Source organism: Synchiropus splendidus, chromosome 19 (genome assembly GCF_027744825.2).
Source record: "Synchiropus splendidus isolate RoL2022-P1 chromosome 19, RoL_Sspl_1.0, whole genome shotgun sequence".
Lineage (NCBI taxonomy): Eukaryota > Metazoa > Chordata > Actinopteri > Syngnathiformes > Callionymidae > Synchiropus > Synchiropus splendidus.
Genome location: NC_071352.1, coordinates 6182980 through 6321123, shown reverse-complemented (window position 1 = coordinate 6321123; position 138144 = coordinate 6182980). Strand labels below are relative to the sequence as shown.

The following is a 138144-nucleotide window of genomic DNA, read 5'->3' as shown; positions in this document are numbered from 1 at the left end:
ATCCTCGTAAAGAGTGTAAGAGGGTTTCATCAAAAGGTGACACTGCTCTTGGCAGTCGTACATGCTGACCCCTGTCCACTGCAGACAAAGCGCAGTGATAGCTCCAATGCCACTTCAAACAGTGTTATTCCCGCTTTTCCCACCAGAGGTCACCATCCTTCTCCTATGTAATATACACGGCAATGCGCCTTTTCATGAAATGCTTCTACTGTACATTAAAAAAAACTCATTCTTGTATGTTGTGATTCTTTTGTTTCCAGGATAAGGAAGTCGACTTACCTACGACTTCAGCTTCTGGCCAAAGAGGAGTATCAGTTGAGCTTGCTGATGGAGGAGTCTCTGCTCAGGGACCGGCTGACCCCCATCCTCATCCGGCCCCACTTGCAGGCCATGGACCGGAGGCTCCAGTTGGTCCTGGAGGTCCTGGCCGCCTGTGTGGAGAAAGAGGGCTACAACAGTGTTGTGGAGGAAGATCTAGTCAGTGACACGAGCACGCAGAGGGGACCGGGACACAGGTAGTGAGGCTGGACTTGGAACACTGGGACAAGTGGACGTCCCTCCGCCCTGCACTCCTCAAAGTATAAGATGAATTCAGTGAATTCAAAGACTTTTCATCGACGAGAGTGTCTATGTGAAGCTTTCGATGGAGACTTTCGTTTTGGTGTGTCCACAGACCAGTGAGTCACCGCTCTTGTTTTTGGATGAAATCACTCTCACCTTTGTCAGTAGTGCAAAACCAAAACGCGCACACAAAAGAGGGTCAGAAACTGAGCTTTATCAATAGTTTGGGGTTAATGGTGGAGTAAATGTATGTGACAGGTCTCAGCTGCCGCCGTCATGTTTATTAGTTTTCATCTCACAGGTCCAACATATCAACATCCACAACAAGTAAGTCACAAGATCCAACAATTTCAACACTGGAACTACAATATTTGCAGTGTGGTCGTCCCACAATGGCTACATTAGGATTGCACCCAAAATATTCCGCTCTACAGACATTGCTGCTATTCATCATTTTTGTGTTTAAAGTTGAAGACATTTTGCTTGACCACATATATGTGTTGACACACATTACTACAGTGTTATAACACAAAGTTCTCAACAACACAAATGATAGTTTCACGTTGCCTTATTCCACATCAGGTCAATGGGTTGATTTTATATTCCATTTGCAGTTTCATAGCACAACTTCTATTCACCACATGCTTTAAAAACATGCAACTTTTTGTATTTCAGACCTAAAAATATTCTGTTAAATTATTGCAGTTGTGTGTTTGTTTTTTATTAATTGAATCGCAAAGAGCTCAGATCCACTGTTGTTGACCAAACTTTATTAATGAAAGAAATTATGTCAGCGCTTCAGGAAAGCAGCATTTTAGCAACAGCTCATGCTATAATTTGCACTGCTTTTTAATTTGTTGCGTCCAAATTAGTTTTTTTTTTTTTTGTTTTAATCGGGAGTTTGATTGCTTTTGCATAGGTGTCACCTTTATTTAAAGATGTTCATCAACACACCTGAATGTGTTTGAGTGGGCGGCGTGAACATGACATGGCTAGCGTCCATATCTGGGGGAGAGGTGCTTTTGGTCATTTAGAGGGTCTGCGATTCTATTTCTGTTGTTTCTTTCGTGTAAATATGTGATGAGCTGCGCCGCACAGTGGTTCGCTTCTGTTCTCTGCTCTTGCATCGTTACTGTGAAGATCTGTTTACTAAATGAATCAAGTGTGCAATAAAAAATAAATAAAAAACCCAAAAAATACGATCCCGCCGTGTGTGGCGAGAACGCTCCCTCGTCGTGTTTTTAGTTCCGCTGTCTGTGGTGCTGAAACAAAGAAAAAGCGCTAACCATGGTGCTGAAAGTCAAACAAGCGCTGTCCCTGGTTCTGAAGATTCACTCAAACCCAAACGTTGGATTTAATCTATACTACACAGTAATTTATTAACACATAACATGCAGTATATATTCGTCTTGTTTTTCTGTCAAACAATTACATAGAGGTCTTTCTCCGGGAGATGGCGCCCTTGTTTTGTTAAAATTACATTTTGGGCCGACTCTACGTTGCCGGACAGCATATTTGGGGAGCAAATCGGAGTCACTACAGCGGACCCAGTTAAGCCACAACACTACAACAACTATAGACTGTAAACTTTACAGTCACTCTTTACTTCTCGGTTGCTAGGCAACAGGCGTAGCATTCCAAGACAGACTTAAATTAATAAGTACTACAATTACGATGTATGTATATAAGGTAGAAACAAGATACGTCAGGATGTTGTTGTTGTTGTTCTACTCAACGGCCACTAGATGGCGGAATACGCATCTCAATAGTGAAATAAACCTGCGCACTGTGAAATATCAAAGCCAATTTAAATTTCTTTTTAATGAAATTTAATGATCTCCATGTCAGTTTGGCTCCTTCCAGCTGTCCCTCTTCACTTCAGTCCATCCCAGAGCGTCCTCCTCTCCTGCCTGGCAACAGTTACTAACACCGGTGCCCTCCCGTCTCCATAGCAACAGAGCTATCCTCTCCCTGCCCTGCCTCGCCTCACATTGATTGAAGGTGTGTGCGTGTGTCGGAGCCGGCGTTGACCCTGACCCTTACCCCTCCCCCACTGCCCCTGGAGTGAACCCGAGATGCAGTGTGGAAGGTTCACCTGCTGAAGAAGGCCGTTGGTTTAACAACCCACGGAACCACCACAAGCGTGAAAAGACCTATAAATTGCTTTACAAATGTAAACACTGACAAGCGACAAGACTAAGAATTCATTACATCCACATAGTCCTCATTTAATTACATTTATTAAAGTGCGACATTCAGTGAGGCTCAGCGGCTGATCGGGTCACAGCTTCCAACAAGTCATGACGGAAGAGTGGGCCAACAAAGAAAGGAGGCTGGGAAAGGTAAGTTCTTAAGGTCACACTCATACTTCAACACGAGGATGGGATGAAGAACAGCGACCCAAATGAAACTTCTTCTCAATAAATGGTCCTCCTTGGACACGACGGAGAGCGTGTTGTGTTCAGGGTGTGGAGCGCTCCGGCAGACTCCCTTCTGACCTCATCCATTATTGAAGACCACTATTTGTCTGAGGAGCTAAAATTAGGACGAACTATGACGCTATAATTAGAAGAGCAGATGGAAAATGTTCATTTGTAATCTCACGCAGCTTCTGAAGAGACGGGCGAAGTGAGGAAACATCCAGTGTGTTGTTGAGAGGTGTGTGTCCACTTGACTTTGTTAAATGCGAGTGAATGTGAGTCGCCTGTGTGTATGGGTGATGTTGATCGTTGTGTACATGCTCGTGCACGTGTTGGCATGTGCATGTCTTCGCCAAATGTATGCGTGATAGTCCATGTATGTATGAGAGTGTTCATGCATGTATGCATGTGAGGTCACAAGTGTGTGTGGATCTACATGGCCATGTTCTCAAGTGTGTGTGTGTGTGTGTGTGTGTGTGTGTGTGTGTGTGTGTGTGCCTAGCAACAGTCGTCAATGTCAGTCACGGGCGTACTCTTGTGCGTCAGGAGCACCAGGAGAGAAATTAAACTCCAAATCAATCGCCGGTGACCAGTGTGCATGTGTGTGTGTGTGTGAGTGTGTGTGTGCCAGAAGCGATCAGAGTTCACTGCTGTCACTGCAAAACATTCAGAGCAGGACAGATGAGAAGTGGGAGGGGGGTCCAGAGACGAAGCCCCCCGCGGGTGCACACACACTCGCTCCAGAGGCACTGCGACACTCTCTTGTTCAGGAAAACAAGAGAAGAAGAAGACGCTAATTATTGATGCGCGCCGGAGCAAGCTGCTGCTCATCTGTCACTCAAGAGGAAGCGGGGGCAGCAGGCCCCTCCCTCTCCCCTCATTTTCATTCATCGCACAATCAGTGACACGCACACATCTCCCTCATGCATTGGTTGGCTCCGTCCGTCGCTGCTCAAATTACCCTCCTCCTCCGCCTCACACCTTCACGTCGCACTCCTGACATTTCACATTCAAACCCAAACAACGCCATGCTGCAGACCCCGGCTCTTCATCGTCCCTCCTCATCCTCCGTGCCTTGCTCCTCCGAGTGTGTGTTTATGCATGGCTTTAGCAACACCGTATGCACTTGTTTGCCTGTTTGTCACACAAATGCAGAGCCACAACAGCATTCACCATGAACTGTGGCAGCATGTCTGAAGAGTGAGAGTCAGTTGCATCTGACGGTGCATGGTAATGTTGCGATCCCATATGCACATTTGTGACTGTTGATTTGTCAGACATTGGACATACAACACCACAGATGCAAATGTGGCGTTTAACCTTGAGCTTCTATAGCAACATGTCCATGTGGGAGTCTCTGATGGCAAGTACCTATTATTCTAGTGTTATCCAAGCCTCAATTTGAGGATGAAAATAACTAGGCCATTATAATTAGGTTGAAGTTCGGCCCAGAGTCCTGGTTAAGGTGAGCCATTAGTTTCGAATGGTTAGGTTTAGAATATAGAGGCAGGGGAAAGGGTTATGGCAATGAGAGGTCCCCACAAAGACAGAGATGCAATGTGTCAGAGAGTCTGTCATGCCAATGACAGATACACACACCTGAAGTGATGCAGCAAAACAATACACAACAACTCTCGTGCTCTGTTAAACTACACTAGCGTAGCCACTCACAGACAACCCACATGCCAACCCAGGTCCGCAGACATAAATCAATAGTACACAAGTGACTCACACACATTTGACCTTAAAATCAAATGGACACACAGAAGACCCAAACAAGTCTGGGAGGTGAAGAATCCCTCACACACATGCACATCTTGTTACGCACTTCCTAACCCACTTACTTACTTACTTACTAACTACACAACATGCTCGTGCATGAAGACACTGAAGTTAGGATAAGGGGGAGTGGTACTATTCCCAATAAACACCTTTTGACCTGACCAAACTGGCAACTGTCTCCCCACTGGACAATTCAGAAATAGGCCTTCGGGTTTGGGCGAATTCTAAACCTGGAAACTACCTAAAGTATGTCCAGAACAGCCTCTGCTGTCACACACACACGTCCACACCACCCACTCAAAAGAGAGTGAAGGAGAAAGGGGTGAGAGGAGGAGTGGAGGGGGGGTAAACCTGAAACACAGAAGGGCTTTGATGCTGCTGCTGCTGCTCGGCCTACTCCCCCGTCAGGTGCGTTGGAGGGAGGAGGGGGAGCAGGTGGTCCCACAGTTCACCCTCTCCTCCCTCACATCAGTCTGCACACACACTCTCACTCAGGCAATCACACACACCCCTCCACCCGCCCCTCCCTCAGCCCCAGCTCACTCACATACATGGTGGCTGTCGACGTTGCTCCCCAGCTGAGGATGTAGGCACCCTGTCACCCCCCCCAACCCGCCCAGCCCCCCCTTCCTCCAGCTAATTCCATTATAAATTCCCGACTAGAAGGAAGAGAGGCCGTCTTCTAATTGCTTTCTTATCCCCTGGAGTCCGCCTTGCTCTCTTCTCCTCTCTCCTTCACCGTCACCCCATCTCTCCTTCCTCCCCCTCAGCCCGCCCCTCGCCCTGCGTGCACACAACATGGCAGCAGACAAGCAGAGGAGGGAGGTGAGTTAGAGGGAGAGCAAGGGAGAGAGAGAGAGAGAGAGAGAGAGCGAGAGGGAGACAGGCTGCTGCTGTCAGGGAGTTCTGGTTCCATTTTCAGCATCGCGGTGGAAAAGGATTGAGCCTCGGTGCTTGAAGCTCAGCTCACCTCTGCTCTGATACACGGGAGGACGACAGGAGGACAAGAGAACCACTAACTCCAGGTACATTCCTGTCTCACTTCTTCTGCAGGTTCTAAAGCAGACAGGATGGGCTGGAAGTGAGAGAAGGGGGTGTGTGTGCGTGCATGCCAATGAGAGCTGGATCTGATGAGATCCTGCTCTATTTCCACCTCCCACACACACTTCTAAACATGACACACCTGCGTCGGCCCAAACTAGATAGCAACTTCTTCCAAAACAAAACGTTGTGTGGCTGCCTGTGTGTCCAAACCTTGTTTTCCTGTGTCCAAGTTAGTGTTTATGAGTCATTGCGCGGCTGTTTTTGTGTACGTGCCTGATGTGTGAGCATCTTTGATCGTGATTGCGTGTCACATGTTTTCAGGTCTGCGTTGTTTATTTGTGCTCAACCATGTGTGATGTGGCGTTATAACAGAGGCAAATGAGTCACGGCGCTATGTCCTCACAACCACACAAATAAGTTGCAGTCCAAGTTGAACTTCCACGGATGCAAAACAAAACAATGAGGATTCATTTCCTTTCGAGTTGGCGAACAAGAATTCGTCCTCCACTGTTCTATAAAAAGACAGGGTGAGACTGCAGTGTCACTCCTGTCAGCAGCTGATGCTTCCACTCACGGGAGAGAAGGTGGGATTAGAGCCAGGGGTGTGCAGTCGAGGCAGGGAAGACAAGCACACATGGAATTCTATACGTGTGTGAGAGAGGGTGGCGATGACACAGATAACAGAGTGAGTGTAGGAGGAGTTGAGCTACGGGAAGGTGTGTTGATGCTTTACACTCGCGGTGACATTAAGGATACTAGAGCAGACGGGCGCAGACGCAGCTACGTAGTGAGCATCAACTCCGTCTCTAAAGGCAGCGTGATGTCATCATGACTGTGTGGATGTTTACTGGGTGAAATTTTTCAGCAGCAGTTTTTAAATTTGCGTGGAGGTAATGTTGCTAATGACCATCCAATGAAAATTTAATGATTTTATCTTTTGAAAAAGAGTGAGGGATAGTGATTTTTTTTAATCAGAATTCTGATGGCGCAGCTTTTATGCAATAAAATAAAATGTATTCATCACAACAACAGCAGACATGGCCACCAGGGGGACCTCTTATCAGGTAGACAGACGTACTTCAAACACAAATAAGGAGCAAATTGTTTCTTGTTTCCAAAGATTAGGATTGTTTTTCTTCTCAGTTTTCAGATTTAGTTTGTAAAATATCAGTCACCCGTATTGCACATATGATAGTTACCACAGAAGTTGGAAGTCTGAGCTGGAAGTGACGTCATAGCTGACTTCAGCGCATTCCAGTTGTAGAGGTTGGAGAAAAAGATGGCAACCACGGAAGCTATTTGCCTATATAAGAATGTAAGAAACTTCTTGCAAATTATACGTTCTGTATACAACAGGAAAACAGATGAAAAGGATGAAGAGGCAATACAAAGTTGCGGAATGTGTTCGTTTCCTGTGGTGTATTTCATTTACTCTGAACTTCTTCGTTCTGTTTACGTTGGAAGAAGCCATCTTGGTTTGTGACCTCAGGGTGTTGAGAATTCTCCCACCTTGTGTTTGGGAAATCTCGAGTGATGTCATCGGGGGCGGAGTTAGGAATTTCCCAGTACCAAGGACAACTGGAACGCAGCAATAGTTTTTTGCAATGTAGTCATGAGCAAGGTGCTTGATCTCAGTGGCTGTTGCCGCCAGTTGGAGAAGCCAAGTTTTGTAACAAACAAGTGAAGTACGCCATTAATTTTGGAGGTATCGTAGCACACAAAACTTTTTATATGTGAGCCGTTGATCATCGTTGAAGGTCAAGGCAACTGAATCTGGAAAACTTTGCCATTTGGACGACAGACATATATCACTACCTTAGAGATACCTGTCCAAAACCTTTCTATAGATGCACATTGGTTTTATGTCTCAAATATAATGAAAACATTCACTGTATCTATATATGAAACCAGTGAAACAAGTCCAGGCTGTTTTTTTAGAACGGTGGCCTCAATTTTCCAAAAGGTTGCTGATATTTATCTCTCATATGAAGCTACCTAGAAGACACACACAACAGTCTGCTTCTCTCTCCATTATTCTCCTTCCTCGCACACACTCGTCCTCACAGTGGGTTCCCTGCATGATGCAACTGCATGAAAGGCAGCTGATTATAATAAAGATAGTGCGGCGAGGTTCACACTGTGTGTGTCCGCATGTCGGTGCGTTCAGGTGTGATGTGCAGCAAAGGGCACGCTGAAATTGGCATCTCCTTGCCGCGGTGAAGCCCTCCTCTCCCGTCTATCCCTCCCCCTCCTCGCCTCCCGTCTCTCTCCTCAGACCAAAACAAACACAAGAGGTCAAGTAAAGGAGATGATTAAAAGTTGAATATAAAGGAGGAAAAACGACGAGATTGTTGGGAGATTAGCATGCGGTGCATGTTTCCCTTTTAATAAAATGACTCCAAATTGATCTGTCCATTAGTTTTATATCCAATCCTTCAATCACTTAACTCCGCCGTCGTCCTCTTGTGGGCGAGTGTCTATGTGTGTTTACAAGCATCAAGCTACGAGCCCCAAGTGCCCGTCTAATTGTCCCGCAGGCTGATGGTTATTCACTGTGCGGGGTGGAGAGGTGGGGGTTATTAGCCAGACACGGAGGGAGAGATGGTAGACGGAATGTTTGTCGCTCATTAAAGAGAAGTGCCACGAACACAAGCCACGCTGGAGTCAGCGATGGAGCCGCAGCACGGTTATTAAAAGCACATACACACGCACACAACGCGGTCAGCTGCTAATGAATGTGAACAGTGCACCTATGACTCACTGCCTGTCTTTGGTATTCATCCTAAGACGACGAGCGCTCTTTACTTTTTAGTAACACTACTGTCCCTCCTAAATCACCAGAGCTGTCGAGGAGAACGCTTAACAGAGCGGCGGCTGGATCTAAGGGGAATTATTTCATCGAATATGATACCCAGTTTAAGTTGCAAACCCCAAGGTAGAGGTCTGTAAATGAGGGGATCCGAACCTATAATGAGATCACGAGTGACCCACAGCTTGAACCCACAGGTGCAGTAAGAGTTCAGCAAGTAGCTAGTTAAGTTGTCAGTGGTGCGCAGCTGCAATTCATAGCAGACCAAATTCACACAGTGAATCATGAAAAAAAATTACTTTAAATCCAAATTACACGGTAGAGGAGCTCAGGCATCAGAGACTCAGAGTAGAGCATCAACCTTTCTCTAGACAGGATGTCTACTAAACTTTGGTTTGTTTCGTCTTTTTAAATCAGGTTATGATCATGCTGTTAAGGAATGTTTACAACATTTATCGCGGGTCAGTAGTGGCAACCAGAGAATCAGAGTTAGCTCTGGGTGTGATACATGCAGTGCTAGAAATCTAGCTAAGAGAATGACACGCTGTCAGCAGAATTTGACTTCTTTCATGTTAATTCTGACACCTATGAATCCTTCATCACCGGCGTGTGCGCGGAACTGCGTTTAGCATGCATGCACACGGAGCCGGAGAAGGTACACTCTGTTCTCCACCACTAAGCAAGATCTGATAACACGCACCTGCTACACATGCAGAACCATTTGTCAAAAGGCCAGGGTGCATCTTGTCAGATTTTGTGCAACACCGGACTCAGTCGAAGCTTGTGGTCATTATTACAGGTAAAGTTTCTATTGGACTGATCAAGTCACCCTCTTTCTAGAGTGTCTGCTGTGCGATACTTGAGCCCCTCCAAGCCCCCCTCGACGTCCCTTCCTCCCCGCACCCCGTCAAAATGAGAAACATCAGAGGGAGAGCGAGGGTAGAGGAAGAGCCAGAGGTTACTGCAGGGGAGAGAAGACAGTGAGGGGGGTGGGGGGGGAGACTCATCTGTATGCTGCTTACAGTTTGCAGCTTGTTTGATCTAGAGGGAGAACTTAGTGCTCGATGTTGAGGTGCTGCAGAGTGTGAAAGGCAGAAATGCAGAACAGTTGGTGTGTGTGAACAAAAATGTAACAAGCTGGAGGGATGAGGGTTCAATTTTTGGGACAAAATGGAAGCAAAGACGAGCCTTAAGTTTGTTAGATGAAAGGAAATGCATGGCAAGTACATCAGGCGACATCATGTTGCGCTTGCTTGGTAACAGCGGGCTCTGTTGGCAGGATAGAGAACTGCGGATTTAGTGTTGGGTTATGAAAGCATAACCATCATTACGACTGAACAAACCGCATCTGAATTATTTGAATCAAATTTAGTCATGGCACAGTTTTACCTAAGAACAGGATGTCATGTATTTTGGTTATGTCGCAGAGTTCCTCAAAAACAGCTGTCCATGAAACGCATTTTTGCATCTAAAAACAATGCAGCATAATGTGACAGTGACGTGTTCCCTCTCCAGAGTGGAGTAATATTCTGAAACTTGAGGAACCTCATAACCGTATGAACTCATCTGCAATATCCATCTATCATCTCCGTGGATCAGTTTTGCATGCAAATCTGTTTCGAAGCTGGAGTACATTTGTTTGTGTTTGTTTGTGTCTGTGTTCGCGCAGAGTTTCCTAGTAAGACCCGACAGCAGTGTTGCTCTCCGCAGCTCATCAGCTGGACTTCGTGTCTCATCTGATCACTCCTTCGTCGCTGCAGTGGATGCAAACAGCTATGTGATGTTACTGCCGATGGGGGAGAACTAGGGGGAGATGTGTAGGAGTCCGATCCTTCATCACTGATGAGTATGTGATCAAATGCGTCTCATTAGAGCTGAATATATCACGCTTGTAGAAGATTAGTAATAAACGCGCTGGAACGCTGCATACATTCTTATATGTGACCAACATCTGTGGGGGGTTATTAAAAGTGAAATGTTGGAGTTTTCAATATATAGACATGACATCTAGTAGAGAGGTTAAGATCCTACAGATAAGTTTAAAGGGTTTGAGCGACCCAATGTTTTGTGTGCTTAAAGACTTAAGCCAACAGCAGGTCCTGGACCTTCAGGTAACAAAAGAGAAAAGTACTGAGACAGCACATACCTCCACCAAGAAGCTCATTACATGACTTTTTAAAAACCCAGCATATGACATACAACGTATAACATTCAAGAAGTTCCCTGCCTGAGTTTTCAAAGCAAACACAGTGAGAACTTAACTTCCCTAGCGGATGTAAGGAGAGGTAGCTGCAAGACTAGGACCAAGGAAAATCTGAGATTTGAGAACAAGACATTCAGGGCATAGGATGAAAGCAAACCATCCACCCTCTGGTCGTATAAAGCAGTATAAAGGGCAATAACCAAAACACTGTGAAAAGAATGAGAAGGGGGTAACACCAAACCATGTCAAAGATGCCAGATTATAGACGAGATAAAGACCCATATTTTGTTAGTAGATCAACCAACATTGTGCCTCAGAATATTGTGTTTTATTTGTAGGATATACTGTACGACAAATGTCAAAAGACACTCAAAACACATACAGTGGAAGCTTCTTCTGGATTTAATCAGGGGGAAAGTGAACCTCAATCCACTACAGGTAGGTTGAGACAGAAGTCCCTCATCTTCCACTAAAGCACAGCCGAAAACTGGTCACGGAAAAAAGCTGATAAGCACTTCACTACATGGTCAGTAAAATTGATTACACAGCTCTTGCCATCTCACCGATCACTGTGTTTTGCTGCGTCACAAACAGGCGCATTACGGTCACACAGGAAGGTGAATACTGCAGTTTAGAAACGGCTCGATCCCTTTCAACGGTTTCCTCATCTGACTGCACGTCAAGGGTGACAAAATCCTGCGCATTTCAGGGGATACATGCTTCTAATGCGAACGACTTCCCTGGCACAGACTTTGATTCACTGCGTCACATTTTGCTTCACTGACGTCCCTTGAACTTAGTAAAGCACATGGTGATTGAGATGCTTATTATTTTGTAAGGTTTTCCCGGATGTACTTGTAAGGGAAAGGTTTTACCGCCTGCACAGTTGTTTGGTGCAGCTGGTAGAAAAGCTATAATTTTTAGCAGCAGTGTGTTTCCTGCTTTGTGAAAATCCATCACTTTGAGCACAGATAGAAGAGCAAAAAAAAAAAAAAATCCCAAATAGGTTTGTGTTCAAGCATTTATGAAAACATGAAAACAACTCCAGGAGCATAGCGAAGGGTGGAAGACAATTACGAGTACCACAAACTGTTGAGTTCTGATCACACAGCGACCACAAAAAGTTTCCCGGCCTCCCACTGGGTCCCCATACAGCTGGTGGAGTTATGTAACTGGTGAGAAATGATAACAAAAATGGGGATAGGAGGAGAAACCCATACTAAGGAAATGAAGAAGGAGAAAAGGTGCGGAATTACAAAGACAGTGTGGTGAGCAAAGCGGAGTTGAAGGCAGCCTCATTTTTTATTTAAATTGGCTTTGAAAACTTTACGCGACTTTTCTGCTTGTACCTCCCTCTCTATTTTAAGAGTGCTAGCATAACAACAAGATACTAGTCTGTGGAAGGATCTCACAGACTATTTTGTTCTCGTGTGAGGCGTTGACTCGTTACAGTTTCAAGCGAATCAAATGTTTCCCCTCCGGTGGACATCGCAGGCAGCACTTTACAGGACAGCCCATATATATATATATATACCAAGTGACACTATATACACACATTTAGTCCCAACCATTCTTTTTGAGCAAGAATGAAGTGAATGCCGCGGGTTGGTTTGTGTGTATTAAAAACAACTTATGAACGGATTGGGATGAAATTATCAGGTAAGATATACTTTTCAGGCCTCCAGATGGTGGTCTAGCACGTAGGAGTGAGTGCTCTCTCTAGTAGGATTCCCAGTCAGGAAATTTAGCTAGCAAATACCCTCATTTTTGAAAGGTCTGCACAACATCTCCCTTCCCTTCCAGAGACAGAGAAAAGATCCGTCATCCACCATAGACTAGGAGTAGAGCCTCAAGCCCGGGATAACCCCACCAATAAATCTTTATTTAAATAATTCAGCTATCTGGCTGCATTTGGACTAGCAACGCAAACCAATGAATAAACCATCAAGTCTTATAAAACATGCATATCCGTCAAAGGATTGTTACGAAATATTGTGAGTGAGTCTCCCACGTACAGCTTCACAAATCAGTGTAAAACCCAGGAAATCAAGCAGAAGTTCATGCATCTATGCAGGTTTAAGGTCAGTGGGCTGTGTGCATCTGCCGTGAACGAGAACTCAACTGACACATAAATGAATAATCATGTTTGCAGCTGGCAGACCTGTTGCGGCGTTAACCCTTCACACAGGATCAGTTCATCTTTGGCGAAATGGTCATAATCTGTGGGTTAAAAAGTGGAACAGTGACACCTTATATTGATGGCCATTGCTATGCTGCTTCCATGTTTTGGCTGACAGAATCTTTGCTGTGGTCTTGGAGAGAGTTTTTGGAATTAGCTTCCATAGCAACCCGCGACACGCGGCCTGGCAGCCAGTGAAGTAACTGTGCTCAGCTCTCCTTGTGCCATTTGAAAGTGGCTGCAGCCCCTGTGCCAAATCTACAGAGTGGGCACACGTGGGCCTTTAATGGGCATTAACAAAGCTGCGTTGCTGAGGAGATAGCAGGTCCGTCTGATGTTGGGGATGGGGGGGGTGTAATGGCGAGCCATGTTCATTGGTATGTGGAAGACAGACAAAGTCAAAAGCAGCATGATAACAGGACCGCAGTTTGTTTTCCCACTGTTTCTCCGCCTCCATCGCTATTTTCGTTTGCTGCTCTGTGTTTCATCTCTCTGTTTGCTCTTCTTCTCTTATCTCTACCTCCTCACAGTGTTTGTCTTCTCTTTTTCTCTCTCTCTGTCTGTCTGAGAAAGAGGTTGCAGAGCGGTGGGTGCAGTGCGGGGGCACATTCGCCCATCACCTTAGAGACATACATATGCACCCACACACTTAAACACTGATGTCAAAAAGACATCAATTCAAAACTGTTAACCAACTCTCAAATATTCCGGCGACCGCACGGTGGCAATTAAAAACAGACAGACGTCAGAGACGGGTGTTTGTGATCTCCAAGGTGTGCGTTCAGCCACCCAGACAGAAGGGAGTGTGGGCACCAGTCTGGATATGGCTAATTACTAATGTTCTCATGCAGGGAAAACAAGAGGGAGATGCTAATGACCTCCCTCAATCAGATGTCTACCGACTGACCTCTCCGTCACCATGGCAGCCAGAACAGAAGCACACACGCATGTTCTTACCTGAGGTGCAGTTCAACAACGAGTCGGTGCCAAAACTGAAATTAAATGATGGTCGGATATCATCAATTATCGCGAGTGAGATGCTGGTTTTTCTGCTGCGGTGAGCAAAAAAAGATGAATTAGAGAGTGAAGCTTCTGGGCTGTTCATTTTCTACTGTTCCCTCATTTGGCAAAAAACTTCAACGCAACACATTGTTTTGTATGAAAGTGTATGTTAAAAAGTATATTTCAAAAGAGGATTGAACCAGTCGCTTCATCCATAAATCCTAATTCTGACCAACAACCAAGCCATTTTTCAGCTCTCATTTTGCTTCTATGTAAATCAGTTCCTAGCTGTTCTGCGCTTTGACACTTGCTATCTGGTCACAGATGACTGCAGTTTGAGGCGTCATCTGTGGACAGCTGTTTGGCTCTTCGTAATAGGCGCGCCAATCTTTGAGCATCCTGATTTGAGGAGGCCCATTTTTGTGAGCATGCGGTTGCAAGCAAAACCGAGATAAAGTTCACTTGTGTTCCGCTTTAATGGCGAGAGGACAAACTCTCACAAGCTTGGATTTGAATGCGCACGCACGCCGACGTTCACAGTCATCGCCTGGGTAATCCATGGCGACAAACACGCACTCACAGCGTCCATGTATGCAAAGCATTGACTCTTACCTGCAGCTAGTGGCGACACAGCAATGCATACTAAAAAGATCAGGACGGCACCGTCGCAAAGAGCCAGGGGAGAGATGAATGAGACAAGAGGAAGATGGAGTGAAAGATAGATGGATGAAGGGAGGAGGCCAAGGGGACAGGGGTCTGTGCGGCCTGAGAGATCTGTAATGAAATCTCCGTGAGTCAAGCAGGATGCTACTCACTTATTCTGGCAGGATAACTGACTGGCATTAGAATGCATTAGCTTAGCTGGCTAATATCGAAATCTGTGAGGACAGAATTAGCATGAAGTGCCATCCAACACTCTTAGACTCATCTGTCTTTCAGAAAAAAAAAACTACCCCTGTGATTTGGGTGGTGTTATAAGCCTGGACTAGCAATAATTCACAGCAAGCTAAGCAGTTTTCCCCTCCAGCAAATTATAATACAGCCAGTGCTGCTTTTAGCATGTGTAAGAGTGAGTCACATGATTTTTTTTTTTTTTTTGGAGGGGAGGTTTTGGGAGTGAAAAATTAAACATCAAGCGAGTGAGCTGACCCTGGGCTGTCGTTGCAGTCACATTTATTTATGGTGCATGACACCTGGACGCACACACACATTCACTCTAGTAAGAGCAAATGCCATCTTATTATAGACCGTGATCTGGCTAAATATTAAAAAACATAAATACAGTTTGTTCAGTATCCTGAGCAAACATAAATGCAAAATTGACTGACTAAACAATGGAGAGCAAATAGCATCACAGGTAAGGAGGTCTGGAGTGGGATCTTTAAAGTGAGTCGCACAGACAGAAGACGAATGTTTTAGATTGACAGTGTTTAATTGATGATGAAGCTCCATCATCGCCCACCCAAACCTTGTTGCCTATTCCCCTTTTGTTCTTCTGGGTAAACTCATCCAATTAGCTTCCATCTCAGTCCCTAAATCTTTAACTCACAGCCTTTCTCCACCTCTTTCTTCCCCCTCTTCCCCATCTGCCTCACAGTGTGTCGCAGCTCAGTATTTCAGTCATTCCATCATCCACTATCCCCTCCTTAATTTCCCCCTAAAATCCTGCTTTCTTTTTCAATTTCTCCTCTTCGGCGTTTTTTTTTTTTTCATCTCCAGCTCACATCTGCCAGCCTCACAGCAATCTTCTCCCGTTTCAGCCCCACGCCATCACCCCTGTTGCACTTCATTAATGGGTCTGTTCTTTTTTATCATGCGTCGCCTCGCCGCCGCTTCATCTCACTCTCAGGATGACACATGATTGCATATTCCTGTCTCATCCAGTCACATGCTCATGCATACGCACTCACACTTTCCCCTGCTAATGTATTCCGCGAGCATAATGTCATCGCCAAGGTCAACAGCTGAGGTGCTAATGGAGAGACGGGGATGGTGGGTAATGTAGGAAAACATCTCCAAGCCTTTTTGAGAGTTTTTGCAATAAAATAAAAAATAAAAAAACACTATCTTTTTGAGATGCGAATACACATGGACACTTTAATACTTACGGATTCACCTGCAGTGATGTCATGTGATAACACCCCTGATACATCACCAAGGAGAGTGTGGAGGCATACCAGGCCTATAATCAAATACAAATTATTGTCAAAAATACTTAGAAACGAAGGCAATCAAGTGAACGGAATTTCATGCCGCTTTAGCTTCAGCCTTTGTCCGCTCGTTTATAATCATTAACGTGAAGAGCCCCCATTGTCGCTTGGGTAATTCATTGAAATTCACGGTGGCGGTGGCGCCAGAGTGTTTGTTTGCGTATGTATGTTTGCCACGAGCAGATGCAATAGGCGTGACAAGAAAATAACCTTCCCACCGTCTCTCCCTCCTGTGCTGGGCTGCTGTGATGACGAGACTCGGGAAGTCTCTCCCCCCCTCTATTTTTATCATCTTCGCACACACACCCACCCACGACAGTCTCTGTTGCTTGCGTTGTCTTCTTTGGTCCGTCTCTCACTCCGTCTCTCTGTCCTTGGGTGTCTGTTGCCAGCTGTGTCTTGGGGCCAATCGAGTCCCCCACTCCCGCCCCCCACACGTCCCCTCTAAACCATCGTCCATTTTCCCCATCACTGATTGCTCCGGCAGACTTCACCCCCTCCCCCCTATCTTGCTCTCCTCATCTCTCCACACTCCTCTATCCCTGCGACCAGTGGGGCTCCATTGTCACGGCGAATGCTGATAACAACCTCGGCCGAGTACTCTGATCTGCCACTGCAGCAAATGCCGACACATCTGCATACCAAATAAGCAGACTGACAACACGTACCAGCAATCGCCATAAAAGCACAATCCCGCTGCCAACTTCCCACAGGTGCCGAATTATGGTTCAGCCAGTGGGTGACATGCTACTTTTGCGTGCCTACAAATGAGTCGCAACTAACAACAGCAACCACAACCTAAGGAATATAAGACTAAATCCAACTCTTTACAGGTATCCATGTCTGTTACTGTCACTTGCTGGTTTCCCATGGCTGAAAACATTGAAAGCCTCAAGCACGCAATCTTGTTGACTTCATAGCACACCCACAGCTTTCACCCAGCATAATAAACAATTGATTCACTTCACTGATGCTAAGTTTTCTCAGAGGTGGGAGAGAAAACTGGATGAAACAGGGTCATGGGTATCATGTCCTGGTTGAGTGTTAATATCAGCGTGGAAGCAGACGTTAGAGGGAGTAGGCGAGGGTTTTGTTGGCACAACGCTTTTCCTCTGTAAAATTATAGTCAAATGGTTGAGACAAGAATCGAGTGTTTGAGAGTGAAGGAAGTGACTGGGCTGTTAAATGTCACCGTGATTCACACATCATGACCCGTCATACTATGGCAGTCTTCGTCACTGGCCTCTTGACACTTCAAAGTCGGCCTTTCGAACTGCGAGGGGCGAAAAAGGGTCGTCTGCATAGATAGGTGGGGCACATTACAGCCCGGAATACGGCATTACATCATCCGTCCCCTTTCCTGTCAGCCCCAACTCTTCCCCCCACCTCCTTTTCCTCACCCTCTCATCCATTACACATCTTTCTCCTCTCCCTTTCAACCACTCCATTGATTAGGCCTTTCAATTTCCGCCCGTAATTCAACTACGCTGTCGCACTTGTATATGTAAATGGGCCCACAAGCCGGTGCTGTTGTTGTCATGGAAACGGCCCGTCAGAGCCACCCGTATATAGGATGCTCTCATTGACACAATCAGTGATCCTTTCGGGTCGTGTTGCTCCTCTGGGGACGGAAGGACAAGGTGAATGAGACGACTCCCCTGGTCATGTGATTCCACTATTGCCGCGATGACCTCATTGTGTGGGTGTGTGAGCGAGCAAGGGTGAGTGATAGATATACTGCTTGCGTCCACTGCCTGGCCAGGTCGCTCGCCCTCCTCTCACCTCTCCCCCATCACCGCTCGCCATGTTAGTGCGCCCCTCTAATCACACTGACAGGAGAACAGAGCCCAGTGTGACTTCTGCCACCACGCACAGAAACACACACGGACATAAACACATGCAAAATTCATCCACTCTGCATCTTTTCTCGTTTCCGACACACTGGCAGCCGAGAACTTCCAGGCATTAGCGTGCTCACACGTCGTGCTTCAGTTTTGGTGAGGGGTGTTGTGAGCCGTTAATGCGCTTCCCTCCCTCTGTGACACTGTCTGTCCCTCTGTGTTGCTGTGGGGACATTTCTAGGTCACAAGGATGTCAAACCAATCTGTGTGTGTGTGTGCATGTGTGTGTGAGTGTGGGTGCAGAGGGGATTGTGGCACGTCTTAGTATTTGGTCGTAGAGTTGCTGAGCTGTGCAGAGAGTGGCCATATTTCAACTATGATTTTAAATTTGTGCAGGAAAAATGGTCTCCATAGAATGCAATATCGATTTTCTTTTAGAGCCTTTGTGGCTAACTTTTGCTTGCTTACCTGTGTTTGATGTCAAAGTTCATTGATCCAATCCCTCACCCTGACTGACTCATCACATAAGCTATATGTGATCATCATGCGTCACAATATCAACATGTATTGTATTTATTAACACTGAATTAAATATGGAAAAAAGACTGATTGCATGCGCTCCATAAATGAGTTGGCTGGCCAGATTTGGGCCCCCAGGCTTTCACTTTGTCACGTGAAATGAGCACTGTTTCTAAGCTGAACTCCCCAGTAAGGCCAAGATAATTCCGCTTTTCATCTTTGTTAATTTAAGATTTTCCTTAAGAAATTCCTAATGTATTGTCCTGAGCATTAGCATTAGCTATATTGTTGTACAGGCTGCAGTTAGATACCATTATATTAACTATAAAAACTGCATTTACACATACCATATGATTTGTTCTAGTTATGACACCAAGCTGAAGTAGGAATAACAATGAAACTCATTGAAAACAGTGAAATCCAGTACAAATATTGTGCTGAGTGCCGTGAATAACAAAATTTCAACATAAGCTTGAGCTTTAAAATCTTTAGTGGCATCACTTTCCAAAACTGTCAAGCTAACACACGTTTTTATTTGAAATAGCATGAGGTGGATAAGATGAAATCAAAGCTCCATTTTTTTTGCCTCTCCCAAAAAGACGGGAGAAACTGATACAAATTATGCCTCCCACTGTGGAGTTGTCTGAACTTCATTTTGGGCTGAAAGTAGAGGGCCTTGTGGGCATATGGAAGAAGTGCAAATTCCCGTGCGTGTGTGTACGCGCTAAGCAAATGAGCTAGTCAGTATGCGGTGCAGACCTCTCTCTGGTGGCAGGCAGATGACAGTGCAGTGATTGGGCTGATTTCACTGAGGACGTGAGGGGAAATCTGAAGGCTGCCAAGGGGCTCAGGTGCTTATCACCTCTGCGCACACACTCTACAACGCAGGCACATAGATTTTGGTACAATGGCACAAACTTGGACACACACTTTACAGATGCCCAACTTCGCCAGGCTTGTCCACGGATGGCTACATCTAGCTTTATGCTCGCAATACACTTAAAAGTTGTTTTGCGAGCTGTTGAGTGTGTGCTTGATATAATCTTTGACAAACAGCAATAAATGTCCACCAATCGCACTGACGCCAAAAGACAAAGCTGCTGTCTAGTCTGTATGGGTCAAAGTTATGTATATTTTGTGTAAAAATGGCGGTACTCTGACAGTGGTGCCGGAAACAGCTTGATCATAGGACTTACCCAAAGCCAATGATTGAATATTAGCTCTGCCTTATGAGACTAAATACCACTAAGTTTGAACCAAGTTATTGCTACTTTATAGCAATACAATATTGTTTTCAAGCATCCTCTCAGCGTTCATCTGTAAACAACTTTACAACAACATTGATTTTTGTAAAAAGATGAAATCATCTGCAAATACCAGGAAATCCCATTTAGGGCCACCACTGTGCTCTCTAACCTTGTGTGACTGTCTGTCTTTGTCAACCTCTATGTCCTTGTCTAAGTGCTGTTTACTTTGGTGTCCATTTGTTGACATTCATCTAATCTCAGGCATCAAGATTGAGCGTAAATTAAACGTTGCAGATTATCTTTATCTGCCCTTGGTGTGTATCCATTTATTTTGTCCCCATCGCACTTCTCCCCAGACTTCTGTGTTAAACCAGCCCACACCCTCCAAACATATTTCTCTTCCTTTCATTGGTGGCATCTATTCTCTCAGGGCAAGATAGCGAGGAGGTGAGGAACAGTGGAGGGTCGAGATCATGGGAGAGATCAGGCCGCATGTGTTGAGGATGGATGGAGAGATGCGTTGATAAGGACAGCCGGCTCCGGAGCAGACTCCTCTTCAGCGATCTCCCCGGAGACTTCAGGACAGTGTCACTCGAGTGCGGCCACTTAAGAGGTCTCGATCCACACAGAAGTTCAATCTTCAAAACGCCTCACTTCGCAACATACTTGTCCCACTTTTGAGGGGAAATCGAATCAAACAAGTCTTGAAACGCCACGCCACCAAACAATCCTGTGTACTTCGTCAACGCAGAAATAGAAGAGACAGAAATATGTAAACTGTTAGAAAGGGGAAGGGGGTGCATGAAACAGAGGATTAGAGGCTTAGTTAGCCTGCATGAAATCCTTTTTTCCTCTTGCGCCCTACAAAGGAAAGAAGGCAATCAGCCACATTTTACAAAGACAGGAAGAGGGGGAGGCGTGTTAGGGGATTGCAAAATCTTCCTGAATTCATTGTTGTTGTTTTTTGTTTTGCTCACGTTGCCGCCACTCCACCTGTGACATTGCACTTATGAACACTAGGTGTTGTTCTCTCACTTCCTCTTTCCTTATAAGGGGAGTGAGCAGGCAGCGAGGGAGGGGAGACGTGACATTGGCCTTGAAACCTGCTATTGTCTTGCCTCCAGGACAGCCAGCCAACCAGGCAGCACCGTCACAGAGAGATAGAGGGCGAGAGAGAGGGAGGAAGACAGGGGAGAGATGGTTGCTATGGTTACTTCCAGGGAGATGTGTGCGCACTTGTTTATCTTTCAGGCGAGGGAACGTGCGTGGCGGGTCCTTTGAGCAGATGTGCATAGTCGTGTTCAAGCATGTGTGTGTGTGTGTGTGTGTGTGTTCGCTTTTGGTAGGATAAGAAACAATTTTCAAGGCATGAATGACCAAGTAACAGATAAAACAGGTAACTATTAAAGTGGCAACTTTGATCAATATTTCATACATGTAGGCAGATAAGAGTGGAATCTTACTGCTTGTGTTGAGAAGCTGCAGTCAACACACGATTCAAATTTGCCCTGAAAGAGGTACAAGAGATGCCTTATTTTGACTAGGCCAAAAGGTTAATGACAGCAAAGTGAAGATGAGAGGCTTAAATTCTGTAGTTTGAAGCAAGGAATCCATGTTTCAATAATTAGACAAGCAAACAAATGAAGGAGGGAGGAGAATCGGGGAAAGGAAATGTGATGAGATGGCCGATGACATGACAAGATGCGATAAGACTAGTGCAAGCCGAGGGAGGCCGCCACGCTTGCAGAGAGCAGCCCCAGACCACCACAGCAGACACTGCAGGCACTCTAGTATGTCAAATGTCACAGGCACTAAGTCACAAGGCTGCCCTGTCTCCTGCACACAGTCATCCCCGAACACAGATGATGCAGAGGACAACCTCTTGAAAATGTGGACATGATTTAAACTCTGATACCATCATGGAGTCGCCATCCATGTTGATATGATGTGGCGCAGTTGAGTCAAGATTACCGGAGAAAAATAAGCCTCTGAGGTAATGTGTTAGCGGCTACGCTGTGCGCTGTCAGCTTCATTAGCATGGAGACGACTAGCCAGGGTACGTGCCTGTGTCCCTATTTTTCCTGTGCACCAGAGTCACCCTCCTTAAAATAACAAGCTAGCCCTTTCCCTCAGGACAGCAGACAGCCATCCTGCAAGCTGCCGGATCCTTGGCCGCCCTAGTTCACCGGCCTCATCCATCTCTCTCCCTGTGTTCCGCTCTCTTTCACTGGCGCTGCACAAAGCACACCTTGTGTCCTAATAAGCTTTTGTACTCAACTTTAAGTATACACACACACACCTCACAATTTTAAACGGAGGATGACAAACGGGAATCGTCGAGAGACGCACATACATTTTTACAAGGCTAACCATCTCAACTTGCCAGCTTTGCCTAATGAGCTCTCCTCCAGCTAACTGGCCTAGAAAAGCCAGCGGTCAGCAGCACAAAGCTCATCTATCCAGCGACTTCTAATTTCTCGCAGTCTTAACATTTCAGCTTCCGCTCAGTGGCTTGGTTGGGACAGAATGTGCATTATTTCCAGGGTGACTGACCATCTGTGTATGACAGGATGAACCACAGTAGCCAAACGTGCTGCTAGTGCGCTAAAAAGGTGTAATATTACGTCCAGGCAATGATGCACAGCTACCATTCACAAGGGCACAAAAGGTGGACTACAATCAGAAATGGAAAGCAAACAAATATTCATCCCCCCCTCATCTACAACCACAAACTCTGGCAATACAGATACATGTGGTCAACATGGATGACCTCTCGAGTTTCTAGAAGAGATGGGGCAAAGGAACCTTATACAATTGTGGAGCAAAAGTTATGATTTTGGATGTAACTATCTGTGAAGTCATGCATAATAACTATTCCTCCCCATATTTAGCGATGGATTTAGAGCTTCAGAACATCCCAATATATCAGAGTGAAGACCATGAATGCAGATTTATATTTATCACATCCACAGGATTCAGAAATGCTTTTAATACAAATCTATACGGTGAAAGACGATCACTTGTAGCCCGGTGGAACTGGATGCATTACTCATGTGCAGTACTGTATTCCCACTGGCTTACCTGAGCAGCCTGGTGGGATCAGAGATGATATAGGATGGTGTTTATTTCACTGCAATATGGAAATGCAAGGACTCACCTGTGAGGTGCAGGTGATGGAGGAAGGAAGTGTAGGCACAGGGTAAGGAATAATGAGGTCTCCAATGAAAAGGATGCAGATCCTAAATATGGATGTCGAGGAATTTGAGAGGTTAAAATAAACATGGGAGGAGGAAGATGGAGTGTAGAAAAATATTATGAATGAGTAGTAGGAAACAGCTGCCCCTAGTGGCTGCCTGTGGAAATGAATAATAGATGCTGGGGAGATGAAAGGGGGAGGAGGTGGGAGTTGGATGGGGGTTATGGAGAGAGTGGGGGGGATAGCCAACTGTGATAACGCAGTTCAATACCGAATGGAGATAAGACACAACAAAAAGGTGAGGAAATAAGGGAGCATGTGGAGATGTGACTGTTTTCAGGCGGATTAGAGGTCTGGATGGACATCAGTGGCATTTTGTTTAGGAGAAATTGTTCGTGAAAGAAGCACACTGTGGAGAGACAAAGCAATATGGCGAGAAAACTAACAGGAAAAAAAGAGAAGGCGTGAGGGGAATGATAAAACTGAGAAGAGATAAGAGAAGGCAGAAGACTCAGAAGATGGGGGGGGCTGCTGGCAGTGACAGGACATGGGTGCAGGCAGAGAGACTGTGGCATGCCGCTCAAGTTGGCATGGAGTCTATCACTCACTCTCAGGCCTGGGCACAGGGCCCTCAGCAGTGCGCACATGTACCAACACACAAACCAGACCAAAAAGCGGATCAAACACACGCAGAGAACAGTACGGGGAAAAGCATTGATCTCAGACACAGGCCGACACACACTCAATTAGTCCCATGCAGGCACACACACGCACACACACACACACTTGCGGATGAAAAAGACGGATGGACGTGCATGAAGGTGTGTGCATGTGTGTGTGTCTAATTGTGGCAGCGCTGCCGGAGCAGAATGAGGGATGATGTCTCAGAGCGGCTGCTCCCACTAATAGCCACAGACTGGAGGTGACAGGCTCGCACCTTCTGTCTCCCCATTTTCTGCCTCCTTTTCTTTCCACCCAATCAGCAGTCTGCACATCTGTCCTTCCTTCCTTCCCTTCCTCAACCCAATTCAGCACATCGCCTCAGCTTTGTTTTCCTCCCTCTCCGCTCCCAGCTTTCATATCCCTCTTTTGCCCTTTTACAATCACACGCTCACACCCCCCCTCTCGCTTTCATCTCCACTCCTTACCCCCTGCCACCTTTCATCACTTTCTCCTTCCTCCCTTCTGTCCTCTCCAGCCGATTCTGATGACACACAGGAGATGGCGCACGCATGAGTGATCACACGCAGTCGCATCTGTGTGCGTGCACGTAAACATGCATATATTTATCGAAGTTGGCTCTTGCGATTTCTTCACTCTGTGTGTGTTGGAAAGTTATTAAAGCTGGGGCGCTGGACGTTTCGGGCTCAAATGGCTGGATCAAACAACCACACAAACACACAGACATGTTGACATCTGCCTTCCCAACAAACCTCCTGCTGTTTTTTTTTTTTCATATTCCTGCATGAGTTCTGCAGTTGCCTCACGTCTGGACGCTGTCCTCAATAAGGGACAGGAAACAGGGTGAAGCCTGCATTGTATCTGCGTTCAGTTATTAGCCTTTTGCAATTAGCGAGCTCGAGCAGGATAAATATGCCCGTGCGTGCGTGTCGAGAGAAGTTGGAGTGTTTGCGTGCAATCAGGGACAGATTGTACAGGATGCATCTGGGTTGGCCTGATGTGGAGATGAGGAGGGGGATGGAGGTTGTTAATATTCCAGAGGCTGCTGGTTGTCTGTGTTTGAACTGGCCTATGTACTTCTGTGCATCCTGTGTGAATCCTCCCAAAATGTTTGATGCATGTTGTTGTTTTCCATGTGCCTTCTTCGAGATGTGGGTGCGAACACTTTTTTTCTCTCTTTGTACATATTTAATGAGCGAGTTTGTTTGCGTGTCTGTGAGCGTCACGGGTGAGCGAGGAGGGGCCTGATGTGTGCTGTCCTTCCTGGAGGGAAGGAGGTAGCCCCCGGCCGTATGGAAAGGGGAGGGGGGCTTTGTCTCACAGCCAATGGCTTCGCCTCTGCCAAAGCGATCCTCTGCTGCCGCCACGGCAACAACATCACTGAAACACCTCGACAAGCACCTGCTGGGCATGGACATAGACTGAGGTGTCCATCTGTGCAATACACTTCTGACAGATAAACCTATGACCCTCCCAAATCACACTTATCCTCGTATCCTTTTGGCACACACATGAATCACACTGGTTGTCTTCCACCTCTACTCCTCTATGCTGTATCTATCTCGAACATTTTTCATCCATACCATTCGTACTTGGTTTCCAAATTTCACCAGGAGCTGTTTCTCTTTGGATCTTATCCTTCCAAGGTTCGCCCCATGACAGTCAGTCTGGTGAAGTGGGTAGTCAAGCATCTATGATTCCTGTGGAGGTCTCTTCAAAACAATGGCTTGCCACCGATTTTTGTAGCTATAGCACCATCAGGCGTGTGCAATACTCATAATAACTAATGTTCCACTGAGCTGTTTCGACCATATGTACCATATGGCCCCACCTAGTTTACCTTTAGGAGGCACCATCGAATTGACTCATCACCTGAGTTTTTGCGCAGGACTTTCAGTCTTATAGTATCAGACTTTCCATTGAAAGTAGCCTTGGATATACAGTATACGGTGCAACCCACGTGGCATAAACAGTCATAAAGAGAGGGAAGCGATCTCCAGGAGTGGGTGGTTCCAACATACAGATTTTCCTAGAGAGAGAAAGAGATTTTTTCATTCTACTCATTGAGCAGCCTCCACACCCTCACTTACACCTGCTCTGTTCCTAGGCACACAAATCCCCATTCTCTTTAGCTCATATGTATGCAAATAAGGCATCCTATGCAAATCAGACAGGTAGGGAGTGAGGAAAGAAGGGTAGCAGGGGTAGAATAAAGGCAAGATGAAAGGGGCAAAGGAGGATAGTTGGGCTGCTAAAGAAAGGAAAGAGGAAGTGAAGTGATTCACTGCCTACAGGTTTCATTATTCACAGAAACAGCGACTTTCTGATGGCTATGTTGTGACTGAAAACCAAATAAAGCCTTGTTGATGATTAGTGTGGCACAGAATAATTTTGCTTCCTGTTTGTAGCCAAGGCCTGAGAAATTAAGTGGCGGGGCTTTGATGTCAAGGTAAGCTTGGCCATTAGCTAACATCACAACCCTTGTAATTGGTTGCTTAATCGGTCGATTCTTGATGTTCTGTTATTTGCTTGTGAACTACTACACGGTATAAAGTGCCCATGCAACTTGTCACTCACCCGCATCTCCTTATTAATCAGTCACAGGGTATTTTCAAGAACGTTTCTGAGTCAATATTTGATCCACCACCCAAAGTCTCCGCAATTGTTTTGTCATCTAGCACCATCCATCTCCATTCACAACGGCTTGTTGCCAAGGGAACAAGGATAGAACAAGGATTGTTTGGCTTGTTGCTATGTGACCGGTAGTCCAGAGAAATGGTGGCTAACTAGGCACCAAAGTTTGCGTACAATCTTATGGTACATCTGAGAAAGTCTTGAAAGATGGCACTGTTCAAGCCACCTTGAGCAAACCTAACTTTTCACAAGGTCACACCTTGCTGACTGGGTCCAAACAGAGGAAGCAGTGAGCAGGAGGTACGGTAGGAATCAAGCCAAGTATCACAGCTGTGTTTCCAGAATTTGGCATATGACCCAACCCATGGCCATTCATTTCAGCAGTAAGTCCTCCCGACGGTGACGACAAACTTAGTTAGTTCAGTTGGCCATATACCAGAAGCTGCAGAAAAAATTGATGATAATATTAATACTACTGGTATTTTGAAAGTTTTTTCTTAAGCGGATAAAATTTGTTGCCAGTGGACCATCTTATTTTCATTTAGAAAACCTATCATACCTATGAATTGTGACCTTTCCCTGTTTTATCTTCCTGTTTGATCCTAAATCTTGGCCGCAGGAGGATTTAGCAGGCTATCTAGGTGCATCCTCTCACTTCCTCTGTGTCGGTCAGAGTCTCTCGGCGCCTGTGGTCCAGCTAGAAGGGATGAAGTCATGTGCACATCCATCTCCTTGCTGTGCCCTCCCAGTGCTGGCCACTTAGTCGCCAGCATATGGGTGCATCCTTGTGCCAATGCTCCTCCCACAACACCTGACTGTCTAGTCGGCCATGGCGAGCAGCACACACACACCATCCAGGAGGAGACACTTCCTCCCGCCATGAAGCATGACGGGTATCGCAGCCTTGATTGTCCTTTTGTGTATCCTACTGTGAGCTCCACCACCAACTGCGACTAATAGACAATTCCCCTGGAAGAAACCCGGTCATGGATTACTGTACTGCTACTGACTGTAACAGCAGAGGTGGACACATATTTATACTTAATATGTAAGGATAACTTCTTGGAAGTTACTGCACTACAGTAGTTAAGATTAAAGTGTTCACCCTGGAACATATGCTCACCTCCATGATCCTGCATTAGTGCTGCAGTGTTTACTCAATTATTTCATCCTGGGATATGGAGCCACTATAGCTGCACTTAATCTACAAAATGGTACCTCTGTGATGGCTAATTCTGTTTATGTCCACTCACAACGTTTGTCCATTATAGGAGCCCTGAAGACAAGAGGGCAGACTCGGAATGTACACATGAAGCCCTTTTCTCTTTGACTAAAAAGTCAGAGATAATGAATGAGATGACAGCAGCACACATTCAGGAGCTCTCTCATCCTTGAATTTTGGGGTACAGCCGGTGGTGCTTAAAGTTAGTCTGTGTATTTATCAACAGAAGTCTTTCTCGGCCTCTCACATGAGGAGAGACCCTTCTTTACAAGCCTGTAGCTACCTGCTGTGATCATAGCCTCTATGCTGCCGTCCCACATATACACGTGTACGCAACCGATTTAAACAAGTTGAGCTCTTGCTAAGGCACGTAAACCAAAACTGAAGCCTGCGACAGCAAACACAAGGCTGTTTTCCACCTGCAGGTGAAGTGTGACCTTCACTCCATCTCCTATTTCATTCATCCGTCTCTCCCTTGCTCATCTTCTCTCACTCTCTCCCTGTAGCTGGTCTGTGTGGCAGGTAATTTGCACGCTATTGGAGATTAAAGTTTAATTAGTGAGCGAGGAGTCATTTGGGTCTTAGTTGAGTGGAATGAGGCAGTGGCGTGCGTGAATGTGTACGTCCCTCCCTGCGTGCTCGCTCACCCCGACACATCAAGGCTCATCACCAGGAGAGAGAAGCAGGAGTGGGAGTAGAGGATCCAATTCCTGCTTTCATCAACCAAGAACAAAGGATGGAGTCTTCCCCCTTTCCTCTTCATCTCATTTCATCCTCCTCCTCTTCACTTTCTCTCTCTTTTCCCCTCCTCTTTTCGTTGACTCTCAAGCTCAGTTGGCAGAGTTCCACTGTCATATTCACACTTCTCTGCTCCCTGGCGAGACACTCAAATGCACGCACACACTGCTGCCACTATCACACTGCACCACACGTGATAAAAAAAAGAAATACAGACAGGAAATAAGATAGAATGAACTCAGGCTCACTGCATCAGTTAGTAGTGACCGATAGATGTGTCACCTGCAGAGGTCTTCTATTCTATTTCCGTTGGACTTCGCTCTCTATCTTTTCTCTTTCCTCCCCCCGAGTCATAAACACAATGTGTACAGTATATCCTTATTTCAGCCTCCTTATTTCAATGTGAAACATATATTCTTATACATCAAACACTGCATGCAAGTGATGTTAACTTTTCTTGAAACATCACCATTGAATTATGAAGTGAAAACCCAGGTTCTGATTTAATATTTTGAGGACATATTTTGCTTCTGAAAGGTGAACTAAATGTGTAAAGTTATTTCCTACCACAAGTGGCTGCAATGGTTTCCTCTGTGTGCCTTGTCCAGCTGGTACCATCTCTGGACCAAGATGTTTTACAGAAAATCCACATTTTTCATAAGGCATTAACAAATTCCCTCTCTCATGTGCAATCTTCAGTTCATTATGTAAGTATCAAGCTAGCAATGTGTCACTGTTTTCTCATCAAATGTGATCCAACTTAGAACTTAAAATGGCTGCGACTTTCACCTCCTGCTTACCGACTGAAGTCACTCACCGCAGCAGCACTTAGAGTGTGTGTTTGTCAAAACTTTGAATTATTGATCTCTGATTTCCAACAGCCTTGAAAGTTGTGTGGCGTGATGCTAGCATTATTCATGCGGACATCAGACGCGCCATATGTCCCCACGTCATCAGAGATGCACTCTGCGAGCTGTTGCTAATGACGAGGAGTCTGAATCCCTCCGACGCTGTTGTTTCACCAGCTCAAGACACAAATCAATAGGCAGTGCGATCTTGTGATAACGATCTCTTCTTCACCTCCCTGCATCTCTCTTCTCACGACTGCTCTCCTGCCCTTCTTCCTCTCCTCCCTCCCGTACATCTGCCTTGATCTTGCAGCTGCGTTCCACGTCTCCTGCTTCCTCCCACTCTTCCTCTCCCCCGTCTCTGTGCCCTCAATCTTCCATCCGCTCGCGCCATCCCCTTATCCTCTCCTTTATCTTTCAATCCTTCCTCCCCATAGCTTCATCGTGTTCTGCTCCCTTCATCAAATCTCGACAATAATCTTCCTCTACCGTGTTTGTTTTTTCTCCACTCCTCTTGCTTATCACATTGCTCTCTGTATTCCTCTCAGCTTGTGCATTCCCCAGCATCACAGATTCTTTGGGTTAAGTATCCCTTTCCCGTCGCCAACCCTCTTCTCATTTCAAAAACCGACCATCGACCAATAAATATATTGTGGAACGTCACCTGTTAGCATGGTTGGATGATGCGTTGGAGAATTCCCTTACAGTTGGAGTTACAGCACAGGGAAGAGGGGTAACAATACCAGTAAACGCATTTATGAAACCATTATCAAGAGGTTTTAGTTGCACTGAGATCAATTATGTTGCCTCTAGTGGTGCGATTGTGCATTGCAATTTCCCAGAATCTGCTCTAATCTCAGCAACCAAACTGACATCCGACAACTGAAATGGCAAGCCGGAAACTATTTCTGTCAAGTCCTTAGAAGAATTTTAGAGTCATGACTATAGGAATACCATCAACCTTCTCTGACTTCATTTCCTCGTGCGTACATAAAGCAGACACTTGTTTCGATTTACACCGAAGCTGCAGAGAATCTGATCTGAGGCTGCTCCTGGCAACTGCTAATCTGTCTGCTCGGATCTGACCTCAGACAAGGTCACTGCGACACACACACATGCATGCAGACACACAGACTGCGATACCACCAGCTGCATCGTTGCCACAGTGGCGAGGGACGATAGAGGACGACGGAGGACAGGTAATACTGAGAGGACGTGTGTGACTGTGTGTGTGTGTGTGTCAGTGAAATGACATAGGATCATCAATTAACTGAACCAAAGTGGCACAAAGTGGGAGCAGGTGCAAACTAGTGCACACGTGTGAGTCATTCAGAGTATAATCGCATGTGTGCAGGGAATATATTCATGGAATGACACGGGGCTGGTATCACTGGAAACTGGGTCTACCCATACATGGGGATAGCTGATGAGTCTGTGTGTGCGTGTGCTTGTGTAGTATCAAAATGATGCACACGGCAGAACCAAACCAAAATAGGTCAGTCAGTGGTTTAAGTCAAAAGAGAATTTGGTTGAGCAAGGCAGCCATAATGGGTTGTGAGGAGGCTTTTTGTTGTAATATCATCCAGCTCATCATTTATGTTCTCTATCGCTGAATATTCCTGATAGAATATCAAATAGCTCTGTAGCCCACTTTGGGGGGGACCCCCAACTCCCTTGTGTGCATGCTGCTGTGCGCAAGAGAAAGGGGGTCACAACAATGTCCCTTGGCGTCACCACCAGAAATAAACTGAGCATTACACGGAAATTAATTCTCTTTCAAAGTTGTTTTTCTGTGGAATATTTCCACTCTGTGAGGTAAACTAGAGTCCACCGTAACAGGCAGTAATGAAGCACAGAGTGGAAATTAAGATCATGATTATCTCACACGTCGTTGATGTGCAGTTGCATCATTCTGACTCACCATGCATGCGCAGTTGAAGGTTTCCTGCCGTGTGCTTGCTCGGAAAACCTTCAGGCAAAAGGGCAAATGAGGGCATTTAAAAGGAGGAGACAAACTATAGTTGGTAATTGAGTGGCGATGTTGGACTGGCAGGTGTGGTCCGGTGAATCCATTAAAAGTACGACGCTGGACTTGAATGATGAAACTTGTAATGAGGGTCGCCACATATTGACTGGCGTGTAGAGCTCACGCACACACACAGCGAGCAATCAGTCTACTGCTAATACTTATTCTTGTCACATGCTTGGGTATCCAAGACGACGATCTCAACTCACCCATGTGATGTGTGTGCCTGTCATTTCCTCTCATCACTTTCTCATCCATTCTCCTTACGCCGTTGCCATGTCAACAAAGCCAGGTTTAGTCCTTCAAAGGGCAGCTGTCGGCTGGAGGTGACCATGCTGAAAGAAGGCGGAAAGAAAAGATGGATAAGAAAGAAGGCACAAAGGTTGGACAAGACGCAGAAATTGAGGGTCGGATTATGTTAAATTTAATATCAAGCACCCTTCTTATTTGAGAGCAAGTGCGTGTGACTCTGTAAGAACGGTGGAATTAAATGTAAATTGACTCCCTCACGCTTGTTTATCATATACAGCCAAGACACAAACAAAGCAGACTGCTGACTACATGATTTTTTTCCCACATCCCCGGATTGCATTGCATTGACCATCTAAGTCTCTTCTTATTTGTCTTTCTGTGTTGTTCTGGTGAATCAATACCGAGCTCAGATGCAGCGAGGAATGAAAATTATCCATAACGAAAGCCTGACAATGTGTGACTGCAAATCGTTGTAGTCAGAAAAAAATGGAGCATTTCTGAAAAGGTCAGCGCCAGCTCGGGTAATCAGCAGAGAGACTGTGTGAATGTAGAAAGACATGTTCAATTTTTATAGTCGTAATCTGGCCGTGATAGGATATCCAGGTGCACACATGAGTCCTGGAGATCAACGCTCTGTCCGACAGGCCCCCCAAGGGCACACCTGCATGATGTCACATGCACCACTGTTTTGCACTTGATTGAGTAGTCCAGCGGTTGCCATGGTGACAGCAGAACCTGGTTTGGTTGTTGTCATCGCAAGACATGTCCCTGCTTGTGGTAGCCCTCATAAAGGTCACAGGACATCACCGGGCTGTCAATCAAACGGGGAACACGAAGAGATGGTTGCACAGAATCCGCTACGACACCCCTGAATACATTTCCTCTGCACTCAACATCCCAGAGGTGTTTCACAACAAGGATAGAATCACAGCTCTGAATCCTGCGATTCAAACAGCTAATGCTCGCAGACAAAAGCATCTGTTTTGACCTTTATTTATTCTTCCGTTTCAGAATAGCTTGTGTCAGTCGTCAAAAGATCCCTCATCTCTTTTTCCTAATGCGTTTGACTGGAGCCTGCGTGTGTGCCGTTGGTGTTCTGATATCTCCCTCCAGAGTGTCATCCTCATCCGTGACCAAAAAGGGAGCCACATCAGTAAATGCCGATGAGTCATCCTACACCCCAGAGACGAGGCAGAAGCAATCGACTCAGACGTCCACACAAATGTCTTACTAAATCGACCTATTAGAAGCGTAGTTTAAAACGTTCAGCCATATCAACCGCAAAGTTTCGTCAAGAGTAGAAAGCAAACCTTCACTTTCAACACCATTCCTTGCCTCTCATTCCAAACATGTGACATCACGTTTTGTCTACGCCACAGCTTCTCTGCCTCGAGGCCCTACTTTCTCACGACAGAACCAATTGAAGAAATATGTACTGTCTCTTCTTAATTTGTCATCAAAACCTCAAACGTAAATTCAGATCAGCGCGCCAGAATTGTATTTCATAAACTGATTTCACTACAGCAATTCTTCCATCCTTCACGGCACCGCTGAGCCTGTTACGGTGTGTTCCACCGAGGCTCGTAACTGGGAGCTCAAGGGTCTGTGATAACGTCAGAATACTTCCAGATGGATGTAATAGGTAATTTCATCAGAACTTGGAGATCAATTTGGAATACAAATTCTGGGCACAAATGGAACATAAACAAGCAGAATGTCACAGAAGGAACATCGCTTGAAATTCAGAGAGGAAATGAAGCTTAGAGGTGTGTTCGCTCTCAATTAATTTAACTGACTTCTGTTGAGCAAAAAAGGATTTTATAAAGACAATGTTTATTATTACTGTCAAATAATTGGCAAGAAACGATGCATATTTAGCGCACTTTGCAATTCACTCCAGATTCGCTCATGAATGAATGCCAGGAAATAGATATTTAACTACATGATGTCGTTTTGGTCGTGCGGTTCGGAAAGCCGTATGCAGTCAAGTCGATGAGAGTGCCAGTTGTGGGTCGTACATCTTCCTATAATCTTTGCCATTGGCTGTCAGTGACCCTTGGTGACCCCCAGCTGTGAGTCGTGACAACAGGATGCTGACAAATGTCAGAGGAGATATTGGCTCCTTCCATCCCTAATTCTTTCGCTTGGGTAGGAAACCGCCCACAGTCTGGTCAGACGCCAGAGTGGGGGGGAGGAGAGTGTACGCATCTGTCTGTGTGCGTTTCACCTGCAAAAATCTAATAAAGGAGGCCGTGTTCAAGTGAGGTGATGCCGGGGGAAAATCAAGCCCATCTGAACGTTGACGCCATGATTAAGGGCGCATAAATGGGAGGAGGCAGCGATGATGACTAGCACGCTGAGATTTGGCAGCTAGCTTTACTAGCTGTGGTGAGTAGGAAACAGGCCACGCAGAAAAGCGATAGGTGCAGGTGATGTGATGTTATTTTCAAGTGTGTCCTTGAGCTGTCAAGAGGAGTTGAGCTTTGGGGAGCTGGAGGTGTTGTGATGATTACGGGGGTGGTGCTAAAACGCAACTGTTTTTTCGCACAGGGGCCGAGTTGTGTGTGCAAGTGTGTTTCCTCCCAGGCTGCTCCACCTCATCTCAAAAACTGCCTATGCATGCATAATTAACCAGAAAGAGTGGCAAAATAAACACGCGGGGAGATGCATCATCTCTGGATTCACTGTGTGACTGCAGTTGTGTGTGTCCAGGTATGAGATCATTGAAATTCAAAGTCTTTGTCATAGGTCAGTAATGTGTGAGGTGATTTTTATGTATTTATTTTTTGAATGTCTGAACCATGGCATGATGTGGGTAGCATCCCTGCGTAGGGTTGAGTAAAATAATGAAAGATTTAAAGTGAAAGAAGTTTTTAGATTGATGGAATGTCGGTGCCAAGAGTTGTCTCTCAGCTGTGACTCTCCCTCTCCCATGTCTGCCTGTGGCGCAGCTTTCGTGTGTATGCAAAAGATGATAAATCCCATCTTGGGCTGCTTCCGAAGATGATGTGATGAAAGACGGGGAGAGAGGATAAAAACGGAGGGAACTCAGGGTGAGGTTTGGGGGGGGAGGAAAGGGAATGGCTGGAACCAGTAGCAGCATTTTCACATTACGAGCCATCTAGCGGAACAATCAGATTCACTTCCCAGCCTGGCTTTACCCCCACTGCCTTTCTTTATTCTTGTCCTTCCTCCAACGAACCAAGAAGCTCTAGGAATTCATGCACAGACGTGCAGGTCTTTTTTGAGACCGTACAACATCTGGATGGGGCAGAACCAACACTAATCAATCACACGTTGAAGCGCTTGGACGTATTTGCCTAATTATGGGCCTCATCACCGCGGTGTACCATCCTTCATGCATACGTTACTCAGTGTGAGTGCACGTGTGTGTGTGTCTGTGAAGTAATTGCTGCAGTTCATATTTCCCAAGAGCCCAGGTTGGAAAGCTCATTCAGTAAATCATCTTTACTCCTCTGTCCTTTGTCCCTTCTCTCCTGATCTTGCTCCTCCTCAAACTTCATTTATCTGATTTATCCCCCATTGGAGACCGCTCTGTCCATCCCTCAAATTTGTTATCCGTGTTACAGCAGTGAAAGCTCCAGAAGAAACAGACAGATAAGATCTTTAAATCAATAGTCTAAATTCAAGGGAAAATGTCTTTAATCCATCACTGTATCATTTTGTGCTTTCATGGTATTGGTTTGGGATTGAGGGGCAAAACTGGTCAAATGATGTGGAGATATGGGCAAAATATTATAGTCACTTCCTCAGAGATCGGGTGAGAGGCTCAGCCTTCTGAGGGAGATGAAAAGTAGAACATCGAGAGAAGCCAGTTAAACCGGCCCACAGGTAGCCTCCCTTTTGGAGGTGCCACTCCACAGGAAGGACACTCTAAATGAGGCCCAGGATTTGCATAATACATAAGGTTTTTGGGATGAGGGAAGTCTCAGGATGTTGCCCGCCTCCCCAGAAATAGATGGATGGATAGCCCAAATATTTGTTAGTGCAAAGCCATACTTAAACTCTAAATTTCCTACATCAAATCTGTGAACATTTAATAATCAGAAAAGGACAAGGAAGGATAGGGAATGGAGCACATGCTACAGAAAGGTACAAATACATGAAGGTATTCTAAGATGGCGCTGCTTCTCTGGGTTTCGTTCTCTACTCTCAAACAACAGCAAAATCAATTGATGGTAGCGTAATGATCAGAATGAAAGACTGACGCACACTTAGCGAGACAGATCAAGAGGACGGATTCAGCAATCTCAGCATGGATCTTTTGCCCACTCTCCTCTCTGACCCCGGCAAAGGCAGCGAGGAGCTTATCGAGATATGAAGCATTTACAAATATAGCAGTCGGAGGGTCCATGACGGCAGAGCTCTCTGAGGGAGCTAGAAGCGAGCAGAAGAGGTGCAACATGTAGGTGGATGCACCTCATGATTTGAATATTAAACATCTGTGTGCGGGCATGTGTGTGTTGGTTAGGGTTGTGTATAACCTTGCACACATGTGAGGCAGACAGATAAGAGTGCAAACGGGAAGGGAATTGATTGGAGTTATTATATGTCACACAAGAAAACTTCTTGTAAATGATCTTTCGCAGTAAGGCATGATGAAGACAAACAGTAATGTACTAACTTTGATATTCCTCTCTTTTCTTTCCTTTACCTATTCCTGCCTTTAGAAACCAAATCCCACCCCCATCCCTCCCTTCCCACTTTACTTCCCCCTCCTTCAGGCTCCAGAGTCATGCAGTCCTTCCGTGAACGCAGCAGTGGTTACCACAGCAACCAGCCTTGCTATCAGCAGGAGCCACATGAATTATCACGACTTGAGACCTATCGGCAACACCCCCATCATGCACACCCGCAGCTTCCGCATCCAGGTCCCGGTCCCCATCCAGGCCCAGGTCCAGGGATCCCAAGGTCAGGATACGACAGCCACTCATTGGTAAACCCTGCAAACATAACCCCAAGTGGAGGCCCAGGGGCAGGAGGGCCTAAAGACTGTTACAGCCAGCATGCCTTTCCTGGATACTCTGGAAATGTAGGTGGAAATGGAAGTGGAAACGGAGTTTCAGCCCCCTTGCAATCTAAGAAATCCTACAGAGGAAATAAAATCGCCCCACAAAACCCTGGTCAGCATTTACATGGTCCTGGGGGTTACAGTAATCATATGGCTCCAGGAAACTACTCAGCCCAGTACATGAATGAGGGTCACCTCCAGCAGAAGTGGGAAGATCCTGCCCAGCTAACACAGTATGAACAAGAACTTGTTGGCCGCATTGAAACCGGTGGCAACCCCGCACAGGGCTCTTCACAGTACATGGACCAGAATGTGCTGAGTAACTCACAGAGCCAATGCCATCAGCCTGCAACGCAATCATACACCAGCCCGCACCACCAGACACACCCAGCTAACCCTGCTTCATCCCCGCTCATGTACCCTCAAAGTCACCTTCACTATCCCCAGCACTCCCCATCTCCCTCACCGTACATGGAAAAGTGTAGTCCAATGCCCCACTGTTATAAGGGTTACAACATACCCCCAAACGCACAATATGGCAGGCAAATGAGCAGCCACAGTAATGTCAAGCCTGGAGGGTATAGACAAACCCAGAACAGCTATGGCTATCAGCAAGCCTCTTCCAGAAGTTATGAGCAGCAAGCCCCTTTACAAACACTTACCAATCCCCAGGATTCTCATCCTAAATACCAACACTACAGTCAACAAAACTATTGTCTCTCAGAGCTTTCTGTGAGATCGCCAGAGCAGTACTACCAAACATGTAGCCCATCTTCAAGCCACTCCCCTGCTCGCTCAGTGGGGCGTTCTCCCTCATATAGCTCAACACCTTCGCCACTGATGGCGAACCCAGAGTCATATCAATACAGTCAGCCTCCCATGACCCCTGGAGCAGCCTCTTCATCTTCCACTTCTTCAGCTGGAATGCAGGAGCAAGGCACTTCAAACACCATGCTGATTCCTCCACGCTCACACCCTTCGCCAAGCATGCCCCATGCTGCACCTCATAGCTACACCACAACCCAACAGGCACCCACAATGAAAGAGCGCTTTTCAGAAAAGCTTCTTTCAAACCCCAGCTTATGGAGCCTAAATGCGCTAACGTCTCAGGTAGAGAACATCTCGAATAATGTTCAACAACTGTTGCTTTCAGAGGCACTAGTGGCCAACAAGAAAAGTAGTAAGCGCAGCAGTGGGGGGAGCAACAGCAGCGCAGGAAGTGCTTCATCCTCCAAGAAGGGAGATGAATATAAGAGCCCCTCATATCCAGATGGTGGGAGTAGTATTGATGGAGGCCAAACACAGGACCCTTTCACAACAATGCAGAATCAGCCAACGCCCATAGAGCTCCATGAAGGAGGTTACTCCAGCAGCAGTGATGAACAGTTGGAGAGAGGCTTCTACTACTGCAGTCAGGGCAGAAGCCCAGCACAGTCCGGAAACAATACTCACCTCAGTCTAGACACAGTCTCCTCATGCTCCATGACATCACCAGATGATATGTCAAGTAGGTCGGGGGACTCGGGTGTTCACAACCTAACACCCGACCCTATTAGATGCCCGTCAGTGCAAGGAGGAGACGGAGTGAGTACCCCTGGAAAGAGCATTGGTGATGAAAGGTCTCCAACAAGCATCACAACGATATCCAGTCCAACGAAACAGGACTCCCCATTGGATATACAGAATCAAAGTGAGACTGTTAAGGAAAACTTTGAGGAAACAGCCTGGACTGAGCGATCCTCCGACAAAGAATTGACAATAGATAATTATTCCGACTGTGAAAGAGAGTCTGACCTATCCAAGTCAATTGAAACCCAGGAGAAGTGGATAGAGGGGAAAGGAGAGTTCAGAGCTGAGAGCAAGATAAATGAAGACTTGCCTGAGAAAGATTATGGATATGATGAATCAATATACGAAAAAGTACAGCACAAATACGACCTAAACAAAAAAGAATCCAGTGACAGTAAACCTGAATCGCCAAAGCCCGTTTCTCCAACTGCGTCAGAGAGCTCACAAAAGACGTCGACATTTTTATCAGTTGGTGAACTTGAACTGGATCAATATTCGTCAGAAAAGGAAGTGAGCTCCGAGAGCACCTCTCCACTACACCACGGTGAGGAGGACGAGACAAAGTCAGAGAAGATAGTGCTGGATGAGAAGGGAAAAGAAGAAGACGACGAGGTAACAGGAATAAAACATAATCTGTTCCCTGCTGTGTGCAAGGAAGCTAATGAAGAATTGAAGGAAGGCGTGCCCGGGAGTCAGACATCCACAGAGGATTACGTAAATAAAACAGAAAAGCCAGATGAAGAACACATGGAGTCAGAAAGTGTCGGGCAAATTAAGGATAGTAAGATCACTGCAGCAGCAGTGCACCCAAACACAGCAGCAACAGCAGTCTCTACAAGAGAGTCACACATTGGTGACATTGCTCCGCAGCCACAGTCAGCCATGCCGGTATTTTCCGCTCTAAATGACAAGACAACTCCAGTTCAGGCCAGGGAGCATATGGATCACAATGACGCAAAGGTTCTTGAGCCAGACTCTCCTCAGCTCCCAGGGAAGTCAATACTTCCTCCAGCACCTTCCTGGGCAGACACTCCACCTTCCCCAAAGAAAGGTGATGAAGATCTGGAGTCAGGTATTAGCTGTTCAAGTGCTGTGACTCCACTGACCAAGCCAGAGCCTATGGCCCCTTCAGCACATCCAAGAGTGTATGGTCGTAAGCATGCAAGAGGGAGAAGAAAACTTGTCCACGCAGAAGTGGGAATCCGGCGACAGCTGAGCTTGGAAAAGGATGCAGAACAGGAGGAGGGTGGCGAAACCTCACCCATTCAAAAGTCATGTATGTCCCCAAGCAAAACCACATTATTTTCTGATCAACTTGATATAAGAAATGAGGAATCAATTGAAAGCCAGACCCCTAAAATTATTACTGATGCTATTCAATCCAGAATGTGTACCCGTTCATTCAATACTCCAGAATTACCACCCAAAATCGAGTCTCATAAGAAGCGGAAATTGGACCAAAAGAGTCCAAAACCTGGACCTAAAACAGAGCCTAATTACAGCTCAAAACCAGGTCCTAAGCCAGGAAGGAAGCCAGGACCTAAACCCAAACCAGGGCCAAAACCTGAGGTCAAGTCTGGGTCAAAACCTGGACCCAAACCAGGTCCAAAACCTTCACTTCACTCATCGGACCTGGAAGTAAAAGAAGAGGCAACCGCCAAACGAAAACCAGGACCAAAACCTGGTTTAAAGCAAACCTCAAAGCCTGATCCGAAAACAGTTCAGAAGTCAGATTCTACGCCTGAACACAAAATCGGCATGGAGCTGATTGACACACCACCCATCAGAGGCCCAGTAGGTCGACCAAAAGGCTCTGGATGTAAAGCCAAGCAGATACAGAAGGAGAAGACAGAACAGTTAACCGCAGGTCGAGGCAGAAAAAAATTAAAACCAGTGGTGACACCTCTCAGCGAGGATCTAAAACTAGTTAACCAGCTGGCAAAGCAAACAAATGAAATGAAAACCTTGGAGAAAGAAGGAAGAAACATGGTTTTGCGATCCAGAAAGCCATTAGATGAAAAAGTCTCAAAGGAGAGAGTGACTGAGGATCCTATCCTTCAACAGACGCCGGTAGAAAGCGTAGCCAGCGTAACAACAAAGCAACATGAGTCTTTTAACAGTTCAGAGGAAAATATTACAGTTCCAGTTGACAACATCGATCAGAGTGATTTACCAGTTTCAGCAGAGCAAACTAATCTTCAAAAAAGAAAATTCTGCCCCGACATACCCGCAGTGCCAATCAAGAAAAAGAGGGGTCCCAAACCGAAACTGAAACCCCTGCCAGCTGAGCCACCACTGGTCGAAGAAGTTCTCTCACAATCTACAGTAGAAAATGTCCTACGGCCCAGAAGAAAGAGGGGGCCACCTAAAAAAGTCTCAGATGAGCCAACCATTTCCAATATGAACGAAACTGACTGTGGTGACGCTTCTACCTTGCCAACCAAAACAAAGGTCCTCCCACCACGTAAAGGTAGAGGACAGAAATATGAAGCGATGGTGCAGAAAATAACATCACCCAGCGCAAAGAAATACTTGCAACCTTCTCAAATTGAAAGCGGTCAAAACGAAGATGTGGCTAACAAACCTCTTTCTCAATTCCTTTTAACCGGTGATACATCACCACCACCTAACAACACTGATAACGTCGAGAGTGAAGAAGTGTTGAGCACCGAATACAAACCAGACTCATTGGAAGAAATAGAAAGCATTGAAATGAAACAAGAGCAAGGAAAAGGAAGGTTGAATCAGGAGTCACTGACACCAGAGCAGGCTCGGGAAGAAACAGTTGATGAGACACAAAAAGAAACAGACAAGACAGCCGACACACATATAAAGCAAGAAGAACTTAATGAGGAACAGCCTGAGAAAGTTGACCAGACGTCGGTAGACGGTGCTCCGGACGTCGGTACACAGCCAACAGAGATGGATTTAATAAAGGTGGCAACTGCAACAGTAAAAGGGAAAAGGAAGAGATGGGCTATGGTGGAGACTTCAGCCGTCTCTATAGGTTCTTTGGAAGCAGAGTGCCTTATAGTTACGACTCCAAGGTTAGCTAAGCAGAAAGCCATTAAAAACAACCATGAGATGCACATTAAGCAAAAAAGAAAGAAGCGAGAAATACAAGAAGCTCAGAGAGAAACAGCCCCCATTAAGGAGGAAAACATAACAATAGAGCAAGAAGAAAAGCTTGAAGAGGTTCTGGCACCCACAGACCCAGCAGAAACTCCAGAAATTAGTACAGAAGCCACAAAACTACCTCAAGTGGTAACTAAGTCGGAGCCCATCCAGAAGAAAAGAGGGAGAAAACCTTTGATAGATCAGAGCAAAGTAAAACCCAGCAAAGCCTTATCGGAGCAAACTCATGTGATACCGACAAAGGTGCACAAAAAACCCGGGCCAAAACCAGGGATGAAGGATGCAATTGAAGTCATCGAAGCTGTTATAAGGGCTGCAGGTTGTGAACAGGAAGAAAAGGAGGAAAGACAAAGAGAGGAACAAGTAGATAGTGAGAGGGAAGCCTCTATTGTGGGCCCTGTGGTGACCATGTCTGAAGGACAAACAGAAACCATTTGTATGAAGAGATTTAGACGGAGACCCATCCAACAAAATGCCAAGCTCTCTTTCTGTCCCTACGTGCGGATCAACAACTCCAGAGACTTTTCCTCTTGGTGCGCTGTTGTCAACAGGCCTGAAGACGCAGTTGTCTTCCAGCGACGGAGGAAAAAAGGAATTCTTCGAATGAAAAATCCTTTTACAGTTGCAAAGGTTGAGCCACATACAGTTGCCATGGTACAAGGGCCGATGTTGAATCCCACACTCACAGAGGGATCCCCGACGTGTGCCCTCTGTTTCAAGCCCTCAAATTTCAGTGGTCTTGGTGATTTATGTGGACCGTACTACACAGAGAAAGATGTTCCACGAAAAATCCTAACCGCTGAGCACTCATTTAGGAATGTTTTCAAGAGCAGTGAAGAACCGGGAAGCTCTTCTAAAAAGGAGGACGAGGGATTAATAGACAATCTTAATAGTACACAAGCGCCCACAGAGGAGAGCAACGCCACTCGACAGCGACGCTACAGGCGCGCTCCAAGAGGGGACAGGGTTGTTCAAGAAGGTGGCCCGAGAAGATTAACACTCAGAGAGAGATTCAGGAGGATGAAGCAACTGCAAGACAAACGCAGTGACCATGACACTGACATTAGCAAGGTCCAGGAGATGAAAGTGGAGGCAGAAACTAAAGAGCACTGGGCCCATGAAAACTGTGCTGTCTGGACCAAAGGAATAATTATGGTAGCGGGGAGGCTGTATGGACTGAAGGAAGCTGCAACTAACTCAGCTCAAACGGTATGTTGGAAGCTATTACCATGGGTTTGCACAGCACTGTACTAACTTTACTTGGACTCTTGGACCCCACAGAGCTGCAACAAGTGCCAGAATCTGGGGGCCTCCCTTGGCTGCTGTTGGAGAGGCTGCCCACACAAATACCACTTTGTCTGCGCCAAAGAGATAGGTAAGAAACCAGATTTTTGAGCGTGATTATTGTTCAGCTGGTGCACGCAGGACGTGATTTACCTTAAACCGCCTTTTTGATACCTAGGCTGTACATTCCACGACGATGACTTCTCAATCAAATGTCCCAAACATGAGGTAAGACATTAATCTTTACACTCAGAAAATCTACTTTATAATGGCACATATAAGTGCCATGGCGAGGGTTAGGGTTAGGGTCAGGGTTAGGGTTAACCACAGTCGCACAGACTCCTAAAATATTGTCCAAAGAAATGCAAAAAGAAATACAAATGTTGAGGCAGTTAGTAGCAACTACTAGTTCTAAATGTTTGCCGTAAACTCCACCGAAAACACATCCAGAAGGCAGAGCAAAGTAACATCACATTCCTGGTCACAACAGTTCTCCTGTTAGACATGCGCCATCTACTGCTGTGTTGCTTCAACTGCAACAAAAACAGGAAGGTCAAAAGCGGAGCTGGGGGGGGTGGAGGGAGCCGAGCGAGAGCTGCTGACATTCAGCAGGAAGCAGCGGTGCATTGAGCAGCAGTGGCAGTCTACTCCCTCCCCTCTGCATCTCCCCCTTCAGTGTGCAGACTGACAGTGATGAAAAGCTGGCTGCAGATCAAACCACCCCACCCACCACCGCTGCCTGCAACACGTCCCCTTTTCCCTCTCTCCCCCTACTCTTGTTATTTTTCATCCCTACTCCCCGTATTTTACTTCAGCGCTCCCCTGCTGTTCCAACTCCGTCTGTCTCTCACTCTGCTCACCTCTCATCTACTCGGAGCTTCTTTTTTCTATTTTCAGTCATCCTTTTTTCATACCCACTCATCTTTACCTCACCGTCTCATCTCCGTCTTCACCTCCACTCCCACGTCTAGGTAGCAAAACTGAGCCCGAGAAAACTGAGAGAGAAAGGGGAGCGAGGCAAGGAGGGATCGCTGTTAGCGGGATCAGGGAGAGCTGTCATCATCCCTGGGATCTGAGGCGTCCGTGCGTGTCGGCCCGTGGTGTTCCAGTTTACACTCAACAGCAAAAAGAAGCGCGCACACACGTACATGCGAACAACTATTGCACCAGCGTACGACCTCAAATGAGAAAACACTTCAAATCAGGACATAGTGGTGTTTGTGTGGGTCTCTTTGGAGTGTCTCAAAAATTGGGACAACTGCAGAATTGTGGTTCACAGTGCTCGATAGGAGGAAAAATAACAATAAATATTTGATCGACACAAGCATACGTGCAAGTCCATCATCTAGGCTCTAATGTGAAAGCCCCAATACCAGATCATCCACATAGCATAACCAGAGAAGCAGAGGGAGGAGACCACAGGGCAGGTCCATGACCACAAGTCGAGATTCCTCCTCTACTATCACTAGCTCTGATTTCCTCAATCAGAGCAACCCGAGGAGGCTGTGAATTAGAAACTAACGCCAGAACTTTCGCCGCAGTTTCAAAGCCGTCACGTTAGATATCAGGTTGCACAGGAAGACATAAGTAGCTAAGCTGGTGCTAAGACCTTCTGGATTCAAGGAGCGAGGTCTGACAGGTGGTGGCATTCAGCTGAGACTGATACGTGGAGCATAAACTTCGACCACACCAATTAGGAGGCGTCCCTACTGCGTCATTCGCAGTCGAGCTGGCTCACCAGCCGGCAGCATCCATCTTCCCCTCGCTGCTCACTGCAGCCAGCTCGCTTTCATATCTGCACTCTGCAGATGCACAAAGGAACACCGTGATAAATATACAACACGTATATGAGCAGAGCGTAGTGGCACCTGTGTGCCGGTGGTGCCGCTGGGCGTGCCGTGCCATTGCCTTCATGTGTGACACACATTTAGATGAGTAGCTGGTAACGGTTGACTGACGGAATGTGGATTAGTGAAAGTCCTGGTGTGGATTTTGGGCTTTGGCTCTTAAAATATATTGGACAAGTCCCTAGTCTTAACTTGGTTTATTGTGTTGCTTACCAGAACTATCAGCATCAAAAACACAACAGCTAAATTCCGAATGACATTGCTCTGGTTCAATTTTCCTGCCGGAGCCAGGGCAAAAATCAAATATTGATTATGAGACACCGTCGGTCACGCCATCCTCTCAACTTGACCCACTTAAGTAGCCCCATTTTGAGCTTAACTTGATCTCACATTTGCTAGGAAATGGCGTCTCTCAACAACGATGTCAGGAAAAGCATGGCCACAGGACACACTATCAATCCTTCTTTTCTCTCTCATCTGTACGCAGGATTTGTAAAGTATCTGTGTGTACCAACGCCACTAAAACCACCACCAGACAGCTAGGCAACCACGATCGATCCAGCAAGGCACAGAAAGAAAGTCACGCAGTGCCCACATTCACTGGACCTCAGAGGTGATGGCTGACAGACGGCCAGGGCGGCTGCAGGAGGATGTCCTGTCGAGGTGGAGCCGAGAGCAGCGAGGAGTCGTGACAGAAGTGCTGCTCCACAGAGAAAAGTGCTGCTCCCCTCAGCCCCGTGTGGAAGGAGGTCCTTTTCTAGACAGCAGTGTTTAACAGGAAGATAGACGGTACTTTGGAGACAGCATGCCTGCAGGCCTCAATGCACAGAGGGTGGCTGATTGAAATGCAAAGCAAAGAGCGTGTGTTCTGCCTTCGGAGGGGTTGCTATCATATTCAGACACCTGGAGGACACTGATTGGACGGGACCATCCATCTGGCCACCTTGTCTGTGAGCCAAAAGGTGTGTACGTGTACGAGATAATCATAAAGCTATCATTCTCCAACCACATCAGCAGCGTGTTTGTGTCGGTGTGAGTGTCAAGGTGCATCTCCAAACCATCAGCAGTAGGTACAGGATTCTCAAATGGTGTACTCACAACAAAAAAAAGGAAACTGTGTATGTCAACACTCTTTACAGGTTCTAATTATTCTGCTCTTAAAAAGTTAATGGACATGGTATTTTATTATAATGCTCTTAACTTTGGGGATGTATTTTGATGTGCATTATGAGTATCATCTCTTGGTATGTGTCAGGATTTGTGTTCTTACGATACAAAAAAAAAGAAATAGTAAAAAAGTCACTCTCTTAAGAACGTCACTACCATTTGTGCACATTCTAACTGTATATTAAATCATGATCACTGCGGAACAGGAAACAGATCAGGGCTCCAAGGGTCTGCCTAGGAGTCAGGTCATTCCACATCATGTAAAGCTCAGACGTATTACTGTTTAGCATCACCATGTTGTATATTATTCGTGTCACCCACCTGTGCTGGAAGACAATGACTCATTCAGAATCCACGAAGCACCTGTCCTTTTGTGTATCTCAAATGTAGCCTCTTGCACTCTGCCGTGCTTTGAAGAACACTCTGTAGGGAGTCTAAGCAAAAGCACTGGTCTGAGAGACATATTTAAGTATTTAATAGCGAAAAAGAACGTGCAAAAACGCCATTCTCTTTTATGAAGCTCATTATTTAATGGTGTATATAAGTATTTGATGATGTTTAAATGTAAGATGTGATGTACTAATATAACTGTGTATAGTATTTCTTAGAGATGTTTATTTTCTATAAAATGGAATACGTTATTGCTTATAAAATCTTATTAAAAGAATCGGACAATGAAAAAAAATATATAACAACCTTTTATTGGGAATGTCACTTTAGTTGGAGCATGCCATCTGTTGATTTTCATGTCTTTTTCTTTAGGATTGACGGACACAACATCAGTTTGTTCAAAATGTTTTTTGTAACGCCAATGTTAAATATACCAGCACCTTTCAATGCTGCTACGATCAATGCCTGCTGTGTTTTGTCTCCACTGTACATGCACATATTGAGATAAAAATGCATAGCACCCAGTTAGCACATTTTCATATTGTTGGTATTTTCCCTGTTCAAACGGAGGGATTTAAAAAATACAGTAGAGGGAAACTCTTTATTTTGGAAAAATGTCACAAAGTTGGCGCCAATTCGAAAATATCACGATATTTTAAAAAATCTATGTCTTCAAAATAACAGAATATATTTGAAATTGAGTACCACTGAGAATTAATATGTAAAATATCCATAGTTTGATTTACAGTGCTTAAAATTACATCGAACGACAAGCGGATAAATAATAAAATGAAGCAGAAAACTGTTCTACTTACCGGTAGGTAACTTTACCTTGATCTTCCAAAACACATAATAAATGTGTGTTAAGCTACGTTTTTATTTAAAAAAAACTCTCAACTTGAGGAAGCATCACTATCAATAATAACAAGTTACCGACGCTGCTTTCGTTCACTGGCTGCGTCATGTGACGTCATCTTGTCTGCGACATTTACTGAGTGGGGAATACGTCGCGTGTTTGATGACTTCAGAAGTAAAATACTACAATAACGTGTAAAAATAACGCACTTTTACCACGTTTAACTGACATATATTTTCATGTTTATCAAATTAATAACTCATTTCAGGTGTAATATTGGCATATTTTTGCAAGTTATGCTTCCAGTTCAATCCAGCCTTTTCTACGAGCTCACGTTGCATGGGTAGCATACAAAGTGATGATGCCCAGACTGCTCTCTTTCTTGTTCTCTTTGGGGGAAGACCAAGGTGTTATGTCAACAGAGGAAGAAGTCAATGGAGAGTCCAGGAGCTAGAAAGCTCAATATGGTCCAAACTCACCACAAGAGCTGAACCACATTAGTATTTTGATTTTTGGGGTGAAAGTGACATGTTTCTTGAGACCAGAAAAAAAATTTCAAATCATGACTCTAGCTTAAAAAATGTTTAATATTTACATTCTAGAAAGACAAAAAAGAACAAATGGATGATCCGTCTTTCAAACTAGAAAAATGGTTTTGAAACAGTATACACACATTTTGAAACTCAAAGTCTGCTGAGGGTTTCTTTAAAATGACTGAAATTCATCTTAGAAATATAATGAACTCCAATGACTATGTAATTGTGTACATTTTAGCAATATAATACAACAAAAGTGAGCCTTAGCGCAATGTTGCAATGCCCAACATGGACACTGTTGCAGCAGATGCAACCGTTATTACATATTAAATTTACATTTTGACAAGTTCTAGAATTTTTGGGACCTTTGCCAAAAACTATAAAATGTTAGCAAGATTCGTCAAAAGATTTACAGGTTATAAATACATTTTGAAGTATGTACACACCAAAAAAACAACTTCTAGGAAAATAATATGATAAAGCTATAACGTTACCATTGAAATGAGCCTCACAGGCCTAGTGCAGATATGACCTGTGGTTGCTGGAAGGGGGGGAGGCAAAAATGGCTGCCCACTTCACAAACACAGTCGGACCAAAGCGGGTTTGGTCATCGCAAAATATGAACTGTTGAAGCAGCCAATCAGAACGCTCCTAGTCACTGCGCCATCTCAGAAGTGCTTCCACATCAGAATAAGGTGGGCGGGACTGTACTGTGTTAATTCAGTACACATCTTTCATGCTTCATGTGCCACACAAACAGTTCACATGAGGCTGCGATGGCGCCTCTTGGTGGCCAAACGTCGGCAGAGCAGGGCATCAACACACATCCTATGATCCTTTCTGATATTGGGTTGGTGATGACGTAAAGCCAAAATGAGATTGTTTGCTTTCATGAGTCAACAGTGTCGTATTATATACAGCGTTCACGGCTGCTTCACAGTCCCTCGCTCGTCTGTCTAGCTGTTGGTGACGGTGGTGCCGCTCCCCAGCTTAATGATCATTTGCTGGCAGTCGTGGAGGGTCCTCTTGTCTCCCAGCTTCTCTAGGGTGCGGGCAGCGTCTGCCAACATGCCCACCCTTTGGCCGGGAGCTGACAGGAAGGAGGGGGGGAGATAGCGACACGCCAGCATCACTGCCTCCGCCTGCTCCCGCTGGCCGGGCCGTACCTCACACTCCTCTGCAGACAAAAACAAAACCAACAATGATAAATAATCACAAGACAAGAAGGTCATCTGCAACACTATTTGAGTTCAATTTTGGGTTCAACAGTAGATATTGTTTTAAGCGGTAAAATTAAATATGTACCCAGGATGCATCAAACATAAATAAATGAAACAAAAAATAGCTAACACACAAACCTGTCTTGGCTCCGGGTGTGGCTCTGCGCCGCAGCGAGCGGTCCAGCAGCTGATGTGTTCTGGTGGGACTGGCCCCAGCCATGAGCCGGGCTGTCGCTTCATGAAGGAATAACTAGACCAGGAGGAATAACAGATGAACGTTAGCTCTGTTGACACAAACAGAATATTCAAGTTGGCCTGAGACTCACTCTTCGCATGGCAGGTCTAAAACTGTGTGCCAGTTTTCGGAGTGAACTCAGATCTTGCTGGAAGCCTTGAAGCTCTGGAGGAGACGCCTGGTGGATGCTTGCAGGACCACTCGTTCCTGTCAACCCTGTCCCCGGAGGACTGGCTCCCTGCTGCTGCAGCCTCCACACGTTGGTCCTCATCACCAAAAGCAGGTCACACACCAGCAGCTGGACAACCTGAGTGGAACAAAGGAGCAGGGTTGGTCTAAAAGGCAAAGAGAGGGAGGGGAGATCGGTCGACCAAAAAAAAGAGGCGACGTTCCCGACGGTAGAGACGCAGCTCTGTATTGCACTGCAGATACATTGCACTCCGCTGAGATGCACATGCAATGCAACTACAATGCACGACAGTTCTGGCCATGGACACACATCTGCTGACACCTGAGGGTTGGCAGTAAGGTGTCAAAGTGGAGCTGCTACAGAAGGTTCTGAAACAAGTAGTTGCTCATCAGTTTACATGTGCGAGCACATCACATGGGTGTGCATTCTGGAATATGTAGATTATGTCACATTCGATACATATTTAACATCTTTAAAGAGCATGTGTGTGCAAAATCCCAATGGCCAAGCAACTTCAAATTTAAAGAAGACTTTTGAGTTCAGTAATAGTAAAGAGTAACAGTACTACACACATGACAGATGCTTACTATTATGAAACGACCTTGGGAATGTCAACAGATCGAGCTAGGAAATGTAGCAAGTAAGTGTGTACCTTGTCTAAACTGGAGCTGTGGCTGTGCGGCCCCAGGTTGAGGCTGTCGCGCAGCAGAATGCTTGCTTTGTCGCTGAAGCTCAGACTCAGCTGGCAGTTCTCCGGCTTCGAAAGCAGAGCTCGCACAGCTCTGAATGTGTTCAGACACGCCTTGGGCAGTAGACTCCTGACACGGTTGAAAGAAGAGACGGTTAACGACAGAAATGTGCCGTGGGGTTTATTTACAAATGATGTTTCGCTCACTCTGCGCTTTGAAGGGTTCTGGGAAGATGCTCCACGGTCGGATACAGCCGCTCGGCAGCGGTGTCGTCGCCTTGCAGCCAGTTGATGATCACCACGGCAACCGAGGACCACCACTTTGAGTGGGGGTCGCAGCCTGGAAGTCAGAAAATATTCCTAACTTCGACGGACCACTTCCAGATTAACCATGCATGCCAGAGCACACAGACATCTGCTGTCTGTTCCCTGACCTCTGAATCAATCTGCCCCCTCGCCTCTGGCACTGCAGCAATATGCTGAGGGGAAAGTAGGCATTTTGACGGCGAGGAGGAGGGGCGGGTATTCTATTTAAAATTGGCCGACACGCACGCATATTTGCAACGTCGGGAAGCTGCCTCTGACAAGAAAAGTCTGGTATTAGAATCCCTGCGCAGTCTGGCTCCTTCCTCTCAAGGTGATCACTGATTTGACAGCGCAGAAGATAGATGAGGCAATCTAGCGGACGCCTCACTTCCACGTCGCCCCCTTATGCTTTGACGAGTGGTCGGTGAATATGAAGCAAAGCGGTGGGAGGACGGAAATCCGCCCACAGAAAATTAAACTGCTCAATCACAGCGGCGTGGGATGAACTTTAACTTGTTCATTATTATTTAGCAACTACATCAAGTAAACCGGCGGCAGCTTCCCTGAAGCAGCTGTCATGAACTGTTGCATGGAGGCAGGTTACATGTTAGCTTTCAGAACAGCTAAATCCCATTAACAGAGGAGTAAAAAAATGTTCATGAATGAAGTCTTACCGGTCACAGTTGCCATGTTGGAGCCGATGGCAAAGGACTGTGATGTCGCACCAGCAGCATCCGAAGCGCTGATCAGCAGTTGGAGATGTTCCAGCGCATCTGCATATTCGCTATAGAATAAACAATGTCATTAGCTTATTAAAAGTTAAAACATTATCAGCTATCAATATCCTTACCCGTCGCCCTTGCTGGGACTTTTTTCTCCCCGAGGTTGAGCCACGCAATACAGAGCCTTTTCCAGGAGGTGCTCTCTGAAGGCCTGAGTCACCTGAGCCAGGGGATCGACTGAAAGAGAACAGGTACGGGATAAGTCTGTGTACCACAGAGAAGTAAATCCTCTCAACGTCACTCACCAGTATTGCCAGCTTGGCTGTATATGCTTTCCTTCGGGGTACTGCGAATGGCCCAGTCCCCATCAACAAAGAAGCGGTGACCCAGTGGGTGACAGAGCCACTGCATCGCTGGGGGAACACTCCCACTGGATGAGAGGCAGGCTTGACGGGCACTGCTCAGAAACACGCGCTGGAGAGGTTTAAAAAAAAAAGTGAGTAGCATGTAGCATCAGATTCACATAATAGATACGAAGACAACTCACAGATGTGAAGTGGAGAACTCTGGGTAAACTGGCTTTGACTCTGAGCGCAGCAGAAACGTAGATCTCAGCCAGAGAGGCCACGGGCAGGCAGGAGCCTGCACACTCTGCCAGGTTCACCGCACTGAGTGACATGTGCACTGCAGACAGGTGGCTGCCATTCAGCTTTCCTGCACATACAGGATAAAATATTAGCAAATTCTATAGTTTGATTCAGAGACTCGCTTTTTTTGCCCAACAACAACAAACCTGTCATGTGGAGCTGATGAAGCCGGTGGTACACCAGGGCAGCATCCCGGCTGCTTTTACACGCGTCCTCCTTCAAGGGTCGGTCAGAGCGCAGTCCTCCGGCCCTTGCAGCCAGCCAACGTCCAATCCAAACCCGCTGCAGGCAGAACCTGAGCAGGGACCAGAGAGCAGCACAGGCCAAGTCCAACTGAGATGTGGGTAAAGGTCGCCCGAGTGCTTTAAGGCAAGTCCACAAGTTCTGACTGGCCTGTGCAAAATCACCCTGTGAAGTGAAGACAGACCGTTTTAGTTGGTTCTTAAGTGTTCCAAAGTGAAGTCTCCTTACCCGAGCAAGGTCAAGGTCCGCCTGCTTTCGATGCCTCCAGAACAAGACTGAAGTACCAGAGTGTGGTCGGGTGACTGGTTCTCCATACACAAGCAGTCGGATCAGAACCCCGGACACCAGAATCCCATTCAGAAGCCAAACCAGTAGAGTAGGTAACATCCAGTCCATCCAGCCCCACGAGTCAGCTAGAACAATAACTTTTAAGTACTCCAGCCAATATTGTTGGAAGAACGTGTGTGAACAATTCCATCACCCATACCAGCAATATCCAAGCCCAGAACACTCCTGCCTGCCGGATGGGCAGGGGCTGCACCGCTTGCTGAACTGCTGCTGGAGGAGGAGCAAAACAGAGCAGCCAGAGGATTGAGAGACAGGAAGAGGAAGGTGAAGGCGCATAGAGCCATGCGAGAACGATCCAGCATGCCTCCAGCGCCGCTTCCAGTCGTCAACATGGGCACAGAGGGCTGCGAGGAAAAGAAAGAAGATGACAATGACGGAAAACTTAGTTATAATCATTTTAGATGTTCAAGTTTATTTTTTCAATATTTAGATAATCAATAGAATGAAAAGTTATGAACACAAGACCTAGGGGGTCAACGTTCATGCAACAAAATGTCATAAAGTTCAGCAGTTATTTGTCTGTGGAGTTAGTCATTAATGAGATTATTGTCAGTAAATATTTTGTAAACATAGGATATGGGAAGTGATGACACACATGTTGTGTACGCATTGTGTAGTCTAAAGCTTAATATAGCTGCAGCCAAGCAATAGATACCTTAGTGTCCTCCACCATCGGACTATCTGGTTCAGAGTCACTGTGCGAAAATGATGTCGGGGAGCCCACATCGGATGCTGGTGGTGTGGGGAGCTCAGTCTTCACATCTGCCGGTGCATCCACTTCCATGCCAACCAGGTCTTTCAGTGTTTCTGGAAAAAAAGGTATATGTTTAGCAAGACTAAATATAGATCCATGTAGGCACCCATCATACAGTAAATTAACTTTTTGCCAGATGACTGAAGAAGCAACTAATGATCGACTTCAAAAGTAAAACAAAACGTACTGTTTTTTTGTGCAGCCATTTTAAGAGCGATGTTTTCCTGTTTCAGTTTCTGATTGCTTTGCTGCAGGTAGCGAATGCAGTCAATGGCTTTCCTCAAAACAGCAGACTTGTTGAGCTGTGATCAAGACAGACAAAGACTTGAAACATCAGACATTCAACATAATTGATCGTGCCGGGAAGTGTGCTTTTTTCCCTCGAGGCTGGCATAAGCTTTATCACGAGTGACATTTCATTTCGTCTCGCTTCTTACCTTGGCCTCCGTTCCCGCTACAAGGTCTTTAAGTTCCAGGATTTTATCATTGATTGAGGAGCGGTAGCGCTTCTCAATTGCGTTGTGAGCGGTGCGTTTCTCCCCCTTGGGCACGCCAGTTGGCTTCCCACTGATCGCGATGCGGTTGATCGGTAGCTTCTCTGCATCCACCATAACGGGGACAGTGGTCAGGATGGTGCCACCGCCCATGAAAGCCTGATGAACCACCCAAAAAAGGCGAATTATCAAACTTTATCAGAGACAAAACTAGTATGAAAATCGTCACTTACCTGCAGCGACGTGCTCTGTACTGGGGACGTAGTGGCCAGCGATGTGGTCGAGGCTCCGGTGCTAACAATACAGGGGTCGTGTTTAAGGGTGGTCAACAAGAGAGACTCAGCTTTGATAAACTGGGGTTGCAACAGCACCTGGAAACAGGCAACAGTAAGCAAAAGAAACGGTCGAAGCCCATTGATATTTTGATATTTCACTCACAGGAACTTGCTGTATATGAGGTGCAATCGCTTGTGGTGGCGGGCTTCCTGATGTGTTGAGAATAGGGGAAGGGTTGGTTAATCCTTGTAGAGTCGTCTGGATGGCAACTGGCTGAACACTTGGAGGAGATGATGACGGGGTGATGGACGGCTGGCTAACAGTGACTGGAAGACAGACGCCAGTTTATGACTATATTTGTCAACAGTCCACTACATATTATACTGAACGGAAATAAAAGGAAAATTAAAGATTATACCTAGCCTTAGTATGACTAGTGCAAAAATAGAGCACTGGGTGAATTGTTATCTCACAAGGAAAAAGTAAACAAAACCAAACTGCCTGGGATTCTTATCAGTTCCGACAAGAGCTCACTTATCATGTCTGGAGCTTTATCAGGCCATAACTGCGTATCTAGTTATGTAAAGGTGAATTATCCTCCTGTTGCTAAAAAAAATATACCGAATACTGGGACTAATTTGTAAGAATCAACAGAATCACAGTGTCGAGCCAAGATTAGTCTGTCAGGCACTTTCTTTGGGGTGAAAATCTGGCTTGACAATGAGAAGGGAATCCGAAGTTAGTCATTTAAGAAGTCACCTGTGAAGTTGTTTTTGGCGTTGTAGGTGTTCACGATTTGCTGCGGCTGAGCTTGGTTTTGAAGAGTAATCTGTGGTTGAGGTTGTGGGGGGATCTGGGGTGCAGTAGTCGTAAAGAGGGCTTGCGGTGTAGAGCTGAATACCGGGTTGGATTTTGGGGAAGCATTTGGCGAAGCTGCTTGGGGAGGAGATGATTGACTTGGAATGGACTTGGGTTGTTCCTTGGGTGTTTTGAGACTCTGTGCAGGTGGAGGGGAGACAGGCTGCAGTCTCAATGCAGAGTTTGACACCTGTGACAGCGGGGACTGCTGGAATGTGGGAGGCTGGAAAGCCTTGTCTGGTGTAGAGGAGCTGCGAGTGATGGGGGGGCCCAAGAGTGCATCCAGGTGTGGGCTGCTGCTTAGAATCGATGAAGTAGACGGCGGTGGGGTCGTGGTGACGACAGACGAGGATGAAGCAGATGTCAAAGACTGAGAGAGAAGTGACAGATCCTGATTTGGGACAGGAGTCGAATATGGAGGGTTGTCAAATATTCCTCCAAACTCCATGTCCTGGTTGTTGATGAGCTGCAGCATGTCTGAAGAAGACAATCCAAAATATAATCAGTAAAAATGTTTGGAAATCGTGGTACAACAAGATACCGACAGGTGCCTGACCTGCTAAAGGTTATCTAATCTAAATAATGAGGGGCCAACACATGAGTCATATGACATCAGATATCCTGGAAATCCCCATCATAAATGGTGACAGTTTCAATAGATAATCCTAGATGGATCAAGACATTAAAGCTGCACATTTTCTCCCAACATATTAAAACGCTGGTGTGAAACACCAATGTGTATACGGAAGAGAGTGCTTGCATTAATTTCAGCCACAATATAGTAGTGATGAATTTGTTGTCAAGCACTCATTCTTTGACCTACATTTACAACACGATTTACACACTACCACGTGATTTTTATTCAACTTAAACAAGTTGTTTTTTACATTAAAATGTAGCGTAAACCATCTCAAATTAAAAAAAAAAAAGTAACAAACGCAAACACGCGTTAAACAGACGTCTAGCTATATAAACCAGTGTTTTGGATGAGGTGATCGCTCTTGGCCAATCAGAGCGCGTCTGCGAGACTTGTTATGCCGATCAGCCCAAGACGAGTCGCGCTCCGACTGTAGGGGTTACCACCGGTCATTCCTAAATAACTCGAGAGTCACACAACGAATCCTGAATTCCAATTATTGCACATTTACAGTATTCAAATGCGGGGAAATGTGCACGATCATTAAATTATTTTTACCTCGTATATTCGCCAAGAATTATATTGTTTGAATACTAATGTTGAAAATATGAGTTGACTCTGTTGTTTCATTTAATAAAAGAGATTTAATTTCAACAAATCACACGTTCGGTCATGTGAGGCGGTGAACCCAATTCGGAGGAATGAACGGCAGTAACCCCGCGTGTGGAGTAGGCGGGGGGCGGGGCGCTCGCCATCATGTAGCACACTAGCCTTTTAAACAAGCTAACCCGCTCTTTATTTTTGTTGCCATTGTGAGCACCAAATCTTTAAATAAACATGTTATCTAAACAACACATAATATACGCTTAAAATGAAATGCTTTCCTGCTTTGAGAAGCGAGAGTTAAGCTAAATCAGATTGCATTTGACAGCTACTGTAACTGTTAGCTCCATATGCTAACTACAACATCAAAAAGGTTTTAGTGTGTATCCCATTCTTTAGGTACATAAATCTTTACGCCAAGTATAACGCGAATGAGTAAACATACATTTTTTCAGAGCAGTTTGAATGTGCAATTCCTGAACGCACCCCACCATTGTGATTTTGAGCTAACCACAAACTTCTTACACAATTGCATTACGCAAATGAATGCACAATTTCTAGATAAATATTTAGTGCATTTGAACAATTTGTACCATGACAGATGTGTGGATTTAAACGCACAAAGAAGGAAAGGATTGCAATCTTTACTAAGGGATAAGTCAAGGGGATAAGCAAATTTTACAACTACGTGATATAACTTCATGTATGCTTAAACGGCTCGTTCTTACCATCAATATCGCTAAGGAGGGCTGTGTCGATATCGCTGGGGTCATTCAGAGACAGCGCTGCATCCAGCGTATCCAGCGAAGGGTCGTCAAACGACATGTTATTCATCTTTCCTGCTTCGTCCGGGCAGTTGTACGCAATCTTTGCTAGTTAGAAATATATGTCTGAAAGAATGTGTGGTTCTTTCCGCGAGGCTACATCCGGGGCGCCGGTAGATCCCGTTCACAAAGTATCCATTGCTCCCTCCATGATAGCCGTGAAACTTGTCAAGCACCGAGCCAAACACACCGAAGCCTTGTCAGCACGAACTTGCTGCTCCGCACCAAAATGACCGACAGCCTCTTCAGCCAATCAGAGCTTCGCGTTAAAGAACACACACCCTCTTCTTTTTGTTATTTAGATAACTTCGCGATAAGCGAAGAGCACATGTGGACCAAAGCAATGATTAAGACCAATAGAATTTTCCCAACACATTTTTTTGTATTTTAAAAAAATAAAAAGCAAATGCTCTGGGTTACTATTGTTGCATTTATACACGAGTAATTAAATATGGACCATAATATGTCTAAAAGAAAACACATATATGTATGCAATTAAACAGGAATCATTTGTTAAAACTGTTAAAAACTATTTAAAGATTATTTTTAAACGATGGGCGGCTGAGGTAACTATTTTTGGGAGAGAACCGGCATGGATGTGTTTACTATGGGCTTGCTACTAAAGGCCCAATCAGAGATGAGTAGGCGGATGCCAGTGGAGGTAAAGTTTGTCCGACTCGCAGGAGCGACTCCTCCTGTAGAACCAGGAAAACCGACCAATGGGAAGGCGTAAAACCGAGTGGGGTGATCTGACGTCACCAAGCTGTATCCCGCGATTACGTCAAGTGTTTCTCGTTGACAGGAAGTTGCAGCAGACGGTAAATGAATTTATATTAATACAGATATTACGTCCATATTCTCTCAGCTTTATTCATGAGTTAACGTATATTAATATATAATTACATTTGCAACTTAAAAAAATATTTAAATACATGTATTTTCATTTGTCACTTATTTATTTATTTATTGCTTTTTTTTATAAATAATTATTTATCAAGAAGCAGATAGGTTGCTGAGTTATAGTAACAAACAATGTGAGTATGTTATTTTTGGAATGCTGAAGGTCTGCAGCCTAATAATCACCTTCAGCCACTTTCAGGTTTTCAGCAGTTTTTTTTTTACTGGAGTTTCAGGTGTGTTCTGTGGTATGAGTGCAAAGCTAATAACATGTCCCCTCACTGGAGAACCAGTATGATGACATGCATCTGAACTGACAGAGTAAGCTCATGTTTGGACAAAAACATCCCCTGGTTAAGGTCCATTGCATCAGCACAGAGAAGTTTACTGTGAACTTGTAAAATGACCATAAACAACTGGAACGTAGAGTTCACACATGGCTAACGTTTTATTGGGCAGTTAGATTAAGTTCAAACAGCTACAAAGTGATGGACGGTCAACAATGGCAGCGGCAGGTAGCACAGCGTTACAGACATGGAACACAAACATCCATGTCGTGCTGACTCTTGTTCGAGATAATGCCTCATCAGTATTAAATAAACATTCAGTAACATTTTGACGGAGCCAAAATGTTCGAGGAATACACGTTGCATTGCAGATTCTTTGTTATAAAGCAAAGTGCACAGAACACTGTTACAGGTCCACACGCACACAACACATGCCCTTTTTAGGTGGGTCTTCTGCTGCACAACACCACTGAACACAAGTTTATCTCAGACGTCGGACAACTTTTTTTCTGTAAAAACTGACACTTGTTAGTTCACCCTTTTGTTTCAGCTAAACATTGCTTTCAAAAATATAAAACAAAGACTGCACAGAATCCCTCTATTTCCACCTCAGTCTACTACCTAAACCACAGGTGTTGCTCGGCTGCTGCTTGTATTTAAAGTCGCCTCTTGGAGTTTAAAAAATTATTAGCAAGAAACTGTTACTAGCCCAATGCTTTTTATAATTTATAATTTCAGTACTTTTTCAAGTTATTACTCTAAAGGCATTTAATTAAAAAAAGGAGGAGGTGCTACAAATAAGTATTAGTTTGTTTTTCATCAACTATATAGAACATACCTGGTTTGTTATTAAAGCTTTAGCATGCATTTGTAAAATATTTATACTGCTTAATACTTCTTCCTTGTGTCCCTTTTTCCACCAACCAAGCCAGAGAAGCTACTTAATCCCTCAAGTAGATCCCAGTTGTACTCTGTTGTGTGATGAGGGACACAATCTGTGTGCTTCCTCAAACTGTTTTAAAGGTAGTGACACAATGAAAAGTAGAAGAAGAATTGATGGCAAGGCACGATCCAAGGTGCATTTACGTCAATGTTTCTTAGGTGAATTCCCAATTATCTGAAGCCAAAATAGGAATAATTATTTCACGCTAACTCGCTGAGAGAATGGTCAGATTGACAGTTGAATAAATGCAACTAAATGTAGCCTGGTTAGTCGGCTAACATTTGACTTAATATATAATCAAGATAAAAAGTGCTCCCAATGCACAGGACTGAAACACTGCTGGTCTGTTTGAAGAAAAAAACAAAACAATACATGGATCGACTATATGGACAGCACTAGTACACGGAAATAAATGTATATATTAGCAAAAAAATAAGTGCTTCTATACAATGTTTGGTCACGCAGGGACAATTCCAAACTTTCCTTTGGTGGAGCATTACAGACATGATGCAAAGCAAGAAACTCAATACATCCATTTGAGATTAAATACACAGGTGTGCACTTCACCTCCATGTTGTGCAATTCTGCGACAAGAGTTTGAGATCACTTCATGTGCCACTGAAGATTATTTTCCGTTAAGATTTCCCAGAGAGGGATTGAGATTCTCCGAGGATCGTCTACAAGGCAAAAAGGGTGTCTTCTGTCCGCTCTGCTTTCTTGTGTCCACCAGAGCGGGCGGGAGCGGGTTGTGCAGGGCTAGCAGCGGGGGGAGACGGCAGTGGATCCGCAGCCTTAGCTCGCTCCTCGAGGAACTTGTCGAACTCTGGAGGACGTAAAATGATTGATCAGAAGTTTCCCTAAAGTTTTTAAACGACTATATTCACCTTCACTGGTTACTCCTTCCTCCCCAGCATCCCCCTTCTAGAGAGAAGAAACGTTTGATCAAATATATTATTCATTTCAATCAGAATCTGTGCTTTGATTTCTTCTTAAAAAAACACAGAACCCTGAAAATAGAAGGACAATTCATCAATGGCTACGGGAACAGGGGAAATTACCATGTAGGAACGTCTACATGCAAGATACAAGATCTTGTCTGTCTTTATCTCACATGCGCCACACTCACACAAACAATCCATTTGAAAAGTGCCGTCAGAAAAATGAGGAAAAAAAAAGTAAACAGGTGAGGGAAGAGGAGGATATAAATCAAGGTAAAGAAGCTCACCACGTCAGCACAGAGCCACTCCTCTATGTCATCCATGACAGAGGACTGCGATACAGGGATCTATGGAGCAAAACCACGGAGGGATGGAACCAAAGCCACACCACAATGACAACGGGAGGAAAGAAAAAAATGTAACACACAACAAAACATACAGGACAAGAAAATAAATTCCCATAGAGGAAGATGCAAAAGTAAAAACACAAACCAAACTTAAAAACTGTGCCATTGAGTTTCTGCTGCAAAATCGATACTTGCACTGGTTGGTTTCAATAATAAATACTCGGTACCATACTGCGTTGACACAGATTTTTAGGAATCCTATAGCACAAGATCGACTCTGAGGAATGAGACTGTGACGTGCAAGACATGACATGGTGGTTGTTCATGCGACGTGCGAGGCACAAAACTCAATTATAAGAAAAGTGCTTCACTTATTTGTCCTGCAGGTTTCTACTACCACGGCACATTCTGTTTCCATTCAAAGCTATTCAGCTGACGTCCTGTTCCACACACAATCTTCTCTTTTTCAATGTGTTTACCACATAACTTGGGGAGCAAAACACTGGGGGTCCTCAATGAAGGAGCAAATGACAGTAACTGAACAGATCAATAAAATGCATGCAAACAAGAGTGAAAATGTAGAGGGCACTGTATGAGTCTGCCCTTGAGTCTTCTTCTTGACAACCATGAAAACTTCAAAGAGTGAGTTGTTAGTTCATCAGTTTCTGAACAAGAGAGTCTTGTGTTATATTTACAGTCAGACTTCTACAGCTCAACAGTGCCACACTTAGAACATCAAAGAGAAGAAATTGTCTCAAAGTGAGACATTTGCTGCTGCCATTCCATTTTCTAGTGTTTGGTGTCTGACTAGAGTATTGTCTAGATAACTACATTACTAATTTATGAAGTAAACTTCACAGCAAGTCATGGGTTGTCACCGTTTTGCTGTTGAGAAGACAAAAAATTATTGCAGGGTTAAATGAACCTTTCTGGAACAAAATGATGTCACTAATGTTTCCACCGCGTCTTTTTTGTAGTCCAAATATCAACAGATTGTGTGGTGTCTTTTTTATGAAAAGCTTAAATATCATGACGCATCTACGATGCGGACGTCCTTTACACAATTTTAACTATACATAATTTTAACTATACATAATAATACAAGATGTACAGCTTAGAAACATTAAGATCAGGCAGAGTTAGCACTAATGCTAATGAGCAAGAACCACATGTTAAAAGTCGAACCAAAAGTCAGTATTTTTCCATGTGAATATTAAGAGAATTAAAACTAGAGGACTAGTGACAATAATAGGTAGTTACTATTTAATAAGCATGTTACTATTATAATTTGCGAAAGGATCAGACTCCAGTGTTGGGCACAGAACTCTTACATAAGCATTAACCACAGAAAGGTGGTAAGTCAATATACTTGTGATAGTTCAACATTCACATTGCAACATTATTTGCCAGCAGCAAACACAACACATATCATATAAAAGTCAGAAGAAATGTAAACTAGAAAATATCGCCCAACACTGGAGTACACTATGTGTATTAGATGGAGGTGTTTTAAGATGTTATCTTGCTCCAGGACAGAGTGGCTCAGTAAGATTATGAGTGATGCCAGAGGAAGCAGGGGTGATGGTGGACGGTGAGGAGGAGGGAGGAGGACACATTGAGGATGGAGTCCTCACCATTCCTTGGGTAATAAGCCAGCTGTCTATGGGCAGCTCCTGATCTGCCGGGTTATCATCCCCTTTTACCCTCAGCTGAATCAACAACAGAACAACACCTTACACAAGAGAAGAGAGGTCGCAGGCCCCACCACATACAGCATAGATAGACAGAGTGCAGAGAGACAGGATGTGAAGGAGACAGTCAAGGACAAAAGAAAGAGATGAGAATAAAGTAGTGAAAGCACATTCCAAAGAGAAATCAACGAGAGCAAAAAAAATATCACAATGGCAAGTCTGTGTGAGCAGGTGTGTGTCGCTCCTACTTTGGTACGAGTCGACAGAAGTGTCAATGTTTTGGCAGCCGATCTAAAAATACACATAATCGTTTCGTCTGACCAAAGTCGACACATGAAACCTCACCTGCGGTTGGGGGCATGTTTGCCTAGTTCTGGAGTCACTGGCGGTCATTACGTAGTGCATACATGCCTAACCTCACTATCACTGGTCAGCACGACACGTTAAAAAGGACTCACCCCTCCAGCGTTTTGCTGTCTCACATCCAAAGCAGAAGCCAAGCCACCCAGAGCCTGAGGGTCTTCATACTTAACACTGAACACATGAATAAGAAGAATTATTTCAAGTCATTGTGGTTGTTTTTGTGGCTTGATTTTAATAAAGTCTTAAGTACTTTTTTCGCTGTTCAGCCAGTGAGCTGCTTCTAGTCTGAGCAAACATGTCGAAGTCGTCCTGGTTCTGGCCAGATGAAGGCGGTGCGACCCTCACACCATCTTCGCCGACATCTAGAGAAACAATACGGCACTTTAAGACTTAAGTACAAGCTTCTAATAGGGTTTTTGTTTGAGTCAGAAAGAAACTGAATCTTCTCCTCTTACCAAGCGCAGCCAGTGCTGAGGACAGTGAGGCTGTGGGGGGTACATGTGAAGGGGAGGCGGTGGCCCCAACCGGAGTGCAAGGGGGTGTGGAGGTAATTCTGGGTGTCACCACCGCAGGTGAGCCTGGCCCCAGATCTATGAGGTTATCATCTGTGGCCTCAGTCAGCATCTAGAGATCAACAATAGAATACATGGTGTCCAGTTTAATATAAGGGGCTGCAAAGGGCAGTAGAGACGCAACTGGATTGTACGATGCAGGTTTTCTCTGAATAAAAAGGGATAATTTAGTTTTATTTCTCATACTTGCCTTCATCAGAAACAGAAAGTCATAATGTATGTAGTTCACCTCATACAAGTTTCAAATATAGAATTGTTTAGAGTAAAAGCATCCCGTGGAGACTAGAAACAGTGAAAGAGAGACCATTTGTCTGCTCAGCTACACAGCCTTACCTCATGGTTCTGTGCTGCTCTCCCCGACCTGTACCTTTCATACCTGGAAGCAGCCCATGATTTAAGTTAAACATCAAGTGCTATAGGCTGTATTGCCAGCAGTGTTGAGGCGGAGTTGGGAAATGCTGGAAGAGATGATGGTACCTCTCGTATCGCAGAAAGATGTTGTTGAGGTCATCGTTGACATGCAGCAGCTCCTCAGTCACTTCCTCATTTGACACACAGGAGATCAGTTCAACCACCCGCTGCTGCATCGCCCGGCACGTCCTGTGCAGCTCCTGGAACACATGAACACACGTCACGCATCTTCAAACTACACAGTGAACAACATGGACAAATTAACACTAAAAAGTTTTAATCTATAAACCGCAAATCACGGGCAGCAAAAGATAACACGTAAAAGAAAGTCCTCGTGGGCAGGGAGCCACATCCTAGCTGATCACACGAAAACCTGGACGGCTTTATCGAAAGGAGATTAAACTGCAAACGTTCCTTCAGGGCTTTTCACGTTTTATCTATAAACTGCAGAATTGCTCCCCCGAGTGGCCGCAACGAATATAGCAAGAAGAAAGAACTGTTCCATTCAGATTTCTACATTGAATAGCCGCCCCAGACATACTCACAACACAATAGTATTTGTGTTTGCCGCAATAATCCCACTGTAATTAGTATGAATACAATATTCACATTAGTTATGTTCAGTACTGCATGGGCGTTCCCTTGGAAAGGCTATTCTCTGGACAGTTGCCCACTCATAAATCAAGAACTTTCTTGGCGGCTCAGTGACTTCAGCCAAGCCAGATTCTTGGACTCGACAAAAAGTTAATTGAGGACAAAACCTACGTGCTCCAGCATGTAAACTGCCAGTAGAGAGATTAACTTCCTGCGCTAATTAAGATCTAGCGGCAAACTTGGAACAGTTTCTACTTAGTATATCTCCATGTTAACACTTAGGAAAAAACACTTCACTCAAAGAGTCTTTCTTTTTTGTACAGTTGAGTCGTGAGTTGTGGCTGTGTATGCGTCACCTGCAGCAGCTCAAAATCTGAGGCATTTTCCTGGCCAGGGACGAGCTCCGTCAACATTTCTGACATGACTTTGACGTTCCCTCTGACCACGTCCAGCTCACTGCGGAGCCGTGCAATCTAAAAGCACACAAGGTCAGAGGTTATCTTCAAACTTCCCCATCTTCTTGGATAAAAAACAAGTGAAAATCTTCTTATCTCCGTTAGTCACGCACAGATAATCTCTTGTACGAAGTGGTTTGATACTAACTTGTTCTGACGACGCTGTGAACGTGCTGGGCACATGTGAACTTTGTGGTGTGGACTGTGAAGCTGTGGGAGGTTTAGGAGATCGGGGAGAAGCAGGGGCGAGGTACTTCAACATGGCCGGGTCGACCTCTGGTGTACCCTGAACACAAACATCACAATTAATATTGCTGCATGCTTATGACTCTTGATTCGCTCACCCTCTGTGGAGTGTGGATCGGAGACAGCGCGTCCAAGTCTGCCATTGGAAACTCAATTCCTTTCCTCTTCAGCTCCTCGTAGATATGAACCACGCCAGTGAGGTCGGGGCTGCTCCGGAAGGCGTCGGCCCATGCCTGGGGATTGTAAGAAATATGCTTGTGTCGAGCTCCTACACAACAAGAGAGAACAAGCTCAGATACCTGGATGAGAGACAGCACTTTGTCTTGCACGATGGTTGGTGGATTGGATTTAGGGGAAATGATTTTCACCATTATACCCTCGATGAAGTCTCGGTTAGCAACTTGGACATGAAACCTGTGACCGCAGTTCTTCACACATGTCTCCAACACCTCCAGGAAGGGAGATTAAAAAAAAAAAGACTGAGCCGTTAAACATCACATCAAAATAGGACAACAAAAGTATCAAACTTAAAACTCACTGTGAGCGCCAGCATCACTTCTCTGTAGTTCTTGTTGCCACTGAGTCTTTTCTTCAGCGCTCGCATCGCATCCTTGGGCCTGAAGTGAAAAAAGGAACAGACAGATTAAAGAACCCTGCAGGGAGAAGACATCGGTGACTTTTGAGGAATATATTTATCTTCTCTGCTCTGTCTGTCTTTGTCAGTGTGTGACGGCAGAAGAGAGAAGGCATCTGCTCTTCTTTTTGATTCGGAGTGACTTTCGGTTTCTGTCAGAATCAAAGCCGGGCGCACATGAGGGGTTGGATTTGTGCCTGGCACAAGGATCTACTTCATATTTTACGAGACACTCACTGGAATGGGAACACAGTTATGTTTGCCCCAGCCAATACTTCTGTTGCCGTTGGAATACATGCATATACTACACACAAACTACTAGTCTTGATCATTTAACCATTGAATCTAATTTGGATTCACTCATGAAACGGAAGGTTCTTTGACAGTTCAGGGTGTTTATTTTATTTTAATAATCAAACTGAAAATAAGAAAAATACAGTATGTTATGTACTAGCTATATATATATATATATATATACCTATTCTGCATGAAATTTCTAATTTCTAATGAAATCCAGCTTTCTTTGATATTTGAATGAGATTTCATTATGAGCCTGTTGCTCAAGGTTGTCTAATGCGTCATGATGTGTGGTCGTTGTTTTGACTAATTTGACTAAACCATGTGTTGACTAACCTGCCAAGCTGACCTGCCAAAATCCAACAGCGTTTTGGTATTCTGTGTGCATGAGCATGAGTCATGTGGGCACAAACAATGTCTGTGTAGGCATGGAAAATGTGGAATGCACACAGAGAGCAACAATGAGCCGTGGGGATTGACTAACTCCAGACAGAGGAGGAAAAAGACTGAGTCATTCATGTAAGAAGGGATGTATGTATAGCATTGTCCAATTAGAGAGTCGAACATCCTTGAGTTTCTTGTTCAGACATTTGACCTCTAATCCGGATTTTTCAGTCCCGTCACCCTGATGACTCTCAGAGTGTTGGCAAACATTTTCACAGGATTAAGTTCTGAGCATTTCTGCTTAACTCCTTTCAGTATAGAGACTTGTTTTTGACGCATTCAACTTTAGATAGCTTGCTGTTATCATCACCTGTTTAAGCTAATGAATCTCCACGTGCATGCTACACCTGACAATCTTATTCTTATTGTCGATTTATTGTTAAATGTGACTCTTAACTCTTAGCTCAACCTCAATCCACTGTAATGTCACTAGTTTCCATTGTTCTGGTTGTTATGCTAATGTAGAGAAACAAGCCAGCTTCTTCATTTGTTACATTATACAGCATCACCACCCGCTGGCCTGGCATGTGTACTGCATCAGTTTACATCAACCTGCACTAAGCATATCTTACACCATTATCATGACTCTTCTTGAATTGAAAAAGAACATTTTGCTTTAAAGTGAGGCTGTGATATAAAAACAAACTTTGGCTTCACAGGCTATTCTAAGGGCTATATATTTAAAAAATCATGATAAAACGTTCACTTATTTTTATATATTGCTAAGCATCCCTTTATAGCTGAAATCATTTGGCATGATGCGACTCACCCCTCATCTGTCTCATTAATAATGTCACATATCTCCATGTTAAGAGTCCAGTCTTCACTCTGGAGGCCTCCATCAGTGGCCCTTTCTGAAACAGCAAAATGCATCATTATTATTACAGCTTTATTACACATGTTTAGTTGTTTACACACAAGACCATTTTAAATATTGGTAAACAATTGAGCAGAAATATAGGTGTTTATTGTACGACACACCTTATACTTATCAAACTGCATTTATTTTCAAATCAAATACATTTCCTTCAGCATCACAATTATCCATGTTTCCAAATGTATATTGTAAAGAGCAACCAGTGTCTTAGTAATGAAGTGACACTGAGTGCATTCATGTGTCAATGGCTACTGTCTCAGCAACTGAGACCACCAGGGAAACCAGTCGATCACATGGCTTATACAGTGGAAGTCTGTGCCACGCACTGGCAACAGCCAGTATCAGTGTCATCAGCATTTTCAATCTTTGCTTTCTGTTCTGCTTCACGAGAAAATAGTTTTGCACAAAGTTTGAATATGTGTTTGCATAAACATTAATAACATTGTCTTTACTCTTGCATGTTGGATTGTAATTACCATCACACAGCAACAACTGTTTATTTTTGAAATAAATTAAGTATATCTTCTCCCGAAATTGTGTCTATGTTGTATTGTACTGTATTATGAATAGTTTTATATATTACCACCTTGTTCTTAAGTTAGATTTGAACCTGGAATGGTAAAAAAAATAATACAAATTAATAAAGACAGTTATTTTGATGTAACCTTTGTTATATTTTCAGACCATTTTTTGTACATGAAGCAGCACAGAAGATATTACCTACTTACAAGACAATACAGATAGAATCAGGGGGTTTGTCACTCTAGAACAACGAATAACGTGGATGTTCAGGGCGAATAACCTGACTCTCGCGCAACACACTAAATCCCCGTCGACTTTTAAGTGTCAGCCAGGACCAGGAGCAACTTGAGTTTCTCCACCTGGGCGTCATTAAAATCAAAATTCGTTCGCTGTTCTCTCATCCTCTGTCCGACTTAGTAGATGAACATTTTATGACGACACCCTTTACATATTGCAAGAGAAAGGAGGATTGAGAATCATCTCGAATGGACTTGTTAAACACGAAGACAAAGTTTAGCGGGCTAACATTAGCCGAGAGCCCATTCCAAGTGGATGACGATTCCTGGGATGATGCATGTCAGCAGCCCGCGATTTACACAAGACACTCCGACTCGATCGATCTCACGAAGGCTGTGGAACATCTGCAGGACGGTTTCAGCGCACACCTACCTATGCACTGGCCCACAGGGGTGCTGTAAGGATTGCCTAGTAAGAACTCCATTTTGACAACAATCCGCTCAGGGATGACAGAGGCTGTGGCCCAAAGGCTGATACTAAGCCCCGCCCCTCCAGGGATGCGATTGGACAGAAGTATCACGGCGCTGGCTGTGTATGGATAAAAGTAACATGGATAATAATCAGAAAACGTAACCTCTTTGAGGAAAGTTCGCCTCCCAAAATACAACGAGGCATATCAGACATGAAAATATTTCATATATATTCTTTCATTTATTTTCTGACGCCTGTAAGTGTAGTTAATTTTGTTTCAGTCAATTGTCTATTCGGGTGCTGCGTTTACTGTCTGGCGGAAACAGTCCTAAAAGCATTGCTTTCAAGTCTTGCTGTCAAAATGGTTTAATCGGTTCACTGCTTAAAGTTGAATTAAGTACAGTTTCAGCGTCTGCACTTTTTTTTTTTTTTTTTTTTGCAATTGCCTTGAATTGATCGTCAAAAGCTGAAGACGGGATTCATCTGACTGTCTTTGAACGCATCCCAGAGTGCGTTGGTTGCTATGTTACCACGCAAAAGTGAAACTGAGTTGAGGTACCTTTTGCTATTAAATGGAGCTGTGCCCGGTTTAATGCTTCGTCTTTTTCGTGAAGCAAAGCCACTTTAAAAAGATAGTAGTGGCTGTAGCGGACGTCCGAAACAACTTGACGAGATGGACAGGTTTTGCCATGAAGAAGCAGAGTTTATTTTAATGGATGAGAATATTCTGCGGATGGCAGTAGCTGAGCAAAATTCAAAAGATAAAACTCGTCGTGCGTCCAAGATAGAGGGAATCCATTTTGAAGAAGTCCTTCAACTACATGTCGAGTATAAAGGTGAGGATGATTAATGACAAAACGGTCGTGGTAAAACAACTCTTGTTGATTCGCAGACATCCTTAACATTGACAACTTGTGGGGCTTCACATCACTCACCAAGCTGGAGCTGAACAACAACTGCATCGCGAAGATCGAGGGCCTGGATGGGCTGGTTCATTTACAATGGCTGAGTAAGATAAGGACTTGTTATCATTATAAATGATATTATAAATGTTTGTCTGAGCGACATTTCTTTCTTCCAGATTTGTCTTTCAACAAAATCGAGAAACTTGAGGGCCTGCACCGTCTGCACAAGCTGGAGTTTCTGAATTTGACTTCAAACAGAATCTCAGTGATTGAAAACATGAACTGCCTTGAGGAACTGAAACTTTTCTCCATCGCACACAACTGTATTGATCAAGTGGAGACTGTAAGTTGTGCTTGAATCCAGCATAGAAATAGCTTGGAGTAAATAAACCCTTGTGTATCCACAGATTCTTCATCTGAGAAAACTGAAGAACCTGAGGACGCTGAATGTCTTTGGCAATCCATTACTGATGGAGTGCGATTACAAGTTATTCATTGCTGCCCACTTCCCAAACCTGATGTACCTGGACTATAGAGTTCTCACTCAGGAGGCCGTAAGTCGATACAGATGTGTCATCTCTGGAATTCAGAACATGAATTGATATTCTTTAAACGCAGAAAGCAGAGGGCGCCATGAAATACTTAATCTCTATAGAGAAAATAAAATCTCAAGAAAGGCTTGTGGAGGTTGAGAGGAGACAAGAGGCCGAACTACAGCTGCACAAGGTAATATTTTGTCTCACAGATTGCTGTCTATTAAAAGCACATGTTGATATAGCTGTCTTCTGCAGGATGCTTTTGTGGAATTCCTGAGTGACTCCCAGCTCTTCAACGAAATGTTCAGAGATGATCCTGAAGTCGATAAAATTCGCAACATTCCTGGAGTGGTGACTGTGGTGGAAACATATCCTTTTCATCTTGGAATTAAAAGTATTTACATGAATGTTATAGCCTTGACCATCCATTCACATTTGGAAAAGAGGTGGTGGAGTTATGCTGTCAGATATTTAAACTGGGCTTGGCCGAGCATCAAAAACGAGATGAGGAGGTGAAGCTATTCTTCAGAATTCAGACTGAAACTGAAAACCAATACCAACAGAAAGCTGCTGGAATATTGGGAGAGTTTGAGCTGCAACAACAAAAAGTGAGTGTTCTTCCATTTTACAGTCATGTCCACCCTGCCTGCACTCTCTTCTTCACCTCTAATGATGTCCATTAAAACAAAGCTAAAGTAATGAAAAATCTTTCTACTGACCTGAACAATTATGGAGTTAAATCAGGGCCATACGTTTTGAGAACGAAAAAGATGTTCGTGATTCATGGGAAAAAAAATGTTTATAATATGTGAATAAAAAAAGAATCACAAAAAAGAATCTGAATTTTTAAATGTTTCTTTTTATTTTTACAAATAAAAATCTGTCTTTTATAATTTCAAATTTGAATTCATAAAACAGTTCAGTTGTTGTTATTTTTTTTCATTTTGGTTAAATTTTTTTAATTGATTCAAATCTATTCGGATTCAAAACCTCTTCTTTTAACGGCACAAAAATCTAATAATAATATTCTTCCAATTTCAGATGACTTCCGAGATACAGCAGACCTCGGACTCAGAAATACAAAAAGTCAAACTTGAATCCAGCAACCATCAAATCAACGTCCTCCAGAAGGAACTAACAGCACTGGAGTTTGAGATGTCCAGCCAGTTGGAGGTGATTGACTCCAAAGTATTTTGTGTCGCAGTGTTTTTACTCACAGCCTGTTTGTTTCAGAGCAATGCCAAAAGGTTTGACAATAACATGACAGACATGGTCAGCAATTTCAGCGAAACAGTTCAAGGGATATATCCTTTTATGCGAGGGCAATTTATTGTAAGCAACCGGTCAGCTTCAATACACGTGTCTCCAGTCCGAATTACCCTCTGACAATTGCAGAGTACCAGGTGGAGATGGTGGACTATCACTTCCTGGGTTTATCAGGCAGGGACTAAACATATTTTCCAGTATTTCTTTGACACAACTCCACATTCGCTCAGTGCCGGGATCTAGAAAACAACTACTACAAGCAGGTCCAAGAAGTTGCTGTGGCCGCCATTGAAGCAGCTGCACAGGATGCTTTGGAGGACATTGTTCTCGATGACTTTAGGGAGGTATGTTCTCAGCAAAATCAGCAAAAAAAATCACAGCGAAACAGTGTTTCTTATTTAAGTACTACACTCATTGCATCATTATTTTGGTCCTAATCTATAATATCTTCTCTTATGCTTCAGATTTTCCTTGACAAAGAGATATTGATCGATGTGCTTGCCACAAGCCACGACAACCATCTGACCAAGATCAATGACCGGGAGTCGGAACTGGTGACGCGTCTGAATGCCTGGAAAGGGACTCTTATCAAAAAGGTTTTGACAATATTAACTGAAAAAAAAATGCATTTAAAATTCCCATATACTGATTATTTGTGTTCCAGATACAAGAGGACGCTCAGAGGTGGAACTCCACTCGCATTTCAGACATTGAGAGATATGTGGACTATTTGAGGAAGCAGGCAGACGCTATATACAATTTGTCTTGAAATCAATTGTACGACTATATTACTACTGATTTATATCAGTAATAACACATTGTGAGGAACATTCTGGGCGACCATTTAGAAGAGCAACATTTGTGCGTTAGCATCAGTGGAAAATGTTATTAAGACCAGTACTTTCTCTACATTGATGTATTCCTTTGAACTATTCTCAGATGTAACAGGCTATGTACGAATCATAAACACGTGGGCCGCAGTATAGCCAAACTATGATATCAAGAAGGGATGCAAAATGTTTTATTTAATGGCCTCAAATGTCCTGTGGATTGTGACTTTTTAACTGTATTTTGTTTAGGTATTTATTATTTTATTTTAATTGTTTTACAATTTTAAAATAAATAAATATATTGTGTATAATGTATTCCCATCCCATAATGACAGCGGAAGCTCTCCATACCTTATGAGTGGATGCTTTTTATGTTTTTTCAAGTGTTCTGTGGCTCCCTGGAACTATTGGAGACGAAACAGGGATGCTGATCAGGTCGAAGGGTGGAGTCTCAACAAGATATGAACTCCCTTTTCTCTCCAGCAAAGCTACGCATATTGTGGCCCTTTTCCCAATTCACATATGAGAACATCACACAAGTCATTGAAAGGAGTAACCTGGATCTCTTCTTTAGTGTCTTTGGTTGCTTTGTTGTTGTTTGTTTCAACTTGTCTTTGTTCGGGGTTAATAAAAGCACTGCATCTAACTCAAAGGTAGCGGCCACTTTTAATATTGAAATACATAGTTACACAAGTACAAAAAAAAAAAAAAGATTGTTGTACACAACCTGAAAAATAGGTGAGTTGAAGCTAAGATGCACATCTTATCTTTTAAATTGAAAATAAAAATATTTTCACCACACCTGTATCGTAAAGAAAAAATTGTAAATTGTGATTTATCTCATTCCAACAAGCAGCAGGATGGATAAATTTTTTCACAAGGCAGAACCCATTTTAATGGATGAAGAGCTCCTGCGGACGGTGGTGGTGGAGCAGAGCACCAGAGATCAGCTTGGTCGTGTCTCAAAGGTCGATGATATGACTTTTGATGAGGTTCTTCAGCTGAAACTGTCGTACAGAAGTGAGGAACAAACCGTCATATTCTATAATCTGTGTGCCATTGGATGATGGAGCAACTGTCTCCACAGACCTGCTGAACATTGACAACCTGTGGGAATTCACATCACTGACCAAGATAGAGTTGAATAACAACTGCATAAAGAAGATTGAGGGTCTGGACCACTTGGTTCATCTCCAGTGGCTGAGTAAGATCAAATAAAAATGGCTGTTTTCGCTGCTTTTGTGAGCAGTATGATATTGTCTTTCAGATTTATCATTTAACAGCATTGAGAAAATCGAAGGCCTAAATTCGCTCCGGAAGCTGGAGTTCCTTAATTTGACGGCAAACAAAATCAAAGTGATTGAAAACATGGACTCGCTGGAGAAACTCAGCCTCCTCTCCATCGCATTCAACTGCATCGACAAATTTGAAATTGTAAAGCAGCTCGATCAGTCACTGACTGGAGTGTAGTTATGCACCACAAATCCAAATATCTGTCAATTCACAGGTGCTTTATCTGAGAAAACTAAAGAAGCTGAAGACACTCAACATTAACGGAAATCCCTTCCCCACCACGGAAAACTACAAGTTATACATTGCAGCCCACTTTCCGAACTTGATGTACCTGGACTATAGAACGCTCACCGATAAGACCGCAAGTGTTCCACTTCAAATCCCTATCACAGTTACTTGATGTGTTCTAAATGAACTTCTGTCATTCTTGCAGAAAAACGAGGCTTTTCTCAAATACCAAGTTGCAATTGAGAAACTCAAATCTAAAGAAGAACTTGAGGAAGCCGAGCACAGACAGGAGGCGGACCTACAGCTGCACAGGGTACGTTCTCTCGTTCTCCCAAAGCAGATCCTGATCATCTCAAGTAGCAAATACAAAGTTTTGAGGAACTAAGTGGCTTCTATTGCACATCTTGCCATTTTTGAATTTCAAGATGTCCTCGATACTGAGGGTTTTTCTCTCTTGCAGGATGCATTTGTGGAGTACCTGAATGGCTCTTACCTCTACAAGGACATGTTAAAAGACGATCAAGAGGCAGACAAAATATACGCCCTGCCTGGGGTGGCTGCTCTTCATGACACATATCCTTTTCTGCTGCATGTTTTCTTTGGTTCAATATTGTGTTTACTGCTTGTAAATTTTCATTTCCTTCACCCCACGTTTACATTTGAGAGCAAGATAGTGGACTTCTGCAACCAGATGTTTCACTTGGGCCTCGCGGAGCATCGAAAGCGAGAAAGGGAGTTGAACTTGTTTCTCAGAGGTCAGACTGAAGCGGAGAAACACTATCAAGAAAAAGCATCGGAAATGTTGGCGGAATTTGAGCATCGACACCAAGAGGTGAGCGACACCACCTCCAGTGTCTAAACTCGGAGCAGAGCTCAGACCAATTCAGCTGTGATTTAGAAGTTGAAAATATTCTAGTGATGACGCCATCTATGGAAGGACTCATGTTTCATCTGTGTTCAGATGCTCGTGGAGTTGCAGCAGACTGATGATGCAGCAACGCTGAAGACCAAATTCGATCAATACAATGAGGAAATCGACGCACTCCAGAAACAGTTGATGGCACTGGAGTTCCAGATGGTCACCCAGTTAGAGGTGTGTAATACTACACCATCGGGAGCATCATTAACCATCGTTGATTCATGTTTGGTCTGTGTTTTAGGAAATCATTGAGAAGTTTGACATCAACATGTCAGAAATGGTCAGCCATTTTAGAGATATGATGCAGTCAATATATCCTTTTGTCTGGATGTTATTATTCTAAATCAACAGAAAGAAACCCGCCATACTTTTAAAAACACTGTTTTAATACCATAGCATGAGAATGTTTTTAAAACATAAACACATTTTTTCTCAAAATTGTATTGATATAGTATTTATAATTAATAATTATGTTATATTTAAATTCTATATAATATTGATTTCAAATAATTGATGGATATTATTCAAATTCTTGTTTTGTATTGTGCTGACTCAACTGAGAGCCTTATATTTGGCAAAAATATTAATTAATTAAAATTATTTTTTTTTTCCTTTAAAAAATATTGTTTACGATTTTCTTTTTATCATTCAATAATAACTTTCATTCTATGTGTTACAAAAGTGTTAATATCTTCCTTGACAAACAAACACATTTGCTCAGTGTCGTGATCTGGAAGATAACTATTACAAGCAGGTAGTCGTGGTCGCCGTAGCTGCAGTGGAAGCAGCCTCCAGTGACGGATTGGACGATGTTCTGGATGATATGAGAGAGGTATATATGTTTATATTTTTTCATGTCAATGTACGTCGGATTGTTCGTGAGCCACTGTTTTATAAATCAATGATGTCAAGTGTGGATGTAAAACTAGCAGAAAAATGAAAGTTATCCTCATGTTTTTTCATGACCTTGAATGGAAACCAATTTGTTTTCAGTCTCTCTTGGACAAAGAGGTGTTGACGGACGCCCTGGCCAACAGCCATGACAATCATTTATTCAAGATAAATGACAGAGAGACTGAGTTGGTGAACCGGCTTAACGCCTGGAGGGCCAGTCTCATGAAAAAGGTAAGACGCAGCAGACGTTTGTGCGTTTTTGCTTTGCTATTACTGTTAAACCGACTTGGTTTCTGTGTTGCAGATTCAAGATGACATTCAAAAGTGGGATTCCATACGGATCTCAGACATTGAGAGATATGTGGACTATCTGAAGAAGCAGCTCGAAGCCGTGTTGTGACCGGACATTAATATGACCTCATCTTTCAGACTGGGCATACTGTGGTCCAATTTATGAAACAAAAATTAAAACACTTTCGTTTAAAAGAAATGCATGAAGTTAAAGATAAAAAATAAGTAAACAAAATTAATATGCAAAACAATCTAGCAAGACGGAAATATCAATGTCAAGGCTTGTTTTCATGGTGAACGTTATACAATTTGAGTTGACTCGTTCATAAAACTACTATTCCCAGAATGCTTTGTAATTCGCCATCCAATCGGAACCGGGCTGTGGCGTGTCTAGCCAATGCAATTTCAATACGTTCCCTTCCTTAGTCGAGACAGCCAATCAACTAGCGGTTTTCAAAATTTCGCAAAGTTTGGGAACTCCAGGATTACATCTGCCGACACAGATTCCTCTCTGCCGGCCGCTCGTCTTCCTCCTCAGAGGCGACCCGTTCAATTCCATGACGATAGCTGGCGTCCGTTCGCTAGCGCGCAACATGCCTGTCAGAGTTGAGAGTCGCAGCCCGAGCGATCCGGCCTGCAAATCCCCGGCCTCTCTTACTCCCCCTGCCCCGATACACGCTCAGCAGCCCGGGGTGGCGACGTCGCTACTGTACAGTGGGGCTCAGTTCTTCGGTTCGCAGAAGAGCAAGGGGAACTCCTATGACGTTGAAGTTGTTCTGCAGGTAAAAGAAAATAACCATCTCAACTGTTGTTTATCGGCACTTAGTGCATTTCTAGTATTTTGAACAGTTGTTAGCGCTCCTTGGTTGTCATTCAATACTAGCCCACTGACCTAGTTTTCAGACAGCTGCAGTTTCATCACTCCTTACATAATTCCATCTACTTTGTTCAGACACGAATATCCCACTAGTTTACTATGAAGTATTTACTGCGTCCTAGGTGGGAAATATTCGCATGAAAGTGCTTAGTTTTAATGACAAAATGCAAGTAGTTGTGTCTATAGCAATAGCAAAATATTTGCTTTAAAAACTCCATGCATTGAGATTAAGAAACTTGAATTGATTTTTTTTAATGTGCTTTTTTTCCTCAGCATGTAAGTATAGAGGACTCGTATCTTTGTGGATATTTGAAAATCAAAGGTTTGACGGAGGTAAGTGTCCAAATAATTGTTCTGCTCTTACAAAAGTCGCACAAAAAATTGGTGTTAAACTGAATAGCCAGTGATCTAACTGTGTCAAATGTATACTGGTTGTATAAGACGGTATAGACTAATGTAAACAATGCATATTTACTTTACAGTATATATATATTGACTTTGACTCCCATCTATATGCTATTCACTTATATTTTTGCATTGATCTATTGATAAACATATCTTGTAAGGCATTATTTTAGACCTTTTGAGTCGCATGTGTTTCAGTTATTCGCATTAATAATCTCCTCACTTGTAAATTGTAAATATTTTTACCCTGTGCCTCAGGAGTACCCGACCCTCACCACGTTCTTCGCAGGAGAAATCATTAGCCAGAAGAGACCGTTTTTAACAAGAAAGTGGGACGCAGATGAAGATGTGGACCGGAAACACTGGGTATATTGTTTACATTTATAAATAGAGATGCATGGAGTTGATGAAAAAGTGATGTTGGCACAAAGCACTCGTCACTTTCTTGCTTAACCTTGGATCCTTGTTGGGTTCTTATCATTTCCAGGGCAAGTTCCAGTCATTTTACAAATACGCCAAAAGCTTTAACTCAGATGACTTTGACTATGAGGCGCTGAGCAACAGTGATTATATCTTCATGAGGTGGAAGGTCAGTACTCTGTACGCTGAGATCTCCGCCATGGTTTTTATCCGCCGACTGACTCTGCTGCATGTCTTCACAGGAGCAGTTTTTAGTTCCGGACCACACTATCAAAGACATAAGCGGAGCCTCGTTCGCTGGATTTTACTACATCTGTTTCCAAAAATCCACGGCCACTATTGAGGGCTATTATTATCACAGAAGCTCTGAGTGGTAAGTATCGCTGCTTTGAGAGATAAAGGGAGGTGAAGATGAGAGTGCAGGCTGGGTGGAATGGGCGGAGAGGATTGACAGGGCCATCTTTGACTGAGGAGGAGCGGAACCTGGGAGCAGAGTTCAGGGCTTCATCCGGGATTTTTGTTATCATCCTCTGTAAATGTGCACAGATATAGACTGGTTATTTTACATGAATAGTTTCTGCAATATAATTTACATTTACATTTTAATTTTTATTTTATATTTTTTTTTATTCTTAAGGCATAGCAGCTTTTATTTTTCCATATGAGTGGCTTTAAATGTGCCGCGTAAAAGGAGAAGAGGAAGACAACCGTTGATGTTCATAGATGTTCTGATGTTTCTCTGTTTACGTCTCCAGGTACCAGTCTCTGAACCTCAGCCACGTCCAGGAGCACAGCATGCCCATTTACGAATTCCGCTGACAAACAGGGACACAACTTCATCCTAAAGCAGCCCATTGTTAAATGGGACGGGAAACACAAAGAACTAAACAGTCTAAGATGGGCGTGCACCTCAAGTCCCATTGATCCAAAGACGGTTCGTAGAGAGGCAAACTTCCAGGGAGTCCAGCGTGTGAGCTATGAAGCTGGTCCGAATTTATTTAATTCACATATTCTGTTGCGGCACTGCTGCAGTTCATGGAAATATTTTTTTTTTCTTTTCCCAGCAAGGAGAAACCAGAAGGGTTTCTGAATATGCCAAAATATTTTAAAATGAATGTTCATCAAATCATATATTTTTGCTAAATGATTTTTCTCTGAGAGCTTCTTGCTGTTTAAAATGGCGTTCTACTTCATGAACCAAACAATGAAATATTCTTTTGCAAGTCATAATAATGTTCTAATGATTAGAATATTTGAAATATTCAGCTAATTTGGTGTTTATTAATCCCTACAGCCTTTGTTATTGTCTTGTCGGTCAATATCTGAGCATATGATGGAAGACTGGAGCCGCTTTTGCCTTAAAATTATAATTATTTTTAGAGGATTGTTTTATTTAAAGGACTCATGCGAAAACATTCTATTGTCATCCCAATGAAATACAAAACTGAGGAGACTGAAATACATTATATTTGTGTGTGTGTGTGGGGAGGGAGTGTGTAATATAAATGGAGTATGATTTTGGACAAATGTGCAATGTCAATAAACTGAATACATTTAATGGATATTTCAGTGTGATTAATATGCTTTGTGAGTTTGAAACAATGAGTTGTTTTCGCGTAACTTCTGTTTAAAGCGTCTTACTGTGATCAATTTTGTCTCCTGCAGCAGTGGAGATGAGACAAAGCTCACCACTGGGTGTCGCTGTTGAACAGATTTAGTTTCGGTGAAAGTCGTGCCTAAGTAAAGAGGTGTGGTTGAGACGGAAGCGGATTAGGGCCAGTGAAGAAAAACAAAATTGGCAGAATTCTGACTTTACTCTAAAGTGACAAGTCAGAATTCTGAGAAAAAAAAGTCAGAATTCTGTCTTTAAAGTGATAATTCTGACTTTAATTGTGAGATTAAAGTCTCACTTTAAAGTGAGATTTACAATTTTTTTCTTTAACGTCACTGGCCCTAATCCTCTACCGTAGGTTGAGGAGGCCAGTTGTTTAGAAAACGCACAGAGAAACAGTGTTGGAGATGGAGGCCCAAGCAGAAAAGGGAGCTGAACAATGATGTGATTCTAGTTATAGATCGAAGATTAGCTAGTTCGAGCCAATGTCATTGAACCAATGAGCAAACAGCTACAAACCAAACACTTGTGCGCTCGTCTCGCCAGATAGCATCCTCTGTTATTGAGCCTAATATTGACAATGGTGACTGAGGTTTGTTTGGAAACTGAATAGCTTTCTGGGTCCCAAAGAAAAAAAATAAAGCAGCAAACAATATTTAAAGATAAAGTGAATGAAATAAGAATCAAGTGTAATAACAGATCAGGCAGTGTAATAAACTGGCAGTGGTTGAACTATTACACAAATGTTGCGAACAAAGACATGAGTCACACTGTGGCCTACGTGGTCGAATGAACAGTTGAAATAAGGAAATTTTCCTCAAGCAGCTCAAGAGAGAAAGTGGAACGTGACTTCCTTGTGTGTCAAGAAATGGAGCCATTGTTTGCTAGTCAGAACCGCCTGTGGTCAGCTGTCAATCTACCAGGATTATAATAACCATGTTGTGCAACTCATGTTAAAGGTATTTGTATTACTGTTTAAAGTGGCGCATAGAACTAGAGCATGAAGCATGGCCCATTTAGAGCGTATTGTGTGTTCCAAGTGAATGGCCGTGTTTCCTAATGCTAAAGCATCACAACGACCCATTGGTGGACCAACAGATTCACAGTGAAGGTTCGAGTCTGGACTCATTGCTGAGCCTATTCTACCACTAAGGAGTTGACCAACATCAAGAACAGGCGTTTGTCGTCTTACTTCGACTAAACCTCAGTTTCAGCAATTCTTAGATTATTTCAAAAAAAAAAATTCTTACAAACACATTAGTCCCATTTTAATAAGCATTAAAACGAGATATTAAAATGTGTCTGTCAGATACCATGTGTTCACAGAACCCAAGTGCAAGTGGTAACCGACCGCTAGAGACACAGCCAGAATTAAAGTTAATTTAATAATTCTTAAAGTAACAGAAGGAAGAACAGAGGGTGTCACTGAACCAGGAGCAAACAAGTCCAGTAAAATACAAAAGAAAGTAATGTGGTGGCCTAAAACTCACAAACAGAACTAACTGACTGAGGTATTTGGGATCAAGAAGCACACGACACTCAAACAGCACAGCATATGAGCAGGTGGTCTTAACTGCAGAATCAGTTCCAGGTGTGTGCCATTTTCCAGGCCAATCTCCGGTGGACGCTGAGGGGAGAGCACAACCAAAGGCAGATCATGACAGTATCATCAGAGAGTTGAGATGAATTTCTGAACAGACAAATCTCGTGAGTAACAGCTTTAAAAACATTCATGTAGGAGGAGGTCTGTAGCAAGAGTTGGGTGACTGTTATGTTAGTCACATGGTCATTTAAAGTCCATGCGAGTAAAATAAACACAAACTATTTGTTTATTTACTATTTATTTATTTCATCCAAAGTAATTGGAACTACTTCAAGTTCTATATTTACCATTTGCAAAATGCTAAAAATAGTGCTTGACTTTCCACGTTGATTTATTTGAAAGGACGGGATGCTTTTGGAGCAATGCTGGATTTTCCTGTGACGACATCTGACAACATTTCTGCCTGAGATCCCTCCCATGACTCACTGGGTCACACCTACACAGGTGCACAAACTATAAATCCCGCTGCGCACTAACGGAGAGGCAGGATTCTGCAGCTCCCCGGTGCACGGTCGACACTCGATCATGGAGCGGTTTCCACTCAGCGTGCAGGTGATCGGAGTCATGCACAAAGAGAAGACAAAAGTAAGAGCTGTTTTCACCTTAGATTCATCTATTTTAACTGGCTTTACTGAGTCAATTTTTTTTTTTTTGTAGATGTACATGACCTCGGTTCTGTGGACCGACCAGAACGACATTGTAGTTTACAGAACTTTGAAGGAATTTTGGAAAATGCATGTGAGTATTTGCAGTACAAGTTTCTGGTCTGGTTGCAGTCTTTTCTTTTGCATGGGTTGTGCATGTTGTAGATAATCATCTTAATAATCTGTGTTAGCATGTGTGGTATTTGTGGAATACCATTCATCTTCACTGCATTGTTGGCTACATGACTGTGCATCATGATTTCATAGGCAAAAGTAGCGTTGTTGTTTTAAAACGAGGCTGTTTCTTGTCTTATGTCCAACACTGGTCTATTTTCATCCCAGAAACAGCTGAAGAAAGAATTCCCACCTGCAAATAAACTGAAAAAGTCGGACAGAATCCTCCCGAAATTCCGTGGTGAGCACTACACTTTGAACAGATCATTTCCCTCAGGCTCCAAGTGACCCTCCCTCTCTGTCTCCATAGCGGTTAGGATGAGAAGTGGCCCCAAAAAAGGCCCGGCAAAGTCCCTCCATCGTCTTACACTGCTGCAGAAATACTGCGACCAACTTCTGACCTGCGACCCGAGGGTCAGCCAGTCTGCTGACCTCATCCGGTTCTTCCACCCTAAAGATCAAGATCTGCAGCCTGATTTCCCCAAGAACAGGTACGTCCTGAGCTGGTTGGAGAGAAGAGTCTCAGTCAAGTAGCTATTTAAAAAATGACAGTTTTGATTTTTGCAATGTAGTCCACAGTAAACTAGAAGCCTCAAATTAGGAACGTATGTGTCATGTGTCCCTCTGCAGTGTCATCATCATGCCATCTGAGGTTGACACCAGCGTCAGTAGTCCGGGAGGGAACGTGACCGACCCCTTTATCACCGAGACGTACCGCTGCGTGGCCTCATACGAGACCAAAGACACCAGGAACAAACCCTTCAAAGTGGCTGCCGATGAGAAGGTGGACGTGCTGATAAAAGATAAAGCTGGTGAGCATGAAAGAAGACGGCATGAGTGTAAGGAAGGAAGAGTCTGAGCGACTGGTGTGCTTCACTCAGGATGGTGGCTGGTGGAAAAGGAGGACAAACGCATGGCATGGTTTCCTGCACCGTACCTGGAGAAGGTGGGGGACGATGGAGAAGACATGGATGAGCTGTCGGAGAGAGGTAAAGTCCTGCCATTTGCCATCATTCAAAGATGGTTCTGAAGATTCTTAGATATTTAAGGGTGGGATTCAATTAAAAAAAATTCATCTAGTTAATTCAAGAATTTGTGATGAATTAATCACAGTTTAATGGTATAAGAATATTTGCCACAAGAAGCCACATGTTTCAATTTGAATGAATTTTGAATTACTGAATCAAATGATGGACCCATACATACATTTAAACAACAAAATATAGTGGCTGTATTCAAGTTTTTATATCACCTAATTTAAACTAAAGCTCTTTTCATGTCTTGAAAATATTTGTATAAGAATTTCAATTGTATAAGAATTTCAAGTCCATTCAGAGTAGTGGAAACTCTGGCCATTGTGTAGCGAAAAACATCCCTGAACAAAAGCAAACAGATGCTTTTGTTTGCTTTTGTTCAGGGATTCCTCCATGTTTGTTGTTGATGTTATCATCCTAGCTGCCACGTGTCTTGTGCATCAGTGTGATCAGTGGACCAGGAGCTCTGTTTTCTGCACTTCAGATCATGACATCAGGAATCAGCTTTATTGCCAAGTATGTTGTGTATGTATGTATGTTATATACATACAGGGGAATTTGTTTCCGGCCGATGGTGACTCTATAGAGATTTTCAATAGGAAATAGAAGAATATATATATTTACAGAGAAAAATAGAAGAATATATATCTACCAAACAATAATAATGAGTAAAAAAAAAAAAAAAGTGCAGACTGGAAGTGCAAATAGCAGAAAAAACTGAGGTGTGTTGAGTATCTTGTGCTGGCACCTGTCACAGTTTGAGTTCCAGGAACTTCATTAAAAATAAGCACACAGCTGGTAAAGAATAAGCCTTTTAGTCAGCCAAACAAAACAAAAAAAAAATGTTACGTATTGATCCAGAAAATGTAAAAATGTTCCTGGATGTAACACTGTTTTATTTAGAATCAGAATCAGCTTTACAGCCAAGGTCAGTGAGGATCCCACAAACTAGGAAAGTGTTTAGGAACACGTGCAATAGTGAACAAAATAATAATAGACGTAATGACTAAATAAACCGCAAACAACAAGGGCTGTTGACAAATTCATCGGGGGAAGAAGCTGTTCCTGTGACAGGAGGTTCTGGTCTGGATGGACCGCAGCCTCCTGCCAGAGGGAGGAGGGACGAACAGTCCATGATAGTGTTTGACTGCTTCAGTTCTTTTCACCACAAATGAAACGTCTCTCCTCAGGAACGTACACGGTGGTGAAGAACTACACAGCCACCAAAGATGACGAGCTGACCGTCTCCATGGGGTCAAACGTGGAGGTGCTGCAGAAGTCCGACAACGGCTGGTGGCTCATCAGGTACCTTCATATTACATACTCGTCACTCATCAGGATGATCAACTGTCAAAGCAGAGCGTGGCTGTTTATTTACTCTGCACATACCGAAACCGACCAATGGCTCTGGCGCAGGGTCACTTCCTTAAGCATAAATCATCCATTGTTTTATGTGTGACTCCACATTCTTCTGGTGCAGTCAGTGACACTGATGAAGTTGGAAGAAACCCACGAATGCACTGTCTTAAGAAACAAAATATTCTTTCTTCAAAATTGAAAATGATGCCAAAATAAAGTAACATGTAAAGCATCATTTATACATGTCATATCTGAGCCGAACCTTCTGGGTCCTCACAGATACAATGGTCAGGCTGGTTACATCCCCACGATGTACCTGAAGCCCTACAGCTTCCCCCACGTCCGGATGGCGGCCCACAAAGACCACCGCGCCCCCTCCCCTCTTCTGCTCACGCCTCCCTACCAGCAACACTCGCAGCATCTCAGCCGCTCTCAAGGGGATCTCCTGCAGCTCCCCCCTCTGAGCTCCTCCTCCCCCCATATGTGGAGCAACTACCGGTCTCACTCTATGGAAGTCCTGTCCAAACCGTCTCCTCCAGCTGCTCCTGCCAGGAGCTTAGCTCCGCCTCCCGCCATCAGGGTGGACAGAGTGGAGGACGAGCGAAGCGGAAGCGACGACAGCTTCACCAGCGCCGACTTCAGCCTCAGCAGCTCTTCCGCCAGTTCCTCCTTCAATCTGAGCCCCACCACAGAGGCCTTGCCCGTCAGTAAGACCCCACCCCCCATTCTGAACACACATCTCTCACCCATGCACGGACAGGAGGGGAGGATGGTGTCCAGCGTCTCTGACCCGAACGTCTACAAGGCAGCCGCGTCACCCAAGGTGCCCCCGAGACCACAAGCCCAGGAGATCCTCACCCGCTGCTCCACCGTGACTCGGAAAAATGCCTCCAAAGGAAATCTCTCACCCTCTGGAACTGAGATTCAGAGTCGATGAGCATCCGCCACCCTTCACCCTCAATGGTAACTTTGATAAGAGCGAGGTCAGCTATACTGTGTAGCATAATGCAAAAAGTTTTGATATATATTCCTCACTGGAAGACTGTTGTACATGTGGACGTTCTACCGGTCGATCGGGATGTGCCAGAAAAGAGAGGAGGGTTCCAGAGTGAAGGAAGTCTGGGCCTCTTTACTTTAGCTGCTGCCCCCACGACCCACGCTTGTGCCAACAGAGGAAAATGAATGTACATACAGAAAGTTGATGAATGTTATTTTACTGAAACTGTGTGTGTGAAAATGTCAATGGGATTATGTGTAAATGAATTTGGAGAATGAATAAATTAGAGTGTTACAGATATGACTGAGATTTATTTCTACAGCAGGTATTACATGACGCTGAAAAAACGATTACTTCGCCATACAGATGCAGCTGATGCAGGAAAGGCATCACACACAGGACATTTATATTTTTGATCAATTTGAAAATCTCTAAATGCAAAACCTGTGATGATAAAAGTGTAAAAACCATCACATGATCTGTTACATTTCCGATATCTTAAACTTGGCTCTCGTAGACATACTTCCCATCATCTTGTGACAGGGATCTGGTTGAGCCAGTCCATCGTGGTTACAAAACCCAACTGAACAATGGGTCCGAGTTTCACCATCATCCTCTTCACGCATTCCTGCGCCGCAGTGATGAGAACATCCAGAACACTGTCAGTGTTGTGCTGCTCCAGGTGTTACTGAAACCATCCATCAGCTGCAGACGGCAAGACCTCTGCAAGAACCGTCCACCATCGCTCCAATCTTCACATCCGCTTCGTCTGAACTCTCTTCGCTGTCAGAGTGTCCAGCGCTGTTTGTTTTCCGTTCACTCACTCTGCTGTCACTGGGGGCAGCCTTCATCGTGACACTGACCTCACCATCCTTCTCCTCTTCCTCCTCCTCACCAGGAGCGTTCTCATCTTCCTCGCTGTCTTCTCCATCCTTCTTTTCCTCACCGCTGTGCTTCTTCTCACCCATCTTGTCGATCATGAACAGAGGTTGCTGGGGTGGACTCGTGTCCATTTCTTCCCTTGGCTCCAGGCTGCACCGGATGTGACATCACAGGTTAGTTCTTTGCTCTTGATATTACTGAAGTATCGATAAAGGACAGCAGTGCACTATGGCATCATTTAGAGCAGAAATAGCTTCACAGTTGCTTCAAATTCAGGATGGCTACTGCTGTTTGGGTGTGTCCTTCATGTTTTGTTTATAGGCTTCTCTGATAACACCTTCATGTTTCGCTTTCGCTATTTACACTTATTTCATTATATTTTACTTTCATAAACCTCATCTAATTGGTAAATGTTTTCTATATTCCAGATCAATAAAACTTTTTTTTTTTAATTTTCTCGGTTTAAAAAAAAAAATTTTTTTTAACTCTTTAATTCAATGACGTGTTTGTGGTGATTGCAACTATACTGTAACATTTTGCCCCAGTATTGCAAAATACAGAAATTAAAAATGCATATAAATACACATTTATTTTCTATTGTTCTATAAATCTTTTAACATCCCTAATATTCCAATTTAAAAGAACAATATAGGCAATACAGATTTTGTTAGTGACATTTCAACTTCTTACAACAACCCCCCTTGTTCCTGCGCCCCCTCTCATGGACTACAGGAGAATCAACTGTCGGTAGAGTTTGACGCACGTCTCAACAGGTTTGTTATCTTAGCATGACTCTGAATTAAAGGTCCTCTCACCTGGTTTCTGCTCCGGCGACCCTCATTTTCTGCCACATGTAGTTCAGGAACATTGAAGTCTGTAGCAGTCGCCCGATCCTCTGCATATGTCTCTCTGCGGAGAGGAGGACGAATAAAATCCAGTCAGTTTCTGGGTTTTTTCATTTTGAAACAGGTGCAGACACACATCAGGCAGAAAGATATCAGCCCACTGTCGATAAAGAGGCACTGTAAACGTTTCAGAATGAAGAGTCTAATGCTAGAGTGGAAGTCCACATTCCAGACTGAAACCGGTTTTGCCCTCTGACCTGTGTAAGGAATGAGGCCCTCCAGGTGTGTGCGCGCCCCCTGGTACTGCATCAGCTCCTCTGGCGGCAGGTGAGTCAGGAGTACCTGGAGTACCACCTGAGCGTCCAGGCAGTTCCTGGCGTTGGTGTTCCAGACCGCACAGTAGCGCAGCAGTGACTCTGAGGACAACAGGAAGTTTATTTGCGAAACTTTTCATCAATACCAAGTCAGACAGAACTAAGTGACGCTACCTTTCTGATCGGGTCGTAGTTTCAGCACCGTCTTCTCCAGAAGTGGGCCGCCGTCCTCGCTCAGGCGGATCGCTGAGAGCAACACAGAAAAATTTAATCACTCACCACAAGATCAGGGCAGTTTATCCACCTTAAACATATGAGATAAATGATATGACTTCAGACACGAGTGACTTGACCAGTGGGTTTCACCAAAAACAAATCTGTCTCACCAGAGTTGTTGAATCTCTTTCACTGAATATTTTAGCACTTCCCTTGAAATTTTGAGTATAAAACTGTTTAATAAATGAATTTTGATGACAAAATACACATTTTTTAAGTCAGCGGTTGAAATTCAATTTTAAAAAGTGTGGTTGAAAAACAAATTCAATGTTGAAGAAAATTCAGCACAACTCAACAACTAATAACTAATATTTCATAATTAGACTTTCAGATATTGAAGTATTTACAATTATTTTTATTTATTTATTTTTCTTACATATTTACGCAGACAAAAAAATTCATAGAATAATTGTACATGTAATTGAACAGTTTAATTCAAAGGACAAAAATAGCATAAATTAATTGGGAAAAAAATCAATAATAATAATAATAATAATAGAAAAACACAATACATTCCAAAGTCAGCTGTATAATGATATGCTTCTAAATCACTTTCAATTAAACTTCCAGGACAAAAACACCATTAATAAATTTATTTAGTTGCAGGACCAAGAAGAAAAACACCAAGAACAGATGAATCTCAAGATGATCCAGCTCACTCATTTCTATCTGTTGCTCTGACAAACAGCATCATTGAATCAAATGCCACATTCCTCCATGAAGACACCAGTTATCTTTCCACGAGGAGACATAAAGGAGCATGGGTGGCGAGTATCGCTCGACATGCCAGCTGCACTCAGGTTTAGCACAGCTCTATAGGGTTTAACCTCACCCCAAGGATGACTCGACAAAATAGACACCAATTGTTCCAAAACAATAGCAGCTGTGATCACAGCTGTGCCAGACTTTGCATAAGCTGGGTGTAATGATGAGCTTTAAATCGCAGATGTTACCGGTTCTGTGAATGATGCCACGCACGCCACCATCAATCTCACCTGTCTAATGTTCCACTCTGCTTGAAACCGACATTGTTTTGTCTTTTACGGCGACTAGATTCATTAGAAAGTCTCTCCATGCAAACCACGCTCCTAAAATACCGCCACTTCAGTCACCTGAATATTCATATTCATGCAGGGAACTTCAGATTAAATATCTTAACTCAAACACGGCAGAAACATTCCTGCAGTGCAGTGAATGGACATTACCTTTGATCACGGAGAGGACTGTGTGAGGCTGATCTAAAGAGATGGCGAGCCCCAGAGCCTTCAGGTACTGCTTCTCATGGAGCAGGTTTGACAACTCCTGCTGCCTACACATACAAACAAACACACACGCAAGCACGCACACACACACGCACGCACGCACACACACACACATACACAAAGCTTTAAAACAGGAAGTGAGGAGCCACACGATTCAATGCTATTGATGCTAACAACAACATTTTTTATACAGAGCTATGTTACATCATGGAGCTCACAACCTCTTCCCTGGTCCAGTACAGGATTACTCATTTTCAGATCAGGGACTCGGATCAAGTGACACACTGGGGCACTTGATCCCAGTCCCTGATCTGAAAATCGGTCATTCCATTCAGTTCAATGAAGAATAAAAGCAGGGATGCTCTTTTGTTGGTCGCCACACAAAGAGGTGGGAGGTCCTGGTGCCAGTAACCAGAGCCAGTTAGTGGCTGACGTGAAGTCACCGGTCCCAGAATCCAAACCCTGGACTATATAAGGAGGCGGTCTTGGGATCAGATACTGACCGGATTCGAGTTGGAAAAGATTTATAGAAACTAAGATGAATTCATTACATTATGGGAAAAGAAAAATCTGGAGACTTTTGGGGTGCAATTTGGACCTCATTTGAATGTTGTTTTTCACATCATTCAGGTCAGGAGCAGGTTGATGTTGCACATTCCAGACAGAAGGAATATATGAAATAAAATATGGCCTAAAACTGAAAAAGGAGTGGTAAGTGGAAAGTTGAGCTGGAACTCAAGTGAATGGATTTAAAATGCAACAGTGATTCTTAACCACCACACCTTTTGGCCGTGCAGACGCTCAGATTTAATACATTAGTCATGTATGGTGGCAGTAGTGTGTCACTGAATTGACTTGACAGCTGCAAATCTGTGAGAGTAAACAACTATGGAATAAATTATTTTTATTTTATGATGTTTTAACATGGTTTTGTTATATTAATTTTATTCATTTTATTTTCTCAGTTTGTATCAAGGGTATTTTTTTCTCCAGTACATTTGTTGAATATGTCTTGCACCCGGTTCTGCTGGACTTTTCGATGACTAATACATCTTTGCGATGGTCACATGGTTTCATGCCATTTCACAAGGTTTTACTACTTTGTTTACGTGTAAGTAGATTAAATATGGTTGTTGATCACAAATGAAATCCAGATTAATGAATCAGTTCTGTTACTTGAATGGGCCCCAGGCCCATTTGTTCTGGGAGAGTTGTGCCCCAAGATCAAAAAGGTTAGTTAAAAACCTTATTAAAGTTAAGAACTCGTAGAACACACTTCAGCAACCAAATTCGAGGCAACATAGCTCAGACTCAATCGTTCATGATGCTTTCAACGCTAACCTTTTGAATGATAGGTGTTGCTCACTAACAGGGAGGGAAACTGGTTTCTAACATTCTCTCATTGCAGTGCACTCCTGACCTTCCACACTGCTCCTATAAATCTGGTCATGAAACTGCTTGACATTTTTTGGCCCAATAAAGCCATCCTGAAGGAATGTGATTCAGTGTGACGCCAACTCCTGTTTGTTTTGAAACAACTTCAGGTCATGACCCAAATGGACTCACCTTAGCCTAACATCACTTGTGAATCTCTTGGATCTGATATCACGTGTTTGCTCATCTTGTTGCGAAGATAGCCGACTAGTCTTTATTGACATTCGGATAAGCAGTGGAACTCACTTGAGGATCTGGTCCTCCTGCTTGGCCTGCTCCTCCGCCAGCTCGGCCTGCGTCACATCCTGTGACAGAAACAGGTTTTTGAAGAATGTTTGGTGATCAAAAGTGAATATTTAAGTGACTAGAAAAGGATTCGCCAAAACACAACGCTCCCCACGCTCAGCCTAGACACCACTCAGCTCACCGCCCACACAGTGATGTTGGAGTCATCTGAACCCGTCACGATCTTGTCATCTTTCTGACTGTTGTGAAGGCCCCACACTTTGTCCTGGTGGGCATCCAGAGTCTTCACACACTCGTTGGTCTTGATGGTCCAGAGTTTCACCAAACCGTCTGACCCACTGCAGAGGAGGAACATCTTAATTCATTACCAAAGAGAAGAACTCAAACCACCTTCTCCCTGGGTGAAGTGTTGTTACCTGCTGAGGAGCTGGGTCCCCCGACTGACAAAGATAACCTTCAAAACGGAGGCGTCGTGGCCCTCAAAGGTCTGGAGGAAGAATGCATCACATTGAAGAAACATTGTTGAGGGGCCGTGATCTGCTCAGGCACTCACTTTGAGGCAACTGAAGTCCTGCAGGCTCCAGAGTTTGGAGGTCCCGTCGGCAGAGGAGCTCGCCAACACCTGATCGACAGGAGAGAAGCTGACGCTCCACACGCCGCGGCGGTGACCCCGGAACACACCCAGCAAGTCGAGTGTCACAGCCCCCGTCAGCGACCACAACTTAGCGGTGCGGTCCTGAGAGCCAGAGGCCATCAACTTGTCGTTCGGCGACACAGCGATGCTGTTCACATCCTGGAGGAAGCGGCAAACACAATTCTTGTAAATGTGTCATTCCAGACGCACACATGACAAAACAAGTGGAATCTGAGAGCTGATCTAAAGTCAGAGGTTCAGAACGTTGAGTCAAAGATGAGTCAGCTGTGAGAGAACGGAATTTGACTCTTGCTTCCTCCTTTACCATGAATGATACTACGATACTACGATGCTGTTACATAGTATTTCAGTTGTGCAGTACCAACCAAAGAAGGACTTAATCAGTACGCAAACTGGGGAGAGAATATGCATATATATTTGACACAAAATATAGAGTTCAAATATGAAACTCTTGAAAATAAATGTAAAGATAATAGACAATTTAAAAATGACAAACCATAACCACTTATTGAAATACCAAGAATGGAAACACCTTGTGTTAAAAGTTCAACTTAAACTGGGCAGACTTCCTAGTTACTTAAAAGTAACATTGATGGCACTCTCTGAAACAGTTGCTGCAGTGGCGCATAAGGACTGACAGTGAAGGGTTTACATAAAAATGAAAATATGACACCAGGAAGTACTGAAGGCAAAACTATGATCAGGAACTGAGCACATGCTTGGATCGCTTCCCTAATTTTACAGTACTAAAAACCTGCACCTTTTTGAGACATTTATGTATAAAACGGAGTCAATAGTTTTGTGTAATTTTTAAATTCTTCACCTTATCATGCGCCTTCTCTGTGGCACGAGGTGTCAGCTGGAGTACATCTGACCCGTCTGCAGTCGACAGGCCACTAGGAAGATCCCAAACCTTCACAGTACAATCCTGACTGCCCGACACGATGAAAGACGCCTTCAGCCTGTGAAGACAGACAGTTAGTTTGCCGGCACTTCTTCACACCGGTCCTGTGTGTCCCCACCTGGAGCAGGTGACAGATCCCACAGCGTTGGCGTGGCTCGAGCCCTGAGCCACACAGTGGACCCGGCCGCTCTCGGCATCCATGCGCCACACGCGTACCGATCGGTCCTGAAAATAACAGAGGAAATAAGCCTCTGCATGACACCACATCGGGATGTCGGCTCACCTTAGCGCAGCTCACAAACATCAATCCTTTTTTGAACACATCCAGAGACAAAACTGTGTCTGTGAGGGTCAAGCGGGGACATGTTAGGTGTCACTGAAAACAAACAGAAGCCATTAAAGAATCATTTAAAGGAGTAAAACTTAACTCCCCAGGCCAGAAGATAGCACCAAATCCTAACCCCTAGACCAGCACCTGAACACCTGAACTGATGGCTAAAAATGATCAGGATTACTCCCAAAATGTAATCACTTTTTCTGCTGATACATTTCAGAACCTCCTTGGTGGAAGTAAAACAAAAAAAAAATCAACGACCAGTCGTTCAAATTCAGGCATATTTTTCTGCCACTTCTTAAGATAATAACAGTAAGAACGCTAGCAGACCTGTGCTGCCATCTGGCGGTCACTCACCAGTATGTCCGTAGAGAATCTGGCAGGAGTTGGTAAGCAGTTCGAACACTTTGATCTGGCAACTATTGGTCGCCACGACGATGTGACTGTCCCCTTTGCCCATAAACTTGACGTCAAGCACCGCATCGTTGTAACCTACAAACTGCAGAGGGAAGAAGAGAATGATATTGTGAGTTCCAGGTTTTGAATAAACAAGAAAATACAAAACTGACATGAAATGAGCATGTAGATTTGTTCACTCATGAATGGATATCACTGAGAGTGGAAAGTGATGGTGATGAATGAACCTGCTGCAGCGTGCTGAGATCCGACAGCTGATAGAAGAGAATGTTGTGCTCTGCGGTGACTGTGGCCAGTCTGGAGGACGAGGGCAGGTGGAATAGGTAAGTTATTCCTCGAGGATTGTCTGCAGTTTCCTCCTCTTCCTCAGTAGAGGGGACCAGGGTGGACAGAGTCTGGGTGTAGACACAGCGGCCAGAATTGGCATTCCACACTCTCAACACACCTGTGGGCAGCACAGAGAAACAGGAAATGAAAGGATCTGCCACTAGTATGTTCTCAGTATTGACATTCTTTAAAGATACCAAAATAGTTGCACAGGTGTGAACTGTGGCTGAGCGTGGCTCTCCTACCTTTGCTGCCAGCAGTGATGAAATGCAGGTTTTCATTCTTCACTCCAATCAGAGAAAGGTTTTTTTTGGCTGGCAGCATCACGACGCCCTCTACTGTCTGAGGACAACAGCTCCAGTGAGTGGTGAACAGCTGAGTTTCTTTTTTCGAAACACCCACAAGCACAAGGTAAAAATATATAAACGTACAATCTGGCTCTCGAAAAACTGACGTATTTAACAAGAGGGAAAGTGCATGACTTCTATGATATCTGGACGCCTTTTATGCAATTTCTACAGGAGAAACTGTTTTTTTTCTTTGCTGTGATCGTGACTTTATGTGACTGGATTTTGTACACTGAGAGAAAGTTGGTATTGAAGGTGGGGGGTGGATGTGGAAATGTGAGTTGGATGCAGTGGTGCCTCGGTTTCGAACATCTCGGAATTCGAACAAAAATTTATATATATATATAGAGAGAGAGACGAACAGCGTACTTGCAGCAGACACTCTACATTCACTCCTACAAAAGCCTATTTTAAGGCTTGGGACGCACAAATCGCTTCTCGAACGGCCGTCTGGAACTGATTGTGGTTGAGAACCGAGGTACCACTGTATATAAACACAATATAGAAAGGACACAGGTTCAGAGTTGCCTCTGGAGTCGAACCTGTGACCCTGCTTTGAGGCCACAGCACCTGGCCGCTACTCCACCGTGGTGCTCTACCTGTAGAGTGGACATGCTTACCTCATAAATTGGAACAGTTCTTTTTGCTTTCCTCTCCTTGAGGTCCCAAACAGTACAAATCTTATCTCTTCCAGAACTTCAGATTGAAAAAAAAGAGTAGTATTAGATTAGTCTGCATTAGTTTTCAATTTTATTTGCTGTGATAACCAAAAAGAAGTATCACCTGATCATGGTGCCACCATCGGGGCTGAAGGTGAGAGCGGTGACAGCGCTGTAATGACTTTCAAGAACACACACACACTGGCTGGAGCGCAGGTCCCACACTTGGATACCGCAGTTGAGTGAAGAGGAGAAAAGTTGCAGCCGGTTGATGTCTGGGTGAAACTGTACCAAGCTGTGAAAAACATTTTCAGCAATAACAAACAAAGCTGTGTAGCTAAATGTATCAAAACAGCAAGTAGCTTTCTGAGTACTCACTGTACAACACCAGAGGAGCCCTTCAGGTTGTGTGTGCAGTACTGTTTCACAACATCCCAAAGTTTTATGGTTCCATCACATCCACCTGTATGCAAACAGAACTTGTGTTAGATGAGAAAAAGGGATAAAAAAACACAAGTCACTACTAATGCTAACCTGTTGCCAGAAGCGTAGAGGTGGAATCAAAGGTCATGCTGGCAACAGGAACCGTGTGGATGGCCCTCCATGAGCGGATACACTGAGTCTTCTTCCAGTCCCACTGCTTCAGCAGTAGAGCTCTGCTGGCTGTCACCAGAAACTGTACAACCAAACAGCAGTGATGAAACAAGTACAAACACACCAAATACCATCGGGACACAATCATTCAGACTCACTTCACCATCACAGCTCAATGCAAATGATGTGATGTCCTCCTGATCGTCCTGCATTTGACATTTCCACCAGCGGTTAGTCAAATGTTAGATAATGCATTTTTAAATGTTTTATTCACGACTTACATGTTCAACGCTGTGAACTACTTTGCCTGTGCTGATCTCCAAGACGTTCACCCGGGAGCCACACGTGCAAAATACATACTGCTCGTCTTTACTTATCTGAAAACAAAATTTGAGGATTACAAACAATCCATTGATCATCTAGAAGAGATATCTGGAGGTTAGAGGAGAGGGATTAGAATCGAGGTATAAATATATATATATATATATATATGATATTATATATATTTTTAATATTGAACCAAAAGAACCTTCATCTATAAATAGTTAGATCAAAAAATATTCCACCACCAAAACAATGTAAATGGGGACCGTCAGCTAGCACTAAAACATATCGGTTCATGTTATTTGCAATGTATAATATTTACACCACCCTAAAAAGTAGCGTCGGTGAAGAGCATGATCTCACCTGGACTTTTCCTCCTTTGTAAAAAGGCTCAATTTTGCTGGAAACAGCGTAACTGCAAAACCATGACAGTAAAACACCATCAACATGTGATCGAGGTTTCTTTGCGAGAACGTTCGCGGTCGTGAAACTTACTTTGTTTTGAACTGAATGTTAGTATTCTCCATAACTCCTTGGATGCAGCCGAAAAAAAAACTGTTTAGCGAGAACTCCAGAGATTTACTATATTAGGCTATATTAGGTTTTTATTTCTCAAGCCAGCGACAGTCAACACGCATGGTGGTGGAGTCGCTGGAAATTGACGTCATCCGATCACAGCGTGTTCTGATTGGTTTGTCTTTTTACGTTTCTATTCGGCTAAAAAAATCCAATCAAACGTAAAAATGTGAATTCCGTTGTTTAGGATTAGATGTCGAAACTTGTAATATAGATTTTTTTTTTATTCAAAATTATGTTGAGGGCTTCATAAACAGAGTCGGTCTTTCACACACTCTCACACACACACGCTCCTTCCTGCTTTGTCAGGAAAGTTCATGTGTGTGTTCGTCATCGATAACACGGGTGTGTTTCGAGTGTAGAATGAGAATGAACAGATACAACGCGAGGTAGCGGGAGTGGAAGCGAGTTCCGCAGAATAAAATGGTGAGTAAATTGTATCATTTTTAAAATCATTTGTGTTTTAATTATTCTTTAGTGTGATATATCTTATTTCATGTTCGTCAAATAAGATATATCAGGTTATTTACTATTGATTTTATTCATTTAAACAGGATACATTGGCTTCAGATCGACTTTCTTCATTCAGAGTCAGAAATTAATCTCGATCCCCCTGGACTTTCTTCACTAACTAAGACGAGTTTACTTTGAAAAATAAAACCTTTAGATACTGGTCTGTGCTTTGTTTTATCATGTGATCTGTCGCATAACTTTCCAGAACACGCCTCTATTGTCATCACTTGCCTTTTTGTGCGCCCCATCGCGGCTGTCTGGAAGCTTTAGAGATGGTAAATACTGACTGATCCACAGTCTTTGCTTCTTAAAAACAAGACGTTACAAAAGACTGATCATTCAAATGGCGGTGTCAGGACGTTTACCTTCTAAATATGTAAACTACATTTTTATATCATCACTACTACTTATTATTGTTTCTTTATTTTTGTATTATTTTTAATGAAATTATTGTATATATATATTGTAAATGTATCTTTTTTGGTAACTGTCTATTTGCTTCACTTGTCCTCACAGACAGAACCCGAGGCATCGTTTCACAGCGGAGGTCATGACGTGGAGCAGTTTGTAGATCCACCAGACTATGATCTCATCTGCGCCATATGCCAGGGGGTCCTCAGGTGTCCAGTGAGGGCGACCTGCCACCACATATTTTGCAAAAAATGTCTCCTACAATGGCTCAAAAGGTTTGCAACAGATCAAACATTGCCACCAAATAGCATTATCATGATGTTATGAATTACTTATCACTCTTCCTCATCAGGCAGAAGACCTGCCCTTGCTGCAGGAAGCATATCAACCCGAATTTCATCTTTGTTATGTTCAAACTCAGCAAAGCAATCGGCCGCTTGAAGATAAAGGTACGGAGACCCACCTCTTTCATTCAGCATGCTGTAATGAAAAGGCGCACTTGTGATGCAGGAGTTGTTTTATGCTCCACAGTGTAAGAATGAGATCCGTGGTTGCACAGAGATCTTCCCCCTCTCAGAACAGTCCTGCCACAGGCTCAGTTGCCTCCACGAGCTCATCCCATGCCCACACCAAGGCTGCCGTGTCCAACTTCTGCGCCGGGACCTGGACACACACTCGCAACACTGTGAACACTGGTGCCAGCCCTGTCCCATGGGCTGTGGCACCATACTGTCCCACAACAACAAAGCTCAACACAACTGCTACAAACAGCTGAGGCAGGAGTATGAAGCAAGACAGAAGAGCCAAAGAGCCATAGCCCACACACTGCAGAGGAAAATGAAGAGGATGCAGAGGACCATGGTTCACATGAAAAGGCAGATCGGTCTGATCTGTGAGAGTCTGGATCTGATGGAAGAAGACGAATTAGGGGAGGACAGTGGTAGCTCTGCAAGGACTCTCTCAAGCAACAGCAGTTCTTGATGGAAGAGCGACTGGATGCAGCTGTGTGTAATCTCTGTATAACCTCAATTATATTTAAGTATGTGTGTAGTTTTGCCATGACTGGAGTGAACTCGTAACAATTTCCTGATGTTATCTTAAACTGTTATAATAAACCAATGTTTTGACATCGACCATGCGGCTGGTATTTAATAAAGTATTGTCTTATTATAAGTGTATGTAATGTATTTATTTACGTTGTTGCTTAAGTTATTCAGAGTTGTGATAATAGCTTTAAGGTATAATTCCATTCAAATAACTGTTTTAGCTTTACTTTATTGGGTTCGTGAAAGCGCGGTAGTTATATTTATGGTCGCTAGATGGCAGCAGCAAACCTTTCTTTGAATCTCGCGATGCTTGGACGAATATATAAACTAGCGGGACTCTAGTCGGGTCTTCTTCCTGTTTAAACGATCACGTAAGTGTGTGTAGATTATCAGCGTCCGGTGGACAATCCGCATCATATCTTGGCCATCTTTGACTTAAAGTGTGTTTACTTTCACCAGGGATGATAAGACACTGTAGTTCTGTAAAGGGGAATTCAAATTTTGTTAATCGATTAAAGAGAGTTGGGATAAAAGCGTGAACGAGGATGATGCGCTTCGCTGTCAAACATGGCGTCGATTGTCGGATTTAAACGGCGGAATGCTGGTAATGTTTTACTAAACTCTCTACTCGTGTTATTTTACAGCAAATGGCGGACGACGCCGGTGGTAGAGGAGGTTTCCGTGGAGGTTTCGGTGCTGGTGGCCGCGGCAGGGGCCGTGGCCGCGGCAGAGGCCGTGGCAGGGGCCGCGGTGCTCGCGGGGGCAAGTCCGAGGACAAGGAGGTGAGTTTGTGACCAGTTCGATGAATGAAAACGTGTTTATGGGAAGCCAATAGCCCCATTGTGTCTAACACATGGCCTTGTTATGCTAGTGGGTTCCCGTCACCAAGCTGGGCCGCCTTGTTAAGGACATGAAGATCAAGTCTCTGGAGGAGATCTATCTGTACTCTCTGCCTATCAAGGTACCGAGCCAGACTCTTTGTTTTCTTAAGAGTATTCGCAGTGTTTGACCCGTCAGGAATCTTTATGTGGAGTTACTGACAGCCTGTGCTTCATGCAGGAGTCTGAAATCATCGACTTCTTCCTGGGCTCTGGTCTGAAGGATGAGGTGCTGAAGATCATGCCTGTCCAGAAGCAGACAAGGGCTGGTCAGCGCACCAGGTTCAAGGTGAGTCTTCCTCATGATCAGATCTGTAGCGATGAGGCCTTGTGTAATTGTTGATTATGTTCAGGCTTTTGTTGCCATTGGCGACTACAACGGTCACGTTGGCCTGGGAGTGAAGTGCTCCAAGGAGGTGGCCACCGCCATCCGTGGTGCCATCATCCTGGCCAAGCTGTCCATTGTCCCAGTCAGGAGAGGCTACTGGGGTAACAAGATCGGCAAACCTCACACCGTGCCCTGCAAGGTGACTGGGCGCTGCGGTTCTGTCCTGGTGCGGCTGATCCCAGCTCCCCGCGGTTCCGGCATTGTGTCTGCGCCCGTGCCCAAGAAGCTGCTGATGATGGCTGGAATCGACGACTGCTACACCTCTGCCCGAGGCTGCACAGCCACACTCGGCAACTTCGGTAAGATTCCAAGCTTGGTGGTCGGTGTTCTCCTAACTCTGCTCAGCTTCACCTCTCAGTGGTGTCGTTGTCGTTATCAGGAGAGAGAGGAAAGGGGCGCTATATGCACGGCAGGGAGACTTTGTTGTAGTCTTCTCTGTTCACTTTGATGAAGCTCGACATTTGACTTGCAGAGCAGCAGTTGGAGTCTAACATTTCCCATTTCACTCTCCAGCAAAGGCCACCTTTGATGCCATCTCCAAGACCTACAGCTATCTGACCCCTGACCTCTGGAAGGAGACCGTCTTCACCAAGTCTCCATACCAGGTTCGTGTCAGCCTTTGCTTTTTTTTTTTTCCACCCTTTAAAGTGACTGTATATTAATCACATTCACTCTTCACAGGAGTTCACCGACCATCTGGCCAAGACTCAGACCAAGGTGTCGGTGCAGAGAGGTCCAGCTGTTCCAGCGGCTTCCTCCTGAACATTTTGTAAAGTTGAACCATTGAAATAAATGCTGTGGGAACAACAATCTGTTTTCTTCTGTTTTTACTGAGCTGCTCATGCTTGAGGGTTATTGGATGAAGGGAGTTCATCTATGAAATTGTCTAACAGTTTTTAGAAAAGCAAAGATGTTTTTAAAAAGGGTCTGCTTCAATCAGTTATGTTGAAATTTTGGATACAAAAAAAAACGGTGCAGGCCAACTCAACAGTTGTCCAAGTACTTTTTGTACAATCTAAATGCATCTTTTAATCTGCACATGACTAACTTTACATCCAAGTTCATACACAAAACTTAAGGTTAGCCCCCTTGTGTTCAGTGTTCTTACAATTCATCCTAAAAGCATAATCTCACAGAAGAACTGATCAGGCGGGCCGGCTCTGTGGTCGGCATGAAGCTGGACTCTCTGGTGACCGTGGCAGAGTTGAGGACTCTGGACAAACTGCTGGATATTACGGACAACACCAGCCACCCTCTGCACACCGTCATCGGCAACCAGAGGAGCTTGTTCAGTGAAAGGCTGCTGCTCCCCAAGTGTCGGACCAACAGACTTAAGAACTCCTTTGTACACCACGCCATCGTACTCTACAACTCCTCACTTGGGGGGAGGAAGTAGTAGGGTACACTACGCTTTACCACATAGTAATGGACACCTGCTTTTACAATGTGCAATACCCATCTCAATGTGCAATAACCATCCCTACGGTGCAATAACCCTTTTTAATCTAGTTTAATTTTTAACTTTTTTATTATATATATATATATATTTTTTTTTTAATCTTATTTTATTTTCAATTGTATTTTTACTTCCAGGTTATTAGTATTATTATTTTTATTTCATTTGTATTTCTTTTTTATTCTCTGTGTGATGCTCTTCCTAACTGCATGCCCTTTCTTGCCTCTACTGTTACTGGAAACGTAAATTTCCTGGAGGGAGTCATCCCAAAGGGATCAATAAAGTCAAGTCTAAGTCTAAGTCTAAGAAGCTACAACCAATGTAAAGCAAAGCAACATGACAAATGAAACTGACTAAACACATTTTATTTTACAATTATTACATAGGACTTAGTATCTTAAGCACTCTGTGATTGGGCCTCCATCATCCTTTGTTTCTGCTTCATGAGGCATTTCCTCGCAGTGGCTTGGGCACCAAGGTCTCCATCTAGAAGTAGCAACAAACATTTAATAACACTGACTTGGAACAAATGTTTTCCAGTTCTGCTACTTACAGCATGTGTTGAAGTTCTTCGCCACTTCTTCAAAGAGCTTCAACTCTTTAGCACAGTTCTGCTCATAGCTTTCACCCTCTCTATAGTGGCAGGCTTGCAGTCTCTCCTGGACAATCTTCAAGATCTCCTGGTTCACAAGGCTGGCGAACATAAATCAGTCATGTATTCATCATGTAGAATGTGTCGTTTTTTTGAGACATAAATGCAAAATAGACCAAAGGGAAGCTTGTAAGGAAGCAAACTGCATGAAATTATAATGCGGTAGACCACAAGACAGTATATTTTAGTATATTTTAACTTTAGGGGATTTAAATTGTTGACTTAATTTCTTTCCAGTTATCTCATGTTAATAAACCTCTTATTCTCAAGGTGTGTTTTGCTTTGTCAAAAAAAAAAAAAAAAGGAATTTATATGCATTTAAATGAGATAGCATGACCAACTGGGTGCTGTGAACTGCAACTGAAATGTTTATTTACATGGGCAATAATCTTTAACTCCAAACTTTAAGTTGTGGTTTGTTATTATCCTCGAATCCGCCAAGTAGTTTTAGATGACAACACTTATTCCCTCCACATACTACACAATGTCACTCATGCATTTTTATAGTAATGTTGCAGTTTGCAAATGAAAGCCTTCAATGTGTTCAATTCAGTTCATGACTAAAATATGACCATAAATAGATGGCATACGTGACTGCAGTGATACAGTCAACTTACTGGTCTCTCCTCCACTGCATCTCCGCCTCGTAGTAGCAGACATAGTCGCCCTCCACACACTCCGTCAGGTACGGAACACGCCGGAACTTCTGGTGGTAGTAGACCAGCTTCTTTTTACTTTGAAGGCTGTCGATGGCTCCTGCAGAGACCAAGGATAGTGGTTAGCACAGGACAAGGGCGTCTGTGCTTGCTGCTTGACTTACACATATGTATCAAATATAACCATTGAATAACCACAATTTAAATGTAAAAAAAATAGCGTCGGAGTGTCACAACAGACAATAACAAGACCAAAGGTTTAACACAAGCGCTGGCTAGCCTCCTTGTTATGCTAGCTCCGTTAGCTTCGGTTACCTCTAAATGTGGTGACGGGCAAGTCCACCGAGTAATAGAACAGTTTGCTGAGAATATCAGCCGGATTCGGAAGGGATGTCTTTTTTTCTACGACCGGAGTCTGCAGTGGAGGCTTCGGGTATGCGTCCTTTTCATAATCTGAAGGCATTTTTGCCCTCTTTCACGCTGAAATGCTCCAAATCCTGAATTCGACCTCGAGAGCTCTCCTTTGCAGGACACGCATGCGCAATGAGCACTGTGATATTGCGGAAGTGGAGCACAATTTTGATCTATATAAAATGATACATAAATAAATATGCGCTTTTAATTTTTGTGTTTATATTTTTGTTCGTTTGTTTTTTACTGTTCTTTAATAACAATAAATAATTTGAAAGAGACTAAATAATGCCAGGCAGTTAAAGGTCACTTGTAGTACAATATGTTTACACGAGGTGGCGACAGAGAAACAGCAACATACTGGCAGGTTTGGCTGTAAGAACACAAAGTGAGCAAACTTTCTCATCACATTCAGGCAAAAATTGACACATACGCAAAATTACACATTTCAATGCTTTCAAAAATTAGTTTTCTGAGCAATATGTACATTTAATAATACGTTTGGGCACATTTTATTGCGTTTTCCTCATACATATTCCCATCATTGCACCAGACATGGACACCAACTGATGCTTGGTTGCTCTCTTTCCTTTCGTGGACAAATGGTTCCTCTCCAGTGCCTCAGCCTCCTGCCCCCTCCTCTCTCCAACCATCCACACTATCTTCTACTCTCTGGCAAAGACGCCCTCGTTTGAAAGTGAATACTTCTCCTCAGTCAGGGCCAAACACTAAATTAGAGCCCTCCGATCTGAATCATCTCATGACTCTGACTCGAGCACAGGGTCGGACCTCTGTCTTCCTTGGTTTTCGCCTCACCGGTGAGCACAGACATGGTCAGTATCTGAATTTCTACGGCGTCTTGTCACATTTGCTTCTTCTTTTTTGGCTATGATGTGACTTTATGTGACCAGAGAGTCCTTTTGGTGAATCAATTGATTCACATACTACTAACAGGTTAAGAAAATGCTTGGCATTTCTCTCCATTACAGGCACTTTTAGGGCTAATCTCATGTTAAATTTCAGTCTCACCGCAAATTCCATGCCCCCCGTCATGGGCACATGGGGTTCCTGCCCCACAAACGCAGCAAAAAGCACCGTGGTAAAGTCCGTTCCTGGCCCCGGGATGACCCCAGCAAACCTGTACACCTGACAGCCTTCCTGGGATACAAAGCCGGGATGACGCACACCCTTAGGGAGGTGCATCGCACTGGCCTCAGTATGTTCAGTGTGCTCATAAGATAAGGAATGTAAAAGAGATTCAGAGATGGATAAGATGTTTGACTCTCACAGAGCAATCGAAGCGAGAAGAGGTGGAGGCGGTGAGCATCATAGAGACGCCCCCGGTCATTGTGGTAGGGGTGGTGGGCTACATCAAAACCGTGCGTGGGCTTCGCTCCTTAAAGACGGTCTTTGCTGAGCATCTCAGCGACGAGTGCAAGCGCAGATTTTACAAAAACTGGTGAGATGTTTTTGTTGCTACAATGCCTGTCTTTTAGAGTGAATGACAAGGGTAAACTTGTCATCTAGGCACAAGAGCAAGAAGAAGGCCTTCACCAAGTACTGCAAGAAGTGGCAGGATGAGACGGGGAAGAAGCAGCTGGACAAAGACTTCCACCACATGAAGAAATACTGCTCAGTCATAAGGGTCATCGTGCACTCGCAGGTAGAATAAGTCATGCTCAAACCTCTTAAAACTCAGACGGAACTGATATACGTTCATGCACTCAGAGGTGGAGTGGGGGAGGAGGAGGAGGAGGCGGGCATGGCTGGTGGAGGGGAGTCTCAAGTAGCAAGTTAAAAATAACATTCATAGAAGAACCTGATGGTGCGGCCCAGTCACTGCCAAGAGGAACCCTTTCAGTTGGCAATCGACAAGTTCGCACTCTTCTTTGTACTTGACAGTTTGTCTTCAAGGGCATGATCACAGATAGTGTTTTAAATTTGCCACAGTAAAATTAAAATGGAATTATGTAAGGTGTATTAAAATACTTATAATATACACAGAGCTAGCTCAGTTTAGATATATTTTGGAAGAAATATTTCAGTAAGTGATGCCTGTTTATTGACGGGAAACCCATCCAGAGTGTCCCTTTGAGACAGATTACTGCACCTCTCCAAAGCAGGGTTGTCAAGCTCAATAGGGTGTCAGTATTCTTCTGAGCATAATTGATTTGGAGCTCTTGCGGGCTATTCAGTAAAACTAGGCAGGCCATATTTGGCCCCCGAGCCTTGTGTTTGAAACAAGTGCCTTAAAGGGAGTCCACATTTTTGTGTCCCATTTGTAGATGCGGCTTCTGCCCATCAAGCAGAAGAAGGCGCACATCATGGAGATCCAGCTGAACGGAGGAACTGTGGCCGACAAAGTGGACTGGGCAAAGGAACATCTGGAGCAGGCGGTGCCCGTCAGCACTGTCTTCACCCAGAATGAGATGATTGACGTCATCGGCGTCACCAAGGGTCATGGCTTCAAAGGTCAGCATCTTTGGAAATGGGTTGGTAGAGTCGCTGATCCTCTCTGTTCGGCCAGGGGTGACGAGTCGATGGCACACCAAGAAGCTTCCCAGGAAGACACACAAGGGTCTGCGGAAGGTGGCGTGCATCGGGGCTTGGCACCCTGCACGGGTCAGCTACACTATTGCCCGTGCCGGTCAGAAGGGCTACCACCATCGCACTGAGATCAACAAGAAGGTCAGCTCTCCCCCAAAATGGAAAGATAATATCATAAATAACAATGTAGTCGTGCACAGATCTACAGAATAGGCAAGGGAGTCCACATCCAGGATGGAAAAGTGATTCGAAATAACGCCTCCACCAACTATGACACCACCCAGAAAACCATCAGCCCCTTGGTACTTTGGTTTTCGATACATTCCTCATTAAAACTGGTCCACACTGAGTCCTGTCTCTGCAGGGAGGTTTCCCACGCTATGGTGAGGTGAACAACGATTTCATCATGGTGAAGGGATGCGTGGTCGGCGTGAAGAAGCGCGTCCTCACCCTCAGAAAGGTGAAGTCTGGTTCGGATTATCGATCGGGCGAAAGATAAATGACGGACGTGTCTCTGCGCAGTCTTTGATAGAGCACACGTCACGCAAGTCCCAGGAGGAGATCGAGTTGAAGTTCATCGACACCACGTCCAAGTTTGGCCACGGTCGCTTCCAGACTCTCCAGGAGAAGAGAGCCTTCATGGTGTGTCTTAAATCTACACCCATTATTTCCTGATTTTTAGCTTTGTATCAAGCGTTTTAACTTTTTTTTTTCTCCTTCAAGGGGCCGCTGAAGAAGGACAAGATGAAGAAGCTGACAGAACCTCTGACAGTGGAGGACTGAGGAAATGACTGGCAATTAAGATGCTTCATTGTTTCAGAATAAATCAATTGCAGAACACTTTTATTGTTCGTAAATGGCTTTGCATAAGAGTGACTCACTCAACCATACCAGGGGCCATCTTTTTACACCCAAGTCAGGGGTCAAACAAGTAGGTTAGACATCATCCAATATGTCACTGAAGGTCAATGTTAGTGTAAGGCTTCTCTGTGGTTTGCAAAACATAAATTGTGACCCATAATACAGGAGAAACTGTTTTCTTCTTCATACATTCATCTGCTTTTTCGTTTTCCCTTTTTTTGCATCTTTTTACGGGGATTTTCCAAATAGATTCTTGACATTTAGAATCTCCACTGTTAGTCATGGCATCAGTATGCTTTGTTTTAGTTTTAGTTAGAATTAAATGTGTGTTATTTGCTCTTGAGGGCTGATAAAATGACTCCACTGGCCAGAATGGGCCTTGACTTGAAGTCACCTCTTGCAGTGTTGTATTTGGACGGTGAATGTCATAGCTCCTAAACAGTCTATGAAAATCCTATGAGGAGCCACTCCATCACTCCGGCAAATAATCCTGTGATTCCACCGACGACTGGTGTGACGTGGAGTGGACCGAAGCTGGACATGATCCTGAGGTCGGGTGGTCCAGGCCAGACGTCATGAGGGGGAGATAAATGTCGTCCATGTTGGGCATGACGAAGACCTTCTGTGGAGGAGGAGAATGCACATGTATGGATCTGTACATTAAATTAAATATGGTGAGTAATACCTCAAACTCGCACTTGAGTTTGGTCTCTATCCACTCAGTCACATGAGTAAACGTGACCTCCCGCTCTCCTAACATGGGGCGCACGTGGAGGTCTAACCTCGGGGGTGTCTGGAAACTGTACCTGAGAAGAAGTGAGAAGCAAGAAATGCTTTAGTAATGGAGAAAAATCTCAAATAAAGTTCATTTCAGTACCAAATCCTGTCAGTTGGGGGAGGAGGGATATTGACGGCCAGAGTTCCAGACAGTTCCAGCACCTCCACGCTGAGCATGAGGGGCATGTTGGACACCTCCACCATCTTCTTCCTGATGTACTCATTCTCTGTAGCCTTCTGGAAGTACTTGGATTTGGCAATCTTGTCTACAAACCTCAGGATCTTTCTGCTAGTGCTGCCGCTAGCATGACTGAAGACGACAGAAATATTCTTGAAGCAGCAAAAAGGATTCTTTATAAGCCCCCGATGAGTCAGCAACTCACGCATCTGGGCTCACTCCAGGGCTCTTATCGCCCCCAGATCCTTGAGACTCCAAAGGCAGAACTTCTTCTTCATCAGAGGAGCAGGCGCTGGAGGACTCTTCATCGCTGTCGGCCAGTACACTCAGCCTGGGCTTGGAGCTGAAGAACACAGAGGTGAAATCACTGAGGGATCACGTGCTAAAATGATGTTAAAGCTGTTCTCCTCACCCGACTTGCTGCTTCTCTGGACTGCCAGGAGTGTCGTCCTCTACTTTACTGCTCAGCTTGCACAGGTTCATTTTGGTCTCCAGGGTCATCTGGAGGCAGCCTGTGTACATTAGCTCCACCTCCAGCCACAAACCTGGAACACACAAGGGGAAGATCAATGTCCTTTCATTTCTTCTTGATCCTGTTTGGACTGATTGAGGCTGGAGTTTATCCTGCGCTCAGCTCAGATGACGCTAAGAGGATTGTTAAGTGAGAAGACAAAAGAAAGACGTCAGCAACAAACTCTGATCCTGTTGTTGCCATTTGATGGAGTTGTTTGTGCTCAGTACTGTCTGTACCTCTACGGTCCAGCGTGGGTTTGGAGGTACTGAGGACTTGAGGGAGGCAGGTTCCCATGTCCAGGTCAGCCAGGGTCAACTCGTTCATGAAGTACGGCAGCTGCAGGTGGACAAACAGATCACAGAACAATGACACTTGGTACATTAACTTCAAATCCAAGCTTTAAATAAGCAATACAGTACATACAAGAACAAATTAAAAGTGTAATACGCCATGAATATTTGAATTCATTATGAAACAAAAAGAGAGAAAAGAAAAAAGTAAAACTAAGAAAAGTGTAGTGAATGCTCATGCTGCTAATGCAAATTGCTGCACAGCCAATGTATGTTCTGCGAACTAAATCTAAAGACTATTTCAAAGTCGATGAACATGCCAGTTTTAAAATATTATTCTAGCATCAAACAGTTTGTTCTTGTTTTAAAATAAGAATTTATATGACGCAAATTTGAAAATACACACTGACTTCCAATTGTGCTAGTTTAACAATAACAATAACAGTGACGACAAAAAAACAATAATAAAAGAAAAACAATTTTGATAATGTTACATACACTGAACGATAAAACAAAGACAAAATTTGCTAAAATATGATCACATAATTGAAAATATAGAGAACAATGTTTTTGAGGAAACAATGTGCTGCAGTGTCATGGTCTGTTGCATAGTCTCACCTTAATCTTTCCCAGTTTTTTCTGGATCTTGTGTGCCACCTGATCGGTCCAGTATTTATCCCGTAGAAAGTCCCAGAAGATCCGACCCACCAGGGCATTGATCCATGATGAGTCAGCGGAACACACCACATCCTCAGAGCTTGTATTAGATCCTGTTTGACCTCCAGACTCCTGGTCCTTTCTCAGGATCTGTACAGGACACCACAGTAACATCACCCTCAGTTGCTCATGACAAATATGTCTTCATGACTTACCTTAAGATGGCTGCTGGGGCTCCCGTCGCCACTGTGACTCGGGCTGAATGTCTGGTCGTTGCTCTCTGAACTGATCAGCTGGCTCATGTAGTTGCTGTAATCCAACAGTGTCCGTGTTTTAATATTGCCTTGTTGATCTTCAGTGCCATCTTGACCCGCCGTCTCACAGAAAAACACGTCTGAGTGACAGAGAAAACTGCGTCTTGACACTCACTTAATAATCAGGCGTCACACTCCGAACTTTAAAATCGGCAGCCTTGCTCTACGACACAATTCTTACCATTGTTCTCCTCACTCATAAAACTAGCGCAGGTTCTGGAGGCAGACAAAAAGTACTGGAACCACTCCTCCTTCTCTCGACCTGTGCGCCCAAACAGGTATATAGAGACAGGGTTTGGGGCATCTGGAACATCGCATCTCTCAGCCACATCCTCTTCCTCAAGGCTTTCCTTCTCCCCCTCAGCCAGAGTGAGGCAGATGGGATACTTCTTATTCCACAACCTCTTGCAAGCCAAACCAGCTGGCACCAGAGACACCTGGAAGAGAAACAGTACCAGGTTATCCTGACTCTGTTTATATTCTAAATAATACCTTGCTATTATGCTGCTAGCATGAGTCTCATTTTTAAGGAAATTATGCTGTAACTGAGCTGAATGAAATGATACGGTGACACGCTGACCTTGCAGTTTGCCAGCTGATACATGCAGGAGGACGAAAACACCAACTCATTGGGAGTCTCCTCTGACGCAGCGGGGTAGGCCAGCCTCAACCTGCCGCCCTCCAGGGTCACATAGACGGAGTGTGCGGAGGATGGGTGGAAGGTCTCCGGGTCGTAGGTGTGTGTGACGGTCATCCATCCCTGGAAGGAAACAACCAGTCGACTCAGCACCTTAACAAGCATGTGAGACGCCTTTAAAGGTCAAATTAAACTTTCACCCAGTGGAGCAACAATACTCAGCAGGAGGGAAACATGAGACGTGGATGACAAAAACTGTTCACACTCTGGCTGTGATGGGGCTCTGGGGTTAGTGACTCCACGATCTCTGTGAGCACATTCTCACACCATCAGCCTCTTAACCCTCTGGTCTGATCCCTTCGAATAGGGGCAATAGAATTTGATGACTGTTGCAGTGCATTGTGGAATTTAGAGAGAGTTTTCTACCATGTTTAAAGGTATAAAGGATTATACGGTCGAGTTCCACTCTTCAACAGTTGCAGTGCATTTCATGTTGTGTATTTTACTGATGTAATTTATGGTCATATTCAAAACAACAGTGTGTGTGACATCGCTGGTCTTACCTCGAGGACTTCTGGGTCCTCTTTGCTCAATAATCTGTGAGGAGTTTTTCGACACTGGTACTGTCTTCTTGTGGTCGGGTGTCCAGGGCCAAACACATAAACTACCACTAAACCCAAAATGAAGCCGAATGCCACGCCCATAGAGAGGCCTTTGGTGTACGGGGAAAGTGGGAGCACAAAGAAGGCGTACGCCAAAAGTCCGACAAAAGAGAGCCAGTAAATATGGAGTGATGAACATTGGGAGTAGGAGCGGCAACGTGGCCCCCTGGTTCCGTCGAAAAGCTCCATGGATAATTTCACAGGAGGAATCTCCAAATCTTGTGTGTGGGTTTGAGGGTAACCCTTGGAATGGTGCTTCTCTGGAGAGCCACAGTCTTCTTCATGGTTTCTATCAGCATTTCTCCGCCGCCTGAGATCTTCTCTGCCCTCCTCTCTTGCTGCACCCCCTTGTGATAACTGATGCTCTGTAGTGCCTTCCTGCTTGGGCACAGCAGAGCCTTCATCCTTCATCATCTTGCTGATCATGCTTAGAGGATCCTGCATGGCTTCTGAGAACCTCCTCCGAGTGTCCTCCAGTTCAGCAATCAGGGAGGCACCTCGCGGCTCCGTGGGAGACAAGCGTCCAGATGGTGGGGGTGATGCCGACTCATCATTGCCTTGCATCTTCTGCTGCTGCCTCCTGGAGTGAACATGTAGCTTGGAGTCTGACTTGGAGAGGTCGTCCTCTGGCTCCACCCTGCGAGAAATCTCCGTGCTCAGGGACTTCACCAGGCTGAGCAGAGGCTTCCCCCTCACCGAGCTGCTCTGCCTCGGCTTCAGGTCTTGCGAGGACGACTTGACCAAACTGCCGCCGACCGTCGTGTCCGCGGTCGCCAAGGCGGCTAATGAGCCAGGTGAGGAAGGGGAGTGCGGAATGGAGGAAGTCTGGGGGTGACTCAGGTCGTAGTCAAGGGAGAGCTCTGATTGATTCTCAAGAGAACTTTCTTTGGAAAAGACCACTGTAGCAGAGTCGCTCTGGTGATCCATGCTGAAGATAAGCTTACTGTCCTCCATCTTAAAGGCCTAGCAGTCAATGGAGGAGGTCAAACAGAGCTGAAAATGGTCCTCAAAATACAGCGCTGACTCAGGCAGCCTGGGTGAGATGACTTCAAACACTCCATCTGAAAGAATGATATCATGATCATTCTGTTAGATCACAAGATTATATTTTTCAACCTCTACTTGTATGCATATTCATTCACCTTACTAGTGGACATGGAGCCAAATGGTGAGCTAATAGTCCAACTCTTAGTTGAGTTTGGAACAAGATTAACACTGGCCACGCTGCAATTGATATATATTTTATCCTATCTAAGAACACATTACACCCTCATGCAATGAGGCCTTGGATTTTTAGACCTGTGCACGGCATTAATGTGGCAGCATTAATATACGCAAGGCATATTGTGCAGTAAGAATGTTGTAATCTCACACATCACCACACCCAAACCACACACTAACATTTCTACATCAACACTCAGATGCATTTCTCTATCAACTCTGTAGGCATGCAATTTGATAGATGTAATTCCTGGTATGAAAAAGTATGTGTAAGTTGACTTTTAATTTCAATTCAATTTCATCCCATAAACTATTCCTAAATCCCTAATTTAAAGTGTAAAATTAATACACGAATTATTGATCTGATTACTTATTTATTAAATGACAAACCACAACAGGGTAAGACAAAGTGGTGCAGGTGTACTTGTCACGATTGTATAGACGTGTATGGATATTTATGAGATAACGCGGAGTATTTCTCACCTGCTCCAGAAGTCCACCGCATGAGAGTAGAAGCCCCGCTGCAGTCATCAGTCTGGATGGCGCAGAGTGCTGCAGAACACTCGCTCGAACAGCAACTACACCGCCAGCCAAGCAGAACTCTCTTACTCGTGTCCAAATATTGCTGTGAATTCAGCGCGGCGCCCCAGTTTGTCACCGCCGTTCGCGTCATCCCGCTCAGAATAATGTGATTATTGGAGTCCAGGATGCAGACTGGAACCAACTGTAATCCAGATTAGACGGCCCATTTTCTCTGTCTGACTGGCTCCGAGCTTCAGTGCCGACTTGTGTAACTGTGGTCCTGGTTCAACCCCAAAACATCGGCATACGATTTTAGATTTTATTCATGCGTTCATTCAGCCAATCTGTCATTTCCTGAACATGAAAAGAAATGAAAACAAAAATGTAAATAAAAATATCTCTCAGCGTGGATTAGAGAAATAATCTGACGAAGATGAAACAGCTAGCTAATATCCTCAAAACATCAAAATAATAATAATAATATCGTTCAGTGTTTGATTTTTCTGGAGCTTTTATATTTGTTTGCATCCAAACCCCCTATTATTCGAAAGAGGTAAATAGCTTCTACAGCTATCGCTCAAACCTAACACACTACAAATTAAACACTTTCTGATCTTCTTGCCCTCAATACGTCAAAATACAATTGGAAGAGGCGCTACTTTTATGGATAAAAACGTCAGTAACGCGCATCTGCCTTTAGAGGGCAGCACAGCAATAAGTCACACACAAAGTCTTGTAGAAACAGAAGCGAAGAAGAGTGACAGCGACTTCGCTGAACAACGCTGTTATTTAAGAGCTTAGCTAACGCTCAAGGAAAATGTCTTTCTGTTCGTTTTTTGGCGGGGAGGTATATAAAGATCATTTTAAAACAGGTCAGTTGCTTTCTGTGCGTTATATTGTGACTTTTAAAAGAGTTGGTCGTTTGTTTATTTTTGTGCTGGAAGACTTCGATAACAGGTTACCAAACACCTTCAAGTCTTCAATTGAAAGTCTTTTTGGTGCAGTTGTTTTACGTTGGGGCGTCGTTTAATGCGTCTAAGAAGTAAGTTTAATATGATGGTGTTGTGTTTTTCTGACAGGGATCTATGTATGCTCCAAGTGTGGTCACCCACTTTTCTCCAGCCGATCCAAGTATGAGCACTCCTCACCCTGGCCTGCTTTCACTGAGACGGTCCGGGAAGACAGTGTAGCGAAACATGAGGAGAGGCCTGGAGCTTACAAGGTATTGGAGTTTAAGTTTGTGTTGCCGACTTAAGGTGCAAAGGTTGCTTTGGACTAATCCATGGCCGGTTCAATGATACTCAGCAACATCTAGTAAGTAAGGCTTGATAAGTAACTGCGGCCATGTAACTTATCTCTAGATCTAACAGTTGTTTTTGGCAGTCAGACAGGATCAGCCTTTTCATGTACATTGTATTTTGGCAGTTTTTCAGTTTGTTTTGTAGTTATTTCTGTGTACATTGTACAGAGTATTTTTTATTTAGTGAAATGTATTGATTGTTATTTTTGTTGTCTGTGTAGGTGCTATGTGGGAAATGTGGAAATGGACTGGGTCATGAGTTTGCAAATGATGGGCCATCCAAAGGCTTGTCACGCTTCTGAATCTTCAGCAGCTCACTGAAGTTCATCCCAAAAGGTACAGCCAAGTGGAGCTACAGCAATGTTCAATGGTTTAACAATCTCTGTTTCTCTCACAGATAAGGTTGATGGACAGTAAGTGAGCAGATGGAGGAAGTGCCGCTACCCAAGAACCGGTTTCTCTGCTGCTTGAAAGGCGTGGCCCGTGAATGAAGGGAGCCGGAGAAAAGCCCTTACCGGGAGAATCGGATCTCTGATGGAGAGTGACCCAGCTGGACAGCAAATTGGAGAATTGTTTCCTTTGAAATATTCCATCCCTATGCAAAGACTCACTGATCTTACCTCATTTATTTTATATGTCACATTGCTACTATGGTAGAACATCGCATGGATTTAGATTTAACAAATAAATTGAATATAGTGCACCAAAAATGTGATTTTCACATCTCAGGTTTTTAATGAAATGGATCTCACTGTTGGATGTCAAATATATTTATACAAACAATTCTGTGTTCTGTGTGATTTGTCATTGAACGTGGATGTCTTTGCTAAATGTGTATGTCATTTATATAAAATGTTTTGCTTTTCTAAAATGAGTTGCACCTGAATGAGATCACATTAGAGATTAACCAACAACCAAAAATTTGTCAAGGTTGCTTTGTTTGATTTTCTTCACAATGCTTGGAACAGCTTTTAGGTTAACATTCAAATGACATGTTGGAAAGCAACATACTTGAAATATCAGCTTTAGAAGCATTAAAAGTATGCTAAACATCTTATAAGTCGAAACAACACGCTAATAAATGTGTCACCACTAATACAACCATGTAGACCGCCCGACTATTCGCTGTACAACTTCGTTTTAGGAAGAAAACAAGTGCGCATTTACATTGACTACATGACTGCGGCATGCGCATGCGTGACATGTCGCGCGCGACATTACGGCGACTCCATTGAGACAATAATGTTGCTTTGGTTTCCTCAAAACAAATATTGTTTACTTATTTTTGAAACGTGCGTTGAATCACGCAGTTTCTTTTATATGTCCTTTCGAAAGATTTTGACCCTCGTCTTTAAAATAATGTTGGGGAATGCTGCCATCACGTGGTAGAGAGGAGGCTCAGTTTCGTATTACACAAGTTGTTGACACTGGTGACTTGGAGTTGGATCAGTAACACATTTTAAGAGATCCTCATTCACCTATTAAACATGGAGGAAATGTCGTATTGCTCTTTCTCTGGTGGTGAGGAGTACAAGGATCATTTTCAGCCTGGTGAGCATGTCTTCAAAAACAGCCTCAGTTTACAGCTTATTTATAGCTTGTTTATTGTTGTCTCTCCTGCCAGTGACTAGTTTGTTTTCATTGTCATTCAGGCATATATGTGTGTTCAGAGTGTGGCCATGAGCTGTTCTCCAGCTCCTCAAAGTTCCAGCACTCCTCTCCATGGCCGTCCTTCTCTGAGACAATTCACGAGAGCAGCGTCTCGAAACACCCTGAAGCCTGGGGACCACTGAAGGTGCATCAGACCTGGATGGTATACATCCAGATGCGATGTTAAATTTGGGTTTTTTTATGTCCCTGTCTCAGGTTTGCTGCGGAAAGTGTGGAAGTGGATTGGGTCATGAGTTTCTGTACGATGGACCAAGAGAAGGACAATCCCGCTTCTGAATATTCAGCAGCTCACTGACCTTCATCCCTAAAGGTTGGTCCGGAGTTTCTCAACTCCTAAATAACTCAGTGAAATCAAGCTGTGTTTGTGTTTACTGGCCTATTTGATCAAGAGAATATACCTCACTCTTCTTACTGGGAATCTTGTGTCCCATCACTTCTGCAGAAAAGTGCAGTGAACAAAACAGTGAGTCTTGATGGAGACAAGTGTTGCTGCTTGACGAGTGGACAGTCAGTGACGTGTTCCAGGACAAAGCCAGTTGGACATCCTGGGTGCTGATGCAAAGTGTCCCTCACCCTCACGGACAGAGAAGCTAGAAGCGCTTGTGAAACCTCACTTCAGTTTGATCCAAGCAATAACGTGAATCCGCCACATGGTTGTGCTGTTTCCGCTTTTTGTTTTCTTGTCATTTTCTTTATTATTATATTTCTGATTATTTTTTAGTAGTCGTGTGCTATGACACTACTGGCCAAGTTTAGACCCACAGGATATATATATATATGTATATATATATATATATATATATATATATATATATATATATATATATATATATATATATATATATATATATATATATATATATATATATATATATATATATATGTCATTTGTAATTGACATGGAACATGGAACCTTGTAAGTGCAGGAGTTCCTGGTCCACTGATCACACTGATGCACAAGACACGTCGCTGCTAGGATGATAACAACAACAACAAACATGGAGGAATGTTTTTCGCTACGCAATGGCCAGAGTTTCCACTACTCTCAATGTATTTGTAATTCTTATAAAATTGAAATTTTTATACAAATATTTTCAAGACATTAAAAGAGATTTAGTTTAAATAAGGTGATATAAAAACTTAGCCAACAATATATCATTGTTTAAATGTATGTATGGGTCCCTCATTTGATTCAGTAATATACCAAATTCATTCAAATTGAAAAATGTGGCTTCTTGTGGCAAATATTCTTATACGACTAAACTGCGATTAATTGAGATTAATTCATTACACATTCTCTAATTAACTAGATAATTTTTAAAATCGAATCTCACCCCTAATATACAGGTATATACTGTATATGGCTATAGAAGTTCAGAGGCTGTGTGAGTTCAATGCCAATGTGAGTCGCAGTCCTAAGACTGGGACCGTCATCAGATCCAAAAATAAAGTATAATAAATTATAATGAAGTAAAATAAATGGCACACACATTTCTATCGAAGCCACTTGACATTTCGAGGAGGATCACGGTAAAATGTATGAATTTTAAAAATACATGCGCAAGAGACGTACACCGGACACAAACCAGCAACCAAGGGATGTGCTTTCACCGCTATACTGCCGCTACGTCACATGACCAGCTATTCAGGTGAGCCTTATATGTGTAGGATGTGGCTCTCTTCAGCAACACAGTGGAACAGTGTGGCTCTTGACTGGTCGGCCTCCCCTGCTTTACATGTTTTAAGGCTGTATTTTTATCACTAGTCTATATGTGACTCAAAACGTGCGACTTAATAACTGACTTTTAATGAAAATAGCAAAACAGTAGTTTAATATTTGACTGTAAGAGCGACGGTACAGTTCAGGCTGGCTTAAAGAGAAGTTCCAGGAGTGGCAAACTGGGAAAAGATTATTGGCTGAAGACGATCAGGGTTAAATTCTAAGACATGCAAAGCCCTATAATGATTCGCTGCTGCCTTGGATGCGCCGAACAGAATGAGTCTTAACCAGAAGAGAACGAGGGGTTTGTTTCATGGCCGATGAGCACTGGAACTGGTCGGGATAGACCAGTGGCTAATGTCTTCCTGGTGGCTGATTACAGGTCTTTGTTGAGCCCCTTTAATGTCGCCACACACAGATGGCACGCAGACATCGCTGTCCTGGGGCTGAAGACGGAGGAAGAGCAACAAACCCTGGCGGCGGATGGACAGACAGAAAGGAAAAAATGAACCAGATGTGAGTGTGAGAGATGAAGAGGAGCGTAATTAGCGCGGTCCTGTGGCGGGCGCGCAGCTGTATGGCCGAGAGGAAGCAAACAGGAAGGAGGAAGCGCTGTGATAGGATCATGGAGCAGACCGCGCTTCTCTTCCACTGACCTCTCACCGCTCATCCTGAGTGCGGATGGGTAATTACGTTAGGTTCCCCATGGGCGCGGCCTCGGGGTCGGTCTCAGCATTTTTGTTTGTGAGGACATCTTGTTTTCATTTATAGCCTCGTGTTTGGGGCACCTGCCATGGCTCTACATCCAATTCATCAAGGTCATCCCCATCCCAAAAGAAAAAAAAAAAAAAACATCTGTCAGCCAGTTTCTCTGCCCGCACCAACCACAGAAGCTGCCAAAGAACCTTTGAAGCTCCGAAACGCTCGAGTGACGAGAAGAAGCAGGGCCGCACCTAGACAAGTGGGGTCCCTGATAGACAGTGGAGTGCTTACAGAGGGGACCAAGTCAATGTGATCAATCGAAAATACTTCCGGAATTCTTTGAAGGAATCTTCAGAGGGTTTAGATATGACGTAAAAACCATCTGCATCAGAGACGTGCAGAAAACTAGTTCGATAGATGCTATCAAAGGAGGAAAATAATCCTTCAAAATTCCAGGTATGAGGGCTGCCAAGGGAAAATAAACAACAAGGCGGATTTCAAAGAGGCTGCATAACTTGGCCGTCTGCTTTATTGTCATTTTTATCACATCATCACATTCTTGGTTTTGACCTCCTCGGGACAGCGGGGAGGGTTTTGATCGTGTTTTGCAAACTTCAGGTGATATCTGCGGGTTTATCTGCAGCGGGAGACAGTTGGAGTCTGGGACGCCGGCGCAGGCTTCAAAGCTGCACCTGAGGTGTGGTGGCCCAGGCATTGTTGCCAGGATCAGGGTCCTTCTTTAGGGGGTTAATACTGGCTTAGCTAGTCAAACTTTAGTCTCCCCTGCTTCTCTTTCATTTATAGATGAGTTCTCTTTATTGTTTCTGAACATAAAAGGGACATACTGATGAATTCCAGTGGCCCTGACTGCGATGCAAATTGGGGGCGACTGGTCCTCTGCCACCCTCATCCCACTAAGCACGACCAGACCAGAACCACTGGCTATCTCAAGTCACAAACAAATAAAGCTGAAATGTGCTGTCAATAACACCTTTTCCCATGGCTCCTAAAAATATGTCTGCGTGAGCCCCAGTCTGTCCTCCTTCCTGGCATACCAGGACTCTTCGCCACCTCCCGGAATACTTCCCGGTCCTCTCCTCCCCTTGAAGCCATCGTGCCCTTAAGTTGCCCCTGCTTTTAATTTAACTTGTTTATTTGTTGAAAAGAACAAAAACTTCTTCCAGTGCTGCGGTCGGGTCTACATTGCGTGGCTTGCGGGTTCAAATGTGCCATCGCATAAGATGGAGAATTAAGGCAGTGTGAAAAGCATTCATGCATTTTAAAGGTTTTTTTTTTTTGTTTAATTTGACAATTCCACGGTCTAGTTTTACTTCTCAGCTATAAACTGTCACAAGGGCAGGTCTTGATGGAGCACACAAGTGGACCACGTCAGATTTTGAGGACCCAAAACCCAGCTTATCCTAACTGGGTCTGGGAATTCTGATCACTTTCAAGATTATGAACTGAAAGTGATCAGTCATGAGGATGAAATATGGATCTGTCACGGTGAAGAAAGAGAGGAAGCCACAGGAGCCAGAACTTGTTGAGTGTCTGGACTCTCCTGTGAGGGACTTAAACCTGCTGCCCTTTCACACTGAGCTGGCTCCGGCATCTCATCAGGATGCCCCATGTATGGGCATGTCCAACTGGAACAAGTCCCTCGGGCGGCTGTAGGACTAGGATTATGTCCCTGTGTTGTCTTGGGAACGCCTAGATAATCTCCCAGTAAAGTTGGAGGAAAGTCCAGGTCCCTTTCTTCTTCAGCTAACTACTAACTTCCCTAGAGCTCTTTCATTAATATCAGAGCCTACTGCAGCCTCGTCTCTTATCGGGACACGATTGTGTATTTTCTCCTTAAATATACTAATCTCAAATACTCAAGGAGTAGCTTTGCATCAAAATAAAAGATTTAAATCTTAGTTTTTACCAAGTTATATGAGGTTAAAATGAATAAAGTGGCCACCTGATGTGCCTGATGTGGTCCGCCTGCCTGATGTAGTCCGACGGAAATTCCGGTGCTGGAACCGAAAATCTTGCATGTTTTACCAACTGACGTTTACTGGTAAGCGCATACGTACATGGCTATTTGCGCAAAGGTGATGACGTTTTTTTTTACTTATAACAACATTTTTTTTACTTAAAATAGTCTAGATTTAGAACATGTATATTTTTATCTGATATTCACAACATAAACGGACTCAAGCACCGCACCATGGTAGACATAAATCTCAGTCAGGGACAGAAGGACTCACTCCTGCTCCTGTTAAATCTATGTGAAACACATGTAAGGAGAAATGTTTCTCATACAATGATGATAATATATCGGAAGCAGTACATTGCACAGGTCAAATTTATTTGTGGAGCTTGAAATTTTTATGGATTCAATAATGCAGGATTTAATTTAAATTGTGCAAAGGTGAGGAAATATTTTTATCAACTAAAATATATATTTTTTAACTTAAAATAGTCTAGAAAATGTATGTTTTTATCTGATATTCTATTTTTTTTAATGCAGCATTATTGAATCAATAACATTTCAAGCTCCCCCAATACATTTGACCTGTGCAATGTATTGTATTATCATTGTTGTATGGGAAACATTTCCTTACATTTGTTTCACATAGATTTAAGTTTCTGTCTACCGTGGTGAAGCGCTTGAGTCCGTTTACGTTGTTGGATAAAAAAAAAAAAAACGAGAATATCAGATAACACATACAAATGATAAATCTACACTATTTAAAGTACAAAAAAACAAGTTACCTATTTTAATAAGTTATCACCTTTGCACGATATAACCACATCAGGCTGTGACAGGCACGTCATCATGCTAGCACTGTCACTAACTGCGAATCGAACGGTAAAGTTTAAAGGGTACGCTTCACCTCTTTGGTTCCCTGTTCCACTTTAATGTAAAACAAAGTCCATACTGCTAAACAGCTCGACTACGCCACCTTCAGTTTTACACTGAAGTAAAATAAATAAAAAATACGGTGGCTTCATAACTAGACGCTGGACTTCATGCTAGCTCAAACAGAATCGCTGCATATCAGTAAACCGTGTAAGGCCATCACGTGAAACCCCGCCGCGGTCGCCACCTGCAGATGTGTGGTCTCCCTGGCCAAATAGCTCCCGATTGCCGAAACCTCCGAGCCCTGCTCCTCGGTGATTATTATTTCAGCAGAAACCTGTAATTTGCATGATTTCCAGCATCACCAAACAGTTGCGGAGGTGTTCCTCCTCAAACAGGCTGCTGCGGTGCACGGAACAGAGAGTACAGAAGGAAGCGATTATCCACCTCAAAGGGAGCGGGGTCTCCATATGTGTGTGTGCATTTCCCTTCGACTCCATGATAGTCATTAAGTGGCATTCGAATGTGCTGCATGTTAGTGATCATCAGAAAACACCTCCTTCTGCTTGAAAGTGGGAATTTCCACTGGTTTTTACAGCTGAATGCCCCACAGCACTCACACAAACACACACACACTCGCTCTTGCATAACTCATTTCATCCCTTAAACAGTTTCCGTTCACCGTCAGTATCTGCCAAAGTGAAATATTCTTGGCCAAATTTTCACTTTTCTCTCGTAAGTCTGCCAGAAACCCATAATTGTGCCCATCAATCATCCTGCTGTAATTGTTTTTCTCAGTCAGAGCCTCTCCCTTTGACTTGTCATCGCAAAACACCATCGCAGCCCAACATTCGGAGGAGATCAGCACGTCAGTCAAAAAAGCTCGATGAGAATGAACTGAATAAATATGAACTCACGCAGCCGTCTGCCCATTGATACACGGTGCATCACGGAGTTCCTGAATTCTACACTATTTTTTTTCCTGAGGAAGTCAACAAATCTCACTTCCTGTTTTGTTTTTTGTAAAGCTAGATATGTTGCATCCTCAAAACACAGACCTCAAAGTGAGACCAGATGAGTGCTCAAGTGAAGAGTCAATTTAAAGAAGAAGCCTGAAAGCCTGAGAATAAAACCCGCAGGAATGAAGCCTCCCTGTGGTTATCAACAGCTACGGCAGGAACTCTGAGTTTGTTTACCTCCCAAATCTTCGACACACAGAAGCGCCAAGCCTGACACACTACTCTGCTGATGCAAAAAATATTGTAATGTAATAGATTTACTTTACAGACTGATGATAAGACCATGATGTGTGAAAGAACAGAATGAAACATGGGTGAGATCAGACATTTGCAGACCAATACATCCCACCACTCGTTCTACACGTCCCATAATGCACTGCCACACTTGAAGATCTTAGGCCAACATTGAGAAGTGAAAGGTGTTGTTTTAAGTAGTGTCTGTCACTACTAACATCGTCATCATCTTCATCATCATCATCCTCATCTTCTTCTCCTTCATCAACTTCATCATCAACTGCGACATCATCGTCTTCTTCTTCCTTTTCTTTATCATCATCATCATCATCTTCCTCATCTTCCTCCTCACCTTCATCCTCACCAAATAGTCATCTGCATCATCGCCACCATCTTCATCGCCACCATCATCATCATTGTCAACATCATGATCATCATCATCATCTCATCATCACCATCTTCTTCTTTTTCCTCTTCATCATCATCTTCCTCATCTTCTTCCTCACCAAATCGTCATCTTCATTATTGCCACCGTCATCATCGTCAACATCATGATCACCATCATCATCATCATCTTCCTCATCTTCTTCCTCACCAAATCGTCATCTTCATCATTGCCACCATCATCATCATTGTCAACATCATGATCACCATCGTCATCATCATCATCTTCTTCTTCTTCTTCTTTATTATCATCTTTTTCTCTTCTTTATCAATATCATCATCTTCTTCTTCATCTTCTTCCTCACCTTCATCCTCACCAAATCTTCATCTTCATCATTGCCACCATCATCATCATTGTCAACATCATGATCACCATCATCATCATCATCTTCTTCTTCTTCTTCTTTATTATCATCTTTTTCTCTTCTTTATCAATATCATCATCTTCTTCTTCATCTTCTTCCTCACCTTCATCGTCACCAAATCTTCATCTTCATCATTGCCACCATCATCATCATTGTCAACATCATGATCACCATCATCATCATCATCATCATCATCATCATCATCATCATCTTCTTCTTCTTCTTCTTCTTTAGCATCATCTTTTTCTCTTCTTTATCATCATCAGCATTATCATCATCATCTTCTTCTTCACCTTCATCCTCACCAAATCTTCATCTTCATCATTGCCACCATCATCATCATTGTCAACATCATGATCACCATCATCATCATCATCATCATCAACATCATCATCATCATCATCATCTTCTTCTTCTTCTTCTTCTTCTTTATCATCATCTTTTTCTCTTCTTTATCATCATCATCATTATCATCATCATCTTCTTCTTCACCTTCATCCTCACCAAATCTTCATCTTCTTCTTCGTCACATCATCATTATCGCAACCATCGTAACATCATGATCAACATGATCATCATCTCCATCATCATCTTCATCATCATCATTATCGGCATCATCTACATCATCATAGCCCTCGATTAAAATACAATAAAATCACAGTCAACTTTTCATTGTAACTGCACTTGTTGTTCATGTATTCATTGCAGCTTCAAAAATGGCAGAAAATGATTTCATAAAGACGTTTTTTTGTCGTCATTTCTGCCATTTTAAAAGGCACAAATACAGGGAAAAACAGGCCACAAAGAACAGTGTTAAAATTGTGAAAACAGTACCTGGAGCAATGTTATTAATAAACTCAGCCGTCGTGCAGCTATCGTGTCAATCTGAGAGCTGAACGGCAGGTTTGATTTATGTCACATCAGGCCTGTTTTGCTCCTGGTGGGTCAAATATTTGGTGCAACCTTGTCCCCCGAGGTCACAATCACTGTCAGCACCAGGATGATAGTTTGCTTGTTGGAGTCAAACATCATTTCACATTCCTTTTAAAACGCGCCGACTGGTCCCACAGGGAAGGAGCTGGTCTCCAGTTACCCTGGCTCGCTCGCACAGTCGCCGCCTCTGTGCTGCGGACAGATGATAACGTTTTCATGTTCCATGGTTCCACTCTGACAGCAAGAAACGGCTCAATTCAAAGCTGATGGGTCGATTCCTTCTCGCGCCATGTAAACAAAGTCTCTTAATATATTGATCAAACCTCTCTTATCATCATCTTTTTGACGGACCAAAGTCTATCTGCTTTTGTATGAAAAATGAAAAACACAATTGTGTGGTTTTTTTTTTAACCAAAACATGTTTTTATATCAACAAAAACACATTTTATTTATTTATTTATTTTATTTTATTTCATTTCAAAGCACTTTCCTAGTTGGTGGGGTCCCCACTGACCATGGCAATAAAGCTGATTCTGCTTCTGAAATGAAATGGAATGAAATTGTTTGTTATTAGTTTGGCTGGAAATGATGACTCGCTTGGGACGACCTTCCAGAGGTTGGAACTTTTCTGTTGAGGTCTATCATGATGGGTTCCTCCAGGTTGGTACAAATGACGTCAGAGGATGGATGGCATCAAGTGGTCATATGTGGAATCAGCTGCAAACTAAGAAATGAGGCAGACCAACTCAAATTTTGACTGGATATGGCAGAGGTGGGCAATTTCCTATAGAGCCACATTAGAAACTGTGTTGTGTTGTGAGGGGCCATCATGCCAAAAGAAAGACAGCGATGACAACAAAACATGACGGAAAAATATCAAAATATACGCTTAAATAACAAGGACAAAATGAACCTAAGAAGATGAAATGTAATTAAGGATATTAAAAAGTGTAAATATACCACGAAACCCATTGAAATATTTCATTTTATATGCACTTAGTTTGAATATAAATCAACTACTAGGCGTTCATGACAAAAAAGGCTATTTATTTCAACATATATTTTCAGTGTTCCTTCAATGTATTTTGAGGAACCAGAAAAACACAAAAATGGCCAATGAAAAGAAGAAAACTTTAGTCTTGAAACAAGAACATGCTATACGTACTGCTGAAGTGGTGGTGGTGACTAAAAGATAAAGAACAAAAAAAAAACGCAGAAAAATTAGCACATATTAGTTTTAGTCTGACGTCAAACGGACCACGAAAATACACATATGGCCCCCGGGCCACACTTTGCCCAGGTCTGGGATAGAGGATAGAGCCACCTACAGGTCCTCGGAAGCCTGCCGTGTGCGTAAGAAAGAGACTGACGGAAAATGGTGCACTTGTACTGGATCGTGTGCTTGTTGGCGACATATGGCGTCAGAGGTGGAGTGGCCAACTCAAACAAGAATAATGTGACCTCAAACTCATCTGATAGTGAGGAGAGGAAGGTTTGGGCATCCTGGCTCTGTATAAAACATTGAGAATGACAGCAGTTCTTAAATAAAGGGAGCTTGGCTCTAATTTTCCAGGGGGTTTATTTATCAACACATCAGGAAAAAGATCAAACTTTCACGCCAATTTGGTGCGAGTGTGAAAACTAACAAGCTGTTCGGGAGGTGTCTCTGGCCTGGTAACAGAGGAACAGTGTTCACGTCAGGCTTCCGTGTCAGCGGGCTGCAGGGATGGAAACAGGCTTGTTTTTCATACTGGGGTCGGAAATAGATGGTGACAGTGACACATAAAAGGGCGGCCTGTGGTTCAAAGCTGACGTCACGGCAATCAACGTTTAAGACAAGCGGGTCTTGAATGAAAGACGGCCACTCAGCGCAGCCCACAATTATTCCAGTGAGGAGCAGTCTGGCACTGGGTACCACAATTGGTACATGTGCCTGCAGTCTGGAACAATAGATTTCATGCACGCACATGCGGAAGAGCCCGGAGGCATCAAAGGAATTTGCGTGCATAGCTCCTTACGTTATACAAGGCAGACACATCGGGCTGTTTGATTTGCTGCCACACGTCTCTGTGAATCCCCCTCACAAAGCTAGGAGGCATGAAACTGTATACAGGGCTCATCACACTTGTCTCCTTCCTAACCTCTTTCCCACTCGTCTCTGTCAAGCACTCACACAGGTTGCCTTCACACCGTTCGCGCCTCCACCCTACAACGCTCAAGAGCCAGCGTTTCTCACCGCAAAGCCCCGGATTAGGAAGCCGCTTCCCAAATGATCAGTGTGACGGCATGATTGTCATTCGCCTTTAATACCCTCTGAAGTTAGTAGACTCAGCTGATACTCCTTCAGCAGTGACAGAAAATAAGGTAAATAATACCTGCTCAGACTTGCTCTGGAGGAATTGAGGGTTCATTTGAGATGCTGCCTGCGGTCTAAGGAGACTGACACACTTTTCATTAAAGAAAACTTGCTACCTGTGCTATAAGGTGAATCAGCAGCAAACACATTCAGGTTGCAGTTCAGGATCAGAATGAGGTCACGATTTATTCAGCCTTCGTCTTTCACCATCTATTGGTGCTCTTTCATGTTTCATGAAGTTTTAAAAACAGATGTTTGGGTTGTTTATTTTGCATTTGTTTACAAGTGAAAACATGAATGTTTATTATATTTTTTTCATTAAATTCAATTTATTGATCTGTGGTTCTGTTTTTCATGTGAATAAAAAATGCTTTTGACATTAAATATATTCACATTCTATGTATCGACAGCCATAAATAAGATGAAAGAATTTGTTCTGGAGCTGTTCAGGTGCCTCATTGGTGCTTCATGAAACATGTTGTTTCCAAGTTTATGAGCTCTATTGTGTAGCTGTCAATTGAAGATGTCTGAGAACTTGGGCAGATCAAACCTGCCTGGTGGGTCGGATGAGTTAAAAAGACTGAAGCACCTGTGAGACGGCGGGCGGAATGGCAGCGGAAATGGATGCAAAACAATGTGGAGATCAGAGCCTTCGCTCCGTCCATCATTCTCAAGCTGCAGATGAAAGTTGGGACGACTCCGACAGAAAAGGAGGAGCTTCACCTGAGCTTTGTCTTTTGTATCCTGTGATCCTCCCCACCTGGGGGCTCGCCCAGCCCGCACCTATCAAACCACGTGGGGCTCTTAAAAAGAACAGCTCTTCAAACACCAGCAGCAAAGTCTCCACACCACATCAATGAGAGCTATCAAAGACTGGATTTAAGTTCTCAAGTGGCACAGAAGTAAATAAATAGCGCGTCTGATGAATAAAATAAAAGCTATCAAATCTTTTCTTATCAAATTAGCTTCAGAAATCTATTGTAAATATAGTATTTTCAAGCTGAATTCCTTTGATCTCAGGAGTGGATAATACCAATCTTTTTTCCCCGCTTATCAAGTTTGGACTCCATTCCAGGATTTTCTCCACCCTTGACTTGCCAGTCAGCCTGTTTGGAACCTGCTGTGGCATCAGTTTGACAGTTCTTCTATTCAGAGTTAAGATGGTGTCAATAATTTTTCCAACGTCCAGATGACAGGCATAATTCCTGCAGAACTTCTTGTCCTGAGTCCTGCCATGCCTTTTTTTTTTTTTTTTTTGACTCCTCATTCCATCAGGAATTGTCTCCTTCTACTTGGCCTTCCTGTTTTTCTCAACTGGCGATCACACTTTCTGTCTCCACTCCTGCAACTCGCTTCTTTTTAATATGTAGGTGAAATCTGCCAACATCAGCGCTAATGGCTACACTGTAAATAGAGAAGAAACTCCACCCGAAATCTGGATGGCAGCAGTGGAGAAAGTGAGTTCAGAAGGGCAGCGACTTTGCACTCTGTTTGATTTCCAATATTTTAATGGCCTTACAAGGAAAGTCGGAGGCAGAACTGGGGTGCGTGAACATCTGTGAGCTCTCACAATCCAGAACAAAAAATGTCATCTGGCTTCACAACTGCAGCCGGTGTTTATACTGCTGCTTCCAAAACTGTCAGCTCACCTCCAAAAAAAGCACTATTGACAAGCAGGGAGATACAAATGAATATCTGATGGAATCAGAGCACCGGATCCTGACCTTGCTTTCGCTGCCAGCCATCAAACTTTGCGACAGTGAATTCCGCGGCAGCGGGCCGGTCTCCCTCTGGATGGATTTACAATGGCTGTTTGTGAGGCAGAACATATCATTATTCTATATTTGCCCGGGTCATGCCTCCCTCCCTGGAGACCAGCGTGTGAACACAAACAACTTTGACTTCTTAGTGGGTGCCAGTTCTTGTTTGGATGCCTTAACACTGTGGTGCTGAGATTAGGAGGAGGCCCAGGGCAGACCCAGGACATCCTGAAAAGCTTTATCGTCCTCCAGTGGAGCAGGAGTACCTAATACCTCCACATCTTACTGATGATCTGTGTTTACAGTACAAGCTTCAAACACACTCAGAGAAAAAGTACAAACATATTACAGAGCGTTTTACTCAAGCGAAACACGTCATCGTCGTAACACAATCCCCAGAGGAAAATCCTCCGTGTCCCTTTGAACCTGTGTGATAGATGGCAGGGTGAATAGCAGCAGCCCCGGGATGTCTATCCAAAACCTGTGCTACTCCACCTGCACCCTGAGAATCGACACAAGCCTCTACCTTCACAAATCTCTGCAAACAATAGGCCTGCAGCAAGAGGGGTGAGGGAGGGTGAGGGAGGGGTGAGGGGTCTTCGTAAATACAGTATCTGAGTGTGTGTCATGTTTAAGGGCGCTGGGATGCTCCACTGCTGCCGCTGGAACGGAGGATTGAGTTTCCTTTGGCAGAGAGGGGAAGTTGAGACTTTGAAGCTGACTAGCTGAGCAATGAATGGGTGAAGGGAGAGGAGAAAAGAATGAAGTGGAAGGGACATCTGAGTCAGATAATCTTCTCGAGAAGGGAGAAAGAGACACATGTACAGTGGCCGCAAAACGTTTTTGGACGCCCTTAAAACTTGCCACATCTCAATCTCAAATAGAATCAGGAAAATCTGGTGGAAAAATCTTTATTGTCTTTCAAAAGGTGTGGTCGCATTATATAAAAACAAACTTTGTTTAACGTTTACATGAATAACAAAACTAAAATTCTGGTGTCAAAGTAAAAAAAAAAAATCGCAGAATGTGTTCAATAATAATAATAAACAATCACATCAACATGAAATTAATATTTAATATTCCTTCAACTTTAACCTAAAAAGCTTTTGAGAAGCTTTTGTAAGGCAAATTGGTTTTTTTATCACCGTAAAAACTACATGAGGTGCTGACACCGTATGACACCCAAAACCATTATATTTTAATTTTTTTAGCATAATTCCGTATTAATAATAACAATGTTTAATAGTGAAAGCAACTCTTGACTGAGGTCACCAGACCTGCTGTAGAGGAGAGCAGGGTGGAGACTTGCTGAAGGGGAGGGGTGGACAGAACCTTGAATGAGCCACTATTGGACCTGCTGGCTGCGCTACTACTAGTTGGAAGTGTCATTGATAGAAGTGCAGGACGGGATCAACACTAAGGCAGAACATGAGGCTGATTTTTGTTGACTCTAAAGCAACAGGTCCATGGATGTGAACTCATGATCCAAGAGCGGACCGGTCCAGGTGCGAGACCCAGCATGCTGCCTCTGTTTCTGCTCTTCAGCACCGAGCAGGAGATCGACTCATGGGATGTAGTGGCTGCAGAGTCAGGTTCAACTGTGGCAAGGTTCTGTCCAAAGGCTCCGTCTTCTTTACCATGCTCCTGATCTTCACCTACTTCTTCTACTGCCTCTCTGGGATCTGTGACTCGGCTCCGAGAACTTTCTATGCGGGACAAACTTTGGGGGATGAGGAGCTGCGACCGTCGCCGCGTCTCCTGGCGGCGCAGAACCGGACCGACGCGGCACAGGTGTCGCAGCCGGGAGGAAGTGAGGACGCTGGGATCCCCGTGTCCAACACATTCGGGAGCAAGAGATTTCCGCAAGCGATTATCATCGGCGTGAAGAAAGGAGGGACCCGGGCTTTGCTGGAGTTTCTCCGCATCCACCCCGACGTGAGGGCGGTGGGGGCCGAACCCCACTTCTTCGACCGCTTCTACGACAGAGGACTGGAGTGGTACAGGTAAATAAGTGCACTTCAACTTGAAAGCTTGGACTTTAAAAGTCTAAGCCGAGACATCCGAGACATAAGCAAACGTTATGGTTGAGTAAAGCTATTCAATAAAATCAACATTTTTATTTCTAACATTTTTAATATCAGCTTTCCTCAGAATCACTTCAATATGTGACTGTTTTCCGCAAAATATTTAGTAGTAGACAAGAAGGACATTTAAGGAGCACTGTTTTGGCAGCAAATTGTGCAACAGATTGCAGTCTAGGTAGAATAAAAATGTAAAAAATCCTGTATCATTATAGTTACAACCAGTTTACTAACTGTAGAAAGGTACTCAAAAACTCAGATATGGCTGTTTAAACCTTGTGCTGTGGTCAGTAGTTAAAATATTGACGCTAAATTCTCAAGGATTGACGTGCGCGTCATGCAGATGAAGGTGATGAATGAGCCAGGAAGATTCCTCCTGTCAATAGTCCCACTGACTGGCCGACGCTTTTTAATCACCACCGGGCCAATACTCTCTCGCTGGAGCAGAAGGTGTGTGAGGTGCACTTCATCTTCCTGACATCTGCTTGTCATCTCAACTCCATTTATACTCGTCAACATGACGTCCTGTACGGACATCCTCCGAGTTGGTCATGGTTCGCTTCAGTTGATTATTAATACCTGCCACTGGCGCACGCTTCAGGCGTTTTACAGCTTTAGTCTCAAGTCGGAAATTTCAATAGGTTTTGGTTTGTTGTAAGAATACAGAACAAATATTTAGTTGAAGAAAAGTGGCACAGAATGAATAAAGGAGGGGGAGGAAATCGGTGTTTACAATAAAATTCCAAATTCCACCTGTGGAACATTTGAAGTAAAGTACCTGATGAAGAGGAAGCAACACAAATGAGGACATATTTAAACACCTCCTAGCTCGACTTTAAACTAACACTTAAATGAAAAGAACGCTTCCTGACAGTTAAGATTTCTCTCTCTTACTGTTAATGTCAGTGGGAACATATGTTTGCACTTTGCTCCCTGATCTCCGGCGTATGTACACTTTGTCACCTTTTCGAAGCTTCACTCTCACCCCTTCTCGCCCTCTCGTCTTCGCCCCGTCTCCTCACTGCTGCCATCTGTACGTGGAAATACCTGTGGCGGAGCTGCTGTTTCCAGGGCATGTTTTATACGTGTGTCTGTGCACTTTTAATTAGCCAGGCTGGTGCTGTAAAGCTGCTGCGCTTTAATGATGCCAGTCTCAGAGAAGCCTGTGAAAGTTAAATCACTTCTCAGCAACACTGAAGACACTCTGTTAATCCACTTTCCCCCACTTTGTTAGCAGCTGTTTGTGCAAACAAGACAGGAAGAAGAGGTTGGAGGAACAAAGGCTGCAACTTGAGCTTGGGGTGAAATCACTGAAAGATGATTCGGCTGTTGTCACTGAATCTTCAAACCTGATGGCTGTCATCCTCACTGCCACACAGGGGGAAGTGTCACTGATAGGGACGGGAGCTCAACCATGTGGAACCGTCCAGCTCCGCCCGCTCGTCCCTCAGTCACCGCGGGGTCGACTCAGATCGAGGCTTCTGCATATGTTGAGTGGTGAATCTGCAGACTTGAGAATGAAGTGTGTTTCATCCTCATCTAATAGTTTGGGCCACACTCTCTGTGGGAAAAGCTTCATTCATGTATGTTTTCCATCGCTTCAATCCCAGCGATCCAGTCAGTGTTCCCCCCCCCTCCGCCCTGCCCGTCTCTGCCTCCAATTCCCTTGTTTGCATGTGTGCATACGAGCCCATTACGGGAATGGAAAAGCCACAAGCAGTGCATTCAGAATGAAGCAAGGATTTAATGATTTTTCTGTGTTGTTTTATGGCTTTAAGGAGGGTTGGCGGAGCGATGGGTTTCATATGGGGACATGAGAGCAGCCGCAGAAAAATGAGAAAAACCTCAGCTTTCCATGGCACACTGGTTCTGATTGTCACGGCTTTGTCGCCATGACGTGGGTCTGGAACAAGTTCCTCACGACTCGGGTGTCTTCAATTACGTGAAGGAAGTAAAGGGTGAAACAGTGTTGTTGTTCTTTAGGTATATGTCCAAACATGTTTTTATTAAATGAGATTCTTTTTCATGTCAATATATTGACTGCTTCTCAACTGTGCCGTCACCGAAGGCCACGGCTGATTGAATTGCTGTTAGAAATGTGATGTCTGTCCTTCAAGGGCAGCGCTGCCATGTGTTGTGACCTCAATGGAGGATGTATGGAGATGTAGGGAAATGAGGCGGCCACTTCTTTTGTTCTATTAAATTGGACGAAAAATGGGCATTAATCCTTATTTTGAAATATTTTTAAAACTGTGAGTCGCTATTTTTCTAGAGCTTTTGACCCCCGAAATCCTCCCGACTCTATCGGACTTTCCAGGAGCAGATTAACACGTGTGTGTGTGTGTGTGTGTGTGTGTCAGTCTGGATCTTTAACAGTGAAAGTGAAGCTGCTTTAGTGTTCAAGGGCCACTGCTTTCTAAAAAAAGTGGGGGGGGTGGTGATATCTTGGACACCTAGTTTGGTGCACTGCCCAGGGGCCATTAGTGATGGAGGCTCAACAGCTGATTGGTGTTACAGACCAGGAAGCGGTTTCCTCGCTGTAGAGTAGCCCAGAGTCTTTAATGGTGTCGGAGCTTTTGGCAGGAGCTCGCTCTTGGTGGCGCTTCAAGGTTTGGAAAGGCCCAGACTCTCGCCCCATATGGACTCAATTACAATAATTTTAAAACGCTCTGTGGTCAATTTTGAGCCACTCGTAAAATCTCACGACGGCTTTGAGTCATGCCATTCCTGAATTCTCTTGCTGCAGGAAAATGCTGCGTGAAAAACTGCTTGGCCTGAGTGAGATGCTGCAGAGGCTTGGTCGTCATGCTCGGATGCGCTGCCACGTCCAGAAAAGAATAACAACAGAATATTGGATCAGAAAACACTTATATTTCCTCTGCAATTCATGAACTGCTCATTGAGTCTTGAACAAGCTTAACTTATAAAGGGATAATTCCAGTCATGACAAGATTTATTTCACTTGAAATGAAGAGAGGCGCAGTTGAAGTTCTCTTTCACTCGTCTCTTGTATCTATAGCGTGTCCTGAGTTAGCCAATCACGCCATGTGTTCGGCCATAACAAGATATTAGCCAAATTCAAATCAAGATGAGTGAGTCTTGTGTCGCGCCCAGACTCATGACTTATAGGTTCCGAGCAAAGACTTCTGAGTTTTCATTCATGGGTTCAAAGACTCAAGTCTGAAACGCGAGCTCACTCATCTGGGCCAACGTAGTTCTAGTTTATGAGAGTGAAATGTAGTCTGAAACTCAGTTATGTGACTTTGAGTTGTGCGATATATCGGCCACCGATTGTGACCATGGCCACAAAGCAAATGTTGCGGTGACTCGAGTTTCCTCCCACACAAGAGGCTTAAGGTTAATCATCTGAGATTTTCCTTAATATGAATTACCAACATTTATTACAGTTATTATTTTATTGTCTAATTATTTCTATGTATTTATTCAGTTCATTTTCTATTTATATAGTTTGAATTTTACAAACATTGTAAGACACTGTTTTGCAGAATCATGACAATATCAGTGACCTTTTATAATTTTATATCAATATATATTAATATAAAAATATGATCCCCTTATAGTTGTTTGCTCAGGTATGATTAAATAATACTTTTTTTCTCAAACATTTTTTTATTTTATTCACAAAAAATATTTCCTTATAATCGTACAATAATAACAGCAAATTATTCATTCATAAACTCGTGATATTGTAAACTATTTATCACACGTGTTGTTTTCCTTTACTGCCCCTCTCTAGTTTGCAAAAATGTAATGTGGCCCAACTGGAAATGTACATGGCCACCATTGTTACAGAATGGCCCCGCCCCTCAGATGCCTTCATGGGATTGGCCCCGAGCTACCCTGCATGAGACCTGAATGACTTTGTAGGATCAGTCTTTAAGGACATGCTCAGGCAAATTTCAGGACTTATTTATTCATATTTCTTTTACACTGCGTCCAAACATGTCATACCTGAGTCCCAATAATGATAGGAAACGGAGGATTTCCCAAGTATAAAGCACGATGGTGCCCTTTAAGTGATGCTGAAACACTTATGAAACATGCTGAGAAAAGGCATCCGTTTCTTTGACTATCAAGATAACACTGAATATTTAGCCAATAGCAGATTAAGTAGCTTTAACCTTCAACAAGGGAGGATTTCGGGAAAGATGATCCACCTGACATTCCTAGCAGTCAAAGAGTTTCTGCTGTTAGATCTTTTATTCCCATTATAGGTCATTTTAATGACCTATAATGGAAAAATAATGTAAACTACTCGGATTGAATGTGTAGTTGCACAGTTGCTGGGAGTCTGTGTGTATGTGGGTGGGTTCGTGGGGGGGGGGTGCTGTTATTATCGTAGCGTCTACTACGATAATAACAGCATAAACTGCACAGTGAGAACACCTTAATAGTGGCATTAATGCCATCACCATTACAAGAGTTTCTCACTGCGCTCCAGCAGGCGGTAGGTCCATGATCAGTGGAGCAGGAAGTCTGGAGGCCACATCCTTGTTTCTGAGGTTAATGCTGCTCTTTTAATCTGGTGATCCAGACTGTCTCGGGCCATATCAGTGGTGTAATCAGGACCAAAGCACTTGGGAGGAAAAGCTCGACATCCTTTTTAGCAGCAGGGAGCTCCATGCTAAGGTGTCGAGTCAGCAGTGTGGTCTGGGCTTCTTGTTGGCAGCAACAACTATTTGAATTGAATTAGTCCTGACGGGGACTTCTTCTGTGATGTGAGGTTTGCTTAGCAGATGCTCTGTGTTCTGTACAGTAAGCGACCAACCGTGGTTATGAAGTGGAAGAGGAAGACTTGTGACACGTCCTTGCACCTCTTTATTCATCCATGGTCTTATTTTATAGTTCATTTCCCTTGTTTTCCCTTCTACTGCTCCGTAACAACAATGGCTGCCAACTCAAACCAGGTCGCTCACTCCTGTCAAGTCAGCTACACTGGTGGGTATGTACAGGTGTTGCTACCCGAATTGGGGCCCAGTGGGAACCAAGAAATGTCCTGGTGCGGTCTGGGTTGGTACTGATGGGATCGGTACCCTCGCCCCCTTACTTTAATGGGGCGGGATAACCGACCTGACCCGGACCGATTTCTTATTTTTTTTGGTACACCTTACTTGGGGTGCAGAAAAGGGCCCCTTTTATTTGCCACAAATGGTGTCACAAGTGGGCTGGCAGCATGTGGCAACCTGTAATTTGATCCTGATCTATAAGAATGATCATTTTCAAGGGACTTGGGAGATGCTGAAGCACAAATGTGAGGGTCCTGCGATGGAAAGGCTTTGAGTGGGTTCTACCCTGTTTTTGAGGCCATATTGGCTCAGGGCTCATTGTTGCCGAGACCCAAGTCCACACACGGAGGTCAGGGAAAATCCACAACCAATCATCGGAGATTGCTGGTTCTGGAACACAAAGAGTGGAATACTCTGGTAATAAGCGTTAATTACAAAGTCATGTTGATAGTGTAATCCAAAAATGACCACAACAAAATACGGCAGACAGTTGAGTTGTGGAATAACAGTTGCACTGAGCTGCCCATGACAACCTCCTGGTGAGCTGATGTGACTTATCATAGCTTTAATTTGGCGTCTGTGAAGAATTGAATCCCTGCGATCTGTTTACATTTTCTCCTGACACCACGGCGAGACAGATTTATTATCGTAAATGGCCGATATCGATCGAGTGATAATGAGACAGATTGCGATGAGGCCGATAGGAACCCGAGAAGAGAGGAGCGAAAGCCACAAGTCATCAACTATTCATGAGGACGGAGAGACGACTTATGGCTGTTCACCGAAGTGACACTCGTTCAAGGGCTGAGCCCACATTAGTGCACACCTTCCTGCTCCAATCTGTCATAAAGAGACAGACGTATTGATCAGACACAGATAAGCCGGGGACACGCGGGCGACTGATCAGCCTGTCGCTGCTCCTCGAGGTGGAGATGAATCAATTAATGGTCTTTTGACACGGGTATCGTTTAATGGGTGGGAAGAAAATAGAGAAGTAAAGAAACATGAAACTACACTTATCAAGGCTGATGCAACTCTAGGACCCGGGGATCAGTTTGTCTACTAGGGGGAGATGGTGTTGAAAAGTTTTTCTTTAATGTACCGTATGTACTATAAGCCGCGACTTTTTTTCGCGTGGTCTATATATGGATTTTTACAGGCTAAAGAGCGTCACGCTGCCAAAATATTGAGTCTCATCACATCAGACCGATGAAATCACAGGCGTTTTTAAGTGTTGTTTTCGCCCGCGTGTCCGCAGCTTCGCCAACAGAGCCGATCTCCCCGGAGGACCGGAGATGAGAAGCATCAGCTGAGACCGGCTGTGGTGTCGGAACTTATGCATTTTGAGCGCTTTAATGTAAATAAAAGATGTGAGGAGTTCATGATTTAAGTTCAGAACTTTGCCTAGTTTGTTTCATGAGTCAGTCTTGATGCTGGACGCCATTTTCAAAACTAGTTTAGAAGTGATCCTCATGCATTTTTACGCACCACTGACCTTTCTATGGTGTAGACTTATAGACCGGTGTGGCTTATGTATGAACCAGATCTTTTCCTTCTGAAATGTAGTGGGTGGTGTGTGTAATATTCTGGTGCGTTCTATAGTCTGGAATTCATGGTAATTTAGGAAAACTTCCATTTTTTTGTTTTCTTGTCTGAACTTCTTGCTTTGACCAAGTTTTTGACAAATAAATCTGTGTTTTGTATTTGAACCAACTCTGATTTGAGCCAAATTTCAAACAAAAATGAACTTACCGCAGATAAACTCAGTTAAAAAACTGGAACATTTGGAGTAAATAGTTTGTTCTCCTCAATAGCTTCCTGTCACTGTCATTCAGACTCCAGGCTGAAATTCAATCAGATTGAAAAAGCTATAAAACGTGTTTATTTTTTGTTAACCGGCCACATGAAAGCGGGTCGTTTCCAGTAAGACTCCAGACGGCAGAATGAACCTCCAGAACTTCATTTGCTATTTTAAACATTAGTCATCGTCCCCTTCTTTATTCTAAACAATTGGTTTGTGAAACGGGAATCCACCACAACACAGGCTCACGCAGTCTGTCAAGCATCGGCACGTCAGAGTCTGAGCACCGCGTTACACGTACAGGCTGCTCCACATGCAGCCAGAATCAAAGCCCTGTGTTTACACAGCAGGGAGCGCTTCGGTGAGGAACCCTCAGAACAGATGATTTAACAGTGGTATGGCAGGAACTAGGGATGGCTGATAAGTTACACGCGCCGCGCTCTCCAGCTCCGCAGCGTTTGAGAGCCGACACTGGCGTGTGACAGTTGTGTCGTGGACTTTGGTTCGCGATCGTAGTTTAAAACTTATTTTTAATCCAGCGAACCTTTGATAATGACACTGGTCGACTGAGAGTCTCTGGATCTGTGTTTATTTTATTAGATGGAGTGGTCCTCATTGGTTCTCTAACGCGGTCGTCTGCCTTGGTTCACCTCAACACATGCAGGTCTCCCGCTGCGCTGGCGCCTCGGCGAAAAACCGTGGCGAAAATAGTTGGATATTGGACGGAGCTCCGCTCCGGTATTGGCAGTGGCGTCCTCTTCCGGCGATCACGGACACACTCTCACAGGCAGCGCTAATGCTACAACCCAGCATCAGTTAGGGACCATCAACAAATTCTAAAGCGGCGAAAGTAGAAGTGAAATCTTCAATAAGGCAATGGAAAACAACCATTTTAGGAGGGAGACTGATGGTGATGATTTTTAGAATAGGATATGACTAAATGATCATTTATTCACATTATTTCAAATATTTCTTCAACAGCATCGAGTCATGTGTCCAGACTGGTCCATAGTTCAAGTCAGCTGTTAAGAGACATGAGATACAGCAGACAGACGGCTCAATTTAACCCCTAAATAAAGCTGGCAGAGCAGCCTGTCAGACACCAGCGGCTTCTACCAGAGACGTGAAACGTTGAATTTCTCATCTCTACACTTAGTTCACTATCATATTTCAACATAAACAAATATTGATGTTTGAGACCAACTCCACTAATAAGTTTCATCATAAAGTTTCAAGAGCGAATGTTGTGTGTCCAGGACATGGAATAGATTGAACGTGTATTTATCGTGATAATTATCATTGTCGCCGAAATTACAACATTTATCGCAATAACATTTTTGTCCATATTGGCCATCCCTAGTAGGAACAAACTCTAAAGGTGAAGAGAGAAAGGAAACGGGTTGGAAACCAGAAGGGAATTGCTGTGAAGTGCTCCTACAGGTCTTTGTGGTTTTGAGTCATCAGGCTCCGTGCGAGTGGGTGATGTCGATGCTCTTACAGTGAGAGGGGAACGTGACGCTTTAATCACACGGAAGCTTAATATTGTTTATGCTGGGTGATTGACACACTTGCCTTGAAGACTGCCCTCATGTGGGCCACTTGTCGGCACTGAACACCGGAGCCAAGCTTTCATTTGGCGGGCTGCTCTCTTGATCAATGACAACTGTTTCCCTTGTGACCCTTCAGGAGCCTGATGCCTCGAACTTTGGACGGCCAGATCACCATGGAGAAGACGCCCAGCTACTTCGTCACCAAGGAGGCTCCCGGTCGAGTTTGCACCATGAACCGCCAGGCCAAGCTCATCGTGGTCGTGAGGGATCCCGTGACGCGGGCCGTCTCGGACTACACTCAGACGCTCACCAAAAACCCCGGACTGCCGTCTTTCCTGAGTCTGGCTTTAAAAAACTCCTCCACGGGATCGATTGACACCACGTGGAGCGCCGTCCGCATCGGCCTGTACGCCAAACATCTGGAGAACTGGCTTCAGTACTTCCCTCTGTCTCAGTTTCTTTTCGTGTGCGGTGAGCGGTTGGTGTCGGATCCCGCTGGGGAGATGGGTCGGGTTCAGGACTTCCTCGGTCTGAAGAGAGTCGTGTCAGACAAGCACTTCTACTTCAACCAGACCAAAGGGTTCCCCTGCTTGAAGAAGCCAGAGGGAAGCAGTAGGCCACGCTGCCTGGGGAAGTCGAAGGGAAGACCTCATCCTCAGATTCCTGCTGAGGTCCTGCAGAGACTCAGAGACTTCTACAGACCTTTCAACCACCAGTTCTACCAGATGACCGGGCAGGACTTCAGCTGGGACTGAAACTCTTCTTCGACCACACACACTCTCAGGGACGGATTTAGAGTCCAGCAACTGGGACTTCAACGGATCAATCTGCCTCAGTGGTATTGACACACAGCGAAGGACCCGACGGGTTCAGTGCTGTTTATAAGCAGTCGCGAAAGTAGTTAATGGCTCTGATATATCTTAACCAGCCTCTCAGTCTTTCAACCCGTTCTTTTCATGTTCTAGACCAAGAACCTATCCCCGATTTGGCATGAGTTCCATTTGGCTTCTCTTAATGAAAGAAGGAAGAGGCTCTACTCTGAGCTTCATTTGGATGACTGAGCTACTATGTCTAGGTTCATCCAGAGAATGTGCAGAGAAAGCTGATGTTAGCAGTTCAAACCTTGTTTGGGACCATAGGTGAAGGTAGGAACAAAGATTGACTTGTAAACGTTCTACTTTACCAGATCAATCATCACTCGTGAACAGGACCCGGAGATACTTGAACTCCACCGCACGTGAGAAGATCATAACCTGAACAAGACATTCGACCAAACCTTGGGCTTCATCTTCACGGCCAATTTATTGATTTATTTAGTTGAAAGACTGGCTTACTTACTGACATGCATGTAGGACTCTCAACGGAAAATATTGAGTACATTGTCTGACATGCTTTATTTTTTATAAATAAGCTGATATTTATAGCTGCTGTCAACTTTACTTTTTTAAATATAAATATATATGTATAAAATTGTATTTATTTCAATGACAGAATGACAGTAATGCTGTTACAACATTGTCAATATATTTGTCTCTCACGATGATAAACCACTATTTGTCCCTTTGTATTATTGTTTTTATTGACTCAAATTGTTTTCTACATCAGTAAACATGCACATTCCAAGACTGTTTTCCGTCAATTTCATTGTCATGTTTAGCGGCCGCTTTGACTCTTCAAGGGTTAATCTGAAACCTCAGATAAACAAGTCAGGAGCGATCGTGCCTCGTGGTTGTCCTGAGCTGGCGGACACAGCGTCCGGTAGACGAAAAAACACAATGCTTATTTGGTAGCTATTCCGACGGAAACTGGACGAGCCAGCAGTAATGAGGACTGGAAGATAAAGGAGCCATTAGCCTGGGAAACCACCGGGTCCATCCCTCAAATTGAGCAAATATGCTCCAGTTCCTTGCCCGTGGCCTCTAATTCCCTCAAACTGCCCCAGTTCGTGCAAGTCAACTTTGCTCTTAACTTCCATTTGTCTACTGTATTTAATCTCACGACTGTATTTTCCGAGCTTCGTCCGTCTTCCTCCTCCTCCGCATCATTTTCTCGTCCCATCCTGCCACTTCCACTCAGCGAGACCACATGTGGACGTTGAGGTCTGCGTGCACTGTGGCCTTTAATTATCAAAGATGTCAGCTCACTCCAGCCCCCCGCCTTCTTCTGGGGGCTCAAAATTAGCAGCAGAGCTGGTCTCTCTCATGCTACCCCGTCCTGAGAAGGAGAGGGGGAAAACCACCCCAAAAAAAAAGGGAACCGGTTTGAGCGCGGAAATAAACACAGCAACAGATGTTTGGGGCTGTTTTTCTTTACGATACGCGAATATACGTGCAGACTGAATGACATTATTGACACGAGTGGACACACTTCAAAGTCAATGTCCTGAACAAGGCCAACACTGTTCAAATTGTCCCACAGGCATTATAACTGGAGCACAGATGATTCATCAAACTGCTATACTGAAACATAATTTTTGTATTCCCATGTCTGGCGGTAAACTTCTGCACTGCCAACTACACACTGGCTTTTGAATACTTCACAGAAGAGACAGGTCAAAA

General features: G+C 43.9%; 16 protein-coding genes and 1 pseudogene across 19 annotated transcripts in view; 12 read left to right on the top strand and 5 right to left on the bottom strand.

The window, feature by feature from the left end:
• Positions 1-1880, top strand: part of fam20ca (FAM20C golgi associated secretory pathway kinase a) — a 26792-nt gene extending 24912 nt beyond the window's left edge. Inside the window, exon 10 of the mRNA XM_053852063.1 lies at positions 261-1880. Within this exon, the coding sequence (XP_053708038.1) occupies positions 261-519 (259 nt within the window). The 3' untranslated portion in view covers positions 520-1880. The remainder of the gene's footprint in view (positions 1-260) is intronic.
• A 3701-nt stretch (positions 1881-5581) lies between these two features.
• LOC128751192 (retinoic acid-induced protein 1) lies at positions 5582-46296 on the top strand. Its single transcript, XM_053852061.1, has 5 exons — positions 5582-5788; positions 36106-42359; positions 42432-42525; positions 42613-42662; positions 44769-46296. The coding sequence occupies exons 2-5, from the start codon at positions 36171-36173 to the stop codon at positions 44775-44777; spliced, it is 6342 nt and encodes a 2113-aa protein (XP_053708036.1). The 5' UTR covers positions 5582-5788; positions 36106-36170; the 3' UTR covers positions 44778-46296.
• A 970-nt stretch (positions 46297-47266) lies between these two features.
• srebf1 (sterol regulatory element binding transcription factor 1) lies at positions 47267-56479 on the bottom strand. Its single transcript, XM_053852062.1, has 19 exons — positions 56180-56479; positions 54113-54688; positions 53516-53679; positions 53311-53448; positions 53021-53236; positions 52771-52885; positions 52485-52636; positions 51969-52173; positions 51710-51894; positions 51385-51646; positions 51139-51305; positions 50897-51065; positions 50720-50828; positions 50544-50653; positions 49771-49903; positions 49528-49693; positions 48777-48992; positions 48589-48700; positions 47267-48407 (listed from the first exon to the last, which is right to left on the bottom strand). Exons 1-19 carry the CDS (start codon positions 56283-56285, stop codon positions 48187-48189), a joined length of 3522 nt encoding a protein of 1173 aa, XP_053708037.1. The 5' UTR covers positions 56286-56479; the 3' UTR covers positions 47267-48186.
• Positions 56480-57580: 1101 nt separating this feature from the next.
• On the bottom strand, positions 57581-67566 carry LOC128751162 (TOM1-like protein 2). Its single transcript, XM_053852009.1, has 16 exons — positions 67463-67566; positions 66164-66248; positions 64558-64636; positions 64319-64468; positions 64118-64252; positions 63922-64059; positions 63675-63791; positions 62791-62924; positions 62647-62689; positions 62197-62365; positions 61992-62103; positions 61837-61912; positions 61322-61396; positions 59628-59687; positions 59287-59323; positions 57581-59225 (listed from the first exon to the last, which is right to left on the bottom strand). The coding sequence occupies exons 1-16, from the start codon at positions 67512-67514 to the stop codon at positions 59080-59082; spliced, it is 1608 nt and encodes a 535-aa protein (XP_053707984.1). The 5' UTR covers positions 67515-67566; the 3' UTR covers positions 57581-59079.
• A 508-nt stretch (positions 67567-68074) lies between these two features.
• Positions 68075-71282, top strand: drc3 (dynein regulatory complex subunit 3). Its single transcript, XM_053852011.1, has 12 exons — positions 68075-68337; positions 68394-68510; positions 68583-68749; positions 68814-68960; positions 69025-69132; positions 69198-69310; positions 69376-69550; positions 69984-70115; positions 70176-70248; positions 70431-70552; positions 70673-70804; positions 70873-71282. Exons 1-12 carry the CDS (start codon positions 68175-68177, stop codon positions 70975-70977), a joined length of 1554 nt encoding a protein of 517 aa, XP_053707986.1. The 5' UTR covers positions 68075-68174; the 3' UTR covers positions 70978-71282.
• Positions 71283-71701: 419 nt separating this feature from the next.
• On the top strand, positions 71702-74819 carry LOC128751251 (dynein regulatory complex subunit 3-like). 3 transcript variants are annotated; one of them, XM_053852151.1, is made up of 13 exons: positions 71703-71776; positions 71895-72058; positions 72126-72242; positions 72306-72472; positions 72546-72692; positions 72765-72872; positions 73020-73134; positions 73219-73391; positions 73521-73652; positions 73720-73792; positions 74192-74310; positions 74472-74603; positions 74677-74819. In XM_053852151.1, exons 2-13 carry the CDS (start codon positions 71899-71901, stop codon positions 74770-74772), a joined length of 1539 nt encoding a protein of 512 aa, XP_053708126.1. In that variant the 5' UTR covers positions 71703-71776; positions 71895-71898; the 3' UTR covers positions 74773-74819. The 3 variants fall into 3 exon arrangements, with proteins under 3 accessions (XP_053708125.1, XP_053708126.1, XP_053708124.1); XM_053852150.1 differs by having other exon boundaries at positions 71702-71776; positions 71892-72058; positions 73020-73391; XM_053852149.1 differs by having other exon boundaries at positions 73020-73391.
• Positions 74820-75093: 274 nt separating this feature from the next.
• gid4 (GID complex subunit 4 homolog) lies at positions 75094-77911 on the top strand. Its single transcript, XM_053852156.1, has 6 exons — positions 75094-75445; positions 75814-75873; positions 76204-76311; positions 76433-76534; positions 76608-76738; positions 77121-77911. Exons 1-6 carry the CDS (start codon positions 75221-75223, stop codon positions 77182-77184), a joined length of 690 nt encoding a protein of 229 aa, XP_053708131.1. The 5' UTR covers positions 75094-75220; the 3' UTR covers positions 77185-77911.
• Positions 77912-80020: 2109 nt separating this feature from the next.
• noxo1a (NADPH oxidase organizer 1a) lies at positions 80021-84103 on the top strand. The gene is made up of 8 exons (XM_053852152.1): positions 80021-80165; positions 80238-80318; positions 80567-80639; positions 80709-80889; positions 81029-81210; positions 81280-81387; positions 82623-82737; positions 83071-84103. Exons 1-8 carry the CDS (start codon positions 80106-80108, stop codon positions 83726-83728), a joined length of 1458 nt encoding a protein of 485 aa, XP_053708127.1. The 5' UTR covers positions 80021-80105; the 3' UTR covers positions 83729-84103.
• tbl3 (transducin beta like 3) lies at positions 83790-94308 on the bottom strand. Its single transcript, XM_053852148.1, has 23 exons — positions 94104-94308; positions 93972-94023; positions 93566-93661; positions 93443-93490; positions 93225-93366; positions 93069-93153; positions 92815-92985; positions 92652-92727; positions 91930-92026; positions 91585-91802; positions 91298-91439; positions 90890-90948; positions 90725-90831; positions 90526-90664; positions 89601-89840; positions 89464-89534; positions 89229-89385; positions 89048-89106; positions 87311-87414; positions 86004-86075; positions 85773-85931; positions 85486-85579; positions 83790-84820 (listed from the first exon to the last, which is right to left on the bottom strand). The coding sequence occupies exons 1-23, from the start codon at positions 94133-94135 to the stop codon at positions 84490-84492; spliced, it is 2751 nt and encodes a 916-aa protein (XP_053708123.1). The 5' UTR covers positions 94136-94308; the 3' UTR covers positions 83790-84489.
• A 151-nt stretch (positions 94309-94459) lies between these two features.
• Positions 94460-96242, top strand: rnf151 (ring finger protein 151). 2 transcript variants are annotated; one of them, XM_053852153.1, is made up of 4 exons: positions 94460-94610; positions 95214-95383; positions 95461-95557; positions 95640-96242. In XM_053852153.1, the coding sequence occupies exons 1-4, from the start codon at positions 94608-94610 to the stop codon at positions 96087-96089; spliced, it is 720 nt and encodes a 239-aa protein (XP_053708128.1). In that variant the 5' UTR covers positions 94460-94607; the 3' UTR covers positions 96090-96242. The 2 variants fall into 2 exon arrangements, with proteins under 2 accessions (XP_053708128.1, XP_053708130.1); XM_053852155.1 differs by lacking the exon at positions 94460-94610 and adding an exon at positions 94901-94972.
• Positions 96243-96463: 221 nt separating this feature from the next.
• Positions 96464-98230, top strand: rps2 (ribosomal protein S2). The gene is made up of 7 exons (XM_053852128.1): positions 96464-96525; positions 96799-96936; positions 97026-97115; positions 97214-97321; positions 97386-97719; positions 97934-98025; positions 98102-98230. The coding sequence occupies exons 2-7, from the start codon at positions 96802-96804 to the stop codon at positions 98180-98182; spliced, it is 840 nt and encodes a 279-aa protein (XP_053708103.1). The 5' UTR covers positions 96464-96525; positions 96799-96801; the 3' UTR covers positions 98183-98230.
• A 990-nt stretch (positions 98231-99220) lies between these two features.
• Positions 99221-100715, bottom strand: ndufb10 (NADH:ubiquinone oxidoreductase subunit B10). Its single transcript, XM_053852002.1, has 4 exons — positions 100500-100715; positions 100146-100284; positions 99430-99569; positions 99221-99362 (listed from the first exon to the last, which is right to left on the bottom strand). The coding sequence occupies exons 1-4, from the start codon at positions 100645-100647 to the stop codon at positions 99274-99276; spliced, it is 516 nt and encodes a 171-aa protein (XP_053707977.1). The 5' UTR covers positions 100648-100715; the 3' UTR covers positions 99221-99273.
• A 567-nt stretch (positions 100716-101282) lies between these two features.
• On the top strand, positions 101283-104113 carry LOC128751157 (60S ribosomal protein L3-like). Its single transcript, XM_053852000.1, has 10 exons — positions 101283-101428; positions 101619-101811; positions 101886-102054; positions 102123-102258; positions 102881-103067; positions 103123-103283; positions 103343-103444; positions 103507-103602; positions 103665-103784; positions 103866-104113. Exons 1-10 carry the CDS (start codon positions 101426-101428, stop codon positions 103923-103925), a joined length of 1227 nt encoding a protein of 408 aa, XP_053707975.1. The 5' UTR covers positions 101283-101425; the 3' UTR covers positions 103926-104113.
• Positions 103969-109945, bottom strand: LOC128751156 (testis-expressed protein 2-like). The gene is made up of 12 exons (XM_053851999.1): positions 109737-109945; positions 107934-109093; positions 107314-107493; positions 106915-107170; positions 106635-106813; positions 106381-106569; positions 105709-105808; positions 105371-105503; positions 105164-105301; positions 104881-105090; positions 104689-104809; positions 103969-104625 (listed from the first exon to the last, which is right to left on the bottom strand). Exons 2-12 carry the CDS (start codon positions 108984-108986, stop codon positions 104476-104478), a joined length of 2709 nt encoding a protein of 902 aa, XP_053707974.1. The 5' UTR covers positions 108987-109093; positions 109737-109945; the 3' UTR covers positions 103969-104475.
• Positions 109946-110500: 555 nt separating this feature from the next.
• LOC128751258 (methionine-R-sulfoxide reductase B1-A-like) lies at positions 110501-111848 on the top strand. Its single transcript, XM_053852159.1, has 4 exons — positions 110501-110647; positions 110855-110997; positions 111297-111411; positions 111473-111848. Exons 1-4 carry the CDS (start codon positions 110593-110595, stop codon positions 111490-111492), a joined length of 333 nt encoding a protein of 110 aa, XP_053708134.1. The 5' UTR covers positions 110501-110592; the 3' UTR covers positions 111493-111848.
• A 639-nt stretch (positions 111849-112487) lies between these two features.
• On the top strand, positions 112488-113426 carry LOC128751321 (methionine-R-sulfoxide reductase B1-A-like; annotated as a pseudogene).
• A 13106-nt stretch (positions 113427-126532) lies between these two features.
• LOC128751105 (heparan sulfate glucosamine 3-O-sulfotransferase 6-like) lies at positions 126533-136979 on the top strand. The gene is made up of 2 exons (XM_053851910.1): positions 126533-127130; positions 135723-136979. Exons 1-2 carry the CDS (start codon positions 126694-126696, stop codon positions 136339-136341), a joined length of 1056 nt encoding a protein of 351 aa, XP_053707885.1. The 5' UTR covers positions 126533-126693; the 3' UTR covers positions 136342-136979.
• The last annotated feature ends 1165 nt before the right edge of the window (positions 136980-138144 follow it).

Excerpts from the sequence above, each read along its gene's own strand:
- LOC128751192 (XM_053852061.1), top strand. The coding sequence starts at position 36,171 with ATGCAGTCCTTCCGTGAACGCAGCAGTGGTTACCACAGCAACCAGCCT. Across the intron at positions 42,360-42,431 it reads CAACTAACTCAGCTCAAACG|AGCTGCAACAAGTGCCAGAA; the intron begins GTATGTTGGAAG and ends TGGACCCCACAG. Across the intron at positions 42,526-42,612 it reads TGTCTGCGCCAAAGAGATAG|GCTGTACATTCCACGACGAT; the intron begins GTAAGAAACCAG and ends TTTGATACCTAG.
- srebf1 (XM_053852062.1), bottom strand. The coding sequence starts at position 56,285 with ATGAATAACATGTCGTTTGACGACCCTTCGCTGGATACGCTGGATGCA. Across the intron at positions 54,689-56,179 it reads CCTCCTTAGCGATATTGATG|ACATGCTGCAGCTCATCAAC; the intron begins GTAAGAACGAGC and ends TGTCTTCTTCAG. Across the intron at positions 49,904-50,543 it reads CAACATGGCAACTGTGACCG|GCTGCGACCCCCACTCAAAG; the intron begins GTAAGACTTCAT and ends TCTGACTTCCAG.
- LOC128751162 (XM_053852009.1), bottom strand. The coding sequence starts at position 67,514 with ATGGAGTTCTTACTAGGCAATCCTTACAGCACCCCTGTGGGCCAGTGC. Across the intron at positions 64,060-64,117 it reads CGATCCACACTCCACAGAGG|GGTACACCAGAGGTCGACCC; the intron begins GTGAGCGAATCA and ends GTTTGTGTTCAG. Across the intron at positions 62,690-62,790 it reads ATCTTTCTGCGATACGAGAG|GTATGAAAGGTACAGGTCGG; the intron begins GTACCATCATCT and ends GGCTGCTTCCAG.
- drc3 (XM_053852011.1), top strand. The coding sequence starts at position 68,175 with ATGGACAGGTTTTGCCATGAAGAAGCAGAGTTTATTTTAATGGATGAG. Across the intron at positions 70,116-70,175 it reads AGATGTCCAGCCAGTTGGAG|AGCAATGCCAAAAGGTTTGA; the intron begins GTGATTGACTCC and ends TGTTTGTTTCAG. Across the intron at positions 70,553-70,672 it reads TTCTCGATGACTTTAGGGAG|ATTTTCCTTGACAAAGAGAT; the intron begins GTATGTTCTCAG and ends CTTATGCTTCAG.
- LOC128751251 (XM_053852150.1), top strand. The coding sequence starts at position 71,899 with ATGGATAAATTTTTTCACAAGGCAGAACCCATTTTAATGGATGAAGAG. Across the intron at positions 72,243-72,305 it reads GGTTCATCTCCAGTGGCTGA|ATTTATCATTTAACAGCATT; the intron begins GTAAGATCAAAT and ends ATTGTCTTTCAG. Across the intron at positions 73,793-74,191 it reads AGATATGATGCAGTCAATAT|TTGCTCAGTGTCGTGATCTG; the intron begins ATCCTTTTGTCT and ends AAACAAACACAT.
- gid4 (XM_053852156.1), top strand. The coding sequence starts at position 75,221 with ATGACGATAGCTGGCGTCCGTTCGCTAGCGCGCAACATGCCTGTCAGA. Across the intron at positions 75,874-76,203 it reads AAATCAAAGGTTTGACGGAG|GAGTACCCGACCCTCACCAC; the intron begins GTAAGTGTCCAA and ends CCTGTGCCTCAG. Across the intron at positions 76,535-76,607 it reads ATATCTTCATGAGGTGGAAG|GAGCAGTTTTTAGTTCCGGA; the intron begins GTCAGTACTCTG and ends ATGTCTTCACAG.
- noxo1a (XM_053852152.1), top strand. The coding sequence starts at position 80,106 with ATGGAGCGGTTTCCACTCAGCGTGCAGGTGATCGGAGTCATGCACAAA. Across the intron at positions 80,166-80,237 it reads TGCACAAAGAGAAGACAAAA|ATGTACATGACCTCGGTTCT; the intron begins GTAAGAGCTGTT and ends TTTTTTTTGTAG. Across the intron at positions 80,319-80,566 it reads AGGAATTTTGGAAAATGCAT|AAACAGCTGAAGAAAGAATT; the intron begins GTGAGTATTTGC and ends TTTTCATCCCAG.
- tbl3 (XM_053852148.1), bottom strand. The coding sequence starts at position 94,135 with ATGGAGAATACTAACATTCAGTTCAAAACAAA. Across the intron at positions 91,440-91,584 it reads ATCTCAGCACGCTGCAGCAG|TTTGTAGGTTACAACGATGC; the intron begins GTTCATTCATCA and ends TTCCCTCTGCAG. Across the intron at positions 89,841-90,525 it reads CAGAGAAGGCGCATGATAAG|GATGTGAACAGCATCGCTGT; the intron begins GTGAAGAATTTA and ends CGCTTCCTCCAG.
- rnf151 (XM_053852153.1), top strand. Across the intron at positions 95,384-95,460 it reads CTCCTACAATGGCTCAAAAG|GCAGAAGACCTGCCCTTGCT; the intron begins GTTTGCAACAGA and ends CTTCCTCATCAG. Across the intron at positions 95,558-95,639 it reads TCGGCCGCTTGAAGATAAAG|TGTAAGAATGAGATCCGTGG; the intron begins GTACGGAGACCC and ends TATGCTCCACAG.
- rps2 (XM_053852128.1), top strand. The coding sequence starts at position 96,802 with ATGGCGGACGACGCCGGTGGTAGAGGAGGTTTCCGTGGAGGTTTCGGT. Across the intron at positions 96,937-97,025 it reads GCAAGTCCGAGGACAAGGAG|TGGGTTCCCGTCACCAAGCT; the intron begins GTGAGTTTGTGA and ends TTGTTATGCTAG. Across the intron at positions 97,720-97,933 it reads AGCCACACTCGGCAACTTCG|CAAAGGCCACCTTTGATGCC; the intron begins GTAAGATTCCAA and ends TTCACTCTCCAG.
- ndufb10 (XM_053852002.1), bottom strand. The coding sequence starts at position 100,647 with ATGCCTTCAGATTATGAAAAGGACGCATACCCGAAGCCTCCACTGCAG. Across the intron at positions 99,570-100,145 it reads ATGCAGTGGAGGAGAGACCA|CCTTGTGAACCAGGAGATCT; the intron begins GTAAGTTGACTG and ends TATGTTCGCCAG. Across the intron at positions 99,363-99,429 it reads GAAGAACTTCAACACATGCT|ATGGAGACCTTGGTGCCCAA; the intron begins GTAAGTAGCAGA and ends TGCTACTTCTAG.
- LOC128751157 (XM_053852000.1), top strand. Across the intron at positions 101,812-101,885 it reads GGTGCATCGCACTGGCCTCA|AGCAATCGAAGCGAGAAGAG; the intron begins GTATGTTCAGTG and ends TGACTCTCACAG. Across the intron at positions 103,445-103,506 it reads AGAAAACCATCAGCCCCTTG|GGAGGTTTCCCACGCTATGG; the intron begins GTACTTTGGTTT and ends CTGTCTCTGCAG.
- LOC128751156 (XM_053851999.1), bottom strand. The coding sequence starts at position 108,986 with ATGGAGGACAGTAAGCTTATCTTCAGCATGGATCACCAGAGCGACTCT. Across the intron at positions 107,494-107,933 it reads AGGACCCAGAAGTCCTCGAG|GGATGGATGACCGTCACACA; the intron begins GTAAGACCAGCG and ends GTTTCCTTCCAG. Across the intron at positions 104,810-104,880 it reads CCCCCAACTGACAGGATTTG|GTACAGTTTCCAGACACCCC; the intron begins GTACTGAAATGA and ends ACTTCTTCTCAG.
- LOC128751105 (XM_053851910.1), top strand. The coding sequence starts at position 126,694 with ATGGGATGTAGTGGCTGCAGAGTCAGGTTCAACTGTGGCAAGGTTCTG. Across the intron at positions 127,131-135,722 it reads AGAGGACTGGAGTGGTACAG|GAGCCTGATGCCTCGAACTT; the intron begins GTAAATAAGTGC and ends GTGACCCTTCAG.